General features: G+C 38.7%; 2 protein-coding genes and 1 non-coding gene across 11 annotated transcripts; 1 reads left to right on the top strand and 2 right to left on the bottom strand.

Moving 5' to 3' along the window:
* Positions 1 to 141: 141 nt before the first annotated feature.
* On the bottom strand, positions 142 to 51,978 carry OCRL (OCRL inositol polyphosphate-5-phosphatase). Of its 4 annotated transcripts, none has more exons than XM_061407882.1 (24): positions 51,706 to 51,978; positions 51,362 to 51,441; positions 46,919 to 46,998; positions 43,862 to 43,900; positions 35,591 to 35,701; positions 35,041 to 35,130; positions 34,211 to 34,331; positions 33,961 to 34,122; positions 32,554 to 32,655; positions 31,925 to 32,039; positions 30,726 to 30,842; positions 30,432 to 30,619; positions 28,370 to 28,481; positions 26,734 to 26,843; positions 24,234 to 24,369; positions 18,736 to 18,846; positions 17,961 to 18,126; positions 17,456 to 17,691; positions 8,250 to 8,273; positions 5,371 to 5,487; positions 4,387 to 4,471; positions 3,672 to 3,799; positions 2,791 to 2,902; positions 142 to 2,585 (listed from the first exon to the last, which is right to left on the bottom strand). In XM_061407882.1, exons 1-24 carry the CDS (start codon positions 51,742 to 51,744, stop codon positions 2,461 to 2,463), a joined length of 2,706 nt encoding a protein of 901 aa, XP_061263866.1. In that variant the 5' UTR covers positions 51,745 to 51,978; the 3' UTR covers positions 142 to 2,460. The 4 variants fall into 4 exon arrangements, with proteins under 4 accessions (XP_061263866.1, XP_061263867.1, XP_061263868.1 ...); XM_061407883.1 differs by having other exon boundaries at positions 51,362 to 51,432; XM_061407884.1 differs by lacking the exon at positions 8,250 to 8,273.
* An 18,386-nt stretch (positions 51,979 to 70,364) lies between these two features.
* Positions 70,365 to 143,445, top strand: SMARCA1 (SWI/SNF related, matrix associated, actin dependent regulator of chromatin, subfamily a, member 1). Of its 6 annotated transcripts, none has more exons than XM_061407871.1 (25): positions 70,365 to 70,722; positions 75,361 to 75,447; positions 77,404 to 77,570; positions 77,879 to 77,979; positions 78,089 to 78,189; positions 81,075 to 81,254; positions 90,160 to 90,315; positions 91,439 to 91,570; positions 92,903 to 92,971; positions 96,531 to 96,640; positions 97,966 to 98,192; positions 99,309 to 99,430; positions 101,990 to 102,025; positions 102,957 to 103,109; positions 105,289 to 105,421; positions 106,186 to 106,334; positions 107,782 to 107,901; positions 113,935 to 114,045; positions 114,301 to 114,414; positions 122,943 to 123,065; positions 125,709 to 125,841; positions 128,274 to 128,392; positions 128,517 to 128,729; positions 141,498 to 141,608; positions 142,711 to 143,445. In XM_061407871.1, exons 1-25 carry the CDS (start codon positions 70,540 to 70,542, stop codon positions 142,780 to 142,782), a joined length of 3,222 nt encoding a protein of 1,073 aa, XP_061263855.1. In that variant the 5' UTR covers positions 70,365 to 70,539; the 3' UTR covers positions 142,783 to 143,445. The 6 variants fall into 6 exon arrangements, with proteins under 6 accessions (XP_061263855.1, XP_061263860.1, XP_061263859.1 ...); XM_061407875.1 differs by having other exon boundaries at positions 70,385 to 70,722; positions 142,642 to 143,445; XM_061407874.1 differs by having other exon boundaries at positions 70,385 to 70,722; positions 141,498 to 141,639; positions 142,711 to 142,845.
* Positions 75,177 to 75,247, bottom strand: LOC133243621 (small nucleolar RNA SNORD112). Its single transcript, XR_009735171.1, has one exon. It is a non-coding gene; the product is annotated as a small nucleolar RNA SNORD112 (small nucleolar RNA).
* Positions 143,446 to 144,179: the final 734 nt, after the last annotated feature.

The following is a 144,179-nucleotide window of genomic DNA, read 5'->3' as shown; positions in this document are numbered from 1 at the left end:
AAGGGCAAGCACACTGAGAATTCTGATACTACTTCCTTTCAAGATAGGAAATGCCACTCCAGGCACAGCTGGGGGGGATGGCAGCAGTCATGTGGGACCTGGTGACATAAGCCTCCCTCTCAGTTCTTCCTAAGATCACACTTTGGTTTTTCACACAACATATATTTATTCAGAAAAAATTTGCAATAAATTATAATAAAAAAGATGACACGAAATACAGAATCCCACTAGCAGCTTTGCTTAGTGACCAAGACATTTTTGGGAAATATAACAAACCAGTCATTACAGGATAAAAATTAGGAAACAGTGAAAGGGAGACTAATGCAACATCATCATGAGGGGTTAAACCATTTCTTCCCTAAAACGACAACTGCAGAGTCCTTCCTTATCAGCTGGATCTAAACTCCTTACTTCAGAGGCGCTAGAAAATAGTACATTAGAGGTACCTAGGAGTTAGAGAGTGGGTGCTGGAGTAGGCAGGGAAACAGATTTCTTATGTCTGCTCTGTTTCTGATCTCCCATCCTGAGAGATTGTCTAATCCCCTTGACCCTGTGTACATCCCAGGACCGGAGCTGGACAGAAGGTGGAGGCAGTGAAGCAACCGAGCGCACCTGCCTTTCAGAGAGCGAGCTGGATGCTGCCCACGGCCCCCACCAACCGCAGCCCTGACCACATGAAGGCCCCAGGGGGTAGCCGACTGGGGAATGTGTCTCGGACAGGCACTTCCCTGTCTTTGTGTGACCACCTTGCCCCAGCGTCTATCTATCACCTGCCTCTCCTCAGATCCCTTTCTGACCTAGTGGACATGACAAAACAGTTGTGTTCAGTCGGCCAGTAACTAAGTTCAGCACCCAGCCCCTGACTTATCAGGTCTGCAGCTATTTGGTACCAATAACTTGACTCCTACTTCCATAATTCCCAATCAGGAAAGGCTTTAGGCAGAATATCACAGGATACATACCTTTCTTCCCCCAAAGAACTCAATGCATGAGACAGGGGAGTTGAAGAACCACTCAGTGGCAGTGCTTTCCTGGCTCTCTGCTTCGATGCTCTAGAAGAGTCAGGAGTCAATGCCTAAGACCTTGCACACAGCCTATACACACGGCTCTGGGGTTTCCATGTGAACATGTGACAATGAGTCAACTCAGGGTGGTTTTAATGAAAGAAAACCAGGAGGAAGTCAATTACATCAGGCAGTTTTGCAGTCAGTGGCCGGTTTGCCAACCAACATAGATTAATTTTTTTAAAGGGGCTGCCCCACAGGAGCTTGAGTAAATGACAAGCTCAGAGGGTTGTCTTGGGAGGGAGAGAAGGTGCTTGCTTTGTCCCACTGCACAGTCTCTTACGCAGCACTGGACAGGTGACTGGGAGCCGAGGGCAGCTGGCTGCAGAGCCCCAGTCAGTCCTGATGCGGGAGGGGGCGACGGTACGTCAGGAGAGCAGAGAGGGGATTCTCGGGGTTATCCTCAATCCCCCTGCTGGGGGAAGGAACAGTTTCTGTAGAGGCCCACTTGGGGTGCAGCCTCCCTTTTTGACTCTGGTACAAGCGTTGCTCTGGAGGTGGATTTCTAAGTGAGGTGTGGGCCCCACAGACACCCAGGGTTGGTTCTTGTGTACAATTTGCATAAGAACCAAAAGGGATAGTAGGAAGCAGGACCTGTCGAACATGAATATTCTCACTCCTGAAACACTCAAGTGCTTCCACTGTGTGATTCTCTCACATCAATGAGATGTCATCTCTAATAGTCCCTAATGTTCTGCTACTAAGTGTAGTCTGAGACAAGAGAATATGCTTCCACTCATCATAGATCCATAAAAGGCCAATGTCAGGGAGGGGCACAGATACCATTGTGGCAGGAATGCACAAATGCATGTAAAAACCACATGCAGATGGTTAGCTCACTGCTGGAGACACCCAAGGAGGCACTAGCCTCACTGACTTTCTTCGTCATGGTAGTACTAGTGGAGTAGAGGACAAAGGGTGCTACGGGGGGGCGGTAGTGCCAAAGTGCTTTAGACCAAGGACTACGGACAAGTCCGAGCTACGGCAAGTAGTGCTTGTGGGCCTAGAATGGGAACACCTCAGAATCTAGGTCTCAGGTGCTAAGGACAGTCATGATGGCTGGGCTGGAGGGCAACACACACATCCCCAGGTAAAGGAGTGTAAATACAGGTCTCTGTGCCTTATGAAGAGAGAACACAAAAACACCAAAATATGGTTAACTTTGGCTTGGCAATATAAGTCTAAAAGTATCTTGCTGCGTAGAATATGGCAAGGGAGGGGTTAGGAGACTCTTTTCCTTTCACACTAGAAACAGAACTTTTTCATGCCAACAGCCTCGAAATTCTGCAACGGACCCTTCCTGTGGCATGACTTTTGAAATCATTCTGAAATACTCGAGGCCCAACATCTTCTGCCTCTAGAACCTCGGGGAGTAGTAAGAGGAAAAGGCTTATCATTAGTCTTCATCACTCCCAAGTAGAAAAGTCAGAAGGAACTGGGTAGCACGCTGGCGGTCACTTGGAGTCTGTCTTGCCATAAGGTTGGGTGGAGGCCTTAGGAGGAGACTAGTGAAGAGAGTAGCTAGAGGGAGAGAGAAAGAAAAGGGGAAAACCCTCAGTTAGACACAACCTAAGCAAAACCTCAGGGATGGGGGTCAGGGGATGAGGGCAGTGGGAGGAAGTGACTGTTACACGCCTGGACACGAAGAAGGGAATACATGTGTCCCCCATCCACGGACAGTCCTGACCAATGCTCCCGTGTGGCCATTCCTAGGAAGTGCTCTTACCGATCATGTTGGCGTTGACATTGTTGTACTCGGAGAATTTTAAGAGTTCTCGAAGGAATGCCATCAAATAACGAAAAACATTTCTATGGCATCCTGGAAGCTGGGAAATCACCTGTTTTTTTTTAAGAAAAAAGGGTGGTGGGCAGTGAGGATAACATGGAGGAAGGTAGTAAGAAGAGCTCACAGCTGCCATGAAAGTGGTTTATAATTCAACCCTTACAGGACCCGTCCCTTGTTGACTCATGACCAATACTACCTGTTGAATGATAACTCACATGGCAGAATGGTCATCCTGTTTGGCCCCTGTCCACTCAATGAGTAGGCCACGTTAACACATAGTCATACGCATGCCCTGCCTCAGGAGCAGATGGGTGTCAGCCTGCTCTCTCCCAACCTCCCCAGGCAGGTGGTGGTGGCATCTGCCAAGCTGAATGGTTTTCTGTGCAATGCCATTTGGCATGGGTGCGAGTGCCTCCCGATACTCACTAGTTTGATTGAGAGGTATTCCCAGTTATTGTGCCTCAAAAGCATTTCAAGATTAAAAACAAACACCGAGAAGACAAAAAGAAAGGCTCACGAGTGGCACCCACCCTTCCTGGTCATGTTGGCCAGAATGCTGCATGTGATCACTTTACCAATCTTACCCTGGAGAAGAGGTGTGCACCCTGCTCAATGGGCTAACTGGAAAAGGGTGGCAAATATAATAGGAAATAACACAGCCTACAGTTGAAGGGTCCCAACTCTCAATGCTGGTGTCCTGCTCTGAACAGATCGAGACCCATCCTAGCACACAGCTGGTTGTCCAGCTGGCTTTGTAAAAATGACTGATTTCTCTGTGGGGGAACTTGCCTCAAACACATTCTCAGAGCAACAAGACTCACCTGTCGGCAGATCCGGGGATCCTGAGCAGAGTCAAGGCATCGCTGATAGAGCTCATAACAGATGACAGGTTCCGGCAGGGCTTCTAGGAAAATGAGCAGTGCCTCAGCCACTGAGTGGTTACTGCCAGCTGGATGGCCTTCTGTCAAGGGAAAGAGGCTCCAGGAAAAAGGCCACACTTAGATGCAATGTGCTCCCTCCCTCAAGCTCCCTCAGGGGTGGTTTTCTTCCTCTTATTCAGGGCACCCTGGTCCTAATTGGGGTTTGATATTTTAGTGGTCCAGGTGTGCTATAGCTGAGTTATTAGAGAATTGATCGAACACTCTTGGGAGGTTTGGCCTGACTCGAGAGTCAAGGGAACTTGACATGGCCTGCAGAATGACAGTTCACACTGGAAACTCATCACCAAGATTTCCCATCCTCCTCCCGGTCGTGTGGTGGCAGGAGTGATCACTGGCCTAAAGCAGAGCAGCACCACGGCTGTTGGTCATATGTCCCATGCAAATTACAATTCATGGTTATCTACCCTTTGATTCCTTTTAGTAAGCATCTCATACAGAGAAAGCGTGAAAGTTCCTAAAGGGAATTGAGAACTGTATAGTCAAAAGACAGTTACGAATAAAATAAACATGGAAAACACAAAAATCACACGCAGGTGGGAAGAAGAGTTTGGGCAAGTACACATCCAGCTTCCTAAGCTTTTGTCGAAAAGGATACGGATTGTCTTGGGAATGCTGGTGTCCAGACAATCAATGATCTGCTGTAACTCCTCCTGCATTCCAGGGGTTTGGAACAGATCCTCCTACCAAAGAGGTTACAATGAATGAAACAGCAAAATGACCATCCCTAAGGTTCTGACGATTACCCAGCGATGAGGAGAGCAGCAGGAAGCGAGGGGAAGGAAGAAGCATCATTCATGATGAGGAACAGAGGTGTGACAATGGCACCTTTTCCCTTTATCATCTCTGTAATCCGTGTGAAATTTTCTTTCAAACTAGGAGATTATCGTCCAAGGTTTCAGCCTGCACCTGACAGGGCAGGGGACTGGATGACTCAACGGGGACATCAGGCATTCCCACTTCCAGGCTCCTGACAGGTACAGAAGGTGGAGTCCAAACAGGGGATCATATCCAAATATTGACACACAGACTGCTAGGGCAGGAGTCAAGGGTATGTCCACACCAAACCTTGTTTTCAAGTTCTGTTACTTTTCCGTAGGTAAGATAACATTATCTTTCAATGTAGGCCAAAGAAAACTTTCTTTTTTGGAAGAATGGGTTGGGGATGGTAGGTATTTTAGATGGGACTGAAAAGTAAGGACAAATTTTTAAAAAATGGTTTGCTTTGGACTTTGAAATCTGCGATGCCAAGGTGACAGCTGAAGCAGGTGCTCCGGACTCAGGTGCTGAGTGGTCCAGGGGAAAGCGTGTGTGGCCAGGGGACAGGGGAGCTCAGTTGGGCTCTACTCTGCCACTACACTTATGCCATAGTCTTAGGTAAATCCCCCAGCCTGCCTGCTTCAGCTCTCACAGCTATACATGGGAATACTTCCACTTGTCCAGGTGCTCTCAGGTGACAGTGCTGTTCTGCAGAAGTGGCTTGGGAAAGTTAAAAGCACTATCTATACTGACGCGAGGTACTATCATTTCCCAGTAGACTCAGGTGCCTTCCAAAGGTGCCCGGAGGCCTGCCCTCACTCACCTGGTGACAGGCATATCTGAATAAATGGTCTACCAGGAGCCAGATCTCCTTGGGGACCTTAAGAGGTCTCTCACTGGCACCTTCATCCAAGGGAACCATCTGCAGAAGGGATTTCTCCTAATAGATGAAAAACAGTGAGAGTCAAAAGGGTCTCAATAAAAATTCCTGTGTCAAACCATCTTCCCCCCACTCCAGTTCTGCTTATATGGGTATTATCTGATCTTCAGCTCTTAACACTGTTATTTTTTTTTTTTTCCTTCCTGGGACGCTCCTGGTCAGAAGGCACTAAATATGGATTTCCACAGTTAAATGATATCCTTTTCTAACAAGACGCTTCACTTAACCGTTAAGCATTCCATCTGGGTTTATTATGTTTCTCACATCGATGCACTGTGCCCTGTAAATCCTTTCAAGGGTGACACTGAGAACCGGCAATACAGTCACGGTCCACACACTACCAGAGACTCACGGACCATTAAGTTACAATTGTCAACAGAGCACTTGGAGAGAGCAGCAGCTACTGAGGTTTTTTGTTGACTTTTAATTTATTCTTCTTTTAGGTCTTACCACAAATATCAGAGCTTGCATTGTTGATTTAAATGGCGTTCTCTGGTCCTCAAGAATGAAAGACAATTCACATTAGACCTACATGCATGAATATTTCAGGCTTGACAGAAGATCTAATCTTAAGGCACTAAAACTCAAAGTCCTAAGATCCAAAAATAGTAAACTGAACACAGCATCCCAAGAGCCGGAAATACCACGAAAAGTCTAGGCTCTGAGTCCAGAAGTTATTCTTTATAGTAACAGCTCAGCAAAGAGTTCTCAGGCCTTTGACTCCATTCACCTAACTTTCTACTCTCTCTTAGATTCTCCTGAAGGAATCTCAGAGGAAAACCCAGAAGCGACATAAGTTAGATCAGTAACTAAACCTGAACTGGAAAATGGGGAATAAACTCAATTATTTCATGTTTATATAAGTCAAATATAAAATATATCACAAAGATTTCTGAAATAGGTTAAAAGGCATCTGAAGGCAGCCTTCATACAAAATCTAGTGCAGAGAATGGTGACCAGTTTTTGGCATCTTCCACCTCCTACACCTCTGGCTTAAGGTCACATATTATGTATACGCAAACTTAGAAAGTGCTGTAAATTTGATCCACAACCCTTAGCTGTGTCACTTGAAGGGAAAGAAGAGAAGTATTTCACTACTTTCAGTGAGTGCATACAGTAGAACAGACAGAGGGCTAAGAAGAGTGTTCTGTTCTTCAACATGCACGGGTGACCTTTTAAAGCCGCTGTGCCTTTCTACGGGCATCAGGAAGAGAAGGAAGCGTGACAGTTGGTTAGCATTTAAAATCTATCTTCTTCACATTCATTTTGTTTCTTTTCTTTCCCTGGGAATCCATCACTTTATATTCACGTCTCCTAGAGCTGCCAGACCTTCAATCATGGCTCATCCATTAACTTCTTTCCACTTGCAAGTATTAAATCCAGGCATCCACATGACACCTGAGCCAAAACACTGTCCATAATGCACTCTGCTCACTTTCTGGACCAAATGCAACACATGTACAGATTCTTCAGCAGAATAAATTATTCAGCACTAGTTCATGTACTTTTTAAAAAATCCGACATCCAATTAGCACTTTTCCTGTACTAAGGCATTAATGCAACACAAGGCACTGTTCAAGATGAAAAGACACATGGCCTGCTATTAACAGGAAAGGGTTGGGAAGCAGAGCCGTCTCAATCCTTAGTGGTTTAAAAAGGTTAATAAAATGCCACCAGGTTACATACACCATCCACTATCCATTTTCAAATTCACGTGTGCTAATATGAAATGTCATGCTTGTTGTCTCTGAAGTCTAGAGAAAGATTACACCCAAGAAATAAACTTTAAAAAAAGTCCACAAATGATCCTGAACTCTAATTTTTCAAAGAGAAACCAGGCACGCTGTGTCTTCTTTCAATGGGACACATTCAGTGCTTGATAAGTCCATACTCTGTAACCTCCGTGCTATTAACTGAAGCACAAAAACAGTATGCCGTGCCTACCATGAAAACACATTAAACTCCACCAAATGGGGAGGTCACATTAGATACTGTGTGAAAGTGCTTTAAGAATGGTTTTCAAGCCCGTATTTCTCTATTAGATGACCCTGTGTAGAGCTGGGCACCCTCCAGCTTGAGGATGGAGAGGTGGCAAAGCACCACAGAAGGAGTGCTCACTTGGTCCCTGCACTGGGTATGCAGGAGACCCGGGTTCTAGTCCCCTGTGCTCCACACCCTTGATGTCAGGAGCAGGATGACTTCAGTGAGATTCTCAACCTTCCTGGGGTGTCTATTAGAATGGAGACGACATCTTACCCTGTCTGAAGGCAGGGAACTCTACCACATGATCCCTATGATCTCATTCAGGTCTAGGATTCTATTCTATGCTCTATTCTTGACCATATCTGTGCATTCTTTCAGTAATTACTCTTATCACTTCCCCCAAATCACTCTTAAAGAACAGAAATTCACTTCTGCTTTTACTATCATTGAAAATGGAGAATGGCTAAGCGGTACCCTCCTCTATCTTATGAGCTTTCATATACATCAAGACAGCTCTTCAGTTACTTCTCATTTCAAAAAATGGTAATCTGGAACTTTGGGTCCTTTGCTTTTATGTTCTGGGTCTCAATGACTTGGCAGGTGTAGTAAGTATCTTTCCTGTACTTTAGACACATTTAAACACAGCTGGCAGAATTTGGGGGGATTCTCATGGAGTCAGAGGTCTCTGATATGGGAAAGCTGAGGGATAAATTCCAAGGACCATGGTTAAATGTTAACCAAGCACAGGGAAATGCATAATCACCAATGGATTGCATTACCTTTTCTAGGAAGCTGTCTTCTTCCTGAGAGCAGAGCAGGAAAAGAAAGTCATTGACAGATAGAAAATGATTAGAATTAATTTACAGAATTAGAAACAGATCAGTATTATCAGAATGCACTAGCTTACTAGATACATATATTTTAAACAGCTTTAAATTCTGCAAATAAATTCTGTTGAAAATGGAACATATTCTCACATACAAATTTCTCGATTATGCATATTCAATTTTGGGCAGTTTGTTGAGACTATCGCTCAAGAAACATACGTGTGCAGTCCTAGACTTTGGTGTCCATTTGCAGATGTCAGCTGATCAGCCAAATGCCCACTGGGGTTTCCTCTTCCTGCGCTGCTGGGCGGCATCTCGCTCACCCTAGTGCCACTTCAATGGAAGAATGTGGTTGTGAGCCCGAGAGCAGCCATGCAGAAGGAGATGGTGAGCATCTCTCCTCTCCACTGCCATGCCTCTCAGCCTAGCTAGCAGTCTCTCTCACTCCTTTCCCCTGCCTGGTACCCTCTCCCCTCCTCAAGGGCCGTTAGAGTCCCCAAATATGAAGTCTCTCTGAAATACAAATTCATTTCATTCCAGACCTTTGTGCACCATAAGATCCATCATTATCCCCTAGTGTGTTTTCCTACAAGGCATAACAGAAAAAAAGAGAAGCAAAGAAGAGGGAAGAAGGTATCTTTTTAATCATCTTTGTGTTTCACCATTATTACCATCTAACAAAGACAACAGCAACAATAACTACTGCCACCACTTAAGGGGTATCTGCCGTGTAGGGGTATCTGCCAGCAGTAATTGCAACGGGCTCATATACAATGTCATTTAGTCTCCGCACAAACGCAAAGTAGATTGTTGGGGGCCAGAGTGAGGTACTCCGCCCGTGGCAAAGGTCATGAGGAAGGAGGCTCGACATACGCAAAGGCGGGATCGAGCCTCAGGAGTCCCCCTGGAAATCCTCGAGCATCTACCCCCATAACCAGAGCCTGCCTACTTTACTACTTTGTGCTCTCACCTACACCTCTGACTTTACGGGGGGCTGTCCCCCACCACCTCTTTCGGAGAAGGAGTTAACCTAGAGCTCCAGTCAATAAAAACTCTTGGGCGTGACAAGAGTGTTTTAACCTACAAACTCCTCTGAAGGTTCTCTAGCCTGCCTGACGGGCTCGTCTGGCCACATGTGATTGCTCACAGCCTCCCAACCGTGAGAGGCACGAGATGCTTTAAACCCTCTAAAAACAGGTTCTTTAGAGAAGTTAGAAAACTATAAGTATAGTGGGCTGATTAGAAATTGTGTTGGTGAAGGGTTTTTCATTTGTTGAGCCAATGTTTGTTGCTAAGTCTCCATATCCCCTGCCCTTACACACATTGATGAATATATAGAAGAAATAAGTATTAACCTTTGATATTAATCACGTTAGACCTTAGGCTAAGTAAATTCTTTCCTTAACTAAAACCCACTATACCCTCACCCTGTAGGAATGTAACTTTATTTGGGTTGCGTCTGTTTTGAGAATAATCACCCTTGGAGAAATAAGTGTCCTGGTTGACTGACCACTGTCACAAGGAGAGGGTCATAAATTGTCAGCAGGCCCCCCTGGCCAGAAGATGATGTAACACCCCTAAGACCTCTGTATACATTTGTATGAAGCACCTGACTTTGATGAAAGTCAGGACTGCTGACCCCGTGTGACTTTTGCATAACATCTCAGTGTATAAAAGTAGACCATGGAAAATAAAGAATTGGGATCAGTTTCTCGAAATACTGGTCTCCCCATGTCTCTCTCTCTCTTACTCTGGCTGAGTCTCCATCTGGAGCGCGGAACCCACCAAGCTTACTAATTTTGCCTGGGCTTCTAAGATCCGAACGGGGAGGCCTCAGTGTCTCCTCTCCTTCGGGAGAACGGAAGGACGCAAGGACGCCTGCGGCCTACGTAAGTGGTGCAAGCTTCTTGTCTTGAAGTTTTATTGGTCCCCCGCGTAAACCAAGCTACTCAGCCTCTTTTCTCCACTGAATTTTCCTACTGAGCTATCCTCATTCTATTACTCCTTACATCTCTAATTAATATCTAATTGAAGCTATTGTATCCTGATCCTCGCCGACGCCGTCCCCGCTTCGAACTCCCTGGATCAGCCGAGGCTGGACCCCGGCAGGTGGCGCCCGAACAGGGGTAGATACTACTCCCACTTTACAAATGAGGCAACTGAGGCTCTGGGAGATCAAATTATTTGCCCACAGCCACACTCTCAGGTATTAATTGGCAGAATCTGGATTACAACCCAAGTCTGACTGACTCCACAGTCATGACCACTATGCTCCCTTAGGTAACTCAGAAAAGTATAAACTGACTGCTTCCTAGACAGAGAGGTGGAGGAAATTTTCGAGAATGTATTCTATTTTCCGGCAGGCTAAAGACAGTTAAAAGGCAGCAGGGTTAGTGGAAAGAGTACAGGCATGGGTGTCAGGCAGTCCTGCGTATGAATCTTCATTCTACCTCTTAATTCATTTTGTACGGACTGCAGGCAAGCTACTGAACTTCACAGAGCCTCGGTTTCTCCATCTCTAACCAGAGACAACAACATTTACCTCACAGGCACACAGAAGTGGCCTAAAACTCGGAGTAGGGGAGGGGGGCGGAGGGTGTGCAGTGGTTTTGCAAAAGGCCAGCAGCAGGCCAGGTCTCTCAAAGCTCCCTGCACCTCCCCAACAATTCCCAACCCTGTCAGGGGCCACCAAGAACCTGAATAGAAATCCCATGTCTCGGTCTGAGAGTGAAAGGAGAAATCCTGATCTCACCATCAGAACTGTGCAGGAGCTTGGAGGTGGGGAAGTGAGTGTTTCCTGACACTCCAACCAGTGCTGAGTACATTGGTCCCACGTGCCTGTTCCATATGATGGGTAGAGTTTGTAGTATTAGTAGCTACATTATGAGCTAACCATGCTTTTGTAGCATATATACAATGAAATACCATATATAGAATGAAATAAAAGTAATCAGAATAACAGTGATTTATAAAGGATACAAAATTTATAGTATTGTAATTATAATACTTTGGAAGTCAATTCTGAGGGCCAAACATCTAAGTTAACTCAATTTTGGAGTACAATCTTTTTTAAAATTTAGAACTACTTGTTAACAGAGAATCTTCCTGTCTGACAGACTTCTCTATTTTCCCTCCCGTGAATATGTGCCATATGATGTGATGAGTAAAACCAGGCAGAGTTTTTATATATTAACCTGCCAAACCATCAAAAAGGTCTTCTTTGAGCACTATCTACCAGTGCAGACACTGCGTTAAGTGTCTTTGAGGGGTGGTGGTGGGGGCAGGTGTGAAAAGTGAGGCTACAGAGAGGGGAAAGACATGGTCTTTGACTCAAGTTTGCAACTGAGTTGGGGTGAAGAGGCCCAGAATTTATGGCCTGGCATTATTGTGATTCACCAATCTGAGTTCTCAATAAATGGTAAAAATAAATAAATAAAAAATCAGGGGTACAAAGGAAGAAGTCCAACTAGCCCTTAAAAGAGTCACAGGATTTTAAAGGGTAGAGATGAGGTGGGGACATTACAAGTGGCAGGGAGGCAGAAAGAAACAAAGGTGGCGAGATTAGGGAAAAGTTGATCATATGGTTCCTGGGGGAGGACAAAGGGGGAATGAAAAAACTATCAGGAAATAAATCTAAAAAGGTATATTGAAGTCAGACTCTGCAGGGCCTTAAATGACAGGTAAAGCAATTTGGATTGTATTCAGCAGGTGTGGGGGAGCCAAAGGTCTGCCTTTAAGCAAGGAAACCATAGGCCCCTAGCTATATTACAAACCGATCTGTCCAACAGCCCTGAAGAGGGCAAATGCAAGGTTAGGGAAATAGAGGCAGAGGGAATCTTTAAAAGGCTAAGGAGGTAGATCAAGTGGGAGAGAGTATGCACCTCACCTAACAATGGGAACATAACATTTTTTTAAAAAAAATGAATGGATACAAGAGAAAACTCTGAAATCAAAAGGTCTCTGGTACTGGTGGAGGTGCAGCAGACTTACATTGATAGTTTATTCCTCTGGCTGCAGGCAGAAAGTGGGTGTAACTTATTTCAACTCTAGGTTCAACTCTGAAAATAGAAACATGACTTGCTGCTGCTGCTGCTAAGTTGCTTCAGTCGTGTCCGACTCTGTGTGACCCCATAGGCAGCAGCCCACCAGCCTCCCCTGTCCCTGGGATTTTCCAGGCAAGAACACTGGAGTGGGTTGCCATTTCCTCCTCCAATGCATGAAAAGGAAAAGTGAAAGGGAAGTCGCTCAGTCATGCCCAACTCTTAGCGACCCCATGGACTACAGCCTACCAGGCTCCTCCATCCATGGGATTTTCCAGGCAAGAGTACTGGAGTGGGGTGCCATTGCCTTCTCTGAGAAACATCACTTGCTGCTGCTAAGTCACTTCAGTCGTGTCCGACTCTGTGCGACCCCATAGACGGCAGCCCACCAGGCACCCCCGTCCCTGGGATTCTCCAGGCAAGAACACTGGAGTGGGTTGCCATTTCTCCTCCAATGCATGAAAGTGAAAAGTGAAAGTGAAGTCGCTCAGTCGTGTCCGACCCTCAGCGACCCCATGGACTGCAGCCTACCAGGCTCCTCCATCCATGGGATTTTCTAGGCAAGAGTACTGGAGTGGGGTGCCATTGCTAGCCCCCACTAAAAAAGAGCATTCTCCTAAGGCAGGCCTACCATTGCTGCTAATCAGTTAGTTCAACTGACTTGATTACTGGCTGCAAAAGGTTACATGTTGATCATATTATGATCAACGTTATGTGGCAGCCAAGCCTGGATGGGAAGGGAGTTTGAGGGAGAATGGATACATGTATATGTACAGTTGAGTCCCTTCTCTGTTCAGCTGAAACTATCACAACATTGTCAATGGGCTATACCCCATACAAAATAAAAAGTTCCAAAAAAAAAAAAAAAGGGAAAAGAGCCCAGGAGTCACCAGCGGGAACATTGGCTTATAACAAATACACTGCAAATCATTCTTCACCCCAGCATTCAGCCTTAGAGGTAATTTCCCAGTAATAAATGCAATGAAAATCATGTAAAAAAGTCATTTAGAGGCAGATTCAAATTTAAAAATAAAAAGCAGAAAACTGAACAGATACTGAAGTTCTAGAAAGGATTCATTCATGTGAAATCTAAAAAGAAACATAAACCTTAAACTTCATAGGGTAAGAAATGGGTCATTAGGTCAGAAAGACAAAATAAACATCTACTAAAGAGATCACTGGGAACAAATTAATCACCAAGTTGTTATTCATGCTATTTCAGATTTTTGATATTGTTCTGTTAATAGACATGTGATGTGCTTAGTCGTTCAGTCGTGTCTGACTCTCTGCGACCTCATGGACTGTAGCCTGTCAGGTTCCTCTGTCCATTGGGATTCCCCAGGCAAGAATACTGGAGTGGGTTGCCATGCCCTCCTCCAGGGGATCTTCCCAACCCAGGGATCAAACCCAGGTCTCCTGCATTGCAGGTGGATTTTTTACCATCTAAGTGGCCAGAAAAGCCCTTAATAGACAGGTCCCCAAGCAAATACAGCTGGTTCCCTCATCCCTCAACTTTTTCCATCTCTGTATTTACAAGCCAAACCTTTAGCTAAATCTGATAGGTTCAAGCTTAGTCTCCTTTCCCATTAGTCCAATCTACATACAAACTAGAAAGTCCCTCCAAATGTGTCTATTTATAACCACCTACTAATGTGACCATTTACAACCACATACTACTCTTCAAAGACTTCCAATGGGTCTAGATGCCCTCTGGCTCCAGTATAAACTCATCTGTTGACTTCAAGGCTCTCCATCCCCCATTCCCACCCTACTTAGCCAGCTTCACACACCAAAATAGGCTGATTCTGAGACTGATTTTCACAGAAATTAGCTCATCAATCAGTAAGCTTTTACAGCATATAAGGGCTTGAGTAAGCAGCACAGGAAAGGAATCTATTTGTTAATATAAATTACAAGTTCCACATTCTAAATGACTCATTTTAAATAACTTTCCAAAATATTGACTTACCCAACACACTGGACATGGGCCAGTAAAGGAAGTTAATGTTTAGATGATCTCTAACCAAACTTCCTATTAACCTCAGTTTAGAATTTAGCCATATTGTAAATACAAGTAAACTTTCATCACCACTGAATTATAGGAACCCAATAAACTCTGTAATACTTTGTATTCAATATACAACAAATACATATTGACGAGTATATGCTACTTAATAAACCAGAAAAATCCACCTTAATTCTGGAAAAGAATAATTACAAAGAGATTATCCTGTTTGTCACCTGTGCTAATCCTAACAGTTCTAGTAGCGGCAAAGTCACTATCAGGGAGAATGAAAAGGATTTATACCAGTTACTTTATTCTGCACTTGCGGGGAAGAGCACATAGCAGAAGAATCTTGGTGAAAACAGCACAAGAGAGTCAACACAGGCATTGAACTCACTTCTAGTTTCACTCAAATTTTAGAGTAAATAATACAAAAAAGGACAATAGGTACCGTCTCATGGGATTTGAAATGTCATCTTGGGTCTTAGAACAAGCAAGAACAAACAATCTGAAGCATTTCAGATGGTCAAAATCAAGCCAAAACAGCATGGGAAGGTATTACAAATGGGGTACAGATAATCTTAGATTCTTGTTTGTTGCCCCACACTAATATGGATAATTTCCTCATCAATGAGATCCAGGAATTTAATAATAATTAAATGCAACAGGCTGTGAAAGAATCGGGACCCTAAATCCTACAAAATTAAAGCTTTAAACAGAATAAATTGTGACCACACACATACAATTTAAGAAGAACTCAACAGTTTTGTAAGAAAAAAATGATCAGGGTTCTATTTAAAAAACAAACAAACTCTGAATCATGCATGCACAAAAAGAAGGAAAAAGGCTTCCTACAGAGCCATTAACTCCACTAAAGATTTTGGCTACTTCCTATTCATGGTCAAATGTGGCTGAATTATCTGATAATATCTTAAAGAAACTTTCCTTAATGGTGGTTAAGTCTCCTTCCCATCCCTTTAATTAAGATGGGACAATTACAGTAAAAAGTAGTATATAGTGCCTGAGCCAACTTTGAGCAAAAGGTTCCAGTTAGAGGGAGTACAAAAGGATAAGTTTAAAAAATCATTAAGAGGAAACAATCAGACAAATTTTTAAAATGGCAAGCCCCTGACTGGACAATTGTCCTGGATTTTTAAAAAGCCAACGTCATCAAAAGAAAAAAAGGGAAGAACTGTTCTCTAGAAGAGACTGCAGAAAACTCACCAAATGTACTGCATGAATCTGAATTGGATCTTGGCTTTATAAAGCTATGAGAGGAATTATTGGGACAAGTGGAAAAATCTGAATATTGACTGGCTAGTTTTCTTAGGTGTCATAATGGTATTGTGCTGATATAGAAAGTGTCCTTTTTCTTGAGAAGCAGGTCAAAGTGTATACTGGGAAGTGACACATCACCACTTAGTTTTGAACAACATAGCAAAAAAAAAGGTATATGTCAGTATAAGTGTGCAAAGCATGTGGGTGTTGTTTACTGTACCGTTCTTTCAATTCTTCTGCACATGTGCCAGTTTCATAATAAAAGTTGGGAACAAGAAAGCTGGGAAATGGCGTTTGGGATGGAGGCAAGGTGTAGGAAAAAGAAAGGGGAACAACTTCATTTAGAATATATTTCAAAGGTGAAATAATAAATCTAAAACACAGAAATATGATGGTAGAAGAAAAAAATAAGTATCATGAAAAATAATACACTCAGTCATGAGGGCTCTAGGGAAACAAGCATAATTCCAAGAAAGAACACTGTGAATGAGCTCAAGGGTTTTAATCTGCCATCTGAGTCATCGCTACAACAATTCCATGGCAACAGAACGGATCACACTCTGACAAGCCAGCAGCCTGCCGGCCAGTCTAGTCCTCCCTGCCAGATGATACAATCACTGCTCCAGCTAAGCCAAAAGGATCAATGTGAACACTGGTGGTAATGATGACATATGGCTGTCACATCATTTAATTTTCTTTGGTAAAAGACTGAGTGTTAAAAAAAAAAAAAAAAAAGACCGAGTGTACTTCCCAGACAGGTCTGCACACAAATACAATATTTTCATTTAGAAGAAAGGTTCTTTTTTTTTTTTTTTTAGTTCTACCAGTTTATTGCTACCAACCAATCTCCCTCCACCTTCCTCTTGCATGCACATTCAGTCATGTAACCTCATGGACTACAGCCTGCCAGGCTCCTCTGTCCATAGACTTTTCCAGGCAAGAATACTGGAGTAGGTTACCATTTCCTTCTCCATAGGAGAACGGTTCTAACAGTTGTTACTAAATAATATATGTTCCTGAAGATAATAAGCATTTCCTCCTTAAGGATATAGCTTGGTGTCGGGAAACGGAAATCCTCTTCTTCTCGTTTCTCCAGTTGAGTCACACTAAACTTGTATCAAACTTCAGTGCACATTATAACCATCTGGGATGCTGACAAAAACACAAATCCCCAGACCCTGCACCCTGAGATTTTGATTCCACTGCTGCAGGTGAGCAGGGGGATGGGCCTGCAGCTAAGTAAGGACCCCCAGGGGCTCTGAGGCAGATACCCTGAGCTTCATTATGGTCTCGGCTCCAACAAACAGCCAAGTTTGACTTGGATCAGATATGATGATACAGTGAGAAGCTCTGGACTGGGAGTGAGAAAATCTGGGTGACAGATTCATCACTAACTTATTCCACTTTGGGCAGGTTATTGTTTCTGTGCCTCAGTTTTCTCATAAGTTTGATGAGGATAATATTGCCCTGCCCCTCACTGGACCTCACATACATGTTAATTTATTTAAAAAATGACTTGAAAATATGAAGAGCGTAACAATTAAGCATTGTATCTCTGAAAAGGGAGGCTTTAATCTCACTCAGTGAACTTTGTATTATCAATTATAGCCACGACAAGAGTCAATTACAGATTACTCTCTTCTCTTTCCTTTGAGGCTTAATCCTATGAAAGGCGCGCTAGGGTAAAGTGACATTTTTATTCACCACTTGTGGTCCACCCCCCACCTCCTCCCATCAGCCCTGACCAAAGAGAAAGCACAGAGACAAGGAGGACATCACTGAAGCATTGTTACATTTCCACCTTAGGGAGATTCACGCCTTACGATGCCTCTTACCAAGTCTATGAGTTTGGTAACAGGAACTTCTCGGATTGGTCTTTTCATTCGGCACAAAGCCTCTAAGGATGTACCAAAACAACTTGGGAGGTAATTTCCACTGATGGTCAAGAAGTAATCTTTGCCTCGATCCAGGTGGAGGACGAGAATATCTTCAATTTTATCTTCCCCTGAGTTCAGGATGGTCACAGAGTCCTTGCTGACATATACATCAAGGGAGATATCCACGGTCTCATCTGAAATGTAAGAGATGATACACAGTAACAGAAACTTCCAGTGGAAAAGCAGAAAGGGGATGAGAACCAACAGAAGAACTGTCCTCTAAAAAAATCATCAAGTGATGAAGGAGAGATGGGACACACAAAAAATGGAGAAATCCCAATATAATGACAGTGAAGGTGAGAGACGTGTGGTTAGAAAACAAGAAGTTAAACAAAGGGAGGGGATGGGAGTCATGAGGGGACAGTACATCGCGAGCAGAGACAATGGTAAAGGGGAAACTCACTTGGCTCCAAGTAGCCCTCACAAGGTTCAGCCCGAAGCCATGGCTTGCAGTACTGGCTGTCATTAAGCTTAGGGATGAAAGAAAAATGGCAGGGAACCTGTCCATTGTTGCTGATCTGGAACTTCTCCTTTTGTAGTTGCCGAAACTTCACATTCTCAAACACAAACTGGGGAATAACAGACAGACACAAACATGCATCACTAGTAGGGGAAGAAAGTCAGTTGGATTATTCCATAGAGAATATGAATAAAGAATAAGGTCATTATTAACCATTATTAACTGCTGATGTACTCGCCAAGCGAGCCAGCTGTCCACTGTCCCCTCTCACAATGGCAGCGGAATGAAGCAGGTCTCACTGCTTCTCTAGGTTACTGATTCTTCCTGGGATCCTGAGAGGAGAACCTGACCTCAGATCAGCGCATGTATCCTGTGATCAACTTCTGGTTCCTAAGATATGAATTAACCAGCAAATCTGAAATATTAAATAAGAGCAGCTAACATCTGAGGGCTTACTTTGTGCCCAGTGCTGTTTTAAGGGCTTCGCATGTATTAACTCAAGTAATCCTCACAACTGTCCCTTTGTCCAGAAAAGGAAATTGTAGCTCAGAGAGGGTAGGACAGGTGCCTGTGGTCATATGTCTACTAGGTTGCAACGCAGGGACAGGAACAGAGGCAGTCTGCCTTCAGCTCACACAGTCTTCACAACTCTGCTAGTTACACGATTTCCCGTGTGCTGACCACTATGGGCAGGAGACGGGTGGCTGGGTATGCTCACCTCCCTCCGGCTGAGTTCTAAGGAAGGAAGGAAATCATTTTCCATTCTGTCCATGATGCGTACAATGTCTTCAAACACTTTCCGGTACCTCCGTTCATCCACAACCTTCACCTGAAAGAAAACGAACCTTCTTTTCAGTCTTGCATGCTCGCAGCTCATCTTCCTTCGAGATTACCTAACAGTTTAAAACCAGTCATTACAGCAATCATGTCAAATAAACTGTGGTGCAAACAACTTCCTCAAACACTTTCTGAAATCTTGTTTCATTCACACCTTTTATCTGGGAAAAAAAAAAAAAACAAAACAGATAGATCCTTATTTAGTTTTCTGTGCTCTCAACTGATATATCTCGAAGAATCTAACTATCTTTCAAAGGTCAGTAAAACAAACAGAAATTAAATAAGCCTTACAGAATCATACACTGCAAGGTAGAGGTAAGGTTAATTGGTTAACTTCTTGGAAAAGTTACACCTCTGTGCTAAGAAACTTGGCAATAAATATTTAGGAAGAATATTCTTTGCTCCACTGTTAAGTAATTTAGTGGTGGAGAAAATGTGATGACTGTGCTTAAATATTATTTCCAGCACTATACAAATTGACAGTGTCAAAACATACCTGTTTCCAACAATGATTATGAAGCACTGAAATAGCACAAAATAATTACTAAAGCATTTAACTCTATTAGCTGTTATGCACAATGCCAAGAATCATAATATTGATGCTCAGATTATATGATGATAAAGGTATGTTAGTAAATAGACCCTATGGTCATTTTAGAAAACAGCCGATACAAAATGTCCCAGAGTAAAAGCATGACAACAGACAAACAAATCATTCTGACTAACAGATCAAAAAACTCCCATCTGACACAGCACTTTCAGCTTCCTGACACAGCTGTGCCTTTTTTTTTTTACTGTTAAAACTTTATACAAGTCGATGCTCCAAATGAACAAAATTAACATAGCCTTTTCACTTATTAAGATCCTGATTTCTTTTTCAAAATAGAAAACTTTACAAATTCAATTTAAAAAAACAGACTGATGCATACAGTAGAGGCTGTAAGGAAAGCATGAAAAATAATCAAAGCTGAGGCAAGTATCTCAAACATCTCAAAGGTTTTTACATATCTGAACCATATTTAGAGAATCGAGGGGTAACCCATCATTAGGGTAAGAGGAATTTAATACTTCTTAAATTCTTCAACATTTTGCAAGTTTCATTTCAAAAAGTACTCTACATATGTCATCTTATTTTCACAACAACCTGTGAGGTGACCAAAGCAAGGATTACTGTTCTCACCATTGAGAATCTCGAGGTACAAAAAAATCAACTAAGTTGCTCACTGCTAGTTAACAGCAGAGGTGTTATCTGAACCTCTAGCATAAGACCCTTTCCAACATTCCAGGTATGTGACTTGGGTAGGTCTTAAAAACACAGATGCCTCAGCCCACAGATCAAAATCTCCAGAGAACAGGGTCCATGCATTTTGAAGCTCTTAGGCAATTCTGAAATCCACCAAAGTCTGAGAACTAATGCAACAGATCCCATTACCAATTGCAGGGGTTGGAACCCCATCTCAGCTTAATCTCAGCCAGCCCACAGCAAGTCTTAAGTTAATTGGCCCCTGAGCACTTGGTCCCTTTGTTAACAGTCACTGATGCCAATGGTGGTAAGAAACGTAATGTGGTTCTTAAAGCCTCTAATCATAGCATGCCTAAGAGTCCAAAATATGGGGTGGTTACCCAATAAAATCAAAGCTCTTCTCAGAGCATTATCATGATCAAAACCCTTAATGCACATGAAGGGTAATGAAGGGAAAAATGTCACCACAGAATGTCACCACTTAACACACCCATTTTAGAAAAAGAAATTACCAACAAAATTAGAATTAAGAAATAAGTACAATGAGCTAGATCTTTATAGAAAGACATGAATAGCATTCTAGAATATACCACTGAATTAAAAAATAGTATGTTGTATACCAACACATATAGTATAAGACCATTTATGATATATACACAGCAACACACAAATAATACCATATTGGGTATAGGTAAACAGAAAAGCAAATGCAAACATTGAGAACTGTGCCGACCAATGTAACAGCCAGTAGCCACATAAGGAAATTTACATTTAAATAATTCCAAATTAAATAAAATCAAAAATTCAGTTCTTTAAATCACACTTCAAGTGGTCAGTAGCCACTAGTAGCTACTGGACTGGACAGGATAGATTTAGAACATTTCCATCATCACAGAAAATCTATTGGAGAGCACTGGTCTAGAAAGAAAAGAAATTCATAAGGGTAGTTGGCCTTGTTAGGGAGTGGGGGTTTGGGCAAAAGTGGGAGTGGAGGCTAGAACGGGTGCTGAAGATCTCAGCTTTACTTGTGAATTTTGCTTATTTTTATTTAAAGAGAAAACATATTTGCATCTCTGTGTAATTTAAAAAGTATTAAAAACTAGAAAGGTAGACCTTTATTACAGATATAATATATTTACACAAATATACACAGAAAGCATGGAAAAACTGTAAATATCCTGCTGGGAGCTCTGCATTAACATGTATGTGTTAGTCGCTTAGTTGTGTCTGACTCTTTGTGACCACAATGACCATAGCCCGTCAGGCTCTTCTGTCCATGGGATTCTTCAGGCAAGAATACTGGAGTGAGTAGCCATTCCCTTATCCAGGGGATCTTCCCAACCCAGGGATCGAACCCAGGTCTCCTACCTTGCAGGTGGATTCTTTACCATCTGAGCCACATTTATTAAAGATACACAAAAATACACAGAAAGCATGGAAAAACTGTAAATATCCTTCTGGGAGCTTTGAATTAATATGTATGGAGTATTAGAAATATTCTGAGGTTCTGAAAAAAATATACACAGAAAAGCTAAGCATAGCTGATGAAACTAAAAAGGTTAGTGTTTGGGAGGAAGATATCCTTTTAAAAATGTATTGAGAGAACTCAAATGAAGAAAACATGGCAGTCTACAAGTCTAAGCTAGATATTAAGTGGGCAAAAAGTAGTATCTGAATGTATATGTACTCAGTAAGTTCTTTGGACCTCTGGAGGCCTTGCAGGGGTAGTGGAAAGATCATCTGTAAGTTTGGGAATTAGACAGGCTTAAGATTTGAATCTCAGCTCTTCTTCTAGCTAAATGCTTTTTAAGGAAGTTTATTTAAACTCACTGGTTTTTCACTTGCTCATCTGTTTTTTTTAATTTTTTTTTTTACTTTACAATATTGTATTGGTTTTGCCATACATCAACATGCATCTGTTAAACGAGAAATATTTAACTCAAAGCATTGTTGTGAGGAGCAAATGAGATGTGTATAGATTGCCTAGCATGGTGTCTGCTACATACTAGCTATTACTTGAGGAACATACATATACTATTATTACTTATTATTATTTTAAAATATCAAAATGGAAGAAAGTCAAGTCATGATTGACTCAATAAAATTTAGAATCTAAGACCAAGAATTAAATTTTTACATAAAGGAAATGCTCCAAAGTCATTACCCTCTAAGACAGGAGCTGGATAAGACATATTGCTGAGAACCAATCTCAGAAGTCAAAAAAATTTACATATGCACAGAGGAAAGAAATCCACCCCACTGTGCTCTTGGCATGTCTGAACTCATTAATCCTCTTGAGGAGATACCATTATCCCCATTTTATAGAGGAAGAAGCTGAAGTACAGGGATGTTGCATAGATTTTCCATGGTTACATTTAGAAAGAGTTTGAGCTGGGATGAGAGTTTAAGCCGCCTAGCTATAAGGTCCATTCTATCAAGCACTGCCCTATACAGATTCTGTCAGATTATATGACTTCAGGTCTGGAAAATCTACATGGAATAATCTAAATGTACTAGCTGTACTAAATTAAGTCAACAAGATCCCAGAATATAACCTGTGTACTAATAATACACACCTAGAAAATACAACAGGAAAACAAAAACTTTACTCACAATGGAGACAAAACAATTCAAATATTGGCCATTATTCCAGCCCAGGATGCAACTGCTGCTGCTAAGTCGCTTCAGTCGTGTCCGACTCCGTGTGACCCCATAGACGGCGGCCCACCAGGCTCCCCTGTCCCTGGGATTCTCCAGGCAAGAACACTGGAGTGGGTTGCCATTTCCTTCTCCAATTCATGAAAGGGAAAAGTGAAAGTGAAGTCACTCAGTCGTGTCCGACTCTTCGCAATCCCATGGTCTGCAGCCTACCAGGCTCCTCCATCCATGGGATTTTCCAGGCAAGAGTACTGGAGTGGGGTGCCATTGCCTTCTCCAAGGATGCAACAGAGTTAAAGAGAAATTTAAAACCTGTGTTCCTGAGAGGGGAGGAGAGGGTGACATGTATGGAGAGAGTAACAAGGAAACTTACGTTACCATATGTAAAATAGATAGCCAATGGGAATTTGCTGTATGGCTCAGGAAACTCAAACAGGGGCTCTGTATCAACCTAGAGGGGTGGGATGGGGAGGGAGATGGGAGGGAGGTTCAAAAGGGAGGGGATATGTGGTGTTGGAGAAGACTCTTGAGAGTCCCTTGGACTGCAAGGAGGTCCAACCAGTCCATTCTGAAGGAGATCAGCCCTGGGATTTCTTTGGAAGGAATGATGCTAAAGCTGAAACTCCAGTACTTTGGCCACCTCATGCCAAGAGTTGACTCATTGGAAAAGACTCTGATGCTGGGAGGGATTGGGGGCAGGAGGAGAAGGGGATGACAGAGGATGAGATGGCTGTATGGCATCACTGACTCGATGGACGTGAGTCTGAGTGAACTCCGGGAGTTGGTGATGGACAGGCAGGCCTGGTGTGCTGCGATTCATGGGGTCACAAAGAGTCGGACATGACTGAGCGACTGATCTGATCTGATATGTATACCTATGGCTGATTCATGTTGAGGTTTGACAGAAAACAACAAAATTCTGTAAAGCAATTATCCTTCAATAAAAAAATAAATTTTAAAAACAACAACAATAAAAAAAAAAAAAACAAAAACCCATGCTCCTGGATGGGAAGACTTCAGTATCTTAGTTAGCAGGACTGACAGTGTGCCTCTTGGAGTTACATACAGATGATGTATTCTGACCAGTCTGTGCCTCTTTGCTTCTGCTGTCCCCAGCCCTCCACCAGGAACCTCTCTCCCAGTGCTTCCTCTTTTCTCTATCTTTCTGATGCAAAGCTGTTCATCATCCTTTAAAACCTGGCTTCAAGCTCTTCTTTATGTATAATAACTTTAGGAGGTGAAGGGTGCTACCCAGACATTATGCAGCATGAGAAACATCTGTGTCATTAAAAGGCCATATGGACAGCATTTAGGAGGGTCAAGGGCTCTAACTTCTCAATGTTGCAAACAATTATTTGGCTATGAATTGAAAACGTTTATGGTTCACGGAATTACTGATCCATTCTGAGTCTAAATAATGCCCTAAGAATAGATACTTAACACACAAACAAACAACTTGTAAACAAACAAGTGTTTACCCCAATACAGAAGAGGGCGCTAACAGGCTTGTGGTCACTGGTTTTCAGTTCCATGTGACTCCGGTAATGAAGCTGATTAACATTAATGCCTCTCCAGAGAATTCGGTCACACCAGGCTGGCACCCGACATTTCCCACTGCAAAAAAAAAAAAAAAATAGCAAGGGATTAGAAGGAGAACATACCACACAAGAGTGGATTATCTACCACACTGGTTCAGACCTGAGTTCGGCCCTCTTGTTATCTGCTTCTCCTTTCCTAATGACTTCAACTATTCCTTACTCTATTGCAAGCTCTGTGAAGGGACTTGTCTTGTTTGCCACTGAATTCTCAGCCCCTAGCACAAGATCTGATGAAAGTAGGTGCTCAGTGAAGTGAAGTGAAGTGAAAGTCACTCAGTCATGTCCGACTCTTTGCAACCCCATGGACTATACAGTCCATGGAATTCTCCAGGCCAGAATACTGGAGTGGGTAGCCTTTCCCTTCTCCAGGGGACCTTCCCAACCCAGGGATCAAACCCAGGTCTCCTGCGTTGAAGGCAGATTCTTTACCAGCTGAGCCACAAGGGAAGCCCAAGAATACTGGAGTGGTTAGCCTATCCCTTCTCCAGGGGATCTTCCCGACCCAGGCATCGAACCAGGGTCTCTTGCATTGCAGGTGGATTCTTTACCAACTGAGCTATCAGGGAATGAATAAACAGTGCTCCTAGGATCAGGATTTACATTTTCAATAATGTTGCCCCAGGGAAAGTAGAATAGCACCTTCTGGACTGAGCGACTTCACTTTCACTTTTCACTTTCATGCACTGGAGAAGGAAATGGCAACCCACTCCAGTGTTCTTGCCTGGAGAATCCCAGGGACAGGGGAGCCTGGTGGGCTGCCGTCTATGGGGTCGCAGAGTCGGACACGACTGAAGTGACTTAGCAGCAGCAGCAGCAAAATAACCTCAGAAGGGTAGGATTATATTCAGAATACTTCCTCTTTGTTTGTTTTATCAACTGCTATGACACTTCACAACAGATAGACAACAAATGAACTCTAAAAATCCAATCCTATACTTCTAGAGTGGGTTGAATCAATGGAGATGGGTTAATAGCAGAGATTTCTTTAAACCTAGACTTTTATGGACAAGTCGAGCTTCTAATAAAGATGAACTAAAAAAATCTAAGCATGCAAGTTTGAACACATAACAGCCTATAAGAATACCAAAGGAAGGGAAAAAGCCTATTCATCATTCTATTAAAATAAGCAACACTACACCTGATCCAGATGGGGACACAAATAAAGTTCATATCAGTAGCTCTTCAGTTGACTCTCAAGTCAGACGAGTGGAAGAAACAAAGCAATGTGCACCGGATCTGTCAGAGTCAGAGTCACTTTTCACTTGCTGAGCAGCTCCCTCCCTCAGAGGACAGAGAGACAGGCTCCTCCCTCCCCACGCTGGCACTCCAAGTCTAAAGAAGCTGATGATGCCCGGGAATTCTCTTTCTTTCAAACTTCTGGGTTCAAACAACTAGGAAACCATAGTGAATGAAGAAACAGTAAGAAGACACACAGCCACCAGGCACATACTGACAGAGGCACTTTACTAGGGGTGATCAGGAAATCAATAGCCCCCCACTAGACAGGATTCTCAGCTTCCCCTGGCAGTCATGCAGGCCAGGATCAGGCACTGGTATTTTTAAAAGTCCTCCAAGAGATTCTAGGGTTTCCCTGGTGGCTCAGTGGTAAACAATCTGCCTGTAATGCAGGGGATGCAGAAGATGCAGGTTTGATCCCTGGGTCGGGAAGATCCCCTGGAGAAGGGAATGGCAAACCACTCCAGTATTCTTACCTGGAGAATCCCATGGATAGAGGAGCCTGGCGGGCTACAATCCATGGGGTTGCAAAGAGTCAGACACAGCCGTACACGTACACACACACACACACACACACACAGGAGAATCTAATGTACACTCAGGATCAAGAATCACTGTGCTGGAAGAACCTTTCATGCTGCTTTGTTTTCACCTCTGGTATCCTGAGTTAAAGAGCTGAAAAAAGAGTTTGGGCAAAGAAGCAGAATAGGGCACTAGGTAAGGAAATAGGGGCAAGATCAGGAAGGCAAAAATCAAATAAGCAGTCTGCTGAGGTGAGAGAATAAGGCGCTACAGGCAGCTCATAAAACTTCAGAGCAGTTCACACCCTCTTAAGGTGAGCTCCCTAGAGGAGGAAATGGCAACCTACTCAGTATTCTTTCCTGGGAAACCCCATGGACAGAGGAGCCTGGTGGAGTTGCAAGGAATCCACAACTGGGCAACTGAGCGGAAGCACAAGCAAGCAAGGTGAGCTCACCTGTGAGTACACAGGAATGAAAAACTCTTCTTTAAGAGCACTGAGCCATTACGTTTTTATCTCTGCTTCTGGCAAAACCCCAAAACTTCCCAGTCCCTCAGCAATTCAGAGGGACAGAAGTAAGATCAGGTTTTAACCTATTCCATAATGAGGTTCTTGTTATTTTACCTGGAATCCCATCGGTCTGTTTTAGAATCATACTTATATGTGGGGATAAACTTGATTTCCCCTTCCATGAAGTCAGCAAAAGCTTTTTTCTGTGTGCGTTGAATATTTAGCTAGAGATAGAAAAATGTATCATATAAGCAAGGTAACACCATCTTAATAGAAGTGATAATCAGGTTGATCAGCTATTTTTCTGTGCATCTAGTTTCTGTATCTTTTGCAATTGTCAGAGTACATAGATAATATTTCTGTGCCTTATGAATTAAATTTTGACATTCCCACAGCATCTAAACTCACCCACAGACAGGATGCTCATATAAGCATGTCACTAATTTTTTATTGCTAATGGTGGTCAGGGTACAATGGAAAAATGAAACCTGAATAATCATAAGTTCCCTGAAGTTAGCATGTTTTTTTTTTTTTAATTTATTGAAGCATAGCTGATTTACAATGTTTTCTTAATTTCTGCTGTACAGCAAAATGACTCAATTATACATATATTCTTTTTCATATTCTTTTCCATTATGGTTAATAACAGGATATTGAACATAGTTTCCTGTGTTATATTCTAGGATCTTGTTTATCCTATATATAATAGTTTGAGTACAGCTTTTTTAAAAAAAGCACACAAATGTTGACTGGATAATTCCAAAAGCCAAATTCAGTAAGAGTTAGAGATCATTTTGAAAATTATCCTCACTCAAGTATTTTACCAGAATTACATAAGATTCCAATTGTACCCCCTTTGGAGGCAGGACAGAGGAAAAAATGCAAAGAAGTTAGCTAGCCAACTTCAATGTGAAGGTAGACAGGGTGAAGATAGGCTCACTATAAAAACCATTCTACTGCAAAACACCAGAATTCTGACCATATCTGAAGGTTAAAAGCCTCATACTAGGATTTAAAGACATTAAAAAAATAGACATTCAAGTCAATTTGAAACATTTTCTCCCCTCAATAAGAAGCATTCACTTTTAGCAGTAGTATCCATATGCTGAACTAAAAAATTCAAGTCCTGTGCCAGGTTCTGAGGCAAATTGCCAGAAAACTAGGTTCCTCAATATCGTTTTATATAAATGCTACCATATCAATGCTTCCCTGACAAGTTTTAACATCTATAAAACAGCTAGTCTCAACTCCTCCATCAGTTCCCATTAGACCACAGTTTGTGCTATCTGTCCCAGACAAACTTCTCTTCTATGCTCCCCAATCCCCTCATAGGGCCTCCCTCTTTTACCTCCAAGCTGTTGCTGAGCCTGCCAAGTAATCATAGAGCAGCTTACCCTGTTCCATCTGCCAAACCACATCAACATAGCTGAAGGCCTGTTTCCTCCAGGAAGTGTTTTCCAATTAACCCCACCCATTCTCCAACTCATTTATACAAATCTCTGAAATCTCTTCTTGATAAAGACTTAATGAATAAATGTTACATTGACTATTTATCACTAATATTATCTCCCCTCCTCCCATCCCAGTACTTCATAAAAACCTTGTGTGTATTCACTGCTTCACTATCACAATGTTTTCCCAAGACAATGAGACCTTTCCATCTACTTCTAGATTAAGACACACTTCCCATGGGGCTTAACAATTTTATCTGCTATGTAAGAAAGTACCTATAAGATAAAATTTTACTTACCTGGTCAAATTTCAAGAGTCTCTGAAGGTCATTCTTGTTAATAAGACTCTTCACTTCACTGGCATCAGGCATGCAAAGCCTGTAGTTCAAATCTCCCAACCAGATGACGACACTGAGGATCAAAAAATATATGAGTAAGAGTAGCAGTAATTAGCATAAAAGTCAATGAGAGGAGAATGCAGAGAAGGAAAATGGGTAGATTACTGATAAGCATTCATTTATCACTATGTGACAAGGGGTTTGAGCGCTAACTATCCTTTGGGGATGAGTACTATCAACGCCTGAGAGGGACAAGGGGATGAGAAAAGAGGTGGGAGGACGGACACTGCACGCATGAGGAACAAAGATGGAGAAATATGGGGTGTGTGTGGGACTCGGGAGCCAAGGAGTTAACTGCCTCAGAGAAGCATGTAGTTTATTTGCTGGACTAGCTTCAAAATTTCACCTGGCTGCTTGCCAGGTCTCTAGGGGAAGAGAATCTGAACATTTTCTACCTCTCCAAGCTCTGATGTTCTACTGGCTCTCCACGAGGGTCTGCACAGTCTGAATGACACCTCTCTCAGGCAGGGCCCACTAGCGAACAGAGGTTCAGGGCTTTCTGCTGTCACCAGTCTATCTACCCCTGCCCGGGAACCACAGTCCAAGTCCCAGGAAGAAAGGAGACTGGCAGCCCACAGGCTCCCAATCACAGCAACAGACCCCCAGGTGTGCTTAGAGCCCCATAGGGGAGACCCTGAAATGACTGCACCAAAACGGGCTATTTCAAATTCTGAATGGGTCTCCTTGCCAATCTTTGATGCAACATGAAATTTAAGGAATCCCAAGTAAATAAATTTATGGAATTTCAGGTCAATTTTATGACCACTGATGTCAAGGCCTTGCTTTACCACTGTGAAGCAGAATTCCATATGATCCTAAATGTTGAGACAATATGGAACAGGCCAACATCACTATCTTGCCCTACTCTTTCCTCAATTACCCCACTCTCTATTGATTCTAATAGCCCTCAAATTATCTTTTGTTTTCCTGCTAATTCCTATCTCAAACCACTTATTCCAAGTCTCATCACCCTCTCAGAATTCCAATTACTAGTGTTAATTTCCTTACAGCTATTTTCTACTAACAATCCATTCCTCAACTGATTTTTGTTTCTGTTCTTATTAAGTTCCATTATTCACTAACCTTTCATATTAACCACTGGTGTCTTTAAATCACCATGGCCCCTTTTCTGAATGATTCACAGTCAGTGAAAAGAATCATGTAGATCTATGTTTACTGGCTTGGAAAATAATTCACAAAAAATAGGATAATACAGTCCTATATAATGAGTATGTGTGTGCATGTGCATAGATAAAAGTCTAGAACAGCACTATTCAGAAGAAATAAGACGCACATTACAAATGTAATTTAAAATTTTTTAGTAGTTAAATAAAAGAAACAAGTGAAAATAACTTTAACAACAAATTCCATTCAACTCAATATATCCAAACTTTTGTCATTTCAACATGTAATCAATATTTAAAAAATTGAGATAGTTTACACTTTTCCCCATAATTTCAGTGCATAGTCTATGCTCACCACACACCTCAGTTTGGACTAGTTACTTTCAAGTGCCCAATAGCCACCTATGGCTACTGGACTGCCATACTGGACAGCAGAGATCTAGAAGGATACACACTGAATTGTCCACAATGGTTTTCTCTGGAGGGAGGGACTGGCTGGGGAAAGCAGAGATAAGAAATGATGGGTTTTTTCCTTTCACCTTTTATTATATTTATAATACATATTTCTATTTTATAATAAAAAATAATGAAAACTGATTACAACTGACAGATCCCCTCCACCACTACTCAGATGTCCACTGATAGAACTAGCCTTTCCTCTGATAGCAAATCTAATTTCTCTGACTCATTGCATCTGCTAGTTCTCAAAACCTTCCTCTTCTTTGTGAATCCAATCCCAAAACAGAATCTCTCACTCTGCACATTTCTATAGTTTCTCATCATGGTTAGTCTCTTCTCAGCTCTGCTACTCAAAGGCTAAAGAAGACTTAACCACTCACTCATGTTTCATGATGTTCAGCTGTGGGAGGGTCTGATTTGGGACCACAAAACTCATTCGTGCGCAGATGTCCTTATAATCTTGATTCCTTCTCTCAAACTCTTCCACGTGGGCAGCCAGGTGGGAATTGACAATGCAAAAGGTAGTGTTGTGAAATACAAACCTCACAGCTACCCCACCTTTGTTTCCCTGTTAGCAAGAGTAATTATTCACAGTTAGTACAAAAGACACAATGAGCACCTGAACTTCATATGGACATGAAATCATAATCAAGCTCAACTCCAAAGTAACTCACCATCTTTCCCATGATTCCAGTTCCAACAGTTTCTGTAGCAACATCACGGATATATCGCAACTGATCCTTTCTGGCAAATATCAGGAGCATCATCCCAACAAGGCGGACTAGTTGAACCTTTAAGTTCCAGGGAATTAGAAGAGGTTTGTGTTAATACCACTCTTTGCACATCTCTAACTTCCCACAAGTAATTTTCCACCAAGAAGATATAATCATGCCTCAATTTGAATCTAAATCCTCTAATTTCCCAATGGACCTCATAAAGAGGAAACAAAATTTTTCCAGGAAAGTGCTAATCTGGCTCTGACCAGTAAAAGTCTTCAGGGACAACGAGTACCCTCAGCTCTACATTCATTATTTTAATCACATTTTAGCCTACCATGAGTAAGCAGTATTAAAAAGTTGAATACTAAAGACAAAGCCTCTATCCCAGCTTGTTCTTTTTGCCTCTCCTTCCTAGTTTCTGATTTACAATTTCCTAATAAAATGTGTAACAATCCTATTGACTTCTTTGTGAACTAGAAATATGTCTGAAATATGTATTAGTCTATATGAGAGGAATAACATCTTCAGCAGTCTTATCACCTGCATCAGGTGTAAGAAGGTGCAGATGAAAATTACTCAGACAGATGACTCCTTTTGAAGGGCTTGGTATGGTAGCTGCATAATTAAAATAACTCTTTTGGTAGCCTCTACTATTTGCCTTCTAAAGACCAACAAATTGGGTCACCTTGCTAAAGTCAACTCTACTCTTGACTTACAACCAAGTTTTAAACTCATTTAAATTCCACAACACTCCTGTTTTTACTCCAATTCCAAAGCTTACCCCATGCACCCACATGCTTCAAACTGCTTTTCTGTAAAGCATCCAGTTCTGACCATGTAAGCAAACAATTTCAATCTTAAAATCTTATTGCAAAAAGTCACTTATATGTCATTTGAGTTAATTATTGCTAACAGTACAGTAAAATTCTTCCTTTCTCTTAAAACTTAGCCAAGCAATGAAACTATAGAATCGAGAAGCTTAGGGAATTTTTTTTCTAGGAAACAGGAATGAAAAGCATTAGTCTGCCCTATCCGGTATTACACATGGGGAAGAATTCAATTAATCCATTCTTTTGGAACAAGCTATAAACAGAGTAACTTCCAGTGAGTGCTATTTAGTCATATACTAAAAAAGATAATTAAATGCGGCTTACTTTCTTATACTTGGCTTTGGAATGCAAACTCCTCTCTACCGCCAAGGACCACTCTTGTTCTTTCACAGATTCAAAGTAGAAAAAGGCTTCTGTGCTCAAGTCCAGCTCTTGGAATCTGAGAAAACAAGAGGATGTGAGATCCACATCCCATAATTATCTCTGACTACCTCCTGTCCCATTTTCTGAGACATTAGGTGAAAAAAGGAATGTGGGAGAGAGGAATTTTAGAGAACTGCTCTATTGATTCAAGTGATCAGTAAGGACAAGTAGTTTTCTTTTCAAAAGACTCCCCCACAAGTATATGCATAGGCCAAGCAAAACACAAAAAAACTTCCATAAGGGATAACAGAGCTTTGCTTATATATCCTAGGAGTAGTCACTATTAGAATTAACCTCAGATCTCAGTTTCTATGAAGAATATAGTTTTCTAGGGGTTTTAAGAGGACTAGATGCTTCCTCACAGCATTTTAGATATCTCTTCCTTTATGATCTCACAAATTTGACCCACAAGTTAGCTCTCATACATAGTCTACAGCAGGTTTTTACAAACAGTGGGGAAAAAGGGCAAAATGTCACATAAAGTAACACCAAACATATAGCCAAAATGAAATTCCAGACATGTATTTTACCCAATGCAGTAGATATCAGGAGGATTCAGATCACAGTTCAGCCAAGGTTCTAACCCACTATCTGGAGACTGGCCATTCACGTTCCACGTTCCAACAAAAAATCTAATACATAATACCAAAAAATAATTTAGAAACAAAGGTAAAGTGTGAACTAAAGAAAGTTCTCTCATTATTTCTATACAAGTGTATATTCACAATAAGCCAGTGCAATTTCTCAAGCTGCTTTGCCACACATACCAAAAAACCCTTCTTGCCTGTAGAATGCAAAGGCAGTGGGCTTATTCTCTCTAAATTTCACATCAGGTAAACCTACAGAAAGGAATCAAGTTTCTATTTAAAAAACACAAATTTAATGGCTCTACCACATATCCTTCCTCTTACATTCCATCCAAACATATCTGAAGGGAGAGCTTCTGGATGGGAAAGAGGTATCTTCACTCTGTAAGGATGTCTAATATGGATAACTGTTCCATAAGGAACCATAGTTAAATCCAAAAACTCACTTCTTGAAGGATTACAAGGACATCTGTGGAGGAAATTCTGTTGAGACAGATATAGTATTAAGGGGGAAAGCAGAAGGGAAAACTCATGACTGTCTTAACTGTTTACATACAAATATAAGCATCCTGGGGAATCTGAAGAACTGGAGGCTTCAGCACAGGGATATAGTCATGACTGAATTAGAATAAATGAGGCATAATGGGATAGCAGATGGGTCTGGAATCTTGGACTAAAAGGGTACATGCTGTTCGCAAATAACAAAGAAAAGTGTTGCTGCTCTGCACATCGAGATACATGGCATACTACACCACTCCACACGCCACACACAATGAATCCAAAAAAGAGGATATCAACAAGTAAAAATGAAATGAAAAATCTAATAGAGGAAAGAATTCAAGATAGGCCTCCCAATCAAGAGGATTGGGTGAAACTTCCTTTAGTTAACTTAGCAAAGTAGGAAAATGAAAATTAAGGGCTAGCAGCAACAGTAGACTTAAACTGCCGATACTGGCAAGAAGAAATTGGGCAGGTCAGACAGATAAACACACCTGCTTATGGAGTGTGCTAGGAGACAATTCTCTAGTACATGTGAGCTTGACTTCGTTCTCTAAGAGTGGATAGTATTAGTAGATGTGGTATCATTTAGTAATATACCACATGATTTATAATCTAAATCATTTGGATTTAGAAAATCCAAGGGAAATTGTAGCATTTGCATTATTGTGGATATGTAGGTTACTGACCACATAAAGACAGGCGCTTGAATCAGCTCACCATTCTTTTTTATTATGCTTTTATTCTGAAATAAGCTAATTACACTAATATCTTAAATACCAAAAGAACATTTTTTGCTATACCAACTAATGTAACTAATGTTTCACCTCCGTAAGTAGGAGAGAGACTAACCTGAAAGTCTGAATGTTGACATATTCTTTTTCTCGCTTTGCCAGGATGTGTTTGATGAGACCCTCCCGCTGTCCAGACTGGGTGTTTGGTACAAAGAGCTTCCGCATGGTGTTGGTCACTTTGGGGGGTTCCTTATTAGAAGCTTCTTTTTCACGTGAAAGCCTAGTGAATAAATGAGCAATTCAGAAGTGAAACTGCCTTCACCAGGGAAGTCTCACACATGGGAAATCTGTTTCAACACAGGACTTACATTCTATTCACTGAAGAGGGTGGGGGTGGAGGTTCCCGGTGAACCCCTATAGGCTGATTCTGCAAACTGATTTTCTTGTCCAAATTCATAGATGAAAAATTATCCTCAAATCCAAGAAGCCCTGAAGGATGCAAAACCCAGAGTCAAAGCGGGGGAAGATAACATCCAACTTGTTCGGGATAGATAGGACTTTGCTTTGGTCAGCGGTTTTGATCTGACCCCTATTTGCTCAGCGGCGTTACCAAACAGAAAGGTATACGAACAGTGATAACATAGATAGGGGAAGAAGCACATCTGTCCCTGAACCACTGACACATTAACTAGAATGATAAACATAACTAGTAAGTTACATTAACTTGGAACATGACTAAAAGAGCGAGTATTTATAGAAGACTTTTAACACAATGCCTGGTTGATAATTAGGGATTATATCACTGTCTCACTTAATCGTCACAAAGACCTCATGAGATAGGTGCTATTAAAAAATCTTCCTAAGTTACAGAAAAAGAAACAGAAGCTCAGAGATGTCAAAGTAACTTGACCAAGGTCATATAACTATGAAGTCAGAGAGCTGTGATTCAAACCCAGGCAGTCTGCCCCTGGAGTCTGCATTTTTTATACCTCTGCTAAGCTGGCTCCAAAAGAGCTAACATGCCATAGAAAGTAACAGGACTGAACATGAGGTGGTGAGTACAGACTCCAAAACCACTCCATAGGAGAAGGTATCTGACATTGACATTACTCCACACTATCTTATCTGCCCAGATAAAATCTACTGACTCTGCAATCATCATAGTGACCAGGGGGAAAAAAAAGAATCTTTTCAGTACCTGAAAAAACAGAAGAGTTGTCCTTAGTGTCTAATTTCTGGTACCAGCTGGATGACTCCTTTTGGTCTGGAACAAGAAGCTGTGACTGAGCTGGAGAGATAGGGGTCATAGAGTGGAACAACCATTCCATTGAATGGAACTTACCATAACCAAAAGAGGAGCCTGGTAGGCTACAGTCCATGGGGTTGCAAAAGTCGGGCACGACTTAGCAACTAAACCACCACCACCACCAAAGGCCATTCACTTAGCACCATTCCTGAACACAAAGGAAGAGACTAAGAAAATGAGAGCAGCTCTGGGACCATCTGGGGCTGGAGGAGGATTACTGTCTGCAGTAAGCTGGCCATGGCAAGAAACAGAAGATTCTGGAAATTGACTCAGGGTCCTTAAAGCTGAGTAGACTTACCCTAATCTATCCCTGGGGTCATTCCTGAACAACAAAAAAAATCACCTATCAAGGCTCCATGAGCAAGGTACTCTGCTAACGGCCACGTGTCTCTGTATGCATGTCCCAGACAAATAGAAAGAAAACTGCTGAGGTTTGAGTTACCTTCCTGAGCAGCAAGGACCTCTGAGACGAACTTCACACAGTGATCCTCATCAGGGATTTCAAAGCGTCTCTCTCTGGTCCAGTCCCCTTGAATCCTAATTTTGCAGCCACCTAAAAAGAACAGAAATCCATATACATATAATGTTTTCTTGGGATCATATTTTCAACTTACCAATTTAATAGAAGAAGATCCAGATAGCAAACATTCCAGACCTCTAATGTATGAAGCATACCTATAAGATCAAGGGATTCATTGTGGTGGTGGTATTGGGGGTGATGCAGAGAAAAATTTAATGTAGGCTAATGAACTGTGTAAATGAGCAGCCTAATATAGTGACATGATGTATAATAAAATCATAGTTTCCTACATTCTAATATGTTGCTCATATGTCACTGTAGGAACCTTCAAATTCTAGCAAAAGATCAATTCCCCAACCACCCCCCTCATACCTCCTAGCTGGAAATTCCTACCACTTCAAATCCAAATCACATAATACGAATCTCTGAAGTGTGAAGGGAAAAATGGAAATAGGATGGTTTGTTCCTTAGGTACAGACTGTACTCAGGCAACTGAATTTATAAGCTAAGTAAAAAAGAAAAGCATAATGGGATCGGCTTGAATTATTCTGCAAAGAAGCATCCATACCTCATTTACCTCCAGTAAAAAATCTATGTCTTGAAAAAACTCACAAAAATAATATAATGACCCATGTCCACGAGTGTTCTGGTTCAAGTATAGCCAATTGGAAAACAGTGTAATTAGAAGCAAAGTTACCGAGGACTTCAGTTTCTTATGTATATAACATACTGTCTCCCCTTTTCTAAAGCCTTACATTTACCATCTGTATCAACTCTCTGGCTATGGTGATCCAGGAAACCTATGTCCTTGTTTATATTCTTATTTTAACTGACTTATTACACATACTGCTTTCTCATGGCCCTGGAAACTATAAGCTCTTTGAGGGCAAGAGACAGGTTGCACATAAGGGTTACCCAACATAACACTCTCAATGGTTTCCTGGGGTTGTCTGGGACAGAGGGGCTTCTCAGGACTCAAGACTTCTAAAGGTAAGACCAGGAAAGCCCCAGGAAAACTGGGCTCATGAGTTACTTTACTGATAATAATGACATCAGACTTCACAGACAGAAGGCATTTAATGACTATAGAACTGGACTCTTTCACACTTGTAAATAACAGAGATGAGAAAATGAAATGAAAATCATAGTATCTTATGGTAGAAATCCACTTCTGAACCTTTGACTCTCTCTTTCTTTGCATTTCTTTACGTTTCTATCTACACAGATTTAGTGACCAGAAGAAAGAGAAAAACATAGAGGATAAAAATGGGGGAAAAAAGCACGCAAGAGGACCAGCAATAAGAAAATTAATGAGGCTGCCACTGTAAGGAGAAAAAAAAGGGCATGAATAAGGACTTTCAATTAGAACTGCCTTCAAGATACAGGGAAAACCTCCTTCAGGACACAAATAGTCCTCTCTTTCTCTGATAATTTATATTAAAAGTAGAAAAAAAAACTTAAAAAGAGCAGCTTGTATCGGATAGAAACTTAGAACAGGAACATGTGTTCTCTCTGTTCCAGGATCTTGAAAGATACATTTTAGCAAGTATAAAAAAATAAACTGACCCATTTAACAGAAGATTCCAGAAACTGCTTACAAAACAAAAAACACTAGATGCTCTCTCACCATGTTGCATGGCAAAGAGAACAAATGACCCCCTCCACCCAACCGTCTACTCTCTTCCCTGCCAGCCCTTCTGGCCTCTGAGATCAGCTAACACTCCTCTTTCCTCAACTTCTCTGAATACTCTCTGAATCTCTCAGTAGTTCTCAACTCAGGGAGCATCAGAATTACCAGAGGCACTTTCAGGAAATTCTGACAGTTGGGCCCCACCCCAGGCCAAGAAAACAGAATTTCTGGGGGTGAAGCCCACTGGCAGTTTCTAAAAACACTCCCCCAGGTGATCTAGTGCATCCAGAAAACCAGAGTCACCTGCAAACTGGCCGGCCCCTGAGAGTAGCTCCCCCACAGCCCTCCAGAGTAGAGGCTATTTATAGTCTCTCACATACTATGTAATTTAAGACTGGTGTCCTTATTTGTCCTAATGCCATCTCCAGACCATTCCCTCTCCTCCCTCAGGAAAAATCCCTTCTCCTTTGAGACTCACCCACTGGACTATGCCAGTGCTTTCCCTTCCCTCCTCCATGAGATCATGCACCAACCTCCCAGAAACTTCTGAATCCAGGCCTGATTCATAAGACTTCCTCTCCACTCACACTTTTGCTTTAATTTTGCATCCCTTCAAAATTAGCACTGAAAACTCAGTCAACACCTTCAACTTCCTCATCCAACGACCTTGCCCCTCCACCTCAGCCACCTATTCCCTCAGTCTTACTGGGACTACTCAGTTATACCCTGGATCTTTTGTCACAGAAACACCATCACCTCATAAATCTTTAATTCAAATACCCACTCTGAACTCCTTGCCACTTACCTGCTCTTAGGGGAACCTCTGACACACTGATCCCTTCACTTTCTCAGTATTCATTCACTCTCTCTTGCTTTCACTACCCTCCCCCACCTTTCTTTGTGAGGGCATTAACCCTGCAACTGTGCTTAAGGAATTTTCCCAGCAAGAATACTGGAATAGGTTGCCATTTCCTCTTCCAGGGGATTTTCCCAACCCCAGGATTGAACTCATGTCTCTTGAAGCTCCTGTTTTGGCAGGCAGATTCTTTACTACTGAGCCACCAGGAAGCCCTTCGCTTTCCTTTTTGTCAAACAGAAGCCATCATTTCACTCTGTTGCAAAAACCCAGAACTGCCTTACCACTCACTCTGTTCTGGCTAATGCCTACCTGGCTAACTCTCAACACTCAGAAATCCAACTAACTGCGTTCTCTGTACTTATATCTGAGGGAATAAAACCAGATACACAAGCACACACACCCCCCATTATAAATTGACTACTAACCTCAACAGGGCCCTGTATGATAGGAATCAGTCTAAGTTTCCATAGTCAACTTGTCTCCAACTACTATCTGGAAAAACAATTCACAACTTCACATTTATCATCAGTCTTTGAATCCCACTCTTCCCAAGCAGACTGCTTTACCTTATACTTCAAAGGAAATGGAAGCCATCATATCCTACCTGTATCTCTATTCATCTTCTCCTTTCCCTTCTGGTACAAGGAAGAAGATCAGAGGAATTACAACCCCTTGGGTTCTCTCAGGAATCTTACCCTTGCAATCATTCTCTAGACACCTCCCCTCAGTATCTTCAACCTCTCCCTCACATAGTCTCCTTCTTATCAGCATTTAAATAAATCGTGTTCTAAATTCTCCTTATTTAAAACAAAAAACCTTCCTGGACCCCATATCCCACTCCAACTCCAGTTCATCTCTACATTCCCCTCTGCAGTCAAGCTTTGAAAGACACATAGTTAAGTTACTACTTGCTCACCTTTCGTTTCTCTCTTTAATCCATTCCAGTGTGACTTTGGCTCCCATTACCCCTCTGAAATTGCTTTGTTAAGGTCACCAATAATCTCCATATTGCTAAATTCAATGGATATTCTTCAGTCATATTATCAGATCTATCAGCAGAAATCAACAGTTGATCCCTCCTTGAAATAGTCTCTTTAAAAGGCTTCTATGACACCATACTCATCTAGTTTCTCTCTCTCTTTGGTCACTAATTTTTAGTGCCCTTTGAAGTATCTTCTCCTCTACCCAAACTTGAAAAAGTAGAGTGAGTTCAATCCTAAATCTTTGTCCTCACTCTGTATCAGCACTGTCCAATAGGACTTTCTGTGATGATGGACATGCTGTATAACTACACTGTGCAATATGGTAAACAATGACCCATGTGGCTAATGAGTACTTGAAATGTGACTAGTGCAACTGAGGAATTGATTTTCTAATTTTGTTCTAATTAATTTAAATAGGCACATATGACTAGTGCCTACTATAACTGATAACACAGCTATACAATGCAATCACATAATCTCTTATGGTTTCAAATACCCTCTTTGTGCTAGTGACCCAGACCTTACTTCTGAGCTTCAGATGCATACATTCAACTGCCAATTTATCATCTACACTTAAACGTCTCAAAGAAATTTCAAAGTAAACATGGCTAAAGCCCCAGGAAAACTCATTCCTCTTGCAATGTTCTTATTTCTGCAAATGGTACCACCAACCACATTCATGCCAGAAACCTAGGATTCATCCCTGACAACTTCTCTTCAGCTTATCCCCTATCCCCACACCAGCCTCTGTTGATTTACTCTTCAAAATAATTTATCATATCTGTCTAGTTCTCTCCATTCTTACTGCCACCATACTCTCTAGCACTCTAGCTTAAACTGAAAGAGCCTCCTGGCAACCCAACACGGGCATAAAATCCTTCATATTCTTTCAATTTTTAAACTCTAAAAATCCAGATTCCTCATCATGGCTTACAAGATTCTACTGGATCTGGTCCTAGCCTGGCCTACCTTAGTGCCTGAGACTTATTTCAGGCATGCTGGCCTTCTTTCATTTCAAAGAAATTATCAAGCTACTTCCCAATTTGGGGCCTATACCCATGACGTTCCTTTTACCTGGAATCTTCTCTTGCCCATTTTCACCTCTTACTTATCCCCTCTGGTCTCAACTTAAAAGTCACTTCTTCAAAGAGGCCTTCCCTAAGGACCTTGACTAATTTAGTCTTATCAATTCTCTCTATTTCTCCCTGATAGTATTTATCAAAACTGCAACTGTGAGGACTTCCCTGGCGGTCCAGTGGTTAGGACTCCAGGGTTCTGCTGCAGAGGGCCTGGGTTCAATCCTGAGTTGGGGAACTAAGATCCCACAAGCTGTGGGTGATGAAGCCAAAGAAAACACAACAACAACAACAACCCTGCAACTATGTAACCATACATTATCAGTTTAAAAGCTGTTTCTTAAAAAAAATAATAAATAAAAAAATAAAAGCTGTTTCTTGCACTAAGTTTCATGAAGTACCATGCCTATGCTGCTTTTCCCTGTATCCCTAGAGCATAGTGCGTGGCACATAAGAGGTATTCATCAACTTATGGAAAAGATTAATGGATTATAGCCATCAATGTGACACTAGTACCAAATAGCACAGAAGCAAGAACCAAAGCAGAAGCAGCAACCTTATCTATGTTATTTTCTACCAACTGTGCAGCACTTAGAATATTGCCTGGCAAATAGAAGGTACTCTACAAATATTTGTTGAAGAATGAATAAAAGAGGGCTCAGTATTAAGGAATTAGTATCATACTGTCCATCAATAGGTCAAATAAGGAAGAACAATAGAATCATCTCTATACATACTAAAAAGACATTTGATAAAATTTAATATGTATTCATCATTTTAAAAACACAAAGGACTTCCCTGGTGGTCCAGTTGTTGAGACTCCGTGCTTCCACTGCAGGGGGCGTGGGTTCAATCCCCGGTTGGGGATCTAGAATCCCACATGCCCATATGCCATGGCCAAAAAAATTAAATAAACTCATACAAATGTGAAATATATGCAGTTTCTTAACATTTTTTAAAATAAAACTATAAAATCAATAAGCAATAATGTCCTCAACAGTGAAGCACCACTTGAGGCATTCTCACTGGAATCAGGAGCTAAACATAAAATGTCATCATCATCATCATCATCATTTAACGTTGACCTCCAAATTCTTGTTGATGTAATGAGATAGGAATCAAAACTAATAGCTACTGCTGCTGCTGCTAAGTCGCTTCAGTTGTGTCCGACTCTGTGCGAGCCCATAGACGGCAGCCCACCAGGCTCCCCGTCCCTGGGATTCTCCAGGCAAGAACACTGGAGTGGGTTGCCATTTCCTTCTCCATTGCATGAAAGTGAAAAGTGAAAGTGAATTCTCTTGGTCAGGTCCGACTCTTCGTGACCCCATGGACTAGCCTACCAGGCTCCTCTGTCCATGGGATTTCCCAGGCAAGAGTACTGGAGTGGGTTGCCATTGCCTTCTCCAGGTATAGCTACTAGAAAGACACAAAACTATTATTTGCAGATGACTAGGGCTATCAAAACCAAAAAAGAAAATAAAAGGCTCCCCCAAAATAAAATTCTGTAAAGTGGCTGGATAAAAGATAAATATCTAAAAGTCAACAGCTGCTCTGTATACTAGTAGTAAGCAACAGAAGAGAAAAAGCTTCCCCCAAAAAAAGTTCCACTGACAATAGCAGCAAAAAAATCCATCAAAAAATATTTAACCTACAAATATTTGCTATCTATGAAGAAACCACAATATGTTACTGAGAGATATAAAGAGAACCTCGGCAAGTAAAAAGAGATATACCATGTTCCTTGACAGTGACTTAATTTTACAAAGGAGTTAAATTAACAAAATTTGGTGCATATCTATGGTGAAATGTTAGCCATTAAAAATCATATTTTTAAACTATTTTAAATGATATGAGAAAGGTCACAATATCTGTTAAATGAAAATGCAGGATAAAAACTATATATTAGGATTCCAATTATGTAAAAATATAAGTAAAGGACTGGAAGGAGATACATAAAAATGTTAATTACAGTGGTGATCTCTAGGTCACAGGAGTGTAATTTTAATTTATACTTTAAACTTTCCTGAACTTTACAAATTGTACATAATGAAGGATGTATTATCTCTATAATCAGAAAAAATATTTTAAAATGTTTAATACCAACATCCAGACAGTGTGAAAACACAAAGTTTCAGTAAAATCAGCCTTGCTTAACAAACCCAAGGTCTTCTCCAGCAACATATTTTATGCTCTAAAGGTTTATATGTGAAGCCTAAGGATCAAGACAAAATCTAGTTTCAGTACAAATGTTAATAAATAGGCAGAAATGAAGCATTTTATTCAAGTGGTTACTTAACTCCTTCCCATATAATCTAGTAACTTAAACTCTGGACACAGCAACACATGGTTAATTTCCATGTAGGAGAGGCTAACTAAACCAACGCCATAAATTAGGTGTTTGTAAGAGAAAAGGCACAGCTCAGTTTAACATTTCAGCTATGGAAATACCTATTTTCATACTAAGAACAGGACATTTAGGTATCTAATTTCAGAAGATTTCAGCACCAATGTGAGTCACTGCTGAACAAACTTTGCTCACATTGTGCTTTATTAGTATTGCTCTTGCCTTCTCCTTTTTAAGTACAGTAAGACATAGATATTAGGTTACTTGCTCTCCTGGATATCTGCAGTAGAAGCTAGAAGTTGGATGTGCTTAGCTTTTAGGATCAGCCCTTAAGACTTCCAAAATTTATGACCAAAGGAAAGAATAATAAAATCCAAATCAGAAGAAGTACCTAAACTGTGTAATACAAAACAATAGTGCCAAGGACGGGGACTATGTCTAAGCAAAATTATGTATGAACTGATAGCCCCAAGCTAAGGGCCAAGTCCCAGGCATCCAAGGACTCAACCAAGAGATAAAGCACCCCATTTGATTTGGATTCGTGTCGTCACATACTTTTTCCCATGGCAACCACAGAGTAGATACAGTAGCATTCAAGTGCCCATTTTTCCCTCCCCATGTTAACAAAGCACAATTTTAGATGATAAATGGAGAACAGCTTGCACAGAAAGTCTAAGATGATTTGTTTCAGACAGATAAAAAATGCGAGAATGGAAACAGTGAGAAGGAAGACCGTGTTCTCTCTGATAAAGAAATGCCTTGAGAAGACGGTCTTAAATAAAAGACCAAAATTATTTTAAGGAAAAAAAAGATTTCCCTGGTACAAAAGGGACTCTGTAGCCTCCCAAATAATATAATAAACTAAGGAAAACATTATGATTTAACATGTAAAAAATCAAAAGTAGGTAGGAGAAAAAAGCTTAAAACATATCAGTAGTTAAAAAAACCTCATAAACCTTTTGTGCCTTAAACACTCTATGACCCTTCCTACAATTTCCTACTCCACAGGAATGACTTAACTGATAGCAACAAAAAACTAGTATCTCAAAGAAGTTCAGCATCAGAAAAGCAGATCATGTTTTCAACTTTTTAAAGACTCTTGCCAGCCACCTGCTTTTTCTTAAGCTTAGGCTAAGTGTTTTGGGGAGGCAATACTAATTTGTATGGCTGCATTATGAAAATAGAGAATACAGGATAAAATGGTAAGATAAAAGTTGTGCAAAAAAGGTGTCTTACATACAGTGGGTCTTCAAGTACATATTTGTTGAATGAAAATCAACTCCATTCAGAAAGATACTTACTGTTTGAAGCTATGTCAATTAAAAGAGTTTCTTCCGCTTCTAAAGGAAAAGAAGAATAGGATCAGGGAAGAGAAAACCATTCATTATAACCCACAGAAGTACACACCTAACTACTTCTTTCAATCACCACTCCTAGGTTTTAGAACACATTAAAAAAAATCCTTTGCTTTTTTGTTTAGCACTTTTAAAAGGGGATTTTAATAGCACTGTGTCCTAAAGATTATAAGCAATTCAACTAAAACAAAAATGCATTGAACAAGTAATCACATGGAATTCCTCAAAGCAAATCAAGCAATGACAATAGTAGGGAATATAACATGTTAATTCAAGTGAAGGTGAGTTTAATTCCCCTCAACTATAACACACTAACTTAATATAATCTAACTGTATCATTTAGATAATTCTTATAAAAAGCCAAGAAAGTGACCCCAAAAGCCTAGAGGTAAATTACTTTCTTAACTCAAATCTAGTCTCTGAAAAATTTCCAATGACCTCATTACCTCCACCCCTGCCCCACACAGGAACAGAGAATACTTGAAGTTATCTTCAGGCTACCATTAACAGTTGTGGGTCCAAGGCTTACCACACCCAACAAGTATAAAACAGGTCAAGTTCAAAGTTCTATTTTCTCTCCATGGCTCACCTAGACTTCCTCCCTTACCTCTAGTGTCTAGATCCAACTCATCACTTCCTCTTGGACTTCCCTGGATTTGGCCATTGGCACCTGTCAGACCCTCCTGGCTGGTTAAACTCCGGGTACTCCCTCTGGGTACTGACTCCTTCCTGGAGGAGGAAATGGCAACCCACGCCAGTATTCTTGCCTGGAAAATTCCACGGACAGAGCCTGGCAGGTTGCAGTCTAGGGTCGTAAAGAGCAACTGAGCACGCAGGCACTGACTCCTTGGGATGAGTCTGGATCCACCTCGGCCAGGAGTAATCTCAACCTTTTCTAGCTCCCTCACTTGCCTGGATTGTAATTTGGCTCCATTACTCAGGCACAACAGAAGAACTGATAATGCCCCTGCTGCTGCTACTGCTGCTAAGTCGCTTCAGTCGTGTCCGACTCTGTGCGACCCCAGAGACGGCAGCCCACCAGGCTCCCCGTCCCTGGGATTCTCCAGGCAAGAACATTGGAGTGGGTTGCCATTTCCTTCTCCAATGCATGAAAGTGAAAAGTGAAAGTGAAGTCTCTTAGTCGTGTCCGAAGTGAAGTCGCTCAGTCGTGTCCGACTCTTAGCGACCCCATGGACTGCAGCCTACCGGGCTCCTCTGTCCATGGGATTTTCCAGGCAAGCGTGCTGGAGTGGGGTGCCATTGCCTTCTCCGGATGCCCCAAGTTGTCTAATATTAGAGAATAGTCTCAATACTTTTACTAGCATGATGAATGAAGTAAGGGACAACAGTGCTTCAAGACAGAGGTATTAGTTCACAACTGCTCTTTGGTAACTTTAATTCTTTAAAACCCAAGTACTCATAGATTTTTCAAAATAGATGTACAGGTTGGGAAACAGAAAGGATGTGAAAACTCAAGGAGGTATCTGTTCCTTTTGTCATGAGGATTACTATGTGCATGCACACAAATTTTCCTAGATTCCAACCTAGCAATCTGCCATCTATTTCTTATTAAAGACAATACCAAGAGAAACAGGGTAAAAGAGATTCTAGAAGTAGCACAAAGAAGGTATAGGGTCAACAAGATACTAACATCATTGTCTTTGGCTTTTCTCCTCCTTAAAGGGCTGAGTATCTAACAAAAAGCACTATGCTATCAGAAATGAGGTGACCACAGTAACTTATTTCAGCACGCAGGTGCCTCCTTCAATGTCTCTCTTACACAGGGCAGGCTAAATAAAAGATTTTATTCTACTACACAATATGGATTCTATTCACAGTGGGTATTTTTAATTCTTAATATATGCTCTCTTAAAAAGTCATGCCCACTTAGTATTTCTACTTATAGGAATAAATTCTAAGGAAGTAAGAGACATGCAAACAAAAAATAACTCAAATGTCAAACACAGGGAATAACTACAGTAGAGGTCACTCATAAAATTGAATAGTATACAACTATTAACAGCATGTAAAAGCACTCAAAACATGATAGCAAATAGAACGGACAAAAAACACATACATATGAGCTCCACCAACCCTAAAAGTTACATGTGTAGAAAAAAGGAAAATGTTAGGTATTTATCTCTGAAGGACGTGAGTTTACTTATTTCCTTTATAATTTTCTGTTCTTTCCCAACTTTTTACAGTACATATATTACTTTTGTGATCAAAAAAGTTGCATGTAGTTTAAGAAAGAATTTATGCAAGGCAGGATTCAAGTTTTCCAAGAAGCTGTAGCTGACACAGAATGCCTGTCGGATAAGCCAATGGAGCCACTGGAAACATAATGCATTTGTTCTCTAATAATCAATTTCCTTTCTAGGGCAATGTGAAATGACAGAAGCAACACCTCCTACACAAACCTCCCAATTTTTGAGTCTCATTGTAGCAGATGAAACAACAGATTTTCTGTTCCCTTTCCCCAAATTTGAAGGCAGGAAGCCAAGTATTTCCTCCCCAGAGTCGATTTTCTTATGATTCACCAATGTCAAGGTTTGAGAATCAGCACAATTGAATGTAAGGTACTACAATCTGGCAAGACATGTTGCCAAATGTTTTAATTTCAAATAGTGTGGGGAGAAAGTGCTGAACGCATGTGAATCGAAATGACCTTGATAGTTTACAATGAGCAGTTTATCAGTTAAGCCCAAGAATGTGATTAAAATCTACATATAGGTTCATCAGCATAAAAGACTACCTACATAGGTAACAGACCACATCTATCTCTAACCCCAGCCAGGGTGGCAGGTGAGAATATATATATTTCAATATAATCCTTCAGTACTCTCAGACAAAGAATTTATCATCTTCTCAATGGTAGATTATTTACAGAGGGTAATGCATTTCATTTTATGTGCAGTGACAAATTTAAGTATGTATATTATACAATGATAACGACCAAAGAAAAAAACATTATAAAACTAACTAAGCAATTAAAGCTAGTACCTTGAACACATCTAAAGTGGCTATTTATAGGAATGATATCTTGAACACGCTGTTCCTTCTTGTGCAACTGGATTATTAGCCTAGGAAACAGAAGAATGCATCAACGAATAGATACTAAAAAACTAAAAAAAAAAAATTTAACAACAAAATACATTGCTGTATTGTTATACAAATCTAGTCTGTATTTATTAGGCTTGTTGGATCTTGTTACCTGGATCTGAGAATCATGGTAGATATTGCTTTAGGTCTAAAAGGATGTTAGTGATGATCAGTACCTGAATACCCACAGTTCAATGCCATGGAGAACACAGTCTATGTCCTAAAAACAGTTTACAATTTTAAGAGCATGAGATATAGTACACACACCTTCAGCTTACGCATACCAGAGTGAAGAACTAACAGTTAGGTGTGAAGACCATGAGAGAAGGGACTATGGCTGTCTTTTCACCACAGTATTTCTAGCACCTAGTACAACACCTGGCGTGTAGCAGTCCCTCACGTTTGTTGAATAAATGGATTATAAATTTCATCAATTAGCTTTCTGATTTTATTCCCATGGCTTTTATCAAAGAATGATTCTATCTTTTCAAATAAGTATACAGGTTCACGGAGAAGTAAGAGGAGATGCCCAGCCAGCTGCATTAGTCAAAATAATCCAGTGACCAATGAGGTAGCAGATATCACAACCAGATTGCTTTTATATCCCTGTGTTTTCATCATGGTTTACAATTTAATGCTAGTATTTCTGGTAAGCATAACTGAACTTTGCCCCTCAGTATGAAATACAAGACTTCCAAATTCCTATGTATTCCTGAAATATTAATTTTCACTTATTACTTAATCTTAGTGGTCCAGAATCAAGGTGTAACCTACTGGTAAAAGGTCATCCTGAACATCTCCTAACTTCCCCCAAATCACTCTTCAGGTGGTTCTTTGAGCCAGGAGCACTATTCTTTCCTTCCCTGAGACCTAGCTCAAACTATCAACTCCTCTGTGAAACTCCTCCCAAGTAACCTCAGGCAGAACTAGTGGCCTCATGCCTTTGTGTGTCCCTCAAACATAGCACTTAACAGACTCCATTATAGTTACATATATAACTATATACATACATACAAAAAACTACATACGAATCCCTCAGATTTGAACTCCATGAAAGCAAAGACCCTATCATATTCAGTTTTGTCTCTTACCTAATAGATGATCAATAACTTTAGTTGAATAAACATTTAATTAAGCTACAAAGAGAGGTGAATTTCTAAACATATGTGGTCAACTTTTGACCTTAGAAGTCATTCTTTAGAAGGGCTTGATTTCTATTTTGTTGTCTTTTGGGGGCTTGTCATTTTAGCTTTTTGAATTTTTTTTCAAATTGGTTAACTTTGAAGGGGTAACTTGGGGGAAAGAAATGCTTAGATAGAACTAAGGGAGATAAAAATATTAGTGCCATTTTTCTGCTCTGATTCTACTTGCCTAACTTTCAGGGATTTATAGTTTAACGTGATTAGAAAGAAGAGTATGGGGGAAGGTCCTTCTCAAACTGCAAAGTTCATGAGTTGAGTACAGTCCTATAAACCCAGATGTAGACCAGAAACTAGATAAGAAGGACAAAGCAATGGTCAACGAGAAAGAGCTTACTTTAAGGAAAATGAACACAAACCAATGTAATTCCCAAGTAAAGTAATACAGAAATGATGTTGAACATCAACAGTAAAGTTTCAACTGGATTGTCTTGTTAAAAACCAACACAAAACAGACAACACGGATGGACCTTGAGAGCATTATGCTAAGTGAAAGAAGTCAGACAGAGAAAGACAAATACCATATGATCTCATGTGTGAAACAGAAAAACAAAAACCAAAAATACTGAACTCAAAGACATGGAGAACAGATTGGTAGTTGTTAGAGGCAGAGGATGGGGGTGTGTGGGTGAAATGGGTGAAGGAGGTCAATAGGTACAAATGTCCAGTTAGAAAATAGTTAAGTCCTGGGGCTGTAATGTATAGCATGATGACTATAGTTAATAATAATGTACTGTATATTTGAAAGTTGTTAAGAAAATATGTCTTAAAAGTTCTCATCAAAAGAAAAAAAATGTTGAAGGAACTTCCCTGGCAATTCAGTGGTTAAGACTCTATGCCTCCAATACAGGGGGTGCAGGTTCAATCCCTAGCCCCGGAAACAAGATCCCACATACCACGTGGCACAAAGACAGAAACAAAGAAAAAAATTGTTAACAATGTGTGGTGATGAATGTTAATAAGACTTATGGTGGTGATCATTTCATAGTATATACAAATATCAAGTCATTATATCGTATACCTGAAACTAACATAATGTTATAAATATCAATTTAAAAAAGAAATGTGACCCCCCCCCCCAAAAAAAACCAAAAAACATAAACTGGGAAATCAAGTCAAGTCCACAAATATTTCCCTAGGAAATACTCTGATTTGTTTAAGGAAGGTTAAAGATGAAACAACAGGTTGCATCATAATCTATTTACCTTGAAAAAAAAGAACGTCAGTGTTTGAGTCCTTGTGTGCAATAAAATCGTTTTCAATTGTAATTTTAGTCTCTCAAGTAAATTTCTCCTATGGTTAACAGCAGGAACTACAAAACTAAAGAAGGCACCCAAGAGACAAGGATTATATAGACCAATAATGTAGTGTCTCTAATAAATGATTTCAAAAGAAACTTCTCAAATATGATCTAATTCTGAGATGTTACATGCCTTTAAATCTCAGCTATGCTACTTCCTGACTGTGAACAAATGACTTAACCTCTCTAAACCTCCATTTCTACACCAAGAAAAAGGGGATGACGATGATAATATTACAATTTCACAGCAATCCTTACATGAGAGTTAAATGAACTAATTCATGCAAGTGCTTAGAAGAGTACCTGACACACATCAAGCCATTGAGTGTGACTTGTGCTATACTCATAACTTATACAGAACTGTAACATAGAATTTGATTTCTCTAGGGGGGAAGACAAAAATAATCAAGAGAGCTACCATTGCAAGTTTAAAAGTGTTTCCAGTACATGAGACCAGATAGAAAGAGGTGTTTCTCTCAAGGCCAGCTGCTTGTTCCCTTATCAGCTGAACAGTTCCAAACCTACAGAACCAAGGGAACAGATCCTGAGATGTGGTCATCTCAGCACTGTAGCTATTTTTATTTAATCCTCATAATTTAAAGAAGAGGAAACTGAGGCACAAAAAATTTAATGGTTTGCCCAAGGTTCACATCTTCCCATTCTATTCTTGCTTTTGGAAGTGGTACTGGTGTTCCACTTTTCAATTCACTTTTCTGTTGAATTTACTTTCATTAAACTGGTCTTCCAGTTTGATGAAATCTGGGAAAAATACGAACTTATCACATCAACAGAACTGACCAAGCAGAATCTAGGGAAGAGCTACTTCCATAGAACCAGCTGACATCCAGTTTGAATGGCACCAAGAGTTTCAGAATAGGGCAGGCTAGGCTAATGGAAATTTCTTCTCTGTAAACTAGACAGCATAGACAAAGATTGAATCTGGACAATCTAAACGCAGGGGCTGAGAAAAATTGTTTTTAAGCAGAATCCATTGTTGGGGGATGGCAGGATTTAAGTGACTGACAATTCTTCACTGACGTCAAGAAACCAGCCAACAACCAGGGGCGGTGGCTGGGGCATAAGGGGATAGGGACCTACCTATATAGGATAGTCATCAGAGATACTTTGGATGAAGCATTAGTGGCAAAGAAGTGAGATCAGCAGCCATAGTGATGGCTTATCAAAACCTTTTGATCAAACTGTCCAAGGCAGAGTGGAAGGTAACACACCCTGATGAAAGGCCAAAAGTCGTTTACATTTCTACACATGTCATTACTTTTTCTAACAGTCAAGTCAGTAAGTGAAGCAGTTACTGGCCTACACAAAATCATGACTGAATTAATGAATATGCCTTCAAGCAAATGGAATAAAGGGGTGGGGAGACTGGAGGAACCAGTTGAATGAGATTAAGAGAAGGTTAACAATGAAGCATTTCTACAGCACTTTTACTTCTTTGTAAACCACTTTCGTATTTATTATTCTCCCAGTTATAACTCCAAAGGCTATAAGGTAAGGCAGTTCATGTTTTTATTAAACTGATGAGGACACTAAGGCCCAGAAAGCTTTATTGACCAGCCCAGGATTACACAACCCATGTCAGTTGCAGGGCAGGAACTAAGAACCCAGGCTTCCTGCTTGCCTGCCCATTGAAGCCCTTTCCTGAGCCACAGGCCAGGAGCAAACTTGGGGAGAAAGCCGGGTGGTTAGAGCACTGGCACTTCACACCCGGGCCGAACCTGTTGCCCACGTGGCCTCAGTGGGAGGAGGGTGCGTGGCTTGTCGCGGTTTGGGCTTGGGAGGTAATGGCAGGCTCCCCTCCTTTGTGGGTATCAGGTGGTTACTTACTCATACTGCCCGTTCCTCTGGACTAGGGTCAGCGCGCAGGGCTCCCGGAGAGGACCCTTCATCTCCATACCCTCGATAGTATGCGGGCGCTAGTCAAGGGTCTTCTCTACAAGCGCGGCCCAGGAGGGGACCCGCGGTGCAGGGCGGCGAGAGGCTCCTGCCCCTCTGCCCACCCTTCCTCCCCAGCGTCCGAGGCAGCGCCTCCCGCGCCGGCCCCCCTCTCCCGCTCGGCTGGGTTTCGGAGCCCGATTGCCCCCTAGCCGCCCCTCCGCCGCGATCCGCAGTCCCGCGGACCCCCCCCCCCCCCCCGCGCGGCCTCCCCTCCCCTTCTCTCAGGCGGATACGGTAAGGGGCTGGGCTCCAATCGGGAGCGGCGGCTCCATCCCGGCGGCTTCCAGGCTCGGCGGGACTGCGGACTGCGGGCTGATCCGACGATACTGCCTCCCGCGTCCTCACACCCCTTAGCCTCGGCTGCGCGTCCTTAGAGAAACAGCTCCGTGTTGGGCGCGGGCAGCCCGCAGCCTGGAGCCCAGAGCCGGGAGCCGGGAGCCTGACCCGAGAGAGAGCGGCGCCTCCCACCCCCGCCAGTTTTCCAGGCCGCCGCAGATTCCGCCCCCTGCGGCCAACCTGTGGAACTGCAGGCCAACTCGACGGACTGGGGGCGTCTCCCCCACGTCCAGCAAGGGATAAGCTTTCAAGGCTGTCTGTGACGCCAGACTTGTTTTGGGGATTTTGAAGGTTGCAATAGAAACAAAGTACAGTCATACCCATCAAATAACTCAAAGGTGTTGGGGCCACTAGGACCCATATCCTCCATTCAAAATATCCTTATTATGGTTAACAGAATGGACCATGCTGGTTATCCTACTACTCAGATGTCCTCCCACCTCACTCCATCCTTCCACACCCTAAATCGGAAAAATCCCCAGAGATCATACCTTTGCTTTCTCTGTTCCCCTTTAAGCTCACTTGTAAGCAGGCAAACACCAAATATATTATCCCTGGCCCACATCCCTTGCCTAATATAACTCATTGTTAGGAAAGCATTGGATGACAAAAACCCACGGTTATTTCACACCGCGATGCAGGTTTGACATTTCAAAGCCATGTGCTTGCTTGTGTCTCCTGCATTGCCAGGCGGCGCTAGTGGTAACGAACCCACCTGCGAAAGCAGAAGATGTAAGAGACGGGGGTTTGATCCCTGGGTCGAGAAGATCCCCTGGAGAAGGGCATGGCAACCCAATCCAGTATTCTTGCCTGGAGAATCCCAGTGGACAGAGAAGCCTGGCAAGCTAGAGTCCATAGGGTTGCAGAGAGTCGGACACTACTGAAGTGACTTAGCACGCATGCACTTGGGAAGCCCCATATGCTTGCTTCCTCTCTCCTGATTGCTCCGTATCCAATCAGCCAACAAGTCTTATTAATATGTTCTTTGGAATTACTTTTAGATTCTTTGTTTTCTTGCCATTCACACTGCCATCACTGGAGTGTAAGCCCTTGTGATATCTCATTTGACCATTTTACTCTGTTGACAGTCATAAGAATATTCTTCCTAGAGTAATGTTTCAGTTGTGTTATTCTTTTGTTCAGTGGTCACCTATGGATGTGAGAGTTGGACTGTGAAGAAAGCTGAGCGCCGAAGAATTGATGCTTTTGAACTGTGGTGTTGGAGAAGACTCTTGAGAGTCCCTTGGACTGCAAGGAGATCCAACAAGTCCATTCTGAAGGAGATCAGCCCTGGGATTTCTTTGGAAGGAATGATGCTAAAGCTGAAACTCCAATACTTTGACCACCTCATGTAAAGTGTTGACTCATTGGAAAAGACCCTGATGCTGGGAGGGATTAGGGGCAGGAGGAGAAGGGGACGGCAGAGGATGAGATGGCTGGATGGCATCACTGACTCGATGGACATGAGTTTCAGTAAACTCCAGGAGTTGGTGATGGACAGGGAGGCCTGGCCTGCTGTGATTCATGGGGTCGCAAAGAGTCGGACACAACTGAGCGACTGAATTGAACTGAACTGATTCTTTTGTTCAAGACCCTATGCTACTGCTGCTGCTGCTGCTGCTAAGTCACTTCAGTCGTGTCCGACTCTGTGCGAGCCCATAGACGGAAGCCCACCAGGCTCCCCGTCCCTGGGATTCTCCAGGCAAGAACACTGGAGTAGGTTGCCATTTCCTTCTCCAATGCATGAAAGTGAAAAGTGAAAGTGAAGTTGCTCAGTCGTGTCCGACTCTTAGCGACCCCATGGACTGCAGCCTACCAGGCTCCTCCATCCATGGGATTTTCCAGGCAAGAGTACTGGAGTGGGGTGCCATTGCCTTCTCCGGCTTTAGACCCTAGCTGGTGTCTAAATCCTTGCAGAGACATTTTAAATTTTATAAAGCTTTTTTAAAAATTGCAGTTCAACAATTTCCTTTCCCATTTCCATACACACATACTCCCTATCTCTCCTTCCTGTTTATTTTTTCTCCTGAAGATTTTTCACTATTCATTAATTTATTTTACTTATCAATTTCATTTATTGTTTACCTTCCCCTATCAGAATGTGAGTTCTGGAAGGGCAGGAGTTCTTACATTTTTGAATTCCCAGCACCTAGAACCATTTCTAGAACAAAGTAGATCCTAGAAAAATATTGATTAAATGAATAAATGAATTTGTATCTTGAATGTATAAGAACCTCTACAAATCAGTGAGGAAAAAAGAAAGAAACCTTGTAGAAAAACTGACAGGGACTTCCCTGGAGAGCCCATAGTTGAGACTCCACGCTTTCAGTGCAGGGCGCATGGGTTTGCTCCCTGGCTGGGGAACTAAGATCACAAATGCCTTGCATGGGGCATGCCCTCCCCCAGAAAAACAAGACAAACAAAAACTGACAAAATATATGAATAAAGGGGCTTCCCTGGTGGTTCAGTGGTAAAGAATCTACTTGCCAATGCTAGAGACTCAGGTTCGATCCTTGGTCAAAGAAGATTCCACACGCTGTGGAGCAACTAAGTCTGTGCCACACCTACTGAGCCTGTGATCTAGAGCCCAGGAGCTGCAACTACTGAAGCCCTTGCGCCCTAAAACCCATGCCCTGAGACAAGAGAAGCCACCTCAGTGAGAAGCCTGCACACTGCCGCTGGAGTGTAGCCCTAACTTGCCAAAGCTAGAGAAAAGCTCATGCAGCAACGAAGACCCGACACAGCCCAAAATAAATAAATGAATAAATGACTAAGCAATTCATAATCAAGGATATCCAAAGGATATGAAAGGACAAAAAGAAATGAAAGGATGATTCACCTCATTACTACTCAGGGAAATTAAAAATTCAAACCATTACAGCAACATGGATGGACCTAGAGATTCTCATACCAAGTGAAGTGAGTCAGACAGAGAAAGGCAAATGTCGTATGATATGTTTATATGTGGAATCCAGAAGAAAGCTGCAAATGAAGTTATCTACAAAAATAGATAGAGTTACAGGTATAGAAAATAGAGTTACAGGTATAGAAAATAAACTTATTGTTATGGGGGGGCCAGTAAGGATAAATCGGAAGATTGGGATTGATACATACACACTACTATACATAACACAGCTAACTAATAAGGACCTACTGTAGAGCACAGGGAACTCTACTCAATACTCTGTAATGGCCTATATTGGAAAAGAATCTAAAAAAGAGTGGATATATGTATTTGTATAACAGATTCACTTCATTATACACCTGAAAGTAACACAATATTGTAAATCAATTATAACCCAATAAGTTTTTTTTTTTAATTTTAAGCTATGAGATACTATTACACAATCATTGGTTTGACAAAAATGTAAAAATTCAGACAACACCAAGTGTTGTTGAGAATGTAGAACAGATAGAACTCTGAGGCTGATAGAACTGCTATGAAGAGCCATTTGACATTGTATAATACCCTTCAACCCAGAAATTCTATTTCTAGCTATAGACCTGGGCAAAATTCTAACCTTTGTGCATAAGGATACATGTAAAATAATGCTCATTGCAGCATGATTGGCAATCTCAAAAAAAAAAAAAAAAGGAAACAAATTAAATGTCCATCAGGAGTTGAATGAAAAAATGAACCCTGGTATTCATGAAACTGAATATTATTTTGGAATTAAAATGAATAACTCAAGCAACATGTATAAACAGAGTTAAATCTCAAGAATATGATATTGAGCATAAAGAAAAAATTATAAAACATGTACAGTATACCATTTATATAAAGCTTGAAAAGATTATATATTGCTTATGGCTACATACGTGTAATAGTAATAAGATATAAATATGAAAGAGCATGATCATTGTTAAATTCAAGAAAGGGAGAGGGTTGAGACTGGGGAAGGGCATAAAAGAAATATCAACTATAATCTGAAATACTTATTTTTTCAAACACAATCTGAAAGTTGATCTGGCCAGATTTGATAGAACTAAATGGAGGATACATATGTTGGTTATGTCATTCCATGTACTTTTCTACATTTGAAAATGTATGCAATCAATGAAGATGAAAAATAAAGAAATAATATGGAGCTTAGGGTTATCAGTGTCAAACACTGAAAACAGGACAAAGAAAATGAGAATTGAAAGAGTCTCTTTGGATATGTCAAGGAGTTCATTGGAGACCATGAAATAAGTAATTTCAATAAGTGGTCAATAAGAGGGTAGCAGGCTTCCCTGGTGGCTAAGTGATAAAGAATCTGCCTTCAGTGCAGCAGTCACAGGACGCTCAGGTTTGATCCCTGGGTTGGGAAGATCCCCTGGAGAAGGAAATGGCAAACCACTCCAGTATTCTTGCCTGAAGAATCCCATGGACCCAGGAGCCCGGCAGGCTACAGTCTATGGTGTTGCCAAGAGTCAAACATGATTAAAGCAACTGAGCATGCAGCACGCATGAGAGGGTAGCAACAAGTTTACAGGAAATTGAGGAGAGACTATATTCAGAGAAAATGGAGGCAAAAGGAGTTTGGAAATAAAAAGGAACGAAATATAATTTTAATATAATTAGTTTGAAGGGTTGAACAAAAATTCTTGCCAAAATGTGAAGCCTCCTTAAAGCAAAGGAGGAGTCATTGAAGAGGGGGACACAAGTTCAATCACCGGTAGGGTAACTAGGATCCCAAAAGCCTAGAGGTGGCAAAAAAAATAAAACAAAACAAAACAAAAACCAAGAATAAGAGGTTGTGAAGAAATGGAAATCTACTGAGGTGATGACACTAAAAACTGTGGTCTCTTACAAGGGAGATGATGATTTTTTTAAAAAAAGTAATAAGTGGATATTTTAATAGAAATAACAAAATAATAATCCTGGTGGCTTAACACTGAATTCCTATGACAGGCATTCTTTACATGGCTTCACATACATATTTTCATTTAATTCTCATGAAATTCCTGTAAAGTAGTAACATTATGCTACTTTGTATAATATTATATTATATATTATGCACTTTTGTATAGTATTTTTTATACTGTAGTATATTATTATATTACTCTGTATAATATTTTATACTATAGTATAATATTACATTATACTACTTTGGATAATACTAATACTAAATATTGTTTCCATCTTCAAGATTAGAAAACTGAGAGTCAGAGAGGTTTAGCAACTTACTCATTAACTAGTTGATGTCAGAATCAGGATTCAAACTTAGGTTTGTCTGACTCCAAAGTCTGAGCTTTTAATCCAACACATTACAGCATTCATTCGATGTTCACAGTCATAACAGTAAGTGTTTTATTTAGAAACTTCTATGTGCCAGGCACTATGGTAACTGCTCTGCCTGAATGATCACATTTAATCTGATGTAATTTCTGATGAGATTGAAGTTGAGAGTAGAGGGTTTAGGAACATGACCAAGGTAGAGGAGGGAACAGTTAGTGGTAGAGAGTGATAGTGAATCCAGAAAAGTTAATGAAGGTTTTAGAGCGACAGAGAGAGCCCAGTTGGAGGCAGATGGCATGGACTACCATAGTGGTCCAAAGCAGTATGAGTCTGTAACTGTCTCTTACAATGCTTGGCAGATGGAAAGCAGGAGTAGGGAAAATATCCCAAGATGGTGCTTAGGCTTGGGGATTAGTATAGTAGGCAGAGGCCATGGGGTGAGGGAGTCTGAAGTGGTGTTTAGGATGTATTCAAAGTTGGGTAAAAATTTTTATCTACTCAGCCTAGGGCCAGCAGAGGGGGATAAAGGCAAGCTGGACTCATGCCAAAGCCTTTGACTGTGTGGATCACAATAAACTGTGGAAAATTCTGAAAGAGATGGGAATACCAGACCACCTGACCTGCCTCTTGAGAAATCTGTATGCAGGTCAGGAAGCAACAGTTAGAACTGGACATGGAACAACAGACTGGTTCCAAATAGGAAAAGGAGTACGTCAAGGCTGTATATTGTCACCTTGTTTATTTAACTTATATGCAGAGTACATCATGAGAAACACTGGGCTGGAAGAAACACAAGCTGGAATCAAGATTGCCGGGAGAAATATCAATAACCTCAGATATGCAGATGACACCACCCTTATGGCAGAAAGTGAAGAGGAACTAAAAAGCCTCTTGATGAAAGTGAAAGAGGAGAGTGAAAAAGTTGGCTTAAAACTCAACATTCAGAAAACGAAGATCATGGCATCTGGTCCCATCACTTCATGGGAAATAGATGGGGAAACAGTGGAAACAGTGTCAGACTTTATTTTGGGGGGCTCCAAAATCACTGCAGATGGTGACTGCAGCCATGAAATTAAAAGACGCTTACTCCTTGGAAGGAAAGTTATGACCAACCTAGATAGCATATTCAAAAGCAGAGACATTACTTTGCCAACAAAGGTTCGTTTGGTCAAGGCTATGTGGTCATGTATGGATGTGAGAGTTGGACTGTGAAGAAAGCTGAGCACCGAAGAATTGATGCTTTTGAGCTGTGGTGTTGGAGAAGACTCTTGAGAGTCCCTTGGACTGCAAGGAGATCCAACCAGTCCATTCTGAAGGAGATCAGCCCTGGGATTTCTTCGGAAGGAATGATGCTAAAGCTGAAATTCCAGTACTTTGACCACCTCATGCGAAGAGTTGACTCATTGGAAAAGACTCTGATGCTGGGAGGGATTGGGGGCAAGAGGAGAAGGGGAGGACAGAGGATGAGATGGCTGTATGGCATCACTGACTCGATGAACGTGAGTCTGAGTGAACTCCGGGAGTTGGTGATGGACAGGGAGGCCTGGCATGCTGCGATTCATGGGGTCGTCAAGAGTCGGACACGACTGATCGACTGATCTGATCTCTGATCTCTAGGCCTACTACTGTAGCAAAGTATTGTACATCTTTTTTTTAGGATCACTTCAAGTACCCCACTTAGTTATGGGCTTCTGTATATGTTAAGCATTTCTGTAAGATGGCTAAAATCATTATATTATCCATAACTGCCCTCTGACTTACTTATGGTTGTTAATGATACTACTATTTATCTAGTCACCAAGTTTGAAACCAGATTTATCCCTGAACTCTGCATCTCCTTCATCTCTGATAGCTAACAATTCAAATTTTGTCAATTCTGTAGTACATTCCTTAATATGTATAGCTCTGATCATTCTCATCTATCATCAGATGGCATTTTGTCTAACTGAATAAAGGTCTTATGTCCTATACTTGTATTTACATACAAGAGGCATCCAGTTCAAAGAATTAAATGGTCATTGAACAAAATTCAAAGAAATGAAACTCTGGCTTCAAGTCTCACATTCACCATCACCACAACCATCCCCTCAACACACATACACATGAATAAATGTGTGTTCAGTGCCTGCCTTTATCTATCAAACAACTATAACTAAGTGCTTAGGACTTCTGGGCTTTCTCAAAATAAAAAAGTGAGATCTTTAACATAGACTATAAAATACTTTAAAAAAACTCAAAAATAATTTCAATTAAAAGGACACAAAATATAACATTCTATCAAGTTCATTAATTTTTTAATTTTACATTTATTAAAAAAGTTTATTGTCTTTGAAAGCAATTTTTAGGTTAGATCTTCTGACTTCCCAAGAATTTCCAAGTATGCACAATGATTATGGAGAAATCACAGCCATTATAAATTAAATTAGTTATGCACAGACACATAATTTCAAGAGCAAAATTACAAAAGCCCTTTCAAAAATTTATAGCAAAAATATAAATTTTTAATGCAGGATGAGGACGCATTTTAATATGTTTAATATGATGCCGGCTGAAGCCTTCACCAGAAAGAGTGTGTAGGGCCTGCAAAGGCAAAAACAAGCCTGCCTAACATAGATGAGGCTGGGGAAGAAGATTCTCGTAGGTGAGTCAGCAGCCAGAGGCTGGAAGACAGACTGAGCAGAGGCATAAATGATTCATTGATTTTTAAATCATCACTACTTGAAAAGCCTCGATTTTCAAATACACAAATCCAACATAGATATTGTGCTCCATGCAGAGCAGCATAACAAAGAGCTCATTTTTATTTATGTATCTCCATTTATACTTTTCATTCCTTATAGAATGTGGGGTGAAAAAGACTCATGTGAAGGGAATAGGCACAGCTAGTCTCCTTTGACACACGAGGCCCTGAAAAGGCCTCCTCCAACTCTCTACATCTCACCTTCCCTTTGCTACTCTATTACTGCCCTGTTTGGGCTTCCCTTGTGGCTCAGCTGGTAAAGAATACGCCTGAAATGTGGGAGACCTGGGTTCAATCCCTGGGTTGGGAAGATCCCCTGGAGAAGGGAAAGGCTCAGTTCAGTTCAGTCGCTCAGTTGTGTCTCAATCTTTGCAACCCCAAGGACTGCACACCAGGCCTCCCTGTCCATCACCAACACCTGGAGTTTACCCAAACTCATCTCCATTGAGTCAGTGATGCCATCCAACCATCTCATCCTCAGTCGTCCCCTTCTCCTCCCACCTTCAATCTTTCCCAGCATCAGGGTCTTTTCCAATCAGTCAGTCCTTCGCAACATGTAGCCAAAGTATTGAAGTTTAAGCTTCAGCATCAGTCCCTCCAATGAACACTCAGGACTGATCTCCTTTAGGATGGTCTGGTTGGATCTTCTTGCAGTCCGAGGGACTCTCAAAAGTCTTCTCCAACAACACAGTTCAAAAGCATCAATTCTTCAGTACTCAGCTTTCTTTATAGTCCAACTCTCACATCCATGCATGACCACTGGAAAAACCATAGCCTTGACTAGACGGATTTTTGTTGGCAAAGTAATGTCTCTGCTTTTTAATATGCTGTCTAGGTTGGTCATAACTTTCCTTCCAAGGAGTAAGCATCTTTTAATTTCATGGCTGCAGTCACCATCTACAGTGATTTTGGAAAGGCTATCCACTCCAGTATTCTGGTCTGGAGAATTCCATGGACTATATAGTTCATGGGGTTGCAAAGAGTTGGACACGACTGAGTGACTTTCACTTCACTTCACTTCCTGCCCTGTTTAGTTTCTTCTTTCTTTCTTTCCTTTTTTTTTTTTTTTATCATGCATCTCAGTTCCCGGACCGTGTATGCAATTCTCAGTGCATCGGATTTAACCCAGCCCATGGCAGTGAAAGCCTGGAATCCTAACCACTAGGCAACCAGGGATTTTCCATGCCTTAGTTAGTTTCCTAATTCCCTTCACCCTCCTCCCCTATTTCGCTTTGCTTGAATAGGATCTCCTTTCTGCTTCACAAATCCCATAGCCAGGTCTGACATTGTCCAGTCTCCTTTCTCTCAGAAATTGGAGTTGAAAATTATCAGAAAGGATTCTATCCTGAACACATCTTTCCATAGTTACCTCCCAAATCCACTTTTCACAAATGTTGTGCTCTACCCAGTATTTCCCTTAGGAACTGAACAAGTGCAGTGGTTAGTGGCAGTCAGATAGGTGTGTTCATGATTCAGGTGCTCCTTTGATCATCCAGCTGAATACTTCTAACTTGCCATCTTGGTCTTGACGTTTTTAGAGTATTAAATTATTATTTTTTCTTACTGGCTATAAGCTGTTTAACACATATCTGCAAAAAATCAAAGGGATGCTGATGTTGAAATACAGACTGTAAAAATGATTAAAATTCTACAAATTCTCAAGATGATACTCATCAGACCCATAGGCTGCATTTATCTGATCAAAATTCTTTCATGGCACCTAAAGATTTCTCTAGTAATTTGAAAACCCTAAAAGAAAAAATAGAGTTATGGCTGAATTCAACTCAGTTTTTTGCTTATCAGAAATAAAAATATCTACATCTGCCAAGTAGAACCACCTTTACAATGTCATCATTCAAAGATTAAACACAAAAACTACTAAAGCAATAAGCAAGCTGATATATTTTAAAGCACAAAATTCAAGGATTCCAATCAGGTTTTGAAAGTAGTTTTTTTCTATTTGTGGCATTTAATCTACACTTTGATGGATCCAATAGGATGATCTCTAAAGATTACCCGAGCTCTCTTCTAACCTCAACCCTGTGACCTTTTTTTTTTTAAATTAAAAAACACTGTTTATGTATTAGGGTGCACTGGGTCTTAGTTGCAGCACACAGGATCTTCAAACTTCATTGTGGCACATGAGATCTAGTTTCCTGAGGGATCGAACCTGGGCCTGCTGCATTGGGAGCACAGAGTCTTAGCTACTGGGCCACCAGGGAAGTCCCAACGCTGTGACCTTTTGAGGCAGGAGGTGACACATGAGGATGGTTTCCATTCCAAGGCAGATGTCACAAAAGAAGGGCAGAACATACTCTTGGTTTTTAGATTGTTTTATGTCTCAGTCCAGGATATAAGACATAAAGATTTGGAAAGAATCCTTGCTGGGAAAGACATGTTATGTTACTCATTCCATCCGTCCTTCCATCCTAAGACGAGAGCCCCAGAACTGAGAAGAAGGTGAGTTTGAAAAGAAAACAGAAGCTGGAGTCTTGTGGTTATGACCAGGGGAATCAGTGTTGGGTGGTTGCACGGATGGGGGTCATTAGAAGCCTGATGGGGAGCTGGCTACCTTCAGAGATGGCAGAAGGAATGGATGGCAGGGTGACTGTTCATCTCAGGGAAGGCCAGTGCAGAATATGTCAAGAGCCCAAGAAGTGGATGCGCCTCCTCACCACTGCTATTTTAGTCTTACATAAACTCTAGAGTTCAAAATCAACTTGAAGGTCCTGAAGGAGGGAGGGAGCTACACCTAAATCTGACAGTTTAAACATGAAGTGACACACACACACAGAGGAACACACACACACACACACATTGAACTTACATGGAAAAGTCTAGATCGTTTTCTGCTCTCCGGAAGAATAGTGCCTGTAGAAAGAAATTAAGTCCTGATATAGTCAGTGTAAACTCCATGACTGTGTCTGTCTTGCTTTGGCTGTGTATCTAGCACTTAGCACAGTAGTTATTCAATATATGTATCTCTTGCAAAAAATAATGTGTGATTTAGAATTTTTTACATTTTGTAACATCTAAGAATATTAAACATCAAAACAAGTTGGGAAATGCTGCTCTTATCAGTCTGACTAATTTCTTAATCACATCTTCCATCTCATGAAAGCTGCCCTTCCCTCCAACCTCCCTTGCAGCTGTACCTGCTGGAATCCTCACTACTCTTCAATGCTCACCTCAAATAGTCCTTCTTTGAGGCTTTCCTCCTGTTACCTCTCAGCTGGAAAAGAATATTGCTTCTTCTGAACAACAATGTTTCTCTCTGTGTACCTCTTATAGACCATATTGGAATTTCTCAAGGTCTGCTTTGTATCATATTGTTACAGAACAAATAAGCACACAATGAAGTAACAAAGCATGAGCTCTCATCATTCTTATCTTAACTCCCCGCACCCTCTCCTCAGTGCTTTACAGGGGCTTTGTTTTATTTTTTATTAAAAAATTGTTTAAATAATATTGTGTTGGTTTCTGCCCTACATTAATGCAAATCATCCATACTATACTTTTAAAAGTAAATGTTTATAAAGCATTCATACTTTCCTATAAAATGTCTATTTTTTCTGCTTTTAATGTGTGTATACAATTTAATAAATTACTACCAAGTGAATGCCCATGTAACCTCTAGCCAGATCAAGAAACCAAGCACTGCTAGCATTTTGGAAGGCACCTCCAAACCAAGTGCCTCTCTTTCTGACCACCCCTTCTTTCCCCACCTAGAATTAAACCAGTGTTAGTACTGAGCCAGCATACTCTCATGAGATATAAAAGCATCTATCCAATAGGATTTGAATCATAACAATCATTAAAAATTTTGAAGATCATTCCTGGATATAACTACTATCTTTTTTTTCATGCTAATCATTTTATTTGCTTTTCTTTATAGTTGTCAATTATGAATGTAACCATAAATACTTTCACTTATTTTTGAACTTTATATGCATGGCATCATACAGTATGCATGCTTTTATAACTTGCTTATTTCACTCAATATTGTGTCAAGCATGTAGATGTATATAGCTGCCATTTTCATTAGTATAATATTCCATCAATGAATATATCACATCCATTCCCCTGTTGATGGGCATTTGCATGGTCTCCAATATTTGGCTCTCATAAACAAAAGTTGCTATGAATATTCCTGTACACAGATTTTGATGATTACATAAGAATGATATTTTCTAAGATATATTATTGTAGTGGAATTTCTAGGTCCAAGGTGTCATAGGTTGGGCTATCCAGAAGCAAAAGCTGAGATGGAGTGTTGAATGCAAGATGTTTATTAGGACCAACACCTGTGAAAGGAAGGCAGAGGAAGGAGGATTGGGCTGAGGGGGAAGGTGACCTGTGACACAAGTCTGACAAAGCTTGAGCCAACCTGGTGTGGAGCTTTGGAACTAGTAGTGCCCATTAGTGTGCTCTGCATCTGGCCTGGCTCATTGACACTCTGATCTTGTTCATTCATCTTAGGAAGAGCATGACCCTGGGGCAAAGCAACTCTTTGCAGCTAAAGTAGACCTTCAAGGAGTTGGCAGCTGGAGGCTATCTGTTGATGGCATTCCTAATATCTGCACAGAATGTCCTTCCTTGAAGGAGAATCTGGGTGGCAATCTCTTTCTCTATCATGCAAGGGTGCATGTGCGTTCAGGGCTGGTAAATAATGCCAAACTGGTTTCCAAAGTGGTTGCACAAAGTACGCACTCAACCCATACTACATGAGGGTTCCCATTGCTTCTCATGCTCACCAACTCTTGGTATTGTTAATCTTTAAAAATTTTTAGCCATTCTATTGGATGTATAGCAGTATCTCTTTGCTGTTTTAATCTGCATTTCCCTGGTTACTATCAAGGTTAAACACCTACTTACATGTTTATTGCTTTGTTATGCCTCTTTTCCCCACTTGTCCGCTTGTGTTTGCTTTATCTTCCTTAGACAATGAGTCTTTTTCAGGTAGGGGTCAGCAAACACAGCCAGATGCCCATTTTTATATGACCCTCGACCTAAGGACCGGTAGCTCAGCTGGTAAAGAATCCTTTTGCAATGTAGGAGACCCAGGTTTGATTCCTGGGTTGGGAAGATCCTCTGGAGAAAAGATAGGCTATCCACTCCAGTATTCTTGGGCTTCCCTGGTGGCTCAGTTGGTAAAGAATCCACCTGCAATGTGGGAGACTTGGGTTCTGATCCCTGGGTTGGAAAGATCCTCTGGAGAAGGGAAAGGCTACCCACTCCAGTATTCTGGCCTGGAGAATTCCATGGGCTGTATAGTCCATAGGGTCACAAATGAACGACTTTAATTTACTTGACCTAAGAATGGTTTTTATGTTTTTTAATTGTTGAGAAAGTATAAAAAGGAATAATATGTCATCACATGAAATTCAAATTTCAGTGTCCACAAGTAAAGATTTTTTGGCCCCTCACCATTATCCTGTTGTCTATGTCGCTTTCATGCTATACCCCAGAGTTTAGTGCTTACAACAAAGACCTTTTGGCCCAGAAAGCCTGAAATATTCATAATCTGGTCCTTCACAGAAAGAGTTGGCTGAGCTCTGTTCTAGGTTGCTGGCTCTAAAGTGTGGTCCTTGGACCAGCAGCATCAGTATCACCTGGGAACCTGCTAGAAAGGCAAATTCCTAGCCACACCCCAAGCCTATCAATTCTGAAAGTCTGGGAGTGGGTCCAGCCATCTGTGTTCAACAAGCCCTCCAAGTAATGCTGGCATGTTAAATTTTGAGACCACTGGTCTAGGCTCTGGGAAAGGACATAATCCATTTTCTATGCCAGTCATCATAATCCTTGGCATACTGTTCCACACAGAGTGGGTAAGCTGTAAAAAGCCTTGAAAAGTGTTCTATAAATCCATTATTATGCATATAAAATCTGTCCAAAATGGATACCAAAGACAAAATTAAAAGAAGAAAAGTGGGAGAAAGCACAGAGGGCATCATAACACCTGAAGGGTATGTGTGGAGCGGGGAAACCACTGGGGAGCCATTCCCTGGGCCCCCTTCCCTCCACTTCATTTCAAGTAGACTTTTATTATATCCATTTTACAGCTGCAAATTGGAGGCTTAGAAAGGTTAAATTGTTTGGTAGAATTCGAACTACAAGTCTTTTCGACTATAGAGACCAAGCTGGTGATAACTGTGCTATTCTGCCTCTAATATTCACCATTTGTTTTTTAGCAAACCCAATTCAGATTACTTAGCCTGTGTTTCATGTTTTAGGGCATACATGGGTGTGTAGAATTTCAGGTTGGGAAGTATTCAAAAAATTTGGCTATATTTTTTCCTGAGCTAGGTTTTGCGTGATAACTTTCAGAAGTAAAAAAATTCTTTCACTATTTAAAAAATCTGGCTGTATTTTTTCCTGAGCTAGGTTTTGTGTGATAACTTTTAGAAGTAAAACTAATTCTTTTACATGCAACTTAAAATATTGTCAACAAAAACCAGTTCCTTAACCAGGTAGCATTACTGTAAACAGCATAGTAATTTATATTTCTTCTGTTATATTACACATGAAATAACTGCATTGTCTCTTCAGTGAGAAATTGTTCTGTTTTTTTTACTTACCCTGTCTACTATTTCCTACTCCGTCCATTAGGGATGATTTCAACCTGCCCAGGTTTCAGCAATATTTTTTGATTCACCTGAGAAAAATGTTTTTTTTTTTTTTATTTTCAGTATTTTTTTTTCTGAAGTATAGTTGATTTACAATATTGTGTTAAGTTTCAGGTGTACAGTAGAGCGATTTATTCATATGATGTTATTTATTATATAAGTATGAATACATTCACAGAGGAAAGTTAGATTAGAAAAGCAAAAATAAGAAAAAGTCACACTTAATCCCACCATCTTGCTGTAACTACTATTAACATTTAGCGTGGTACCTTTCAGACCTTTCTTTTGTGCAAATCTATTTATGTAAACAATTTCTTTCTCTCTTTTTGCAAAAATGGGTCACTCTGTTTTCTTGCTTGCCTTTTTTCACTCAGCAATACATTAGAAGCACATTCCCACATCATCAGATATATATTTACATAATCATTCAAAATAATCATTTAGTATTCCATTTATGAATATACTATATGATATTTTGCCAAACGCTTCTTCTCAGACATCTAAGTTGTTAGATTTACCCCTGTCCCTTAATTCCAACTGTCCTGAGTCCATTACTGTTCCAAGAATTTAATTTGGATACAAGAAGAATCTGAAATTATTCTTTAACTTCCACCTTACAACAACTTCTATGTGTAGCTAAAGAAATTATCTGGGTTGATATAATACCAAAGCCTTAAAAGTGACAGTTTCTCCTAATAAACAGAGAGTGAACACCATGGAGACAATTGGCAGAAATATTTTTCAGTTATTTTCTCAACATAATTTCTACTGTCAACGAGGAAGCCTTGTAAAAAAACAGAGAACTTAGTAAAGGTGAAGTGGAAAGATGAGGTTTGGAGCCAGACAGTCTGGCTTTGAATCTGGTTTCTGTCACTCACTATCTGGGGGAATTCAGAGGAGTTGTTTAGCCTAAGTCTTTGTTTTCTGATATGTAAAATAGGGATAAAATATTTATTTCATAAATTACCAGGAGGATTAGCAGTATCATACGTAAAGAGCCTAACACAGTGCCTGATACAAGAGTATACCATAGACATACTAGCTATTTTACTATTTTACCTTTTTCTTAACGTACCAAGGAAACTGCATATTTTCAAAAATGTCACTAGCTTAAATGTCTTTGATAAGAATCGTGAAGTAGCTTGCTGATAAGAACAGAATGATCACTAGAGTGGTAAGCAAGATACTGTTACCAGAAGTGTTTGTTCCAGCTTCTGAAGAACACTGAGCAATGGGATCATAATGTGGTTCTTGGCATACTGTGGTTTCAGTGATGAATTTCAGATATAGGATAGAGAAGGAACACCAAGCCCTTGACCTTGCCTTTATGAACTTTATGAAAGTATTTAAAAGCACCACTGGACACGCATTCTGATAGCTAGTAAACAAGCTTTGGCTATGTGAAAATGACTATTGGATAACTTCTACAATGTTCACACTTGGCCAAAATGGACATATTGTCCTGTCCTATGGACTAGGATTCATTTTGAGGTTCTCAAAGATGACTCCACGGTTCTCTATAAAAACTTTCCTTGCTCTACAGCCTCAACAGGGAAGAACAATTTAAGACCATTTCAAATGAAAAGACATAATAGGGGAAAGTAGAAACAGACAGGGCAAGGTGCTGAGTAGGATCAGAAACAAGGTGACTCGAGAACAAAGTCTACAGATAATGAATTTTAGGCAGATTTGCAAATAAGGATAGTACATGCTCTGTAAATAGCAGTTGTTGCCACAAGCCAAAGGGCAATATTTACATGAATCCGGTGGCAAGGTCTGTGGACCAAGCCTTGACCTTTCCAGCCAAACTTATACTTGGTAGCACTTTCAGCCACGTCATCTTGCAAAGGAAGGATCACATAATACATACATGGAAAATTGCCAAATACAAATATGCTTTGTTCCCCCAAATTAATTTCTAAATTCTTTTTTCTTGAAACTGGGAACACATGTTCCCACAGAAAAGGTGTTATGAAAGTATGTGAGTTTCCCACATCTCCTCACAAAAGTACATTTAGACCACTTCTTTAACTGAAATACCATACACTGGAAATGAGAAAATCAATCGAATAAAGTACCCTTGCAAGCAGGAATACATCAATACACAAGGAATATTTCTTGAGACTTTCTTTGTGGATGCCCCAGGCAATGAAAAGGGGCATTCTATCCTCCCATAGCTGCAATTTGGTGATAAAGAACTCTTCCATTGCCCTTGTGTGGAAGGGTCTTTCTCAAGTCAGGTGGATGCATGTACTATAGCATCCTTCTCTTTCAGTGCTTCTTGAACTTTCCCACCAGACAACTCTTAGTGACTGAGGAGACTGAACAGCTAGTGGGGAAGGGGTAGGATATTTAATTAGAAGTTTCAAGCTATCATTTGGAGACACTTCAAACTCTGCAGTTAATTCTTTAATACATTTGCACATTTTAATTTATAAAGTCGTGTTTAGAATGACCTGTCAAGTAAATTAATTCCATCCCACTTTTGGATTGCAGTTGATGCTTCAGAAATAGGAACGATTTTTAATATTGAGACTCCATATACCTGTTGGATAGTACACATGTGTACTTCAGGGTGAGAAATGTAGGCACTGGGGGCAAAATCTAAAGTAAATGAGAAGAACATAATGAAAGTAAAATCAGAGAAAAGCTAGCACCACCAGCCTCTCCTTTCTTCTCAGTGGCACACTCCTTCCATCTTCTGTGTTTTGCTCTTTCCTTTTCTCTGTTCAAAACCAGTCCCAGGACAGGATCTCACACTCCTTCACACTAAGGTGTAAATGATCAATAATAGCCGAAATGTCACATGGTCTTTGGACATTAACGAGTCACAGCTTTAAAACAAAAAATGAATTTAGGGTACTATCCCAAGGAAAAAGGGATGTATTTAGGGGGCAATTGTGTGCTTTCCCTCTTTTTGCGGAAATCACACTTGACTTCAGGTTCATAATTTAGAAAGGTGTGTTGAGGGAAATTAATTGTGACTTCTTTCCACTTTGGAAAACACTTGCTTCTTTTTGGAAATTTTAGGTTTGTGATTGTTGCTTGGTATACTGTGTTCTATATGTTTTGCTACCTTTTTTTTCCCCTAATGACTGAATTTTAAGACTAAGATGTAAATCTTCCCATTATTGATCAAAATAAATGCGTGGGCAGAAACAGAAACAATAATATTTAATAACAATATTTGCATACCCTTTACAAAATTCCTTTGTATCCACAATCATGCATGATTGGTGTTGACTTACTACTAAATAACAACAGGGATATGAATAAAACAAAAAAACCCACAATAACTCAATCTAATTATTAATATTAGGCACCTAACATGAATTGCCCCAGGTTCTGTGCGGACCTTAACTTTGCCCCCCAGGACTTTTAAAATTCAGGGGTGAATGCAAAAGAAGGGCTTCTGTACACTGGCCATCTGAGAGATAGCAGAGTTGAAAACAGATCGAGTCACGCTTTGCCTTGAAAGTGAACGTCTGCAGCTGCAATCAAGAGATTCAAGGAATGCTTCTTTTGCAGAATTTACGAAGGTGGGAAAGGCACCACCAGTCCCTCTTTGGGGACCTCGGAAAGGGCAGTCCCCTGAGGGGTTCTGGGCTTGCAAATGGTGAGACAGACCTTCTACAGTACAGTTATAAGCAGAGGAAAAGTTCTTTGTGCAAGAAGAGGAGAGCGCCCCGAGGTACAAAGAGCAGATTTAAGGGGAAGAGGATTCCTTCTGCACACATCTGCGAGGGGAGCTCGGGCTGACTGTTGGGGGCGTGTGGGGAGCGAGATTTTCAGGGGGCCGCGGGCTGTGGGTTCCCGCCTCCACCCCTGTCCGCGCCCCACGCTCAGGCAACAGTTGGTCGTGCGGGGCCGCCCGGGCTCCGAGTGGGGAGGGGGAGTCTCGCGATCGTTGGGGGGGGGGTGGAGGAAGGGGGGAGGGTGACGGGGGGAGGCCATGACGTAGGGTGGGTGGACGGAAGTGGGGCAGGGTTGAGGGTTATTTAAAGAAGGGGGGCCCGAGCGAAGGGGTTGGAAGCGAGTGATTCCCCACCCCTGCTCCATCCAGCTCGTTCCAGTGCAGACACTGCCGCCGCCCCGGAGCCCTCGTCCCCTTGTTCGTCCCCCTCCTCGTTCCCGCTCCAACGCCATGGAGCCGGACACCGCCGCAGTGGCAGGCACCGTGGCAGCCTCTGATGCTACCGCCGCGATCGTGCTCATAGAGGACGATCAGCCGGGGCCGTCCACCTCTAAGGAGGAGGGAGCGGCCGCCGCGGCCACCGCGGCCACCGAAGCCACCGTGGCCACGGAGAAGGGCGAGAAGAAGAAGGAGGTAAATAGGAAGGGGGTGTGTATGCGGTGGACAAATCCTGCGCCGGGCCCCTCCGAGGGGCCGAAACCTTGACCTTTGGGCGCCGACAGGTACCCGCAGAGCTCGGCGGGGCTGGGGGCTGCGGGCGTGCGGGGTGGGGGCGGCGGAACAGTCTGGGCTTCGCTCCCCTCCCCCTTCCCTTCTCGCCGCCGGGAGGGCGGGGGCGGGGCGCGGGTGCAGCGCGGGGTGACTGGTTCCCGTTATCCCGTGGCTGGGGTGCTGGGGAGCCCCCCGACAGCCCCCGGCCCCCTTCGCGTTCCCGGAACTGGGGTAACGGGGTGGGGGATGGGGCCGTGCAGGAAAAAGCCTCCGCCTCTCCCTCTCCTCTCGCTCTCTCTCCCCCCCTTCCCGTCGGCCTCTGCCTGGGAAATCTGGGCCCTTCAATCCCACACTCGCGCAAAAGGGGGTTTGCCGGAGGCTTATTTTTTTAAAATTTGAATTTCCAGGTGCCGGTGGTGGGGAGGCGGAGGACGAGAGGAGAGACTTTTACATCTTTGATTGGCAGTGTCGGCCTCTTGGGTGGCAGGGGAAAAAGAGAAAAAAAATCATCTCTTGTTCGTTTGGTCCCCGCCTGCTGAGTGAGGCGGGGGTGTCACCCCGAGAAAATGAGCTCTCGGCGTTGTACCCCCGCCCCCTTCCAATCCAAACCCCAAACTGAGGCACCGTGGACGCTGACTTAGGAAAATTTCCAACGTGTGCACCCTCACCCTCTCCTGCCCCGCCCCCGACGGTATAGTGTTTCACTCCAGGGCCACCCAAATGGTCCCCCAATCCGGCCCCAAGCCTTCCAGGCTTCCGCCTCTCTTTCCTAGTGGGCGCTGCTGGCTCCTGGACACACGCAGGTTTTTTTTTTTTTTTAATTTTTTTTTAAACCCAGCGTCGCCAGGATGAACTGCTGCTACTGTACATAAGGGGACCGCTCTGACACCTATTAAAGCCAGATCCAGAAAAATATGTATTATCTCCGTAAGGCATATGTCGTATGGACCGAGACGTGCAAATGAAAACTAGGAAACTCGCTGAAAAAATTAAGATAATGAATAGGATGGGGCATAAGGATTTTTCATGTATAATAAAATTGCTTATGGCTGGATTTTTTTCCATTTACGAGTAGACGTATCGCAATTTTTAAAAAAGGTAGGTAATTAGAATTATGCTTTAGCGATCTCCAGTGGCTTTGTCTGAATCATTATATGATATTATACGACCAAATGAAAAGCTTTTGAGGGAAATTGACACCTTTCACCCTGAATTAGAGTAATTTTAAATTCAGCAGTTGCTTAAGTGACATATTTTACTATTACAAGGTTGACTAAACAGAAAGACAGTTGTAGTGCTAAGTGAAAACCATAGAAAACACACGCATTTCAAGATCTGTGTGGTACTTGGATCGGTAAGACAATATCAGTGATTAAAGCTGGGCCAAATACCAAGCATCAATATAAATCAATGTTGGGAAATTCAGCAGTGTGTCTAGGTGCCTTTTATTCCCTAGACTGGACGAATGTAAGTGCTCACCCGTCTTTTGAACGGCAATCAAGGTTGTCGAATTTCCAGGGTGGATTAAATTTTTTGGATTGTGAAGAGATTGGGAATCAATAGAAAACCTGTATAATCACTGAATTGAGGCATAGATATTGCTATAACTCGGTGGCCTCATCAGAAATTGCCCGAATAGTACCTCATCTGTCCGTTCAGCACAGGGAAATGAGATGCTGCCTGGAACTTACTTCCTGGATATCTGAAGTTTACTACTTTAGTCACTGCTGCTTTTTTATTTTTAATTTTTCCTTGAAAATCTGAATAGCCAGAACATCTGCTTAAGTGCTTTCATTTGTACCATTCCTTCAAATAAAGTAATCTGGTACCTACCCCCATTCTAAATATTTACATGCTGCCTTGACGCCTTAACTGGTGTCCTAAAAGTGCAGATTAAATGCCTTTTTCTTACGTGTGTCAGTTATTGTATTCTGACAGTGATACAAAGGCATTTAAGACCTAGGAGGTTGTTTCCCCTCAATTAAATAACCATCTCCCAGACACTTCAATATTGTGTTGATTTTTTTCATAATGTTTCAGTCTCCTCCCTCAATTGTCAGACTGTTGTTGTTCAGTCACTCAGTGGTGTCCAACTCTTTGCGACCCCATGGACTGCAGCATGCCAGACTTCCCTGTCTTTCACCATCTCCCGGAGTTTGCTCAAACTCATGTCCATTGAGTTGGTGATGCCGTCCAACCATCTCATCCTCTGTTATGATAAAGGACATAGATGTAACACAACATTTCAAATAAAACAAATGTAATGTACAAAATTACAAGTGATCCAAAAGGGAGAGGGAAATCACCTGAACACCCAGCAGAAGGGCTATTCCTGCAGTGGAACTGAAGTTTCAGTCCTGGGCTTCGGCCATTCCTCTTGCTGTTGCCAGGGTGTCTTCTTCAAATGGTGGTTCCCAAGTCGTTTGCTGCTGCTTTTACTCTCTGTAGAATAGGAAGCCAGATTATCAATCACGCTGGAATTGTGTATATATTAAATAAAAGAAAATAGGCTCTGAATGAGAGCATTTTCATGATGCATAAAATAGATGAGAGTGGATTGTCTTCTGACATTTAGCTAAGAAGGGTATTTTTGCTTACCTTCTGGTTCTTTTTTTTTTTTTTTAACCTTCTGGTTCTTGAACTTCTTTTTCTAAGTAGCAGTTGGATAACCCAATGCCATGACAATTGGAGTTGGTATTTTTGGTAATGAAAATGTCAAAAAAAAGGTCATGGTCTTTAAACAGGACATCTTGGTGACCTTGTGCTGCATTCTTATAGCATCTAGACTACCAAATGAGAAAACCCATAAGGAATTCATTAGAATATCTTAGTCACCTTTTATATTTCCTAGGATGAGAGGTATATTTGCAAAAACATACACATACAAAAATGGAAAGGTTTTGAAGGTAGGTATTTTAAAATTTGTTGTGAAAGATAGTGCCAATTAAGTAATTGCCTACTGCTTTAAATGGCAGTGCTCACAATTAGGAATTTTAATTATCATATAATTAAAATTTTATGATACTCTACTACAAGGCAAGGAGAAAAGTAACAAGTGTTTTTCTAATATTAAAGTTTTAGTTTTCTGTAAATGAAATTTGCATTCCACATTATTAGATATATACTTGTGTATTTGAGAGGTAATTTTTGAAACTTGTAGATTTTATTTAGCTTTTCAAGGAATGATAAAGGATTTTCTTATCCATTTTTTTTTTTACTTTTTGCTTAGAAAATAAAGAGAGTTTCTAGCATATGTGACAGTTTGAAAGTGTGTTATTAAGGGCATTTTAGTAGTTTTTATTCTCATCCATCCAGAATTACATTCAAAACATCCCACATATATACATATGAGATGCTGTAAATCAAGACGGCTGTTATTTGGGCTAAGAATAACTGGACAGTATCTAATCAGTGCTCCAAAGGAGAACCCTGATCAGGGTCAAATTCCATAATCTTAGTTTGGATTTCCTCAAAATAGAAATTTTAATAAATGTTGGAAAACATTTATTAACTACCCGAGCCAGATTTTTCTTGTTTAAGATCACATTCTTCTATTGATTTATGACCCAAGCTTTCAGGAACAGTATGTTCCTGAAAAAAAAAAAAAAAAGTAATGCTCAAATGGACATAATTTCTTTAGTTTTCACAGATTTGTATTTTGAATTTGCAGTCTGTGTTAAAACTTGAATGCCCTCTAATTTGGTACTAATGGGTAGATTTATATTTGTATCATTTTATTTCTTGATTTCTTACAGGGATGGAGGTGTATTCTACATATCTGTTTATAAGTACAAGCTTGTCTTTAAAAAGGATAGGGTACATGACATAACCCTCTAGATAATTTCAGTATTCTAAAGTAGCTGATTTATGTTACTATTCACTAAATTACAGTGTTTTAAATATCAAAGGTTAACAATTAATAGCCCTGAGAAACTGCTTCTACAAGATATTCATGTATATACTTTTAAAAGGTTTTCTGTCCAGTTGGAGAAAATTAACATAAACCAGAAGTTTGAAGCTACTGTTTGATTGTTTCAAATATAAATGATCACACTGCAGTACATAAAAGTTTTAATGTTCTAATTAAAATATAAAAACTATTAAAAAATTACATCTTTTCAGGAGCAGAAACCACAGTCTTTTCTCATGAAAGTTTGGCTTCTTTCCATTACATAAAGAAGTACCTTTGAGAATTAATATTTACTTTCTTTGAATTCTTTGGTTTGTGGTTGAAAATATCCTAGCTTTTGAATCTCCTCTTGAGTGGTTATGCACTTCTTTCACTTTACACAATAGGTGAAAAGGCTCATTTTCCCACCTTTTGGTTTTTAATTAGTATTATTTCTCTGGCTTTACAATTCTTTGGATTTTTTTTAATTGGACCTCAGGTGCACAGAACTGGATTAATCATAAGCCCTGTTCATGACATGCTCTCATCATTGGTCCATGCATGGCCCATGTGGATTTATTTATTTAGTATTTAATTACTTTTTATTTTCTTCAAATGAGAATGCTGACCTTGCTTTGCAATTTGATGATTTATTTTCTTTGAAATTCTAGAAAAACGTTTCTCCATTTCAACTCAAACTTGCTGTTAAAGCTTCTAAATCTGAAAAGGAAATGGATCCAGAATATGAAGAGAAAATGGTAAATATGTTCTTGGGTAGAAGAGTGAATACAGTAGTTGATTTTTATAGAGGAGATGTGAAAGATTAAAAAATACATGTGTGTATATGATGAATACAGAATTATAGGCTTTAGAATTCAAAAGTAATTTAATATATAATCCATCATAATAGATTTTTGTTGGATAAATGAATCTCCTCATTTTCAGATGAGGAAATAGAGTATCAGAGAAATGATATGGAATAGTTGAGACCAGAAGCCACATCTCTTCATTTTTGTTTAGCCCTCTTTACCCCATAATAGGATGTTTTATGCTAGAAATATTTTATCCACAAAGTGAAAATATAAGTGGCAATATCAGTATGGCTGAGAGAAAGCAGGTCACAAAACCAGCCTGGTATTTCTTTTCCTCTCTCTCTCTTTGCTCTGGATATGTGAATGAATGCTTCATATTATGAAACATGTAATACATGTTTTTGAGGGAAGGCTATTTGCCCAGTGCATGAAAATATTACACATTTAAGCAATATAACCTTAGATACACCTACCTAGCGCTTTGCTGTACATTTCATTATTTAATTTTTACTCACCAAAACTCATATTTTAGCTTTAATTTTAACTGGACTTTTATGCCTTGGGATCTTTCAAAACCAGTGAACTTGGTTAACTGAAAAGAGAAATAAATGGGTAGCTGGAACTGGATTTTTTTTTTTTTTTTGTCAAGGGGTTGTTTTTGAAAGTAAGTAGAGATGAAGTACATTTTTCGGTCATTTGTAGTGATTTTACAGAACTCAGTGCCTTAACGCTTAAGGCCACATCTAACATGGACAAGTTAATGTTTTAACAACTCTAGAAACAACATTCCAGTGAGGATAACATAAAATGGAAAGATTTTGGCCTCCTTCCAGCTACTGGTTTGAATGTATTTGTCTAATTCTTGTATTTATGGTAATGAATTCTTGGAAGATTCTTATGTTATTAATTATGCATTCTTCATTGGTAATCAAATATTGTCTACCCTGTGGTTAGAAAGTGACTGGGAATTAAAAAATCACCTTTGTTTTTTTTTTTTATCTGGAATAATAGTCTTTTGATCTTTTAAGATGTTTTTAGTGAAAAAATTTTACTGCGTTTATTTTTATAAGCTATATGACCTTTTAAAATGTATTTAGAATTTATAACATACACTTCTGAATTGCTAATGTGTATTAACTGTTTCACTTATATGTGTGTGTGTGTATTTTTTCTCTAAATCCTCACTTTCAGGAGAAACTTTATATACTCTTAGCATAAACCACAATTCTGCAGATCACTGTACTTGAACAGAGAAAAGTATTGTACCAAAGCATTGAAAATATTTTGAGAGAAGATGACACTGTATTCTGAGTTTTAAATTATTTCTAGATGAAAATTCTTGGCTTTCCAAACCATTCAGAATTTGCTTTTTGACCCCAATACTTTAAGCAGAATACTTATTATTGAGGCATTTATTAAGCCTGTCAGATCACTTGGCTTCTATTCAAACAATCTGAAAATACCATTTCCAAATTCTCCTTATTAGCTGTGGGAGCTTGGGCAAGTTACTTACCCTTTGTGTGCCTCAGTTTTATTTTTATTTATTAATTTTTATTTTAATTGGAGGCTAATTATTTTACAATATTGTATTGGTTTTGCCATACATCAACATGAATCTGCCCTGGGTGTACACGTGTCCCCAGTCCTGAACCCCCCTCCCACCTCCCTTCCCATACCATCCCTCTGGGTCATCCTAGTGCACCAGCCCCAAGCATCCTGTATCCTGCATCAAACCAGGGATGATACTAGTACCTACCTCATAGATTTATTAAAAGAATTAAATGAGTTAGTATGTTTAAAGTACTTAGAGTGTAGTACAAATTAAGTGCAATGTGTGTATTTGTTGAATTTTGAAAGAACAGAAAAGGAAATCATTACTTTTTCTTTTGTCTTGTAAATTAGAAAGCAGATCGAGCAAAGAGATTTGAATTTTTACTGAAGCAGACAGAGCTTTTTGCACATTTCATTCAACCTTCAGCACAGAAATCTCCAACATCTCCTCTGAACATGAAATTGGGACGCCCTCGAATAAAGAAAGATGACAAGCAGAGCTTAATTTCTGTTGGAGAGTATGTTGGCATCTCTCTAACTTTCTTCCCTCCTTTCCTCCTGCCCTTCATATTTACCTTCCTTCTTCATGTATTTAGTGTGATTTTATGTCTAAAAAACAAGGTTATCGCCTGTGTAAATATGTTTTTAGAGACAATACTTTTTTCTCAATAGAAGTCAACCAATAAAAATGTCAGCTGGTTTTATCAACTTTTATGCAAGACTCTAGATAACTTTTTTTTCGTAAAAGATATTAACAGAATATACTGACTTAATTGACACCTTAGCATTTGAATTGAATATGAAGATATGTCTTTTTCTGTTTCAGCTACCGTCACAGGCGCACAGAACAGGAAGAAGATGAAGAGCTCCTCTCAGAGAGTCGGAAAACGTCTAATGTATGTGTTAGATTTGAAGTGTCACCTTCGTGTAAGTACCTCATCATGTTGGTGTTTTTTGTTTTCAGTTTAGTTTTAGAAAAATTTTACTTGGTTGTACTAATGAAAGTATGTGCGTCTTGATTTTTTTTTTTTTTCAGATGTGAAAGGAGGACCACTGAGAGATTATCAGATTCGAGGACTGAACTGGTTGATCTCTTTGTATGAAAATGGAGTCAACGGTATTTTGGCTGATGAAATGGTAAGGCGTTGGTAGCTAAAAATACATTCTCACTTATCAATAATTTTATGTAAATTTGAAATACCTGAGCTGAAATTCCCACCAGCCCTGGAGTTCGGAGGCTAGATGTTTTATTTAGCTGTAACATACAAGGTATTTGTAAAGTCTAGAATTGTTTAACCTCTGGAACATATGCTTTTACAGGCCCCTAAATTTGTTATTGAAATTTCCTCAAATGGTATTAAAAAAAAACCTCCTTGTACTTTTGTCGATATTTGCACTTTGGCTTCCAAAGAGCTCAGAGCTATAGTGAACGCCGAAATGGAACATCTGTGTAACTTTTAATGGTCTGCCCATTGTGTTCTTTGTGCCTTTTCCTATTCTTTACCTTTTACTTTCCTTGGCCCTCTTTATTTCTCTTTGACCATTGATTTATGTTCCATGTTTTCATTGTAGGCTACCTGAAATCCTTTTGGGACTGAGGTGGGGCTAAAAGCCAAATGCTAAATGAATGAATGCATGCATGAGTGAATGTAAATGCCTTTGTGTGTGATCAAACCAAGTGTGAATAGATGGAATAAAGAACAAAAAAGTGAAGAGCAGTATTGAGTCTTGATAGTAGAGTGCCAGCTGGGTCAGGAAATGAGCTGAGGATTGTTGGGAGATACAGTCTTCCCTCCATATATGGGGGAGATTGGTTCAGGGACTCCCCGTGGATACCAAAATCTGTGGAAGCTCAAGTCCTCATGTAGAATGGCATAGCACAGTTGGGCCCTCTGTGGATTTTGATCTGCGGTTGGTTGAATACCTGGATGTGAAACCTGTGGATTCTGAGGGCACACTGTGTAAAAAAAAAAATGACCAAAGAGAAAAAGTAAGGCCATTTAAGATGCTAATTCAGCAGGTCAGAGGAGTATATGAAGACTTGGTTTGACATTTTAAGACCAAATGTATATGGTGGGGTTTAAGAGAGGGTAGTGATACTACTATATATGACTCTGGAGCCATATTTGCAATCACTTGTCCATATGGGCAACATGACTATTTATGCTCCATAGCTTGTAGTGTGGTAGTTGGTTCCATAAGTACTCATCCCTGGCTAAGCAACTGGTAGGTGTGTGGCAGGTCCTTGAAAACTGCAGTCAGCTCAGGCAGGAAGGAGCTTAGTTAATTGTTTGCAACTCCATGGATTGTAGCTCCCCAGGCTCCTCTTTCCATGGGATTCCCCAAGCAAGTATACCTGAAGGGGGTGCCATTTCCTTCTCCAGGACAACGGAAAGACTAGGATTATTTGCCCCAAACTCCTCTTGGCTGCAGTCTGTCTAAACAGGAATTAACTAAAGATATTTCATATTGAATTTGTGCTGATACCAGTTATGTTTTAATTATTAAAAAGGAGAAAGTTTAATGATGCTAGAAAATTTGGGAAAAACTCAGCAAAAAATTTAAAGCAAGTTTTATTTTTATTACTTAGAAACAACAATATGTAACAGTTTGCATATTTCTTTTTAGTCTTTTTCCTCTGGTTTTATTTATTTTTCATATTTGAGGTTGTATTGTATATATGATTTGGTATTCTGATTTCTTCACTTTCATACATATTTTCCACATAATTAAAACATTTTGGTAAAAATAATTGTTAATTACTGCATAATAATTAATTATAGGGAGGTAACATAATTTTATTCATTTCATATGGATTGGTTGATGTATAATATATACATATAGTATATATAACATATATGTATATAGTATATATTGGTTCATATATATGTATCTACTTGATGTCTAATAATACTATTATGAAAACCCTTGTAATTCAGTTTTCTGCACCTCTCAGATTATTTCCATAGTATTTCTAGAAGCGGAATTACTTGGTTGAGGAGTATAAACATTTTAAGTTTTTTTTTTCATTTTAAGATTTTAATGCATAACATCCATAAAACCCATCTCATAAGTGAAATGTCAGGCAGGATAAAGCCTACAAAAATAGCTTTTAGCTTAGGTTTATAAAAGAAATATGTACCTTGACTAGAGACAAAGTCAGAAAGTGTTTTAAAAGGTCATGTGACATAGGACATAGTTCCTTTTCCCGTAGGTTAGGTAGTGGGTTCATGGGTGTTAGTATATTATTTTTCTTTTTAAAGTCACCTGGACTAAGTGATTTCTAGGTTCCTTTCTGGCTGCAAAGTTCTTTTATGTTTTGTTCCCTTATAATTCCTTAGGTCTCAAGGGTATGAGATGCGAGTATAGAGCTATAGACTCCTTGAGATGCAGAGTCTGAATATTTCAAACCTGGGCTGTAATAATGTTGAGGGCAATGGGAAAGAAAGAGTGGTATCTAAGCAGGCTGACTGGGCTTCCCTGGTGGCTTAGTCTGTAAAGAATTAGCCTGCAGGGCAAGAGATCTAGGAGATGCGGGTTTGATCCTTGGGTTGGGAAGATCCCCTGGAGAAGGAAATGGCAACCCATCCCAGTATTCTTGCCTGGGAAATCCCATGGACAGAGGAGCCTGGAGGGCTATGGGTGTCCGACATTTTGTGACTAAACCACCACCACTAACACCAAGCAGGCTGATAAAGGAAATGTGTCTTTGTGAAATACACAAAGTTCCTAATTTTGCAAACTAGTAGAAAAAATGATAGGGGTTGCTCACTCCTTTAGGAGTAAAAGTCTCCTAAATAGAAAATTGCTTTGTTGAGCAACTTTCTAACTGCAAGTTCTTGGCTTCTTTTTGTGCTCAGCCTAAGTATTGAATTGGAATGGTTATTCACTTTAAAAAAAGTCTTTTAACTTTTCCCAATGTGAGATACTTGGCAGATAATCTTTTGTAATGTTGCTACTAACAAATGTTTCATTAAATAAAAAATGATTATGGATTTTTTTTCTCTGTGATGATAATGCAGGGTCTTGGTAAGACTTTACAGACGATTGCTTTGCTTGGTTATCTGAAACATTACCGAAACATTCCTGGACCTCACATGGTTTTAGTTCCAAAATCGACTTTACACAACTGGATGAACGAGTTTAAGCGATGGGTCCCATCTCTTCGTGTTATTTGTTTCGTTGGAGACAAGGATGCAAGAGTAAGTGAGAAACAGGTTTTAAAAGGCAATCAAGAATAACAACATTTCTGGGGTTAAATTTTGTTGCTATAAAAGACATTTGAGTTGACTACTACTACTAAATAACACTTAAGTTGTGCTTATTCTGTGTTAGATTCTTTTGTAAGTGCTTTTTTTAAATACCACATTTATTCCTTATTATTGACTTTTGTGTGTATCTCTGTCAATGTACTTATACATTTTTAAAAAATTGGAATATAGTTGCTTTACAGTGTTGTGTTTCTGCTGTACAGCAGAGTGAATCGGTTATATGTATACATATATCCCCTCTCTTTGTTTAAAATTTCCTTCCCATTTAGGTCACCACACAGCATTGAGTAGAGTTCCCTGTGCTATATAGTAGGTTCTCATTAGTTATCTATTTTGTACATAGGGGTGTATATATGTCAATCCCAATATCCCAACTCATCCCACCCCCGCTTCCCTCCTTGGTATCCATATGTTTGTTCTCTACATTTGTGTCTCAATTTCTGCTTTCAGATAAGTTCATCTGTACCAGGTAAGTACTTTTAATACATTAATTGAGCTAATTCTCACAACACTCTTCTGAGGTAGATGTATTACCTATTCATAACAGAAAATCCGTTATTATGCTTATTTGCATTTACTTTTAACCAGCTCATTAATCTAAGCACTTTTGAGTTGCACTGAGTGACTTTTTGTTTTTAAAAAAAATCTTATTTTATTGACCATCTTTTTTTTTACTTTTTTAAAATTTTATTGTTTAACTTTACAATATTGTATTGGTTTTGCCATATATCAACATGAATCTGCCACAGGTATATACGTGTTCCCCATCCTGACCCCTCCTCCCTCCTCCCTCCCCATACCATCCCTCTGGGTCGTCCCAGTGCACCAGCCCCAAGCATCCAGTATCGTGCATCGAACCTGGACTGGCGACTCGTTTCATATATGATATTATACATGTTTCAATGCCATTCTCCCAAATCATCCCACCCTCTCCCTCTCCCTCTCCCACAGAGTCCAAAAGACTGTTCTGTACATCAGTGTCTCTTTTGCTGTCTCGTATACAGGGTTATTGTTACCATCTTTCTAAATTCCATATATGTGCGTTAGTATACTGTATTGGTGTTTTTCTTTCTGGCTTACTTCACTCTGTATAATAGGCTCCAGTTTCATCCACTTCATTAGAACTGATTCAAATGTATTCTTTTTAATGGCTGAGTAATACTCCATTGTGTATATGTACCACAGCTTTCTTATCCATTCATCTGCTGATGGACATGTAGGTTGCTTCCATGTCCTGGCTATTATAAGCAGTGCTGTGATGAACATTGGGGTACACGTGTCTTTTTCAATTCTGGTTTCCTCGGTGTGTATGCCCAGCAGTGGGATTGCTGGGTCATAAGGCAGTTCTATTTCCAGTTTTTTAAGGAATCTCCACACCGTTCTCCATAATGGTTGTACTAGTTTGCATTCCCATCAACAGTGTTAGAGGGTTCCCTTTTCTCCACACCCTCTCCAGGATTTATTGCTTGTAGACTTTTGGATTGCAGCCATTCTGACTGGTGTGATATGGTACCTCATTGTGGTTTTGATTTGCATTTCTCTGATAATGAATGATGTTGAGCATCTTTTCATGTGTTTGTTAACCATCTGTATGTCTTCTTTGGAGAAATGTCTGTTTAGTTCTTTGGCCCATTTTTTGATTGGGTCATTTATTTATCTGGAATTGAGCTGTAGGAGTTGCTTGTATATTTTTAAGATCAGTTATTTGTCAGTTGCTTCATTTCCTATTATTTTCTCCCATTCTGAAGGCTGTCTTTTCACCTTGCTTATAGTTTCCTTTGTTGTGCAGAAGCTTTTAAGTTTAATTAGGTCCCATTTGTTTATTTTTGCTTTTATTTCCAATATTCTGGAAGGTGGGTCATAGAGGATCCTGCTGTGATGTATGTCGGAGAGTGTTTTGCCTATGTTCTCCTCTAGGAGTTTTATAGTTTCTGGTCTTACGTTGAGATCTTTAATGCATTTTGAGTTTATTTTTGTGTATGGTGTTAGAAAGTGTTCTAGTTTCATTCTTTTACCAGTGGTTGACCAGTTTTCCCAGTACCACTTGTTAAAGAGATTGTCTTTAATCCTTTGTATATTCTTGCCTCCTTTGTCAAAGATAAGGTGTCCATAGGTGCGTGGATTTATCTCTGGGCTTTCTATTTTGTTCCATTGATCTATATTTCTGTCTTTGTGCCAGTACCATACTGTCTTGATGACTGTGGCTTTGTAGTAGAGCCTGAAGTCAGGCAGGTTGATTCCTCCAGTTCCATTCTTCTTTCTCAAGATTGCTTTGGCTATTTGAGGTTTTTTGTATTTCCATACAAATTGTGAAATTATTTGTTCTAGCTCTGTGAAAAATACCTTTGGTAGCTTGATAGGGATTGCATTGAATCTATAAATTGCTTTGGGTAGTATACTCATTTTCACTATATTGATTCTTCCGATCCATGAACATGGTATATTTCTCCCATCTATTAGTGTCCTCTTTGATTTCTTTCACCAGTGTTTTATAGTTTTCTATATATAGGTCTTTAGTTTCTTTAGGTAGATATATTCCTAAGTATTTTATTCTTTTCGTTGCAATGGTGAATGGAATTGTTTCCTTAATTTCTTTTTCTGTTTTCTCATTATTAGTGTATAGGAATGCAAGGGATTTCTGTGTGTTGATTTTATATCCTGCAGCTTTACTATAGTTATTGATTAGCTCTAGTAATTTTCTGGTGGAGTCTTTAGGGTTTTCTATGTAGAGAATCATGTCATCTGCAAACAGTGAGAGTTTTACTTCTTTTCCAATTTGGATTCCTTTTATTTCTTTTTCTGCTCTGATTGCTGTGGCCAAAACTTCCAAAACTATGTTGAATAGTAGTGGTGAAAGTGGGCACCCTTGTCTTGTTCCTGACTTCAGGGGAAATGCTTTCAGTTTTTCACCATTGAGGATAATGTTTGCTGTGGGTTTGTCATATATAGCTTTTATTATGTTGAGGTATGTTCCTTCTATTCCTGCTTTCTGGAGAGTTTTTATCATAAATGGGTGTTGAATTTTGTCAAAGGCTTTCTCTGCATCTATTGAGATAATCATATGGTTTTTATTTTTCAATTTGTTAACGTGGTGTATTACATTGATTGATTTGCGGATATTGAAGAATCCTTGCATCCCTGGGATAAAGCCCACTTGGTCAAGGTGTATGATCTTTTTAATGTGTTGTTGGATTCTGATTGCTAGAATTTTGTTGAGGATTTTTGCATCTATGTTCATCAGTGATATTGGCCTGTAGTTTTCTTTTTTTGTGGGATCTTTGTCAGGTTTTGGTATTAGGGTGATGGTGGCCTCATAGAATGAGTTTGGAAGTTTACCTTCCTCTGCAATTTTCTGGAAGAGTTTGAGTAGGATAGGTGTTAGCTCTTCTCTAAATTTTTGGTAGAATTCAGCTGTGAAGGTGTCTGGACCTGGGCTTTTGTTTGCTGGAAGATTTCTCATTACAGTTTCAATTTCCGTGCTTGTGATGGGTCTGTTAAGATTCTCTCTTTCTGGTCGAGTTTTGGAAAGTTGTACTTTTCTAAGAATTTGTCCATTTCTTCCATGTTGTCCATTTTATTGGCATAAAATTGCTGATAGTAGTCTCTTATGATCCTTTGTATTTCTGTGTTGTCTGTTGTGATCTCTCCATTTTCATTTCTAATTTTATTGATTTGATTTTTCTCCCTTTGTTTCTTGATGAGTCTGGCTAATGGTTTGTCAATTTTATTTATCCTTTCAAAGAACCAGCTTTTGGCTTTGTTGATTTTTGCTATGGTCTCTTTTGTTTCTTTTGCATTTATTTCTGCCCTAATTTTTAAGATTTCTTTCCTTCTACTAACCCTGGGGTTCTTCATTTCTTACTTTTCTAGTTGTTGACCATCTATCTTATCAGTGATTCTATCATTTGTGCTATTTTGATGCCAAAAGTGTATAAATTTGCATTTCAGTTTGTTTAATTTTTTTACTTTTGACTTTGACTTGTTTACATGCACACATGCACATGCAGACTCACATGAATGGAACCTTTTATCCTTGTACAGAGAACCTTGTGTTTTGTGTTTATGCACAGACAGCTTTCAATTTTGATCTTTGAATAGAAAAATAGGTGTCTGCATACATTCTTAGATAATATTCGAAATTAAGGGTTCTTGTTTAAATTAACTATTTGTCAATCTAGAAGGCTACAATTATTTTAGGACTGTTGAATTAATCTAAAAATAATGAATTATGCAAAAATACCAAAATGAATAATCAGCTTAGAAAGCATATTATTAAACTTGGTCTTTATTTGCCTCCAGAGAACATAGTTTGGAGTAAAGATTTATTCTATTTTACATATTTAGATAGGTTATCAAAAGATATTCTCAAAAGAGTGGTAACATAATGAATTATGTAATTTTATTCTTATCATTTTGCTTGAAGAAAAATTACTTAAATTTATTTAAATTTAACTTATAAATAATTTAAATATTGAAATACTGAGCTCATAAATTTAGAATTACAGGCTTGATTCTTCCCTATGCCTCATATTTCCCAGTAGCAAATTAGTCACTTAGAATTCTTTCTGATCACTGCCATTATTTAAATGTAATACCATTCCTTATAAAAATTTTGTATTTCCAAATTACTGATTTGTTTTGCTGTAATTTTCTTGACGATCATAGCTATTGAGAAATATCTGGGCTGTGTTTTCATTATGTCTTCAGTCAGTTCAGTCACTCAGTTGTATCTGACTCTTTGTGACCCCATGGACTGTAGCACACCAGGCTTTCCTGTCCATCACCGACATGTATGCCAGTGGTTTTCGATTTTACTATATGGAATCCATGGGCTCCATGAAGTGTCTCTGGGAGTTTTCAAGGAAGAGTGGATTTAATTGGTTACTTCCCTATCTCTTTTTTTAAAAAATATAAATTTATTTATTTTAATTGGAGGCTAATTACTTTACAATATTGTAGTGGTTTTGCCATACATTGACATGAATCCACCACGGGAGTACATGTGTTGTTCCCCATCCTGAACCCCCCTTCCCCCTCCCTCCCCATCTCATCCCTCTGGATCATCCCAGTGCACCAGCCCCAAGCACCCTCTCTCACGCATCGAACCTGGACTGGTGATTTGTCTTATATATGATAATATACATGTTTCAATACCATTCTCCCAAATCATCCCATCTTCGCCCTCTCCCACAGAGTCCAAAAAACTGTTCTATACATCTGTGTCTCTTTTGCTGTCTCGCATATAGGGTTATCGTTACCATCTTTCTAAATTCCATATATATGTGTTAGTATACTGTATTGATGTTTTTATTTCTGGCTTACTTCACTCTGTATAATAGGCTCCAGTTTCATCCACCTCATTAGAACTGATTCAAATGTATTCTTTTTAATGGCTGAGTAATATTCCATTGTGTATCTGTACCACAGCTTTCTTATCCATTCATCTGCTGATGGACATGTAGGTTGCTTCCATGTCCTGGCTATTATAAGCAGTGCTACGATGAACATTGGGGCACATGTGTCTCTTTCAATTCTGATTTCCTCGGTGTGTATGCCCAGCAGTGGGATTGCTGGGTCGTATGGCAGTTCTATTTCCAGTTTTTTGAGGAATCTCCACACTGTTCTCCATAGTGGCTGTACTAGTTTGCATTCCCACCAACAGTGTAAGAGGGTTCCCTTCTCTCCACACCCTCTCCAGCATTTATTGCTTGTAGACTTTTGGATTGCAACCATTCTGACTGGCGTGAAATGGTACCTCATAGTGGTTTTGATTTGCATTTCTCTGATAATGAGTGATGTTGAGCATCTTTTCATGTGTTTGTTAGCCATCTGTATGTCTTCTTTGGAGAACTGTCTGTTGAGTTCTTTGGCCCATTTTTTGATTGGGTCATTTATTTTTCTGGAATTGAGCTGCAGGAGTTGCTGGTATATTTTTGAGATTAATTCTTTGTCAGTTGCCTCTTTTGCTATTATTTTCTCCCGTTCTGAAGGCTGTCTTTTCACCTTGCTTACAGTTTCCTTTGTTGTGCAAAAGCTTTTAAATTTAATTAGGTCCCATTTGTTTATTTTTGCTTTTATTTCCCATACTCTGGGAGCTGGGTCATAGAGGAGCCTGCTGTGATTTATGTCGGAGAGTGTGCCCTATATCTTTACCACTCCTGGACTTCCCAGGTGGCGCTAGTGGTAAAGAATGCAGGATGGTGCAAGAGATTAAGAGACACGAGTTTGATCCCTGGGTTGGGAAGACCCCCTGGAGTAGGGCATGGGAATCTACTCCAGTATTCTTGCCTGGAGAATCCCACAGACAGAGGAGCCTAGCAGGCTACAGCCCATAGAGTTGCATAGAGTCGGACATGACTGAAGAGACTTAGCACGCCCTACCTCTACCCCATGGGAGGTTGAAATTCTTCTAGAGACTTCAAAAACTTCTTAATCATGAAAACTAACCTTCGAAGTTGGTGTTTTGCAAATTACCACTCATTAATGTGTTGGAATTCAGCTTTGTGGGTGGTGACAACAATTTTTTGAAACACTGAGATAGGATAGAATAGAAAACAGGAGTGAGAATATGTAATATGTATTGTTTCTTTCTAAAAACATGTCCTCAAACACATATGTATACTGAATTGCAACCTAAAACACAATTTTACTCGGCCATGGTCAAAGAGTTTGAGAACCAGTAATTGTTAATTACATAAATAATTAATGTGCCATATGCAACACTTAAAGATTGATGTCGTTATGTATAGAGAACATCTGGAACATTACTTATAGACAGATTTGAACGTTTGTACTGCACAGGATAGATATATTGGGTCTTTTTACTTTCCTGGCCTCCTGTAAACATTTTATGAGGTCAGTTTGGTAACAAAGTATTTGATGTAGGCTACAGTAAGTATTTAATTGAGGTAGGAAATTATTTGAGAAAATTATGATCCTATTTGAAGCTAATGTAGTTCTGAAGTATTTAGAGGTATGATTCCTAAATGTAATTCTTTTCTTTAAAAATGTTTTATTTATTTGGCTGCACTGGGTCTTAGCTGTGGCAAGCAGGATCTTAGTCGCAGGCATGTGGGATCTTTAGTTGCAGGCATGTGGAATCTAGCTCCTTGACCAGGGATTGAACCTGGGTCCTCTGCGGTGGGAGCTTAGAGTCTTAGCCACTGGACCACCAGGGGAGTCCTCCAAACATAGTTTTTGACACCTTCCTGTCCTACTCTAGAGGCATCAAAGGTCATGGACACGGAAACAGATCTGGTTTTAGTTCTAGTTTTGCTACTGACTGTGATGTTGAATGAATCTCAAAGGGCCTTAATTTTTGTCACCTATGAGAACTTTTGAATTATGTGATATTGAATGTTCTGTCGACATTTAACTCTGAAACTATCAAATAGTTACACAAGTTTCAAAGCAGAGGTAATTTAAATTAAAATGTGTATGTTCTGTGAAACTGTAGGAGGAACCATTAAACTGAGTATTTCACAAACTCTAATAAGGATAAAGTATTTGCAGGACCAGATGGGGTCTGGCGCCCTGGTTCTTTTTATTTTGCCTCTAACTCCCTAATGTCTTAACTTTTTGACTACGACCACTTCCCAGGGTGAGGCTGAGATCTACAGAGGACTTTTTTCCTGTCCTCTCCTTCAGTCCAGGCAGTCCTTTTATACATAGTGGGCACTCATTGAATATTTGTTAAGAGTGTCCCTGGTGTGTTTGGTGCACGACTGAATTTATGAAATAACGACTTTGAGATGAACAGTCGGTTATGTTTGAGCACTGTCATTTCAGATTTACAGTACTAATCAGCCCCTTCTCAGTGTAGATTTTGCTGCTCCTTGTTAACCTTTTTGGTTTTATTTTAACCCATAATAGAGATGATCTGGAATTCAGTTAATACACATTAGAAGTGCTTTCAGTCACATTGCACATTGGCCACATGAAGATTTAAAAATAGTTTTAAGCAGTCTCACTTTTTTTTAAAATAGATTCCTGTAGTATATAGAGCAAGCCTCCTTTATAAAATTGCATTTGTAGCCTTATAACATCAGGACTTTCACAAAAACACTAATGGGCTTTCATGACCCTTTAACAGAGTTTATGACTCATCCCTGCTAGAAAGTGAAGGAAACATAGGAGAGATCTCAAAAGGTTGGAATCACTCATGAATATTGAGCTTTTTTCGTTTATCAAACAGAGAAGGAGATGGCACCCCACTCCAGTACTCTTGCCTGGAAAATCCCATGGATGGAGGAGCCTGGTGGGCTGCAGTCCATGGGGTCGCGAAGAGTCGGACACAACTGAGCGATTTCACTTTCACTTTTCACTTTTATGCATTGGAGAAGGAAATGGCAACCCACTCCAGTGTTCTTGCCTAGAGAATCCCAGGGACGGGGGAGCCTGATGGGCTGCCATCTATGGGGTCGCACAGAGTCAGACACGACTGAAGCGACTTAGCAGCAGCAGCATTTATCAAAATGATATCATGTTGGTTAGTGCTTGGATCTTGGTAAGAGTATGGTATTCAGAAACTAGTTCCTTTTGCCCATGTCCTTTTGATCCCTTGTGGTATGAAGAATAATTGTCATCTTTTGGTGATACGAACTTCTCCAGTTCATTGAATATACTGTACTTGTTTAATGGAAACCTCTGCTTCTCTTTCGTTAATGGAAGTATTAGCATGTCATCCAGATAATTGACCATGAAAGTACCTTTGGGCTTTAGCATTCCTATCTCTAAAATGAATGAGACCAAATGATTCTAGAATAGTCTCTTGATGCTTTAATTCTGTGACATCTTGTCAGCATATTCTAATATAAGGAACTTTGTTTTGCATCAGGCTGCTTTTATTCGTGATGAAATGATGCCAGGAGAGTGGGATGTTTGTGTTACTTCTTATGAGATGGTAATTAAAGAAAAATCTGTATTCAAAAAGTTTCACTGGCGATACCTTGTCATTGATGAGGCTCACAGAATAAAGAATGAAAAATCTAAGGTAAGCTAGTTCTGAATATCTGTATTAAAGTTTCTGTTAACTACCACATCTATTGGTTTACTCCTCTGTATTCAGAATTTGAAAAGTGATAGATTGTGATTTTATTCACAGAATGTGAATGAAAATCAGTTTTTAAAAATGATTTTGGAGTTTAAATAATTGAATATAAGATAAATGAAAATTGAACTCAGTTTTTAATGTAAAGAAAATTCATTTACTATACCTGTTGCAGTCTAAATAACTCTGTTATGCTACAGTGGTTTAATATTTTTGCAATATTTGGTGTACAAATGTCATTTGCTTTGGTTTATTTTTTATTGAGGAGCTAACTTATGTGTATTCATATGAATTAGAAAAAAAACTCGTTTTCTAGAATTACCTGACTTGTGTGTATTAGAGTGTGGTGTTAACATTGAAAAATACCAATATTTCTTGCCATTACACTCCATCAATAGTAGAAAAAGCCTCAGTTAGGATGATGAACCTCTCTTTGGGTCATTGGTCTGCTTTGGGAGAACCAGAGACAGAACTGAAGCAAAATCACCAGGTGGTGCTTTTTGTAGTTAACACTCAGTAAGAGGATACATGTTAGAGAATAATTGTTAATTTAAGAGCAATATAAAACGAGCCTTTTTATTGATAAGATTACTGTTATTTCTACTTTTTGTGCTTTAATTTTTGTGGTTTTATATTTAGAAAGTTAACATAAGATATTCGGGGAAGACGGGCTCAGGTGTGGTGCTTAAAAATTGTGACCAGGCCAAGTTAGAAGTTGGTGAGGTGTGGTGGATGAACATGATTGGCATGGAGAAGGTGATTCTATGCTGTAAAGTGACCAGCCTGGATTCCATAGAGTTCTGACTGTTTCTGTGGACCGAAAATAGAAGAAAATAAATTTTTTACAGTGGGGGAAGGGTCTCAGATGTGACTGTGATCTGCATTCTTGTAAGGGTAGAAATGCCTATAATATTTTGTTTAGCTGTGCTTCACTGTGGCAATGTCACGTGAACTAGGATTAATAGTTATTTCAACTTTCATTCAAAAAATGTTTTGGGTTGGATGAAGATCTGAATGTTCAACATTCTAATAAATAAAACAATGTTAACATAACTTATTTTTCTAGCTCTCAGAGATTGTTCGTGACTTCAAGTCAACTAACCGCTTGCTCCTGACTGGAACACCTTTGCAGAATAACCTGCATGAACTCTGGGCACTACTCAACTTTTTATTGCCTGATGTCTTTAATTCTGCAGAAGTAAGTTTAAGTAGTGCATTTGAAGTATACTTTTCTTATGTTCACGACATCTGTTTTCAAAACACAAAATGTATGCCTGCGTGCTAAGTTGCTTCAGTTGTGTCCGACTCTTTTAGACCTTGTGGACTGTAGCCCACCAGGCTCCTTGGTCCATGGGATTCTCTAGGCAAGAATACTGGAGTGGGTTTCCATGGATGGAAATTGATAGTTCTTTTTTATTTGTGATTCTTTGTGGTTTAGCTCTTGAATAGAAATTTTTTCAAATGGGGGTATTTAGAGAAATAAGTTTCTTTGCTTTGAGATTATCCTATTAAGGTTTGCCTGTATCACATTGCTACCACAACTTATGACATGAGGTAGGCTGAGTTCAGAATAGTGCTTTCTACATTTTCTTTTAATTAAATTGGAAGGGCTTTCTGCATACTAGTTTAGCAAGTAGAGTCATTGAAATAATCTTGAGTTATTGCAGGTATTAACATTTGGTGAGTACTAAAGAGCTTATAATATGTGATTTGAAAAGCAACATATTTTATAAATATGATTTATACTGTTTTTATCATTGACACAAGGTTATGCTAGTGCAGCAAACAGAATTGAATGATTTAAGGACTTTGGAGCTTGATTTTCCTTATTGATATTAATTGATAATAAAAAAGTATCAAGTTCATCTACCTATTTGTATACCTTACTTTGCTTTTGTTCATTTTTACTGTTTGATTAACATTTTCATTAGCATGTCTTCCATTTTATATTCTTATTCCTACTCCTCTTAACTGGTTATAATTCTGCTGTGGTATGCTGCTGCTGCTACTGCTAAGTCGCTTCAGTCGTGTCAGACTCTGTGCGACCCCATAGAGGGCAGCCCACCAGGCTCCCCTGTCCCTGGGATTCTCCAGGCAAGAACACTGGAGTGGGTTGCCATGTCCTTCTCCAATGCACGAAAGTGAAAAGTGAAAGTGAAGTCGCTCAGTTGTGTCCGACTCCTAGTGACCCCATGGACTGCAGCCCACCAGGCTCCTCCGTCCATGGGATTTTCCAGGCAAGAGTACTGGAGTGGGGTGCCATTACCTTCTCCGCTATGGTATGGGGAAGCCTAATAAAAGCCTTTTAAAGAAAAACTGCTGATGGAGTACTTGTATAATGGTGTTCAAATTTTGTTAACTGCTCCAGTATTTATTTTCAGAAGTAAATAATATTGGCCATAACAGTTAACATAATTTTGACAGTGCTTTTAAAATGGATTATTGCTATATGAGTTGTGTAAGAATTTATAGAATGTTACATTTATTTAAAAAAACTACACACTTACTGCAGAATTTTCGCCCTCCACAGGACTTTGATTCTTGGTTTGATACTAAAAATTGTCTTGGTGATCAAAAACTTGTGGAAAGACTTCACACAGTAAGTAATAGAAGACAGGAAAACTTAGTAATTACATGTGTAACTGAGCTGGAAAACATACTGAATCTGTTGGAACCTGTGGATGGGCCTCTGAGCTCAGTCTCAGTGTTTTTCTCTCTCAACCTTTTTGACAGCCTTTTTGGGAGGTGCGCCCACTGTATCCTCAGCCTCTCTGTGGAACAGCTCTTTTGCTTTGGCGCTGTCCCATGGACAATGTCGTGCTCTCCCGTAGAGGCTGTTCACTCTCCCCTACTCCATGGATCCTTGAGATCGCATTCATTGAACATCAGTTTTCCCTTCTTGTATCCTTCTTTCACTCATGTTACTCCTTTTGTACTTGTCCTGTTATCTCACAAGGACATCCAGTGCCTGGACCCCTGCTTTACCCCCATCTGTCAGCCCATTTCTGTTGTTACATTTTCTGTATCCAGCAAGGAGCAGGTTCTCTATCACTTGAACCACTTTTTTGGGGGCCAATATCTCAAACTCTCTTGCTCTCTTGATCTGCCATTTCTGCCCTAAAAGCCCTAAACCAATTATGTAACTGTGTCTGCTATCCTCTGGGTTTGAATTCAGCTTCTACCACTTACTAGCAGAGTGACCTGCTGTGTACTCAGGCTGCTCAATACTGACTGATAAAGAAGATGACACCCACTGTACAGGTTGGAACCACTACATTTTCATGTTTGCTGACATGATTTGATTTCCTTTAATACCTTTCCCTTAATACCTTCCCCTTCTGGGATTTGACGATGTTGGTGATCCTTCTTCGTAGCCTTCTTTAGCATTCTCTCTCACTTCCTGTAAGAGCTATTTCAGACTTTCCACAGTCTCCCCGAGACTTCTAACGCATGTGTTCCCTGTCCTCCTTTCTCAGCAAGTAACGTCATTCCTTTCTCAAAGAGGAAATAAAAGTCATTAGGCAGGAACTCTTGAAGGATATCCATCTTCTAAGAATATCTGCATCTGTATTACCTTCTGTTTGAGTGGAAGAGGTTTTTTTTCTCTTTTTGATAGTTGTTCAGTCACTAAGTCGTGTCTAACTCTTTACAACCCCATGGACTGCTGCACGCCAGACTCCTTTATCCTCCACCATCTCTCAGAATTTGCTCAAATTCATGAGCAGTGGCTGATTCTTCCAACATGAACCCTGGATCTCATCTTTTCCTGTTTCCTTAGGGACTTTTCTCTTTGATTTTTCCTTTTTATTGGCTGAATTTTCTACCTCTCTCTCCATGTTGGCTCTTCTCCCTCAACATGTAAACATGCTCAAGTATCTCCCTCATTAAATCCTAACCCACACTTAGACTCTCCTCCCTACATCCACAGAACAGCACTCCTTCAACACTCTGTCCCTCTCGAGCTGTGATTCTGGTTTATTCCCTTGATGGCTAAGCTATTTGAAAGTTTAGTTTCTCCCCTCTTCATCCACCACCAAATCGTCTATTCACGCTTCTTTTTTATTGGCCGTGACGCCTGTGGCATGTGGGAATCTTAGTTCCCCGACTGACCGGGCATCGAAACTGCACCCCCTGAATTGGAAGTGTCGAGTCTTAACCACTGGACTATCAGGGAAGTCAGTATTCACTTTTTTAAAAAATGTACAACTAAATTTTAATTGACTCAGTGGAGTTTTGTAAGATGGTATAGATGTGTTTTTTTTTTTTTTTTGTCTGCTGTTTTTAATGAGAATCTCAGTCTTTGTTTATAAATTAAAAAAAAAAAAACATGTATTGCTCATCTCTCCTTCTCTCCCCCTCCCCCAGAAAAATGTAAACTTAATGTGGCAGGGATCCTGTCTGTTTTCCACCACATTGTGCCCCGTGTGCCTGGTCCAGAGTAACTGCTCATTAAATTTATTTATTGACTCGAAGCCCCACCAGTCATCATGTGTTATGTAAATATTTATTTAGAGTTAAACAGAACAAGTCAGAAACCAGTGACCTTATGTAATAGGGAACTTATTGTAAGAATGCAGAGGCGTAGAAGACAAATCTTCGAAGAATCCTGTCATACAAGTTGCAGTACAGCTGGGCCTCTCATAGCAGGAACTCGGTCAGCTCTGAGGAATGGCTACTCTGTCTCTGATGGGTCCTATTCATTTCTGAATCCACTGACCATTAAATACAACTGTAACTTAACCTCACAAGTATTTGTGATTTTTCATTGTACCTTTTGGTCAGTGCCCTCAGTTCTCTGTAATACTTAGTACCTCTAACCATGCGTGCTTGAAGTGCTTTCCTGCTTAGTGTCTGGGGATGGGATACATTTTGTCTTATCTCTTTGGCGGTTCTTTTCTGTTTCCATCATGGGCTTTTCTTTCTTTGTCCCTGAAAGTTCAGTGTTGCAGGGCTTTGTCTTTGATTTCCTTTTTCATATGTGCTCTCCTGGAGGATCACTCCCATAGTTTTAGCTATACCTCTATACTTATAACTCCCAAATTTCTCTCTCCTTATCGCTCTCCTAAGCTCAAGACTTACATACCCCACTGCCATCTGCGTGTTCTGCTGAATGTCTCACAGACAGTTTAAACTCTTAAAAATGCAACTTAGGCAAATTTAAGAGGCCCAAACAGGAAACCAGAAGTCTTCTTTTGCACTTCCCTTTTCCTTACCTCCCATGGATCTCTAGTAATAATAGCTCAGTTTACTGATGTCTGTTGTGGTTAAACTCTACTTATGTACTGCCACAGATTGTCACAGCAGCCTTGGAAATAGCTATCTTTTCCCCCATTTAAAATGCTTAGCATAGATATATACCATAAATCTATATGTTTTGGATGAATGAATGAGGAAACAGGCTTGGAAAAGTTAAAGAACTTGCCCAGTTTACAACCGATAATCAGGGACTGAGCTAAATGTAAATCAGCCTGATGTGGGTTTGATTACTGTTTCTACCATTTACTAGCAGAGTGACTTTGGTGATGTTACTAAAATTGAAATAAATGTCTTTCCCTCAAAGACTTATTATAAGGATTTAATACTCTATCTAAAGTTCATGGTACATTGTCTGGCACATTCAGGTGCCCCACAGATGTTCTTTTCTTGTAATAGAATCTGCCTTGCAGGTATACATGGATAATTTCATGTTTTTTTCTTTTTGTTCTGATCTTCTTTTTCATTGAACCATTTTCTTCTCATTCATATATTTAAAGCCATTTTTAAATGGCTTGAATTTTTATTTCATTTTTAGAGACACTCTGATTCATACTCTGATTTCAGATTTCCTCTCAGGTTTACAAATCTTATATGACAGCAGATAATTTTAAAAGGTTTTTTTTTTTTTTTGTACTTTTTCAATATTCAGTAATCTTGTTGTCTTAATTTTTATTGTCTTTTGTGCCATCAAATCATGGATGTCTAATTTAGGTCCCCTATTCTGGTTTGCTAATGGGCCATTACTTGGTTCTTTTTTACCAAGAAAATTAGCAACTGGTGTTGGTAGTGTTTTTCAGATTATACAGTGGGAAGTAAATTTCACTTCAGAGTGTTGTCAATGAAATAAATGGTTTATAATATTGAATGTTTTATAAACGTTTATAAAAACTCTCACTTTTTAGGTTTTAAAACCATTTTTGTTACGTCGAATAAAAACTGATGTGGAGAAGAGTCTGCCTCCTAAAAAGGAAATCAAGATTTACTTGGGACTGAGTAAAATGCAGCGGGAATGGTGAGTTATTTTATTTCTGCTAGAATTTATGTGTAAAGATTTATTAAAAATCAGCTTTGTAGTGTTTCAATTGTGACTTTAGTTCAGAAAGTACATTTTAGGTTCAAGTGCCAAGTTAAGTAGTTCAAATATTTTAATATAAAGTTGATAAGTATTTTATTTAACCTTTAGGAAAGAATATAGGGAGTCTGTAGACCTGTGTTTGAGTCCATGCATTGCCTCTTAATGGCTGTTTAGCTTGGACAAGTTATGTAACCTCAATTTCCCTTCTGTAAAATGGCGATAATAATACTTATAAGAATGATGTCAGAGTTAAAGGGGATAATGTCACTGGCACATTTGTTATTCTTGCTTTTTCCATCAATGAAAATAGTAATAACCATAATAATGAGTGAAAATATCAGTGCTTGTAGATATTATAAAAATAGACGCTGGATTGGTTTGATAAATACAAGCAGAACAGGAAATTGACAAGAGTCACACAGAATCATAAATTTGATATAAATTGAACATGTTAGTAATGTAATAATGCTAGTAAGAGAAGCAAAGTGTTGCTTATATAAATAAAATTTAGGTAACATATACTATATAGACACTTCTCTATTATTGAAGCCAGTATAGGGTAGTGATAAAGAGGATATTTCTCTAGACTCAGAAGATCAAACCCTTGCTTTGTCCCTTTCTGTGGCTCTGAATAAATTGTTTCACTTCTTTTAGCTGCCTGAATTTCCATCAGTAAAGTGGTGGCGACCCTAGTACATACCTCAGAGTTGTGAAGATTTAACAAGATGATTCATATGCCTGGCACTTGCACTCAGTACAAGTTGGCTATTGTTAGAATTAAATATTACTACTCCCCAGGTGCATACATAGATCTGTTTTTTTCCTGGGTGAAAGTCTGGAAAAGTCAATAAAAACGTTTATAGGGTCAGAAAAAAATGACCTATGAAGACAGGTATAAGAAATTGCAACTGTTTTTAGCTCAAACAAGTAAAAGCTGGATGCCAACTTTGAAAAAATATTGTAGTTATTAAATAATTATTGTATGTAGTTGTCTGAATTGTTATCAACTGATGGCAATTTTTAGCAATGGATAAAGCAGAAGGAAATCGGTTTATAGGCAGCACACAAGTTAAAATACTCAAATCCTCGCTAGTTTTTTGGTTTTGCTCATCAGATTTAGTCTCCAATCAGATCTTTTTGTTCTTCTTTAAATAGGAATCTAAGCAGATTATCAAAAGGACATTTTTTTTCCCAAACAGACATTTCTTGATGGTGTTAAGCCTGTATAATAGTTGATGATTAATTATAGTTTAAATTTTTAGGTATACAAAAATCCTGATGAAAGATATTGACGTTTTAAACTCTGCTGGCAAAATGGACAAGATGCGACTCTTAAACATTCTGATGCAGCTTCGAAAGTGTTGTAATCACCCTTACCTGTTTGATGGTGCTGAGCCTGGTCCCCCCTACACCACTGATGAGCACATTGTTAGCAACAGTGGTAAAATGGTAGTCCTCGATAAACTATTGGCCAAACTCAAAGAACAGGGTAAGTTACAGATCTTCAAAGTAATGTGGAATAACGTAATATTGTATATGAATAACATTTTGCTTAGTTGTTCATCATTCATTCATTCACTTATTCAGCACACATTGTTGAGTACTTACTCTTTGGTTAGGAATTGTCCTGTGGGCTGTGTATGTTGTTGTTTAGTTGATAAGTTGTGACTGACTCTTTTGTGCTGCTGTGGACTGTAGCCCATCAGGCTTCTTTGTCCATGGGATTTCCCAGGCAGGAAGACTGGAATGGGTTGCCATTTCTTCCTTCAGGAGATCTTCCCAACCCAGGGATAGAACCCGCGTCTCCTGCGGCTCCTGCATTGGCAGGTGAATTCTTTACCACTGTGCCACCTGGGAAGCCCCTATGGGCTGGGTATACAAGAATGCGTAAGACAACAGTCCTTGCCTTGTAGATGCTCACAGTGCAGTGAGGAGACATAATTGCAAGTCATTGCGATAAGTGCTGTGATATGCTAAGATATTAGGGGTTGAGGGAGTCTTCACAAAGATAACATTTAGGGTGAGCACTGCAGAATGTGTAGGAGTAAACAGTGGAAAAAAAGGAGGGCAAGGGTTTTCCATCTCTGCAATGAAGCAGAGGTGTGAAAGAAGGGAATGTGGAGCTTATGGTATTTGGATAGAGTGGCAGTGGATGAGTCTGGGAAGATGAATTGGGGCTATTACAAAAGGCCATTTAAACCATGCTTTATGGGTTTTGGGCTATTTTGAAGGTGGTGTGGGTAATTGCAGAAGATTTGCCTGTGGAGAATGACACAATCAGACTTGTATGTTAGGAAGAGAATCTTGAAAGCAATGTGGGGGTGTACCTCCTGAGCCTGAGAGACTAGAAACATCCTCAGGACAAAGTAAAGGAAGACTTTAAATCATCTCAATATGTATGATTTTGAAGACCTTAAAAATGTATAACTCAACAAATACATACTTCTGTATAGTATCCATTGAAGAGATGTGTGTAGGGGGCTTAGTATTCATTAGTGGTATGAGTGTTCACGTGTTAAATATTTATATTGCATATGATGTTTTAACTTTCAAGTTAGTTTTACACAAGTTGAATAACTTGCCTTTTGTTTGTGAAATGTTTTAGGTTCAAGGGTTCTCATTTTTAGCCAGATGACACGCTTGCTGGACATTTTGGAGGATTATTGTATGTGGCGTGGTTACGAGTATTGTCGACTGGATGGACAAACTCCACATGAAGAAAGAGAGGTGAGGAAGAGAAAATAAAACAAGACTTGAAAAATCAGAGTTCAGTTACGCCATGTTTTTCATTAGGTAGTTTTGAATTTTGGCCTTTTCTTTAGCTAGGTGCATTGAATTGCTCACTACCATCTTTCGCTCCTTGAGATCTTCAGCTGGACTTTCATTACACTGGCTCTTTACAAATCATTCTTTCCAAGGTTTTCAAAGACATTCTCGCTTATCAAAAGGACACTGCACCATCGCATCCTTACCTCTTCTAACCACTGCTATCCTTGGCCTTTTGACTTGCTGTTTCTCCGCTTCCTCTTTGACCCTTGATTCTATGTCATTTTCTTTTCCTGATTTGCCTCCTACATTAGACCCTCGCCATTCATGGAGTTGAACAGTTGAGACTTTTTCAGTTTATGAGCAACTGTAAGGATTCATGAGACAATAATTTGTAAAGGAAATGATCTCAATAGACATTTTGTAAAACTGAAATTGGACGACATAGGTACAGGTGCTTATCATTCAGTTGGATCTTGGAAGACTAAAAGGTTGGTGTGCAGGAATGAGTCACTTAGCTAATGAGGAAGCCAGTCTAGCACCCAGTATATTTTAACTTGGAAATTCTTAAAGATTTTAAGATTATTTTTCATGAATATCAGGGGTCTAATGTATATAAAACCCTTTAAAGCACTTTTTCTGAGGGAGGGCTTTGCTAATTTATCTTCTCTTTTCTGTGATCCTTCAGGGCTCTGTCTTTGGCCTCTGTTTTAAGTCTATACTCATGCTGTGGGCAGAGACCGTGATTTCATGGTATAGTGGAAAATGCATTGAACTTGGTTTCCGAAGACTTGAATTTAACATCAACTCCACCATTATGTGTGCAAGCTATTTAATCCTCTGAGCCTCAGTATCTTTAACTGTATATTATAAGGGTACTTTAATGCCTAAGCTTTTGTTTTCCTGACAGTGTTGTGAGGATCACTGGATAGAATAGGTATGAACATAGTTTTTGTGCCGTGCAGTGCAGTATAGATCACAGGTCATGAAAGTGCACACAGGCCTTTGCACTTCTGAGCTCTTGGACCCCTTCTCAGGCCACAGAGACTCTCAGCCTATGTCCTTGTCCTTCCATAGCTGCAGGGGGCACTCTGTCCCTTGTGCGCCTCCTATAGCAGAAGCACAGGCCCTTTTCACATTAAGGGTTTCCCTGCTACCCACTATGGGGAAACGGTTGTGGTAATATTTATAAATAAGGATGTTTCAAAGCTTACACTGTTCCCTGCTCTATAGTCTGACTCTCTTGGAAATGGTAACTCAAAACTTTATTGGGCTTTTGCTGATTTCTTCCTGAGAATGGATTTCTGCCAATCCACATGAAGCATAGGCCATATAGTACCATTCAAGATGGCCCTTCTTCCTGGAATGAAGTTGATATTAAAGCAGAAGAGTAGGTGCTTTCTGATCTCAAATAGCCAGTTTGCATTTCTGACTGATCTCTCTGCTCATGAATAATATGGACTTTACCTAATTATGCCCCAATTATCTGGTCTCTTAAAATGCTAAATAATGTTCTCCCTTCAGAGAGTTGGAATCACATGTTTTGACTTTAGATGGAGCACAGTGAGAGCTGTTCATTTTATTTTGGAAACATCCTGCCTCCCCATTATGTCATCGTTCAGATAAGCATTTCATCTGTTTTCCCAATAAGAAGTGGAAATCCACCTTGGATTCCTTACTCAAATTGTTCACGAGCTGTTCATAAGCAGTTCTTTCTCAATAGCACTCAGATTTGCCATAGATATAGCTAAATTCAGCTAGCTTCTGTAACCTTGACTTACCTTAACTTTAACCTCACTTTTATAGGGAAAGGAGCTAACATTTATCAAGTAACAGCTATAAGCGAGGCAACTTTATAGTTCCAGTTGAATTCTCCTAGCAGCCCAGTGAAGTATTGGCATAATTTGCTCCACTTGAAACTGTGTCTCAGAGAGGTTAAATGCTTGCTGAGAACCACATGTGTAATAAATGGTAGAGTTATGACTCATGCCCAGGTTTTTGCTATTTCCTCTACACCAAATTGCCTCTCACTACACCATGCTGCTTTCTGTACTGCCCCTCTACGCGCTGTATGGACTGCAGCAGAGTCGCCTTCTCTGCCTGCAGCTTTTGACCATGCCATTCCATTCCTTGAAAATAGAACTTCCTGTATTTCATGATTATAAAAGTGATATATGATTGCCAAGGAAATTTGGAAAATAAAAGTATTTCTGGCTGATCTTTCTATGCATATATAATATATAAGTAATTAATATTATACTGTATATGCTACATATAAAGTTCAGTATCCTGATACATTGTACTCAACATTATGTTGTATTTCCCCATATTAGTAAAAAAAAATAAATCACCGTACAAATAATTTCAGTGTACTGTTTCATCCTATGGACATACAGTAAATAATTTATCCCCCTGTTGTTGATCATTTAGGTTGTTTCCAATTTTTCACTATTATAAATAATGCTTAAGTAAAAGTCCTTCTACATAAATCTTTGTGCCCATCTCTGATTATTTCCTTAGGATAAATTCCTAGAAGTGGAATTACTGGGTCAAAGGGTATGAACACATTTAAGACTCTTGATGCATGTTGCCAAATTGCTTTCCAGAAAGGTACCAATTTACACTCCCAGCAGCAATGTATGAGAGTGCCCGTCTCATCGCCCCCTCGTCAACATTGAGTATTATCATTCTTTTAATCTTCAAAAAATGGTATTATTTTTTTTATTTGCATTTACTTGATGACTAGTAAGACTGAACATTATTCTTGTGTTTATTAGCCATTTGTATTTGTTCTTCTGTGTACTGTCTGGTCTTTTTTTTTTTTTCCCCTCATTTTTCTACTGGGGTCTTAGTGTTTTTTTTTTTTTCTCTAATTAATTGAAATCTTTATATAGTAAGGATATTAATGTCCTATTAATTTTTAAGACTCTTTACTAAATATCCATGGATTACCTTCCTGATTTTCCTCATTACTTCCCTGTTTGCTCCTTTTCACCATACGGTAGTAAATCTACCTACCTCCCCTTTATCTGTTGCTCTCATTCCCATTTCTAAACTTTTTTTTCTCTCTTGGTTGGTCTTCTAAACTATATCTTCTTTATTAATCCTTCATAAATTAATGGGAATGAAGTTGAGATATCTGACATTTTGCCCCCTAAATAAATTTTAGCTCTCACTCAATTAAAGCATTTTCACTATTTTTATTTTAAAATAATTTATCACTTGCTTAGTTAAATTTGTCTTTGTGATTGTTGTTTGTCTTTACTGGTGTAAGTGTCTAAAGATTAGTTACATTATTTAATATACTTTTTACTGTATACACAGTGCAGTTTATAGATAGATGCTTAAATATTTTTGAAGGTGGAAGAATATTACAAAGTGGGGGTTTGAGCATGCATGTTAAAATGTTTATTTATTTCTTAAGAACTCTGGTAATATAATTATATTTTTCTCTCTTTTTCTTCCATCTCCCATCAATTAAAAAAAGGAAGCAATAGAGGCCTTTAATATTCCTAATAGTAGCAAATTCATCTTCATGCTGAGTACCAGGGCTGGAGGTCTCGGAATTAACTTGGCAAGTGCTGATGTGGTTATACTGTATGACTCAGACTGGAATCCACAGGTGGATCTGCAAGCTATGGTTAGTTATCTTTAATGATATCAGAAATTTATCTTAGTTGAGAAAACTATTGCGATTTATACAGCATGAAGGTAATTTATGATGAAAGGGTAACAGCAATCTTTGGGAGGTTTGGAAAAAAAAGTTGCTATGCTAATTGCAAAAACGAAATGAAAACAGATAGATGCCAAATCCAACTGCAGCATTTCTGTGTTGATTTTGGCTTTTATCATGAAACACAAATGAAAATTTTCCCCATTCCTAAATATTGAAGAGGGTACATTCATGTTTGAATGATAAGGGATTAAAAATTAGTCTCTAAGTATTATTCTGCTCAACAACTAAATATATTAAAATCCTTAGCACTAAAATTGGGAGAGATAGGATTTTAACTTCTGTAATAAAACAACTGGAGCAAGAAGGTGAAAATGTAACAAAGGAATATATTCCAGGAAAACATTTGCTACCTAGAAACACTATCAGAAACTATTCCACCCTAAGAAATTCAAAGAGCTTTTCTTACTTTTAATCATGTTATCATTTATTGAACTAGAGCTACAACTTCAGTCACTGTGACTCAAATTTTAAGGTGAATTTAATTTCAGAAGTAAAAAGATACAAAATAGCTATGCATTCAAAATCCCCAGAATTTTGGGGACAATTGACTGTCTTTGGAAACAAAATCATATGCCAATGAGGCAGAGCTTAGAAGTCCTCCCTTTTCTTTTGTAATAGAGAATTGAAAATACTTACATTAGGACATTTTAAAATTCACATGCTTTGGCATGCTGCTGCTGGTGCTAACTCGCTTCAGTTGGACTCTGACTCTGTGACCCTGGACTGTAGCCCACCAGGCTCCTCTGTCCATGGGATTCTCCAGGCAAGAATAATGGAATGGGTTGCTATTCCCTCCTCTAGGGGATCTTCCCCGGAGAGGGCAATGGCACCCCACTCCAGTACTCTTGCCTGGAAAATCCCATGGACGGAGGAGCCTGGTGGGCTGCAGTCCATGGGGTCGCTAAGAGTCGGACACGACTGAGTGACTTCACTTTCACTTTTCCCTTTCATGCATTGGAGAAGGAAATGGCAACCCACTCCAGTATTCTTGCCTGGAGAATCCCAGGGACGGGGAGCCTGGTGGGCTGCCGTCTGTGGGGTCACACAGAGTCGGACATGACTGAAGTGACTTAGCAGCAACAGCAGCAGCAGGGGATCTTCCCAACCCAGGAATCTTACCTGCATCTCTTATGTCTACTGCATTGGGAGGCAGGTTCTTTACCACTAGCACCAGTTATTACTACTTTAGCGTGTTTGATCTGACTCGATAGGAGTAAGTCCTGGTAAATTAGTGTTAGTGAACTGGAAAACCTGTTGACAACACTTCATTTCCTTAACAGTGTTAGAGTATAGCTGATCTTTCACAATTTACTGATTTGAGTTTGAAATGTAAATGTGTGTAGGGGTGTTGCATTCTCTTTCAGCGTGCTGTGTTGAAACTGTTACTGGTGCTGGTGTTTTTATATTTAGTACAGGGCTGTTTGAAACTTGTTTCTTTGCTTTTTTGCTCAGCTACTCTTCTCCCTTCACATATTTGCTGAGAACTTCTGGGGTTTTAGAAAATACTCCCCCTAGCTGTTTATCTGTTATCAGAACTTGCCACCTGTCACCTTTACCAACTGTAAACCACAGGACCAAATTCTAGACCATACAGTAAGGGTATTAATCTCCCATTAATGTTTATGACCCTTTACTGCAGATTGCTGAATTGCCTCAGTAAGCAGAAAGAACTGCTTGCTGATGAGAGAAGGCTGACTTTTGCCACCATAGCAACCCTTGTTAACTACTTTGCCCCTCACTTAAAAAACTCCTTGCTAGGGTGGAAGATATTTTTATTTAATGGCTTAAAGTTACTCAGTAACTCAGTCCAGAAGCTTTCAGCTCTTTTTAGACCTTATCTTAAAGGGCTTTTGTCTTTTGTCCTTCTGGAAATTTCCATTAATTATACAGCAGAATATTTGTGGATTTCTTTGTTCCCAGGGTTCTCTAGATAATCTTAATATTTATTATCCTTCTTTCAGAAGTGGCCGGTCTAGAGAGATCAGGAACTAATTTTATTTTCAGAATTTTATAGCATAAGCTAGCTATACCATACATTTTATCCAAAATACCAAGTGTCTTATATTAGGATTTTTTCTACTAGGATCGGGCACATCGTATTGGTCAGAAGAAGCCAGTACGTGTGTTTCGTCTCATCACTGACAACACTGTTGAAGAAAGGATTGTTGAAAGAGCTGAGATAAAACTGAGACTGGATTCAATTGTCATACAACAAGGTATTTATATGTGTAAACTTACTTAGATGTTTCTTTGGAAAAACACATGCAGTTTTCTTCAAAGGAGATTGCTTTTAATGATAGTTGACCAAAATCTGAAATCTTAGAGAAGAAAGTCAAATTAAAAATAAATCCCCATTTTGAAACCTTGTGTTCAGTATATGGGGTAGGTAGTTGAACCTCACTAGCTTATACTTGAATGTCAATGGCATGTCTTTTGAAGTACTTGATATTATGTAGCAGATAAAAGTTTGGCTTAAAATTTTAAGTATGTATTAGAGGGTGCCTTTTCATACAGAGAAATTTGATCTGAGAAATGAAGTTTGAACATGAAAAAATGTTTTTGTCCTCCTGTGTTTTAAGTGAATTTTATAGAAGGAAATTCATTGAAATAGAAGGTATGGTAGAAGAAAAACTTGCAGGGTTATTCATTTAAAAAACTACTTCAAAGTTCACTAATTTTCTCCTGTAAAGCTTTACTTATGGTTAAATGTGTGCTTAGTCACTCAGTCGTGTCCGACTCTTGTGACCCCATAGACTGTAGCCTGCCGGGTTCCACTGTCCATGGGATTCTCCAGGCAAGAATACTGGACTGGGTTGCCATTTCCTTCTCCAGGAGATCTTCCCGACCCAGGAATTGAACCCAGGTCTCCTGCACTGCAGGAAGACTCATGGTTAAATGTAGTAGTGTCTGATTAGAACTATTATGCTATGCTTTCTCTGAAATATCATTGAATATATACAGTTTTTATTTTTATTATTAGGGCGACTCATTGATCAACAGTCTAACAAGATGGCAAAAGAGGAAATGTTGCAAATGATACGTCATGGAGCCACCCATGTTTTTGCTTCTAAAGAAAGTGAGCTGACAGATGAAGACATTACAACTCTTCTGGAAAGAGGGGAAAAGAAGGTAGGTTAAAATGGCTTTTTGTTTTCCTGATCAGTTGCTTTAAAATCAACATACTTCAGCATAATTATTTTATTGCATTGTTTCAAATGCCTGTTTCAAATAACACATGTTCTCTGTAAGAATTTATAGATTTATATCTAGGGATAATTAAGTATTTTTTATTTTTTTAGTTTAATTTTTGGTGAGAAAGACTAAGAACCAGAGTTTAAAATCAAGTGACCTTATACCTCATACTTATAATATTGGTATTTACTGTATTTAAAAGCCAAGTAAATTTTTTGTTTAATCACTTGTATCAGGACTGCATTTTATGACCTTTCTTTTTGCATGGGATTAGAAATTATCTTGGAGAAGGAAATGGCAACCCACTCCAGTATTGTTGCCTAGAGAATTCCGTGGACAGAGGAGCCTGGTGGGCTGCTGTCCATAGGGTTGCACAGAGTCGGACACGACTGAAACAGCCCACCAGGCTCCTCTGTCCATGGAATTCTCTGGGAAAGAATACTGGAGTGGGTCGCCATGTCCTTCTCCATTCTTTCCCTGACTTATTTCATTTAGCATAATAGCCTCAAGATCCATCCATCCTGTCTCAAATGGCAGGATTTCCTTCTCTTTAATGGCTGAATAATAGTCCATTGTATCCATATACACCACATTTTCTTTATCCATTCATCCATTGATGGACACTTAAGTTGTATTCCTGTCTTGGCTATTGTAAATAGTGCTGCAACAAACATGGGGGTGAAGGTATCTTTTCGAATTAATGAGTTCATTTCCTTCAAATAAATACCCTGAAGTGGAATTTAGAATTGCTGGATCATATGGTAGTTCTATTTTTAATTTTTAGAGCAACCTTCATACTGTTTTCCACGGTGGCTGTACCAGTACCAATAGTGCACAAGGGTTCCTCTTTTTCCACATCCTCACCAACACTTGCTATTTCTTGTCTTTTTGATAATAGCCATTCTAACAGGTGTGAGATGATATCACACCTTTGTGGCTTTGACTTGCATTTCCCTGACAATTAGTGATACTGAGCACCTTTTCAGGTATCTGAGGTTATATGTTGGATTTTGAGCAGTCTTGTATTACTGTGTTTCATATTAGTGTGCAGATGTGTTGTTTAGTCCAAGTTTGCCTTTGTTTTATCATTACCATGTGTCCCATAAAATTATGCAGCAGAAATTATAATAGGGATACATTTTCAATGATGAAAGATTTTAGAGAAAGCCTTAGTCAGAGCACTTAAGAAGAACCATTGAAATATTTAAAATACTTAGGGTAAATTAAATTTATATTCAAGTTTGATGTTAGCATTGCATTATTACCTTGTAAATGAACAGATTGTATATTTCATATCAATAATTGCCTTTAAGAGACAGAGAACTCACAGATTTTTATAAGTAATTCAGTGATAATTTTCTAATTTCAATGCATTCAACTTTAGACCGCAGAGATGAATGAACGCTTGCAGAAAATGGGAGAGTCTTCTCTGAGAAATTTTAGAATGGACATTGAACAAAGTTTGTACAAGTTTGAAGGAGAAGATTATAGAGAAAAACAGAAGGTAACTTTTTACTGTCAACCGTTAGATTCTCAGATTAGCATTTCTTCCCATAACAATTAAATATTTAACAAAACACTGGCATTTACCTGTTAACAGTACTCTACTATAGAGTGAAAATGATGTAGGTCAAAATGATCTTATCCACGGGCTACCTTTAATATATTTTGCTGGTTGTTTATTGTTATTATTATTACCACTATCATCATTATCATTTTTGCTGTTGCTGCTATTACTGTACCACTACTTTGGTTTTTGAGAAGTAGTATAGGATTGTGGTTGAGTTCCTGGATTCTGAAGCTGAAATCACAACTCTATTACTAATTATGTGACTTAAATTTTTTTTTAGTTTAAGTATAGTTGATTTACAATGTTGTGTTAGTTTTAGGTATACAGCAAAACAATTCAGTTATATGTACATATATATATTTTTTTCACATTCCTTTCCCTTATAGGTCATTACAAAATATTGAGTATAGTTCCCTGTGCTGTACAGTAGGCCCTTGTTGGTTATCTATTTTATATATAGTAGTGTGTATATGTGAATCCCAAACTCCTGATTTATCCCTCCTCCCCTTTCCCCATAATCAAGTGACTTTAGATAATCAGTGTTTTCACCAGTCAAATGGATGTTGTCATCATTACATTTTAGAGCAATTAGAACAAAATGTGCAGTATTTAGTATTAATTACATTAGTAATAATATTACCGTTGACATATAGTTGGTTAAATGCTGGAAGGACTTTGTTACAGGTGGTCTCATAAAATAATGCCTTGTAATATACTTCATGGGCCACAAAGTTCCCTTGAAAAAAATGGGAAATTTGTTTATTGTCTCTGTTTAAACTGAAATTATGGCTGTAATTTTTAAAACTTTTAATTTTGAAATGGCTTTAGACTTTATTGCAAAAAAATAGTACAGAGTTCACATATATCCTTTACTCAGCTTCCCGTAATGTTAACAATTTACCTAATCATATTACAGTGATCAAGTATAGAAAGTTAACCTTTTCCCCCAGTACCCTAGTATACTTTCCCTGTTCCAGGGTTTACAATCTAGGATCCCACTTTGCAGTTTCTAAAAACAGTTTTATTTTTAAGAGCAGTTTTAGGTTCATAGCAAAAAGGAGCGGAAAATACAAAGAGTTCCCATATCCTATCTGCCCCCCCCCGCAACAGCTTCCTACACTATCAACATCTCATATCTGTTGAACCTACGTTGACATATCATTATCATGCAAAGGCCATCATTTACATTAGGGTTCACTTTTGAAATTGTACAGTCTATGGGTTTGGATAAATTTATAAATGATTGATATCCACCATTATAATATCATCCAGGATAGTTTCATTGCCCTAAAACCCCTCCGTGTGCTGCCTAGTAATCCCACCCTCCCCTCAGCCACTTTATACTATTGCCATAGTTTTTCCCTTTCCAGAATATTATATTGTTGGAATCATACAGTATGTAGCCTTTTCTGCTTGGCTTCTTTCACTTAGTAATATGCATTTAAAATTCCTTTGTGTTTTTTCATGACTTGATGGCTCATTTCTTTGTAGTGCTAAGATCCATTTCTGATGTACTACAGTTTATTTATGCATTTATCTACTGAAGGACATCTTGATTGCTTCCAAGTTTTGGTATTATGAATAAAAGCTGCCATAAACATTCACGTGCAGGTTTTTGTGGGAATATAGATTTTCAACTCTTTTGGGTAAATCCCAAGGAGCACGATTATTGGATTGTATGGTAGTAGTGGTGGTGTAGTTGCTAAGTCAAGTCTGACTCTTGTGACCCCATGGACTGTAGCCCACTAGGCTCCTCTGCCCATGGGATTTCCCAGGCAAGAATACTGGAGTGGGTTGCCATTTCCTTTTCCAGGGGATCTTCCCGACCCAGGGATAGAACCCAGGTCTCCTGCATTGCAGGTAGTTTCTTTACCAACTGAGCCACCAGGGGAGCCCTGATCGTATGGTAAGAATGTTTAATTTTGTAAGAAACTGACAACCTGTCCTCCAAAATGGCCATACTGTTTACATTCTCATGGGCAGTGAATGGGGCTTCCCAGGTGGCACAGTGGTAAAGAAACTTCCTGCCAGTGCAGGAGATGTGGGTTCGATACCTGGGACACGACTAAGCAAGCATGCAGTGTAGTAGTATCTCTTTGTTTTAATTTGTATTTCGCTGATGAATGATATGGGGCATATTTTCACTTGCTTATTTGCCATCTGTGTATTTCATTAGGGAGGTGTCTGTTCAGATCTTTTGCCCGTTTAAAAATCTGATTGGTTGTTTTCTTATTGACAAAGGAGGCAAGAATATACAATGGATTAAAGACAATCTCTTTAACAAGTGGTGCTGGGAAATCTGGTCAACCACTTGTAAAAGAATGAAACTAGACCACTTTCTAACACCATACACAAAAATAAATTCAAAATGGATTATTATTGAGTTTTAAGAGTTCTTTGTATATTTTGGATAACAGTCTTTTATCAGCTTTTTTTTTTAAATAAGGCAAGATTTATTTCTTCTCAGAGTTTACATGAAACATTGGTTGCTAGTCAGATAGGTCTTTTGCAAACACTTTCTCTCAGTCTGTGGCTTGTCTTCTCATTGTCTTCACATTGCATTTCGTTGCTGTGTCTCCTTGGTCTCTTCTAATCTGTGATAGTTCTCAGTCTTTCTTTGTTTTTCATGAGCTTGACACTTTTGAACAGTATTTTTCTGCTGTCTTATAGTTTGTCTTTCACTTTGGGTGTTTTTTTTTTTTTTTTCATGATTTGATTGATATTGTGCATTTTTGGCAAGAATGCCTTGGAAGGGATGTTATGTCTTTCTCAGTACGTCATACCAGGGAACATGATGTCACTATGTTGTGTTACTGGGTACATTAATCTTAGTCACTTTGTTGAGGTGGCGCCTGCTGGATTTTTCCACTGTAGAGTTACCAATTTTCCTTTTGTAATTGATAAATATCTTGGTGGGGGGAGCTACTTCTCAAACTTTTACACACTGATTTTGGCATCTCTTGGTGGAGTTTGCTTACAATAGTTATTGTGGTATTTACCTAAAGGTAATTTTGTATTTCCTTCATTCCATCTATATTTATTAACTGGGATTTTTCTGTAAGGAAAAGCTGTCCCTTCTACCCATTTATTTATATACTCATTTATTTATATCACCATGGACTTAAGAATGTTTATTTTTTTAGTTATAATAAAATTCTGTCATTTTTATTTTGTTACTCAAATTGCTCTATAAAGCTGTTATATTTTTTAACTGACAATGAATTTTTTAAAATAAAAAAAGCTTATTCTTGGGTATTGATTTTATTGAAAAATGAGGTGGGTCATTTTAATTTACATTGCAACTAGTATGGTGATAACACTTTGTTGCTACCATTATTACTGGTTAGTTTTTAGTATCTTGACCAAAATCTATCTGGTTATTCCATCTCTAACCTTAATTGAGACCATTTATGGTTTACTCTGATGAGATGGAGGTGATAGCCTGCATGCACAGTGTAGAAACTGCCTTCCTAATACGCTTTTTAGATCTCATTATGTGACTTTTTAAAAATTAATTTTGCAGTCATTCCTGTGGGCTTATTGGCTTTAAGAGTGTTTTTTAAAGTAGAAAATATTAAACAGTGAAGAGTCTAACCATCACTGGTGCATCTTATCTACATTCTTCAGGGAAAATTAGGCTTAATAAAATATTTGTCATTTCTAATATAACATATTTTCCTGTGCTTCTAAGAAAATAATGATGTGCAGATACAAAAAAATTTAATAACAATTATGATGACATACTTTTATAATTGAATGATTAAATCAGAATTTTTATGAATATTCTGAGTTGAGATTATAATGTGTTTCCTTATTTTTTAGATAGGTTCTTAAAATAGGTTCATACTATCCTTTGAAAAGAATTGAAAACCTGCAAGAATGTTGTTCATACATATCATGGAAATTGCACAGTAAGGGAGATTTTCATGTAAGATTTGTTGAACTAGTTGCATTAATTCATAGCCATACTTGATGAATTAAGTCACAGTGGCTGACATTGATTCTGAATAAATTGACCTAAATAAGTTTGTATTAATGTACTCTTATCTAAAACTAATTTAGCATATTTGTTCTGTTTTTGAAAGTACAGGAATTGCCCTTTAATACTTGTTTCAAATTTGAGTACCTAAACCTTCACACGAGTATAGATTAAATGGCCAGATACATTACTTTTAGAAAGTCGTTATTATTGATTTATTTTAACCCCAATTGAGACAAATAAAATATTGGTTATTGAAAAATGTCTTTTCTTTCCATTACTGTCATCTCACATTAGCCCATCTGAGGGGAAAGACAAAACACAGCTCATTTCACTGTTGTGAGTATTTCTCATTTTACATAAACTCACATTATACTCTCCATCTCTTATGAACTTACAGAGTTAAAAGAGACATTTAGTCTAACAAAGAACTGGTTTTTTTCTGTCTCACAGATGTTTCCATATGTGGATACCGCCATTTTATTTGACTTTAGCCTTTACTTCTTTAGACACTGAGAATTTGTAGATTTCTAACCATTCTAGTCATCTTAGTTTATTATCCACTCTTTTAAGCTAATTTTTAAGCTAAACTAAAAAATTATTATCTTTAAGCTAATAAATGTATTAGCTTAAAAAATACTTAAAATGTATTATCCACTCTTAAAACTCAGCCTGTAGATGTGGTCAAATAGAGTGGGACCATTAATTGTAGATTAGTGGCCAGTTTTATGTAAAGGCACTAGGCTAGGTACTGTGAAATCAAGAAAAATATCTGAGCTAGAAAACCACACCTCAGACTCTAGAACTTCATTTTGTCATGTTTGTATATTGACTTTTAAATAACTTTTTCTAGCTGATATTAGGGTAAAGTTTTGTAATGCTACCAAATCATTGTCTACCAAATGCTACTAAATCACCCCACTTTGGATGTTTAATAATAGCTTACATTTAGCTCTTGACAGTCTACCTAATGCTTTCACATATGGTCACATGTAATCCTCAGGTAGGTATTATTATTATTCCCATTTTACAGATAGAAAAAATAATTTCTTCAAAGTTACACAGTTGATAAAGTGGCAGAACCTGTTTCAAATTTCAAGTCTTTCTGATTCCACTGGCTTGTCCCACATCTACCTTACCAAGAGGTCTCATTTTAAAATTTCTCTTGATTTGAAGGGATATATGGCTGTCATGTTGATATTCAGTATTTTATGCTTTTCAACTGTTTTCTAATTCATACACTTAACAAAGTTACCAGAACCAATGTTAGTCTTCCTCCAGTATTAAGTCACTATTTATTTTGACATAAAATATTAACCAGATTGTACAAATTCTTCTCAATTACTAATAAGGAAGAGCTAAGCTTCAGAAGGCAATGGCACCCCACTCCAGTACTGTTGCTTGGAAAACCCCATGGACAGAGGAGCCGGGTAGGCTGCAGTCCATGGGGTTGCTAAGAGTCGGACACGACTGAGCAACTTCAGTTTCACTTTTCACTTGCATGCATTGGACAAGGAAATGGCAACCCACTCCAGTGTTTTTGCCTGGAGAATCCCAGGGACAAGGGAGCCTGGTGGGCTGCCGTCTGTGGGGTCACACAGAGTCGGACACGACTGAAGTGACTTAGCAGCAGCAGCAAGCTTCAAACATACTTAAAAAAAAAACCCAAAACCATCTTTGCACCTGAACTTGCTATATAGAATGAGGTTTTGGAATTTGGGATGTATAGCTGTGACTTAAAAACGCTTTGTTTTGAAGTATAGTTGATTTACAATATCGTGTTAGTTTCAAGTGTACAGCATAGTAATTTAGTTATTTTTTCAGATTCTTTTGGGGGTGCATGTATTTCTTCCATTGAGAGTTTTATAAAGCAAGTTTTGATTCTTCCTAATGCTTTGGTTTTCTCGCACTTCTACAACCTTGATGTACTGGATATTTATAAAACAATTTGGAGTAATTAAACTCTGCATTCTTGTTTTTGTGTACAGCTTGGAATGGTGGAATGGATTGAACCTCCCAAACGAGAACGCAAAGCAAACTATGCTGTGGATGCCTACTTCAGAGAGGCTTTACGTGTTAGTGAGCCGAAGGTTCCAAAGGTAAAGCGTATGAGGCCAGGTTTCACGTCCTATAGCAGAATTCTCTTGTAGCATGGTCTCTGATTCAGATTTACTTATATTAGTACTAAATCTTAGTCTCTAAAATATAACAGTACAGAAAAGTACTTGATATGCCCCAGCCTTATGAATGGATTCCATTGTATTTATTTTTCTATGTATAAAAGAAATAATAAAAGATAAGTTCACTTCATGAACTGAAACAAATATGTGTGTAATGCATTTTTTCCCCCACAGGCTCCACGACCTCCAAAACAGCCAAATGTTCAGGATTTTCAATTTTTCCCACCACGTTTATTTGAGCTCCTTGAAAAGGAAATCCTTTATTATAGGAAGACAATAGGCTATAAGGTAATTTTTCAGTTTTTTAGATTAGCACAATATAATCTTTTAAGCTAATGTAATGTATTAAGCTAGACTAGAAAGTGTTCCATTTTAATGTGAGAGAACCTAAGAGTAAATAAAAATAGTGGTGTTTTTAAAACCAAAGAGAAGGTTTTTACTAGAAGTAAAGTATCAAACTACCCAGTCACTAGTGAGATCATCACTAAATGAGATTAATGGAGAATTTTCTAATATTTTAAAAATATTTAAAAATATTAAAATTTCATTTTATTTTAATAATGCTAGTGTTCAAGTGCTCAAAGAATATGTAGAATAAGTAATAGGTATGTATTTAGATAGAAGTGAATGTATGGTAGATGATAAGAAATTTTTGATTATTTTCCTCAAAATGACCAAGAAATAATGTTTTCTTGTTGATTGCTCATAGATTGATAGAAGCCCCGGTGGTGGTTAGTAGATTATGTTCACTTAGGTGTTAAAATAATGATAAATATGATAGTGAATTGTGGAATTTAAAAATGATCTTTTGGAATTCAAATTTCTTATTTATATGGGTAGATAGGAACCTATTTACAGTGAGTGAAATTTAAAGTTTGTGATACTAAAGCTATCACATTGAGAGATTAAGCATTCCAGGCTATTTTCTATATGTTGAAATTGGCTTCCGAGTGAATGGAAAGAGATGACCAAAGGTATAATAATCAATAGTATGAACAAAATTATGCAGATATTAACACTAATAATAATTTTATGAAGATTTTTGTTTTATGAATTTGAAACTGTGTTTTAAAATTTATTGTGAATCTTTATCATAAATGGAACTATGACCAATTATTTTGATTAGTAACTGTCATGTGCCTAGAAGAGCTCCATACATATATATAAGATATTTATAAGTTAGTTCATATTTTGGAACTGAATGACTCTCTGGAATGTTTCTACTGTTTGTCCAGAGTTAGAGCACTGTCTTTTGAAATAGAACAGAAAAGTTTTGCTTGCTGTTTATGTACCAAAGTTTAGATATATTTAAATAGGGATAAGAAACTTAAGGTGAATGTAAGTGGAAATGTATATATAAATAGGAACAAGAAAGTTAGGGTGAATATAAATGTAAACATTTATAAATAAAGTGGCTAGTTATAATCTGGTTAGGGAAATGTGATTAAATTTGAATGTATTTAACCAGCAGGACTGGATAAAATCCTTCTTAGGAAGTTGTAGAAGAGTAAAGTACTCATGGTTGAACATCAGATCAGGCATAAAACCAGCTTCAAAGAAAGTGAAAACAGTGATACGTTTGAAGAAACAGGCAAATTATAGGTTCAAAATGTAAAATAAAAATAGTAAAATTAATAAAGTAGTGAATAAGATTTTATGGGGTAAGCATATATATACATGATCCCACTAGGGATTATTAAACATTTTAGATCATTATTTTCTGTTACTTTTATTGACTGTTATTAGTGAGACTTGAGAGGAGAATCAAATTGAAATGTTAGACCTCAGTTAGTAATCAACCAAATATCTGTGTAGAACATCTGATAATTGGATAATGCTTTACCACTTCATTTGATTTCTAAGAAATGCTATGTGATAGGTTTTGTTATCACCTCTATATAATAGGTGAGGAAACAAGTTTGGAGAGGTTAAATGACTTATTTAAGGTCAGGTAGCTAACAGAGTTGCCAAAGGTGCTGGTCTCAAACACAGGTTCTAAGCAGTCTAATGCTATGCTCTTACCACTCAGACATTCGGGGCTATTTCTGCATGTGACATAACTCTGCTTCTTTCTGCAGCCCTAAATAAGGACTGTGTTTACAGTGGTTTGACATGTTGTTTGGGAGGTGAGCCAAGTGGTAGTCAAGTAGCAGCAATAAAAAAATCACCTCTGTTAATATAGCTGTTTATACTCCTTCTTTGGAGATACTGAAATTCTGTTCCCTGTGATAATATAGTGCCCACCACATTCTCACCACAGCTCTGGTTTTAATGTAAACAGTGCCTGTCATTACAGGCAATTCTGGTTAGGGGTTGGGGGTCTTACATGAACAGTTGGGCAGTGGCCAGCTGGAAAGAGATGGAGGAGAGAGGAAACTTTAGAAGAGAGAGGAATGAAAGTACAGCTTTTAAAGGGTGATAGGGAGGAAGATGCGAGAAGAGAGGAAAGGGATGAGTGATGAGAGGGAAGGGCGTGGAATCCATGCTATGGCACCTTCCTGTGTTCTGTTCCTCACCTCCTGGAGAGAAGTGACAAGAAAGGGAGTGTGAGTGAAAGGAGAGCTGTTTTTCATTTAAGACATATTCATCGAGTGCTCCCCTGTGCCAGATTCTATGCCAAGCTCTGAGGATAAACTGGTGAATAAGACAAGGGGGTTCCTCACACATGGTACTTAACATTTTAATGGGAGACGAAGACATTACGCTGAAAGCACAGAGTAGTAACTTTATTTGGTTTCAGTGCTTATAAAGGGTGCTACGAGGGAGCATAACGTGGGTATCTAATGTGGACTGGGAGGTCAGGGAGGTGGTCTCTAAGGATCAGCATTTAAGCTGAGATCAGAGAGATGCATAGGAATTAGCCAAGTGAAGTGTGGAAGATAAACGCTAGGTTGGGGAGCCACAGGTACAGAGGTGTTGTAGGAAGGAAGAGTGCCCCTTTAGAAACACTCCCCAGTGTTGCTGGGGAGTGGTGAGAAGGAGAATGACAGATGAGTGGGTTGAGTTGGATCATGTGGAGCATTGAACATTAATTATAGGTCATATTAATTAGGTGGAACTTTAGAGCAAAAGAAAGCCTTTGAGATGTTTTTTTAAGGCAGAGGGGTAGGTGGGTGATGGAATAATAACAGCAGATGCTTATTTAGTCCTTACTTGTGTTGCTTACTCTCCTCAGTTTAAAATGATTAGTTCATCCTTCTCAGAAGAGCCCTGGAACTATATACCTATTTTACAGATGGGGAAACTGAGGCATAGAGAGGTTGAGTAATTTGCCCTGAGTAATTTGCTCAAGGTCAAACCACTTATAAGAGGTAGAGTATGATCAGCTTTACATTTTTAAAAACCACTCTGGCTGCAACACAGAGAATGGTGAGTTTCTCCAGGGAAACCCAGCCAGGAAGCTGCCACAGTGTGAAGATGAAAAGATGGAGGTGGCTGGGAGTGTGGTGGTGGGTTGGAGGTGGAAGGAGAATGATCCCCTGGCACTCCACTCCTAGTCCCAAACTCTCCTCAGCCCCATCTGGGATTTCCTTTGTATTGTCTTAAGACTTCCCTTGGTCCTCCATATGCATACTTAGCTGAGGATTTACAAAACAAAGAAGAAAATATTCTGGATGTTGGTTCTTTCTGAACCTTGTCTCTTCCATTCTTTACCAGGGGCTACAGACCTGAGCTAAGGTGGGTGCTTTAATTGGGTGGATCTTGTGTTTGAGTACAGTTGTCCCTCAGTATCTGCGGGGCATCGGTTCCAGAAGCCCCCACAGGTACCACAATCCGTGGATGCTCAAGTCTCTTTAATAAAATGGTGTAGGATTTGCATGTAACCTATGCAAATGTGACCATATATTTTACATCATGTCTGTATTACTTACAATACCTAATCCAATGTAATTGCTATGTAAATAGGTATAAATACAATGTGAATGCTACGTAAATAGTTACCTGCATGCAGCCAAAGCCAATTCACATTTTGCTCTTTGGAACTTTCTGGAATTTTTTTTCCCGAATATTTTTTTAATCTGAGGTTGCTTGAATCCACGGATGCAGAACCCACAGATACAGAGGGCCGACTGTATGGACAGATGAGCATGGCATGTTAATCATCTGCAAAAGCTTCCTGTTAAGGACGATGTGGTATTGATAAGTGTTGGGCATATCTTCTCAAGGATATATAGCATTGATTTTTTTTCCCCTACTAAACCTCCAGAAAACTCAACCCAAGCCACAAAAGTGAATGGAGCAATAGTTTGTTCTCAGATAAACGGGACCGTTGTAATGGAGTTTCCTGATATTCTGTACATAGTTAAACTCTCAAAAAGGGACTCCTCTCTCCCTTTTTTTTGCTTAAATGATTGTTAGCCCAGGGATTACAGGTTCTGTGTGAAGCTGGGGGCACTGTGGTGCATGGTTCCATTTTGCCCATTTTGAGTCCCCACAGTCACGTTCTGTAGTGACTTGGGGTGGAGCTAGTGAGGGACTCAGTAGGTTTGAAGCAGTTGGTAAATAGCATTTTTCTCCAAGGCCTGCTTATTTGCATTTTTATTTCCTATTGTGTTTTTTTCTGCTCCATACTCAGCTTGACAGAGTCACAGCAGTATTGTTGATAATAAGATCTGGAATTGAAGAGTTTTGTTTTATTTGAAGCTGAGAGAAGTAGTTGTTTTACTCTCACCACTTGGTGGAGAGCTGTGTATTATGTGCCAGTTTTCCCTGCTGTCTAAGTTTTGACCTTGTTCCAAGTTAAACATATTCAGAAGCTTCATTGCTCTTGTGACTTAAAGGAGTTACCCTAATGCTTTTAATTACTTGTTCACTAAAACCTTTCTGTCGGAAGAAGGTGACTGAATTGAAATTTCAATTGCAGAATTTTAAAAATCCAGAGTATCCAGAAGTCCCATGGAGTCTAAAGACCTACAGTGAAAGAGTTTTGCCGTAGTAGAAGCTGAAGAAGGCTGTAGAACATTCTAACATATATCTTCAGTAAAAAAAAATTCTTTAGAAGTGGATATAAACATTTGACAAATGCAGGAAGTTCTATGATCTTTGTGAGTTTTGGTAATGTGTCATTGTGGGCCACCTGTTGTGCTGTGGTAGAACTAAAATACGTGAGTTGATTTCAGGTTACTACTTTCATTTTGTGTGTTGTCACATTTAATTCTGTACTCCATATTTCTATGAGATGCTTGCTGAAACTCCTAAGAAAAATGACCCTCCAAAAAGTTTTTCACTTTTCCATGGAACATAGCTCTTAATCACAAATTCCTTACAATCTGACTAGAAATCTAAATCATAATTGAGCTGTTTTCTTGAAAGATAACTTCTTGTATGTTAAGTGTTGCTGGGGACCATCAGTGAGATATATACAATGTGAGTACTTGAGATACTATCTAGGTATCTGTTTAGTCTTTTGGCCTATAATTTGTCTATTTAATTCTTTTATAGCACTTTGAGATCGAGGGAAGCTTAGTGCTCATAAAACCTCATGAGGTGAAAAATGAATACCTTTTAAAAATAATAAATATTAAGAAGTAGATTATTTGTAGGAGATACAGGAATTTAGGAAATTTGAGTCATTTCTAATTAAAAAATTCTAGCAGCTATTTTTGAGTAACTTTTAGAATTAAAATAGTAAATGTAAAATTAAATGTCATTCTCAAGTTTTGCTATATTAAAAATGTGAGCAGTGGATCCTAAAATTTAATGGGTATAATGTAATATTCTGATTTTGCCTTTATTAAAATTCAAGGGATGAATTTTTAGTATTGGGGAATATCTACACAGGAATAAGCAGTTTATTTTGTGTGGGTATATTATCCATTTTCTATCATAAAAATGAGGTATTTGTGAAATTTTTTGTTAAAGTAAGGGTTTTTGCATATGCAAAGTTTGAAGCTATTTGGTAGAGCAGTATCTTAAGATTAAATAGATTTTCCTCAATTAAAATTAAAATTTGAGGCCAAAGTAACTTCATCAGCAATTTAAAGGGTCTGTTAAACTTTTAAAGCTGTGTCTGTAATTTTTTCAACATTTTATTATGAAAAAATTTCAAATATAGAAAAATGTTGAAATAATTATACAGTGAACACCACATATATTCTCCAATTTACATCTTACTGTATTTGCTTTATCACCTATTTAACCATTTCTCCAGCTTTCTATCAAATGAATATCCTTATTTTTTAATGCATTTCTAAGTTACAGATATAAAGCACTTCAATATGCATATCATTAGCCAGAGTTCAATATTTATTTGATTTTTAAGATAAAATTTATATACATTGAAATATATAAATCTTGTGTATCATTTGATGAATTTTGACAAATGGTATGCCCACATGACTGAAGTCCCTACAAAAATATAGAACATTACTGTCCACCAGAAAGTGCATCTTTCCAGTCAATTCCCAAACCCACTCCCCAGACAAACTCACTGTTCTGATATTATTTTCCTCCGTAGATCAGGTTTTTTGTTCTAGAGTTTCACAGAAATGGAATCATATAATATTTGTAAGGCTTCTTTCACTTAGCATAATGTTTTTGAGATTCATCCATGTTGTCTCATTATCAATGGTTCATTCTTTTTTATTGCTGAGTACTATCCCATTGTAAGGAAATAGCACAATTTGCTTATCTAGTCTCTTGTTGACGGACATCTGGACTGTTTTCTGGATTTTGGCTCTTGTAAGTAAAGCTGTTGTAAGCATTCTCCTAAAAGTCTTTGTAACAGTTCAGAGTGAAATTGCTGGTGTGCCGGTAATCTAACAGTGGGATTTAGCTATTGAAAAAAGTTACGTTAAACCGTACATATCACTGGACTACACTTCATTTTTAATTTACAGCTTCCTTTTCATTTCCATTTGCTATCATCCTAGGCCAGGTGACCATACCTCATTTCTAGGTTAGTTTAGCTGGTTCTCTTGCCTCTAGTTGCTTCCCTACTTCAGTCCATCCAGCACAAGGTTTACAGGTGATATAACACTACTCCCTTGTAATCTCCGGTGGCTTGTTGTTGCCTACTGTGTGGTTTGAGAAGGCCTTCTAATTCTGTCTCCACCTGGCCTTGTTTCTTATCCCTTCTCAACATAAACTCCATATATGCTCCTTCTGGTTTTTACCGTCACTGTTTTTGCTTTACTGCTCCAGCCTAGAATATTCTTTCTCTCTTTTCCATCTCCCCAGATCTTTAGAATTCTTAGAGTACAGCTCAGAATTCCACAACTAGGTTGTGAGCTCCTTATGTAGGCAAGGACCGTGTTGGCTGCTTTTTATATTCCAGTGAACACCTGTCATAGTGCTATGGATAAAACAGACATTTAGTCAGTACTTACTAATTTGATTGTCTCGTACTGATGATTACAAATGAATCTGTTTTTTCAGTATGTCTTAAAAAATTTTTCTTTTGGCCACAGCATGCATGTGGGATCTTGGTTCCCTGACAGGGGATCAAACTTGTGCCCTCTGCATTGGAAGCACATCAGGAAGGTCCTTCAGTATTTCTTTTTAATGCCCAGTTAGTAGGTTTCATATTTAAACAACTACTGGATACAATAGTTTGTAAAAACATTTAAGTTACAACCCTGTGGTTGAAATGCTATGAAATATGTATAATGATTAGAGAGATATACCCTAATATGCATTTAAAATTACATCACAGTAAAACCGTGACTATCTGATACCCCTGGAGGATGAGTCATTTATGATAGGTGTGCATTCGAAACAGTGGAAGGCTTACCATCAATCCTGTTCTTGCCATATTTAATGGAATGCTAAAAATAATGTACTATATATGTTATATACCTGCCCTCCTAAATCAATGTGCTGCATTGTCACTGCAGATGCACTTAAAAATGATGTGAGGCTTTGCGCTGAGTAACTTAGTTTATCACTCCATACAGTGAATGCTGCTCCATACTGCTGAACTATATGGGTTGTCTGTGTTCATGGGGCCACACTGAGGCCCCTGGGGCTACATTTTTGACATACAGATGATGGCTGACTGCTTGCTTCCTTGTAGAGCTGAGCTTCTGTCCTCAGTCTTTTGAACTTGAGCTCTCTTCTTCTCAGTTGTCAGTGTATTGCAATTCTCTATACTATGCAGAGATGTATAGTATACACTACACTTTTTGTTGGTCACGGCTGCTGTAGTCTTTTTCCCTTGACTGCAGGTCCCATCGCAGCTGTTTGTGTGCTTTGCTTATCCCTTCCCTCTTATATATATATATATATATATAGTCTCTTTCTTTCTCTCTCTCTCTTTTTTTTGCTTCTTCTTTATTCTGTCAATTCTTTCAGTCTTTGCATTTTATGTGAAGATGGTCTATCTCTCCATACCCTGGCAGGCAGTAAAAGCACTCTTTTCTTTTTGCACGCTGAACTGATCAGAGCATTGGATGCAATCTTCAGGTGCATTGCTACTTCTATACCCTGGTCTATATTGCCAGGTGAATATGGACTCTTTCCGTACTACCAAACTTTGTTTCTGGGCTTGAGATTTTATTGTATAATGTTGGTGTTGGGGATAATGATATTATTACCATGTATTAATAATATCATAGGGATTTTTTTCGTTCCACAGTATGATTAAATCTAGAATATAATGTGGCATTTAGCAATGGGTTTTTAACTATAAAATACCACATGGCACATTTAAGAACAATTTTACTTTGGTAATATCATGGTAGGAGAAATGTGGAGAGGATCATGTGTCATGGTATGATAATTTACTGTTGAAATAACTCTACATATTGATACAAGTATGTATACCCTTAATTAATTTTTCTCAACAGTTTACTCATAACACATCTCTCGATCTTTAGGTCCCAAGGAATCCTGATATCCCAAATCCAGCTGTTGCTCAAAGAGAGGAACAAAAAAAGATTGATGGAGCTGAACCTCTTACACCAGAAGAGACTGAAGAAAAAGAAAAACTTCTCACACAAGTAAAATATTTTAAGTGATTGAAATACTTTTAGTCAACCAGTAGAAGAAAAGAAAATATAGATCACACTTATTTTTTTATTGTATGGGCCTGGTACCCTGATCAGACACACCAGCAAAGCACAGGGCCATAGTGTAGACATATATTTAGATCAACAATCCCTATTTTTTAATCTCTTATATAAAACAGTTTTGGAAATACTAAAAGATACATAAATGAAAAATATGTGTCAATTATTAGAAATAAGACATACATTTTATCAATTATACTAAAGTCACTTAACCCACATATGAATCCTGATAGACAATAATTACTAGCATATTCTTAAAATATTTATTTTATTGATTATGAACTGTCTTCTGAAATTATACTCTACTAATCTTTTATTTATGGAATGACTTCATAATCCTCAAAATGCCTCATATCCTTTCTTGAAAAGAATTTTAATACAATGGTGAGAAATTTCTGAAACTTTTAAAGATACTTATTGTATAGTTAAAAGTTATTAAATATTTAAATAATATTTATATTTACTAATAATTAAATATAAACATTTTCATTTGAACAATATATTGATGCTTTCTGGTCATTGTTGCTTTAATGAGTTTTATGAGTGACATAACTTCCAAAATAATCTGTAGAAGATACAAAGAATTACAGTGCAAAAGGTACTTACAAAATAATAAATAAAAATGTGTTCTACCTTAGTATAGAAAAGAGCCAGAAAGATTTATTATTCAACAGATTTTTTGAGCAATATGCAAAGCACAGTGCTAGGAAATTTTCCATATTAATTATTGAAAGTTCATTTTTATATTTATATATTATTTTTATATAGGTCTTTTCTTTGTTATAACATGTAATTTTATTGAATGAATTTTTACAAATTACATTCATAAGTTTCTGAGCCAAATGCCTGGAAGTCATAAAGTTCAGTTGGAAAATGTAATTGCAACTGGCTAAATATTAGGACTTCAGTTCAGTTCAGTTCAGTTCAGTCGCTCAGTCGTGTCCGACTCTTTGTGATCCCATGAATCGCAGCACGCCAGGCCTCCCTGCCCATCACCAACTCTCAGAATTTACTCAAACTCATGTCCATTGAGTCGGTGATGCCATCCAACCATCTCATCCTCTGTTGTCCCCTTCTCCTCCTGCCCCCAATCCCTCCTAGCATCAGAGTCTTTTCCAGTGAGTCAGCTCTTCGCATGAGGTTCAGCTTTAGCATCAGTCCTTCCAAAGAACACCCAGGACTGATCTCCTTTAGAATGGACTGGTTGGATCTCCTTGCAGTCCAAGGGACTCTCAAGAGTCTTCCCCAACACCACAGTTCAAAAGCATCAATTCTTTGGTGCTCAGCTTTCTTCACAGTCCAATTCTCACATCCATACATGACCACTGGAAAAACCATAGGCTTGACTAGACGGACCTTTGTTGGCAAAGTAATGTCTCTGCTTTTGAATATGCTATCTAGGTTGGTCATAACTTTCCTTCCAAGGAGTAAACGTCTTTTAATTTCATGGCTGCAGTCACCATCTGCAGTAATTTTGGAGCCCAAAAGAATAAAGTCTGACACTGTTTCCCCATCATATTAGGACTTACCATAGAATAAAATAAAATATTTAAATATTCATGTTTTATTTTCAAAATTTATTTCCTGAACACAAAAATAAAGTTATGGTCTTAGAATGTTCCCTGGCTTGCAGTATATTGTAAATGTACAACATATTGTGAACATACAATCTCAAGTGAGAAATTGCTTTTGTTTGTAATTAGAAACAAAATCAATTTTTTGTCCCTCTTAGTACTTGAAGTCATTTTTAGTCATTTTTCTCTACTGCCCTAAATAATTAATCTTTCAAAAAATCACAGGAGTACAAAGGAACAAAATGTGGCAGAAAACTTTATCAACTAGAGGTTAAGGATAGAGTTTTGCTTTGTTGAGGTTATCACATTTATGTGGGTTGGGGCATGAGGAATGGAAGACAGAAATTTAGTCTTGTGACTTCAGAGACATGCTAATAAATACCAAAGAGACTGAAAACACTGATTGGTCAAACTGTTCTCTTTTAGGAAAGAAATTGAGTGGGCCCAATAACACCGTTTATAGAAATCCTATTTATGAATATAATTTTGAACAGAAATTATTTATTCATAGTAGTTTGGAATGATGTAAAGAGTTATAAAAATTTTTCTTCAGTCTTTTTTTCTTTATGTATTTTTTTGATTTAAAGCATCAACAATTTTTTTCTTAATTTACGTGGGAACATGTCTGTGAAAAAAATGAAGTACTGGAATATCCAGGACTTCAGCATTTATATTAGCATTTTTATTTTATGCATTTGTATTTTAATGTAGTAGGCATCTATAAAATACGGAGTTAAAAACTATATAATATCTTGGAACTATAAATCAGTTTTTAGTACTTAGAGGGAAATATATTCTCTTTATGATAGAAAAGCAGTTATTTTTGCAATAACACTATTCAACTTTTGATTCCAACATAAAAAAACCTGGGATTTTATAAGAAGAAAAATTTTAAGTCTTTTGAACTGTTTTTAATGTATTGTTGTATAGAACTAAATAGAACAATATTTGGATTTGTTAATTTAACCTCTATTGATGATGCTTGCTTTCTTGTTCACAGGGATTCACAAACTGGACTAAGCGAGATTTCAATCAGTTCATTAAAGCTAATGAGAAATATGGAAGAGATGACATTGATAATATAGCTCGAGAGGTGGAGGGCAAATCCCCTGAGGAGGTCATGGAATATTCAGGTTTGTATATATAACTTCAAAAATGGTGTTTTACTTGTAACCTTATGCATTTCTTTGTGTCAGTTTAATTATACCTTTGTTCAAAGACCTTTCAACTTTTATGAATAAACTGTAGGTGAAAGTATAAAATATAATTGCATTTCTATGAAAAGATGATAAGACTTACAAAAACAAATTGCTGTTGTCCCTGCTAGTTAGCTAATAGAGCGAAGTATAGCACTGATAAAACAAGGGTAGCTAGTGGATGATCATCTTCTGGGCAAATCAAGTTCTGGACTTCAGTTTCAGTGGATGGAATTAGTGTTTTTCTAGGTTGTCCTTGAAGTAGAGGATTCCTATCAGGTTCTTTTAGATCCTCAGGCACTCTCAGGGTTTCTGTTTGCTCCAGGGAGGTTATATGAATTCCATTAACTCCAGGCAAGCTGGAGTAGATCTGAAAAGACTGCTTGAATAAATCTGTTGACAGGTCCTAGAATCAACTCCCTCTCTTACTCAGCTGTGTCTTTGGTCTTGACCAGAACTAAATTATGTGCCAACTCCCTCTCTTACTCAGCTGTGTCTTTGGTCTTGACCAGAACTAAATTATGTGCCAAAGCATATGGAATAAATACTGATTACAATGTCACAGTGCAGCCAACCTCAGGCTTCTGAAAACAAATCTTTTAAAATAGACAAGTATGTGTAGTAAGTTTTCTTTATGTAGAACATAGGAAGTTTCTAAAGTCCAAATAGGTTGAGCTCTCAAATTTAGCCACTTCACTTTCATTTTTCACTTTCATGCATTGGAGAAGGAAATGGCAACCCACTCTAGTGTTCTTGCCTGGAGAATCCCAGGGACGGAGGAGCCTGGTGGGCTGCCATCTATGGGGTCACACAGAGTCAGACATGACTGAAGTGACTTAGCAGCAGCAGCAGCAGCTGTATAGAACCTAGAACATTTCTCCCCATAGAAATGTTACAAAGTAGGTTTAGGTTTCTGTGCTAGCCCCTCAAAGCCTACTTAGCCTAACAAGTGAAATTCTCTATTTTTGCTGTCAAAAATAGTAAGGAGGAAACATTGAAATACTAATAAATATGCCAAAGATTAATACAGACTAGGAACAACATTTTATTTATTTTTAGTGCTAGTGCTTGAATAAGTCTATGTTTAATTAGGGAGCAGATACTTTATTTTTCTTTTGGAAATGTGAAAGAGCCTTCTGGTGATTTCCAGGGACTTTAGAGATGGATTATATTGAGTTGTTATTGTATAACATCAAGTCTATGAATGTTCTTTACTTTGATACCAGCATAACATTACTACTGCTGTTACCATTTGCCGCATAAGTTTAGGGTATTTGGAGACTTAAAAAGGGGTAAAATAGAGGAGAGAGTTAAATTTTAGCAGCAAGAGTTGAATGAAAATAGTGTAAAAAGATATGTGCTGAGAAATTTTCTGAAGTAGAATTTTCTTCAAAAGACAAGAAGGGGAATAAGCATCAATGTGTATGAAGTTGCGAGAAAAAAAAAGTTGATTAGAGAAGATATTATGTCAGATATTCCTTCAAGTTGACATCAGGCCAGGTAGGATGACTAACTCAGGACAGCTTAATTGGGGCTGTGCTAGAGGATATAATGTTCAAATAAAAGCATAGCTTAAATCAGTATCTGTATTATCTTTTGAAATTGTAGTCATCTGAGATGGATAATTAAAAACTTCATAATAGGGACTTCCCTGGTGGTCCAGTGGCTAGGACTCCACCCTCCCAGTGCAGGGGGCCTGGGTTCAATCCTTGTCAGGGAACTGGATCCCACATGCTGTAACTAAGATAGAATATCCCACTTACCGCAACTAAGACCTAGTGCAGCCAAATAAATGAAAATAAATAAATAAAATAGAAAAAAAAGCTTCATAATGTTTTATGAAAGGAAAATTGCTAACCTAAAATCTTCTTGTTGAGGTCTTACTTGTAAATGAAAAGAGGCATTTAATACCCCTCATTTATTACACCTTAAGAGTATTTAATAATTGAACATATATATATATATATATATGTGCATGTGAAAGTGAAGTCGCTCAGTTGTGTCCAACTCTTTGCAACCCCATGGACTGTAGCCTATCAGGTTCCTCCATCCATGGGATTTTCCAGGCAAGAGTACTGGAGTGGGCTGCCATTTCCTTCTCCAGGGGATCTTCCCAGCCCAGGGATCGAACCTGGGTCTCCTGCATTGCAGACAGACACTTTACCGTCTGAGCCACCAGAGAAGCCCTGTATATATGCATATATATGTATATATATATATATGTCTATATATACTGATGAATCTGAATCTTAAGTATAAACAGTATAAGTTCACTGCATCCTTTCCTGCTAATTCTTCATTCTATAGTTCCTTGGATTCATTTATGTAAGATGACAGAATTGTGAAATAATAACTCTTGTTTTTTTCAGCTGTATTTTGGGAACGTTGCAATGAATTACAGGACATTGAGAAAATTATGGCTCAAATTGAACGTGGAGAAGCAAGAATTCAACGAAGGATTAGTATCAAGAAAGCCCTGGATGCTAAAGTACTATATTTCCTAATTGTCAAATTACCAATAGATTGTTTCAATTGATGATTAAATGGTGATTAGCTTTGACTTATTACTACTGCATATTTAGTTAAAAGCACTATTTTGTTTAAATCTATAGATTGCAAGATACAAGGCTCCATTTCATCAGTTACGTATTCAGTATGGAACTAGCAAAGGAAAGAACTATACTGAGGAAGAAGATAGATTCCTGATATGTATGTTACACAAAATGGGCTTTGATAGAGAAAACGTGTATGAAGAATTGAGACAGTGTGTTCGGAATGCTCCTCAGTTTAGATTTGACTGGTTTATCAAGTCTAGAACCGCCATGGTATGTATTCCTTTCTTGTTTATTTCCTCCTACTTTTTATTTTGAAAAATTTCAAGCATCACATATCCTTCACTTAGATTCTGTACCACATTGGCTTTCTCCTCTTACTAGTATATGCATATGTGTGTATATATGTATGTGTGTGTGTGTATATATACTTACATACATAGAATCTATCTATACATACAGAATCTATATATAATACTCAGAAATTCAGAAACACAGCTATATTCAGAAATCTAGATCTGTATTTTCTATTTATTAATATACAGATCTATGTTTCTAAACCATTTGAAAGTAGGTCACAGACATCATGAGTTCACCTCTAAATACTTCAGCATTTATCACCTAAAAATAAGTGTTTATCTCTTAAATAAAAATATTTTCCTCCATGAGCATAATACCATCATCCTACCTGAAAATATTAACATTGATTCAGTAGTATCATCTCGTATACAGTCCATGTACAAAATTTTCCACTTGTCCCCAAAGTGTCTCTTATAGCTGTTCTTTTAAATTGATGAGCCAGTCACAGTTCACATACTGCATTTGGTTGAGTCTCTTTAGTCTCTTCAATCTACAACTTTTGTTTTTCACGACAGTGACTTTTGTAAGGTACCCAGGCTCATTTTGTAGAATGCCCAACATGTATCTCATTGTTTGCTCACTGTTAGATTTAAGTTAAGCATTTTTGGCAACCGCCCGCCTAAGTGATGTGTACTGCATCATATCAGGAGGCTCATTATGTCAGGTTGTCACACTCTTGGTGATGGTGAGTTTGATTACAGGGTTAATATGGTGACCATCAGAGCTCTCCACTTTAAAGGTAGTTTCCCCTTTGTAATGAGGCAGGTGATATTTGAGACTGTGTGAATAACTTAATTTATTTTTAATGAGAAGGAATTGTTGCCTGAGTTTTTGTAAGAGTATCATGAGACCGAATAATTAAGAAGAGATTTTATTTTAGCTTGATGTAATTTCTTGTTACTTTCTGACATGAATTGTGTTCCTGTTAAATCCTAATGCCGCTTAGTAGTGTTCTTGCTGGTATGGAAATAAATGCTGGTATGGAAAGAGTCGTGTTCGACTCTTTGCGATCCGACCCCGTGGACTATACAGTCCATGGAATTCTCCAGGCCAGAAGCCTATCCCTTCTCCAGCAGATCTTCCTGACCCAGGAATCGAACTGGGGTCTCCTGCATTGCAGGTGGATTCTTTACCAACTGAGCTATCAGGGAAGCCGGAAATAAATGCAACATGTTTTTAATGTTGGCACGTCAGTCTTTTGTTAGTTGAGTTAATTAAGACAAAATAGATTCATATAGCCTAAAAGAGTTGGACACGACTGAGCGACTGAGCGACTGAACAACAACAACAACAAAACATTAAAAGTAGCCAGAACCAACAATCCATACCATGGACATTTTTCTTTAGTTTCTATTATAAATGTTTTCTTGGCCAAAAGTTCACAGAGATGTGAAGCTATGCTTGATATTTTGTCTGACCCATTTTATATTCTCAGTTCAAATTGAATAAAAAGAAAAGTATGACTTGCTATATTGAAGGTGCTAATTTTGGTGGATGCTTTATAAATCAGATATTTTGTGTTAAAACTTAACACAAATTTAGAGTGTTCCTGGATTGTTATTAGACTGTGTCTATCAAGTTTATGGAATACATAATACTGAGAGAGGTAGCAAATACTTTGGATCAAGCTTGGATCAAGCCAGAATACAAAAGGAACTAGAGAAATTGTAATGATGAATCGATTGAATCTCCCTTGCTGCATGTCAGTAATAGGGATGAATGTAAAGTGCTGTACTTGTATAAAGGAATAGGAAGAGGTATAAATGTTAGTAATACACAGTAGAAAGAACTGAGGAAAGAATAAAAAAGATGAGGATTAATCTGTAGCATGAAGGACTGATGTTGGAGGGAAGAGTTGTTTGACAGGTTCTTTGGATCATTGAAATAGACTATTGAAGAACAGTGTAGAATAGCTTTTCTATTAGCTTTGAAAATTAGATTCTATTTTGAAGACTTTGGCCGTGAGCTTGTTGGCCTTTTAAGGTGCCTTCTAGCTTGATGCATCTATGACCATGTTTAGCAGAGAACTCCTTTCAAAAGCCAGGCATTTAAAATTTTTAGCCATTTGGCATTTTATGCATATAGTTATCTAATTTACAGCAGCATTAACAGCTTGTAAAAGATGAATACCCACCTGCATTTGTTGATGAATTATGTTTTAAATCATACATGCCCTTTTATGTGATGGAACATTTGCAGAGTTTTGTATATTATTTCAGTGATATTTTACTACTTTTTACAGGTTGAGTTTAATGCTGTTTTCGGTTTCTGGAAACATTAAGCTAAAGCAGTAGGGTGAAACAGATTCAGAAGTGCAGGGGAAATCTTACATTATTTGTAATATGAACATGACTGTAGAACTATGTAACCTTATTTCATTTTCTAGGAAAAAAACCAAGTGTATTGTTAACGACCACTAGATGTCTCTGAACTCCCTTGTAAAGAATCTTTTCCTCCATCTTTCTACAAAACATTTATGTCTTTCTTTACCAAGAGGTTTAAATCTTTAATGTATGTTTTTCAAAGAGTAGATATTAACTACATACGTGACTGAAAAATGAAACTTTTGTCTTAAAAACGAAGACAATTCTGTCCTTAATTATGTTCTGGAAGGTGGAATTTATGATTTCTAAAGAATCTTTAAAAACATATAGTAGCTTATTTCATAGTAAATATTTTAATCCAGAGTTTTTGTTACGTTTTCCACTGTATCATTTCCTTCCTAGTTAATGGGTAATTTTTATGTTTCTGGATTTAGACTATGTAGACCATCTTTTTAGAATATTTCATGATAATATAAATCATTAGGGAATTAAAAAATGGATTACTGTTATTTCTAGATGATCTCTTTTCCCCTCATTTTAAACAATTGGTCTTGTATAGTGGATCATTCACAATCTAGGAAGTGAAACTTCCCCCTTGAAGGAGGCAGTTGTGATTTCCAAAATTAAAATAATTTGCTTCGTTAAAAAACCCCAAAATACAGAGGATATAACTTGATTCATTATGTGAGTGTGTCACTGTGTTCAAATTAACATTTTATTAATGATTAAACCTTAAACTTAGCTTACTAAAGAAGCTGTCTTTAAAAACAGTCTTGCTTAAAGATGACTTTCCCAGAGACACCAATAAATAGTGTGAAATACTTAGAAAAAAATAGAAACTTTGGTAGTTATATTTTATTCAGAGATCTCAAACTACTGAATTCATGGCTTCTGACTTAACTAACAGTCTTAAAATGCTTAAAGGCATGAACCTTCACTTCTGAATATGCCACATTTTGAAAGCCTTCAGCTAAAGGTTGAAAATTTCTTTGAGGCTCTTTTCCATTTAAAAATGCTGGCTATACAAAAGAGAAAATGAGTTTTAGTTCCATTTCTCTGTGCTAAAAAGATTGTGATTTCTTTCTCTGAGAAATTGTGTGGTCTTTAAGTAAGTAATCAGTCTCTATTGAACTACATAAACAAGTAGGAAGGATATGATCAATTTAGATTTTAAAAATCTCAGAGCATATGAATTGCTCTACCATTTTCCTTCTAAGAAAAAAATGTATTATAGTGAGGTCTTAGTCTTAGGACATTTAAAACTATCAGAATTAAAAGTATCTTTGCCGGATGACTATAAGAAGAAAAGATAATACTTTGTATAGTACCTTTTATATTATAAGGTTGCCAATCCCTTTATCAACAGTAGCTCATTAATTCCTTTTACTGAATGAATTTCAGGGCACTATCTTCATTCATTTAGTGACAGACTGATATGACTGGGATATTTGAAAAGAATCTGAGAAGTCTAAAAGATCTAGCACATTAGTCAGTTTACTGGAAAGGACATATTGAAAGTATCCAGAGTTTAATCAGTAAGTCCTTGCTCCTTCTTAAGTTCTTTGAAGTACTCAAAGGATAAAAAGCAGAATTTGGCTCTCTGAAATAAAGAACATTTCTTGATATAGCGACTATACTTCCTTGGCAAGGTTTCTCTGACTCTTCATTTTAGCCAAAAAATATTCTTAATTTTTAGACTCTAGGGAGTTTTTTCTTTCCTCTCTTAGACTCTCAAGAAGCTCTGTGTGCATATCCTGTGGCCATGGACCTTAGAGTTGAATGAAAGTATTAATAATTCGTGATTACAATTGCCTCGCCTTTTGTGGTAGTTCAAATGAATTTTTTAGGTAGTATTTCAGAGAATTACACACTGTTGTACAGTGTAATAAAAATTTCATGTTATTGCTGTTTGTTTTCAAATCACAGCTTTATTATTAATGAAAGTGTTCCTTATTTAAAATTAAGAACATGACATTCCTCATTAGAGTTGTAGGAGAAAAAAGACTTTTTAGAAAATATTACTATAGCTTTTTATGAGCTTGCTTCCCTTTTTGTAGGTTTATCTGTGATAGTAAACATTAATTAAGTTATTAGTTCAGCACAGGATATTTGATAAATTATCTGTCCAGTCAGAGAAGAATTTTCTTTATAGATACTTTAGAAAAACAGAAGTCAAGTTAAAAAATTTCCAAGCTATTCTGTGGTCACAATGACACTTTTGTTTGTTGCTTATGCAGTGTAGCCTAGGAAATTTTATAAGGAAGGCCACTCATGATTTTTCATTTTATGTACTAGTACTTAAATTGTGTGATAACAGCTAATATTGGTATCTTAGAGCATTACTTTCTTAATGAAATGTGAGGATATGAATTAATACATTATTCAAAAAATTGGTAAAGTATAAAATTATTGATGAGTTCTTGACTATAGAATTGTTAAAATATATTTATGCTTATCAGTTCAGTTTAGTTCAGTCACTCAGTCCTGTCCGACTCTTTGCGACCCCATGAATCGCAGCAGGCGATTCATGTCCAGGCCTCCCTGTCCATCACCAACTCCCGGAGTTCACTCAGACTCACGTCCATCGAGTTGGTGATGCCATCCAGCCATCTCATCCTCTGTCGTCCCCTTCTCCTCCTGCCCCCAATCCCTCCCAGCATCAGGGTCTTTTCCAATGAGGTGGAAGACCTTTTCCAAAGAGGTCTTTTCCTCTTCGCATGAGGTGGCCAAAGTACTGGAGTTTCAGCTTTAGCATCATTCCTTCCAAAGAAATCCCAGGGCTGATCTCCTTCAGAATGGACTGGTTGGATCTCCTTGCAGTCCAAGGGACTCTCAAGAGTCTTCTCCAACACCACAGTTCAAAAGCATCAGTTCTTCAGCTCTCAGCTTTCTTCACAGTCCAACTCTTTTATGCTTATAGCTCTGTATTATTTCTCCATGTGCTTGAAAGACTAAAATGTCCTCTTCAGCCTTAATTTTCCAAAAGATCCTATATAGAGGTGTGTACAGGAGGAGTTGTGCTTAACTTTGCCTTAAGGGTTAGGTCAGAGGAACGGCTTCACAGAAGAGGTCTGTCTTGGAAATGAGCCTTGAAAGACCAGGAAGGAATTGGCCCTGGGACTATGGAAATGGCATGTGCAAAGGTAGAAACAAGCACAGCATATTCACAAACTGCAAGTAGGTTGGTGTGCTGGGGTGTGAATAGGAAAGTCCCGGAAGATGAGGAAAGAGCTGGCAGCCAAATGACCAGGGGCCCTGTTGAACTTTGATCACTATTCCATAGGAAATGGGGAGTCATTGAAAGATTTTAAGAGGGCGGTGACATGGTCAGATTCACTGTATAGAAATACTGCTCTGTGGAAATGGGCAAATGTCTACCTCAACTCCCATATAGGCTGATAATTCCCAAATTTCTATCTCTGTCTCTTCTCTATTCCTCCTCTTTTCCCCCAACCCCCACCTTGGCTAATATATCACCATCTGCCCCAGAGTCATTTTTTATTACTGCTGTCTTAACCTTCAAGAGCAAATGGTTACATCAAAGGGTACCAGCATAACACTTCGCACAAAGTGGGCATTCAGTGAATAAATGAGCATGGAACTTTGGTTCTTCAGTTGGCTTCTGTCTCATAGACCCTATCATTGGATCACATTTGGATAGAATGTGAAGAAATGTAGCAATGGGTTTGAGTTCTTTTTTCCTCTTCCTTTATTTTCTTTTCATCTCCCTTTCTCTAATGATGGACTTTAGTTGGCTATAACCCCTGAAGCTTTGGTTTGAATAGCCAGTTGTAAACATCATGTGTTTTATTAGTAACTGTAGTGTTTGATTTAAGACTGAATTGTTCTAACAATCTGAAATACGATACATGCACTAACAGGAGTTTGTTTTACGTATTTATGCTTATGTGCTATCCTGGCAACCCACTTCAGTATTCTTGCCTGGGAAATCCCATGGGCAGAGGAGTCTGGCGGGCTACAGTCCATAGGGTTGCAAAGAGTCAGGCCTGACTTAGCGACTACATAGCAGCATCAGCTATCCTGTGAGGAAGTGACGTGACATTGTACAAATAATGATGTTTAAGTAGCAGCAATTAGGTAAAACTGTCATAACATTTGATACTTGCTTAAGAAATACAAGATATTTTTATACTATTATTATTAGAATATATAACTCCCATCTAATGGCCAGTGTGCTTGGGCCCTGAGATTCTGGCATAGAATGCCATTGCTTTTTGTTAGTATGAGAGGGGTTCCAAGGTGACAAAGAACCTGGGAAATATACCACAGAATATATAGTTGAAGGTGTTGATTCTGAAGGTAAAGTACAGGGAGTTTACAAAACAGCAAAGGAGAAAAAACCTCCCAGTTTTGTTTTACTAAGAACTATAGAAGAAAATTCTGACTTTATAGAACTACCTACAAATTTTGAGGCACCAATGTGGAGTGCAATTTATTTATTTTTTTTGCTTCTGCTCATTCACCTGCTTTTGACTTTGAACCAATAGCGGGCACCGACCTTCTGTCATTCAGACTTAGGCAGGCTTAGTGTCTAGGATTTTAGTACATAGGAAATGTAATGTGGAGTCTCTTTAATCTCTTTCAATAAGTCACTTCAAGTCTACTGATGCTTTCTGTGCCTTTTGAATTGATGCTTTGAAGCTGAGTATTGGGGCAAAGGATGTTTGAACTTGGTGCCTGGCATGATTGATATTCACCACACAGTACAGGGCAGCGCCACTTACTGAAAACATCCCATCATTTATTAAATAAAGGTAGAGATCCATGTCCTAGTACTCAAAAGTTGGGACTTGGGTGATTTTGCATTGAACAGAATCATAAACCATTAAAAAGACATGGAAAACCAAGGCAGACAGTTTGCTTAAAGTCAATCTAAAGTCTAGTTTAAACCAGGGGTTGGCAAACTACAGCCCTTTACCTGTTTTTGTACAGCCTGCAAGCCAAGAATGATTTTTACATTTTCAAATGGTTGAAAGAAAATCAAAAGAAGGCTATTTTGTGACATGTGAAAATTATGCAAAGTTCAGATTTTAGTGTCTGTACAGTTTTGTTGGAACCCAGCCACACGCCTTCATGCTGCAGTGGCAAAGCTGAGTAGTTGTGACAGAGACCATGTGGTCTGCGGAGCCGACAGTATTTACTGTTTGGCTCTTCGCAGAAAAGAGGTGCTGATCCCTGATTTAAAGAATATGTAAGAAAACTTGAAGGAAAGAAATAATATAACCAAGGTAGACATAAGCATTATACAGTCCTTCAGGAAACATGTTAAATGAAGGATGGGTAAAGGGGAGCCTATTGAGCCTAAAGGAGAGATGTTTGGCAGGTCTGGTGGTGACTGTGGTGATTGTGATGGAGGCATGAGAGCTGCCTTGTAATATTTGAAAGATTGTCGTACAGAAGAGAGAATCAGCTTGTTCAATCTGACTACAAAGGTTAGATCTAGAACCAATTGTTGGAAATGATAAGGTAGCACATTGTAGCTTTGCATAAGGGAATATTTTAAACTTATTCAGAGGTGGGCTAGGCAATCTTGTGAGGTAATGAGTACTCCATCATTGGAAGAATTCAGACAGGCTGGACAGCTAATTAGCAAGGACATAGTAGAAGAGATTCAGCATCAACTTGAGTGATTTTTATTTTTTTATTTTTTTCTAATTTTATTTTATTTTTAAACTTTACATAATTGTATTAGTTTTGCCAAATATCAAAATGAATCCGCCACAGGTATACATGTGTTCCCCATCCTGAACCCTAAAGGTCCTTTTCAATCTTGAGAGTCTGTAATTTTATGAGCTCCCCCTATTGAGACTCTGTATCAGGGGAAGATTTCAGAGTACACAATATACCTTTGATTACATGACTCCTCCTGCTTAAAAATCATCAGTGAGATCCTTTTGTCAACTGAATTAAGTAAAATTGCTTAGTTCTTTGTTTTTAGCTTCTAGGTTCTTTGTATTTTGATTCAAACTTAGTCTTCTCCATCACTCTTACCTGCACAGCATTTCTCAAGTTGGTTTCTACCAAGCATTGTTCCAGGATTTGCAAATATACAGTATGCAAAACAAGGTTTCGAAGCCTGCCCTTTCCCCTTGCAATCTACATTAGACTGCTAAGAGCTCTGTGAAATCCTGCCATGACAAAATTTGTTTAACCTTTTAAAAACCTAGCATTTCCTGAGCATGTGTGAACACAAAGTGCTTTTTTTTTTTCCTTTGGCTACAGCTATTAACACTGCACAACAGTTTTCCATTTGTCATTTTCCTATGTTCTTCTGTTGTTTTTCTTGTTTTTGTGTCTCCTGTCTTCATCTTGTGTTGTGTTTTTCTCCCTTCAATTTCATTCCTAAATCCAGCATGGGGAAATTGTGAAAGAAAGAGATAATTAGACCACAGAACTGTGAAAACAGTTCGAGACCATGTGAACCACTCCCTGTAACCCCAAGGAAAATAGGAAGATAAAAAGGTATAAGAATCTAGGGGGAACATGTATGTGAAAGAAGAAATTATATAAGATAAAATTGCTTTAGACATCATAAAATTTCTCAGAATCATTTTGTTGTCATTTAGTTATTCAAAAAGTGAATCACTGTTTTATTGGTAATCTGGCCACTTTCTTTGTAGAAATTTCTGGTGTTAGCTAGTGTTCTGTTTATGATACCATCTGCTTAGTTAGGCAGTCTTTAAGCATGTGAATAAAAGATGGGGTTGGTATCTTTAGAGGAAGTGGCATTACCTACACTAGGAAGGTAGCATCCAGACTCACTCATTCCCTGATGCCTTTCTCCAGAGAGATTATTTTTCTGTCTGTAGTTAGTGACAGGTTAAAAGGAATGAAGGTAAGAACTTATTGTAGAGTCTATTTATAATCATCTTGAGATATTCTACTTACCTGCATATGAAACTGTCTCAAAAGTATTAGTTTTTTCCTGAACCACCCATATGAACCATGAATATGTATCTAAAGATATCTGCAGTCACAGGCAACTATTACTTATTGAGAATAATAATAGCCAGAGGGTATAGCTTAATGATTCAAGAATCAGCTTCACATAAAGACTCTATCTAGTCTCCCTAGAAACCAACAATCAAATCTCATCAGGGTCAACTTAGCCCTTTCTATAATAGATAAATTGAATAACATGCTGTTTAATTTGTATGTGTGGTATTGAATGAAGCTATGAAGAGTGTTTGGTCTGCATATTAAAGATACTGCTATTGTTTTGGTAAGTAAGGAAAATTCCAATGTTACTTTTCCTAAATTATTTAACCTTGAGTAATTGAAGATGGTTATTTTTAATAGTTAAACAATAATTTGTTAATGAAGGATTTTTTTCTGGCTAGACTGTCTTTGGTTTTCTGCCTTCTTTTGGGCTTGAATTTTACAAAGTAGAAAATGCTTGGATAATTGATAATATTTCTGTGTGCCATTTTTCTAGCTTTTATTTGGAAAGATAAAACTGTATTTAAAAAATTTGCCACTTCTTAAAAATGTTACAGATTGCAATATTCATTACAAAAAAATTTAGAAAATACATGCTAGTATAAAGAAGAAAATAAAAGTTCCCATTGGTTCTATATTCAGAAATAGCTGCTATTAACTACCAGTAACTCTGCACATAGTTCTCTGTCAGCTATTTCTATTGTGTATGTGTATATATAGTAAGATGTATTTATATGTATATCATAATTTCCAAATTAGCAAAAATTTAGTTCCCAGTATTTCTCTGCTAAAAAGCTGCTGCTGCTGCTAAGTCACTTCAGTCGTGTCCTACTCTGTGCGACCCCATAGACGGCAGCCCACCAGGCTCCCCTGTCCCTGGGATTCTCCAGGCAAGAACACTGGAGTGGGTTGCCATTTCCTTCTCCAATGCATGAAAGTGAAAAGTGAAAGTGAAGTCGCTCAGTTGTGTCCAACCCTTAGCATGGACTGTAGCCTACCAGGCTCCTCCTTCCATGTGATTTTCCAGGCAAGAGTACTGGAGTGGGGTGCCATTGCCTTCTCCACTGCTGAAAAGCACACTGCTCTACATATTTTTTGTAAATCTTTGTGTACATTTATTTCCTTACATTAAGCATCTAGAAGTGGAATTGTTCATTCAAAGAATATGAAATTTTTAGGATACATCATTGATATTCCCAATTTTCTTTCTAGAAAGATAGTATTTTAGTCTGCTTGGGCTGCCATAACACCCTACCCACATGAGGTGACAATTTCTCATGGGTTTGGCTCCAGGCGGGTTGGTTTCTGGTGAGGCCTTTCTCCCTGGCTTGTAGATGGTGTCTTCTTCCTTTGGTTAACCTTAATTACCTCCTTTTAAAGGCCCTCTCTCCAAACGCAATCACGTTGTGAGGGTGTTAAGGCTTCAACTTACAGATTTGGGGAGGACACAGTTTTTTCACAGTGGCATCCCATCATCAGTGAATGAGAACTTCCATTTCAGTATCTTACTGCCAACACTGGATGCACGTATCACACGCACATGAACATGTCTTTGCTGATTTGGTAAATATATATCATTGTTTTACTTCGCATGTCTTTGAGTGAAAAAAAGTTTTTAATATTTGGACACTTAAAATTATTTTGTTTTCTATTCTTGTACTTTGACCACTTTTTGGTTGGAGTTCTCAATTGTTAGGAGAAGGCAATGGCACCCCACTCCAGTACTCTTGCCTGGAAAATCCCATGGATGGAGGAGCCTGGTGGGCTGCAGTCCATGGGGTCGCGACTGAGCAACTTCCCTTTTACTTTTCACTACGCATTGGACAAGGAAATGGCAACCCACTCCAGTGTTCTTGCCTGGAGAATCCCAGGGACGGCAGGGCCTGGTGGGCTGCAGTCTATGGGGTCACACAGAGTCGGACACGACTGAAGTGACTTAGCAGCTCAATTGTTAATAAATCCACATTTTTATTTGAGCATTTAGCTATTTTATATCTTATCAGATATTTTTGCTTATGCAAAAAGAAACCGTTTTAAATGTTATTTATCCTTTGATATTAAGCCATTATTTACCTTTAAAATACAGCAAAATGTACAAGGTTAATGTATATGAGTGTCCATATTAATGAATCATATATTTAACGCCCACCATACGTTCATAAAAGCTGTTGATAGTTTGGATGCATTGATTTGCTGGCAGTGAAATATAGGTAGTGGCAAGATTAATGTGGAATCTTTCCAGCTATTGTTTGCTTTGAATTAACAACTGCAGTAGTGTTTCCTCAGAACTCTGATCCCACGAGGTATCCTTTGAGAAGAGACTTCTGCTGGTTGAATGGCTTTGGGAATTGCTTGCTTTCTCCATCTCCTACCCTAGTGGTTGACAGTGCTTATTAGAACTTTAAAGGCTCTGAGCATCCCTGTAGAAAAGAAATCTGACTTTTGTAAGCTGAGTACTTCCAAGTCGTACTTTGACAAGAGGACATCCCCTTATTTTTTTAATGTGATTTTTGTTAACTTTTTGTTTTGAAATATTTATAGATTCACAGGAAGCTGTGAAGAAATGTCCAGGGAGGGCCCATGCACCCTTCATCAAGTTTTCCCAGATGGCAACATCTTCCATAAACACAGGACAGTGTCACCATCAGAAAATGGACATTAGTACAATCCAAAGAGCTTATTCAGATTTCATTGGTTATAGATGAACTCATGTTTGTGTGTGGATGTGTGTGCTCATGAGTGTGTGCGTGCATGAGTGTGTATGTGTGTGCTAAGTTGCTTCAGTCATGTCCGACTCTTTGTGACCCCATGGACTGTAGCCTGCCAGGCTCCTCTGTTCATGGGATTCTCCAGGAAAGAATACTGAAGTGGGTTGCCGTGCCCTCCTCATGAGTGTGTAGTTCAATACAATTTGATCACACATAGGTACATGTAACTAGCACCACCAGAAGACTTACTCATGCTGGCTCTTTAAAGTCACACCCCCTCACCCCCTTTTTCTAGTCCCTGGTAACCGTTGACATGTTCTCCATTTCTAAACTTCTGTCATTTAATAATGTTATATAAATGGAACACTGTGCTATGTAACCTTTTGAGATTGGCTTTTTTTCACTCAGATAGGGTTCATTTAGGTTTCTACATATACCCATAGTTCTTTCCTTTTTACTGCTGAGCAGTATTTCATGATATGGATGTACCACAGTTTACTTATTGTCCCACTGAATGATATTTATCCACTTATCATATATTTAGTGGAATATTGCCTGTATGAATATTGTTCTGAAGAATACCAGCTTAGAAAATTCTCTATCACAGAAGTGATAGAATCGAAGAATTACCACTTTTTGAAGGTTGTACCTGGGTTGCAGAAATTAAAAGTCTTCTTTATTTGGTTCAGGAATTCCAGAGACGCTGTAATACTCTGATTTCATTGATTGAGAAAGAAAATATGGAAATTGAGGAAAGAGAGAGAGCAGAAAAGAAGAAACGGGCAACTAAAACTCCAATGGTAAAATTTTCAGCATTTTCCTAACTTTTAGGTAGATCCCATTTTTTTTACATAATTAAAATGCCTATATTATGTTTAATGCTATAGTGATACCTATTATAAAGACTGGTTTTTATGAAATGCTGATTTGTTTTTGACAGAAAAAGAATTACACTACAACCACGTGTTTCCTATCTGTTTGTAGCGTATATGGTTAGGAACTCCCTAGTAACAGGGCTCAGTATTTTTAAAAATTTCTCATTACTTTTAAGCAGAAGTATAATGCAAGTAAAACCCTCTGAACTGAGACTGGAGTTGTCATGGGGAGTAGAAGAGGGGTGGGGTGGGGTGGGGCTGAGGTTGAAACTGAGAGTTCTGATTTGATCAAAGAAGTTTTCTGATCTTTGTGGAACTATGAATACAAATAAGAACTTTGAGGAGACAGCAAAGCTTTACTTGATTTACTTGGTAATAAGTTAACTGTTCATAGTAAGATGATTTTAACTCAGTCAGGTTGCCTTGTACAGTTACAATTTCAAGTACTCTTTAACATATTATTTGAGTGTGGTTAAGTAAACTACCATATTTCATCAAGTCTAAGATGCCTTCTATTGTAAGACAAAGCATTATTTTACGTGCTACTAAGAAAAACTGCTGCCAAGTAACTCTGATTTGTCATCAATTCTAGGATGCATCCTGATTTCAGAGATGCTAAAGTGGGAAACAAGTGTGCATCATAGAATATATGAAATATGATATTTTAGCATCTATCATAACATTTCAAAAGTAATACACTCATAAATAACATTTTTCCCAGAAAACTTTAAGTATTAAGTAGTTCTTTAAGCATACATTTTTGGTACCATGTGTAAGTAGAAACTTGATGACTATTTTTGATGGGTATTTTATGTCTTTTCTTAACAAGAAAACATGTTTGGAGGTTATTTTACATTGGGTTATATAGTTTGTTGGGCTATATAGAACATTAACTGTGAGTATAACATTTAAGTGAATATTCATGTTAAAATTTTTTTTTGATGCATTTACATCCTAGATTTAACATTGTTGGGCCATTTAAAAATGTGCATATTGGAGCAGAACATTAAATCTGTTTCCATTTTAGTCACAGAAAAGAAAAGCAGAGTCAGCTACTGAGAGCTCTGGAAAGAAGGATGTCAAGAAGGTGAAATCCTAAAGCCTAGAAATAAAGTTTTAAATGGGAAACTGCTATTTTCTTGTTCCCATCTTCAAATGCTAATTGCCAGTTCCAGTGTATTCATGGTACTCTAAGAAAAATCAATTTGGTTTTGATTTCTTGCATATTTTATATATTTTACAATGCTTTCTACCTGAAATGTGTAGCTTTATATTTTATGCATTCTAGTATTTTTGTGTACTGTATTTTGTGTATTTCATGTCTTCATCTAAATCCTCTCAGTCCTTGTTCTTTTGAAGCTTGTGCTGAGGTTTTAGCTTTTCTATGTTTTATATGCCGCTGCTTTGAAAGAGAACCTAGATTCTATAGCTGTATTATTGTTGTTTCATACTTTAAATTTATATGGCTGTGGAAAAATGAATTAAAATGATTTGAGGAGAAAGACTTTTTCACTTCTTTGTTGCTTTCTTTTCTATTGATTATGGGCTTGTACGTGTTACTGCATACTGTGATTAGCATAATAATTGTTTCTTTGAGGTCATCTAAATATTTTTTTCCTAAAGGAATAAAGGGTGAGAACAGAAAATTATTAAAAAACTAATATTTGATACTGTGCTTGCTGTCAGTATGCATTACATTTAAATTATTCTCTAAATATTCAAGTGGGAAAGTATAATAAAGAAATGTCTATAAGAAATTTAATTATTTCCTGTGTTTTGTGCAGTAGAAAATAGTTGTGTTTACTGAATTGTATTGTTCACAACTATGTATTTGGTTGAAAGTTAAAGCTTTGTTTGCTGACTTGTGCCTGATCTTTTATCACATACAGCCAGTTCAGGGGAGTCTGGGTATAACACGTAGATTTATTAACAACTCAGTTGCGAGTATGAAATAAGCAGCATGCATGCAAAAGAAAGGGGGAGGTCTTCCATAGGAATGCAAGTATGCTCAGTTCACAAGACAGAGTATCCGAGTTTTTATATACTAAGAGCTTCTATCTTTCCCACACCACAGATCCCACACAGGCCAGTGAGATGTGAGATGGGAGGAGATCGGCTCCACACAGTCACTCCAGGCTCCAGTCTGACTGAGGCTCCCTTGTTTCGTATCTGCACCATCTAGGACATGTGGGTTATTCAGCTGCCGCCGTAGGAGAACAGGAGTCTGGAGAATCACATATAGGCTGTTTATTGCCTCAGTCCAGAAGTGACAGATGTCACACCCATTTATATTTCATTGTCCAAAACTAGTCACATGGTCTTGTGTATGTGCCAGAGGACTGGCAAATGTAGGAGAACAAATGGAACGCCTTACATTACTGCCTCCGCCACAGGGGCTGTCACATGAAACTGTTAGTGTGTGATTAATCAGAGTCAAGGTCAGGTTATGAGGGAACAGGGAAAATGGATCAGAACCTAGTGTGAAACGCATAGCAG

Source organism: Bos javanicus, chromosome X, assembly GCF_032452875.1.
Source record: "Bos javanicus breed banteng chromosome X, ARS-OSU_banteng_1.0, whole genome shotgun sequence".
Lineage (NCBI taxonomy): Eukaryota > Metazoa > Chordata > Mammalia > Artiodactyla > Bovidae > Bos > Bos javanicus.
This window is presented reverse-complemented; position numbering and strand designations above follow the sequence as displayed.

Excerpts from the sequence above, each read along its gene's own strand:
- OCRL (XM_061407882.1), bottom strand. The coding sequence starts at position 51,744 with ATGGAGCCGCCGCTCCCGATTGGAGCCCAGCCCCTTACC. Across the intron at positions 51,442-51,705 it reads TTGGAGCCCAGCCCCTTACC|ACTATCGAGGGTATGGAGAT; the intron begins GTATCCGCCTGA and ends TAGCGCCCGCAT. Across the intron at positions 34,123-34,210 it reads CCCTCTTCAGTGAATAGAAT|GCTTTCACGTGAAAAAGAAG; the intron begins GTAAGTCCTGTG and ends TTTATTCACTAG.
- SMARCA1 (XM_061407871.1), top strand. The coding sequence starts at position 70,540 with ATGGAGCCGGACACCGCCGCAGTGGCAGGCACCGTGGCAGCCTCTGAT. Across the intron at positions 125,842-128,273 it reads GGAGGTCATGGAATATTCAG|CTGTATTTTGGGAACGTTGC; the intron begins GTTTGTATATAT and ends TGTTTTTTTCAG. Across the intron at positions 141,609-142,710 it reads GGGCAACTAAAACTCCAATG|TCACAGAAAAGAAAAGCAGA; the intron begins GTAAAATTTTCA and ends TTTCCATTTTAG.